At 38.2% G+C, this 121,896-nt stretch overlaps 2 protein-coding genes across 10 annotated transcripts; one reads left to right on the top strand and one right to left on the bottom strand.

Annotated features, from left to right (window-relative positions):
- The first annotated feature begins 204 nt into the window (after positions 1-204).
- XRN2 (5'-3' exoribonuclease 2) lies at positions 205-87,476 on the top strand. Of its 9 annotated transcripts, none has more exons than XM_009216637.2 (32): positions 205-924; positions 22,798-22,925; positions 23,009-23,120; positions 25,078-25,189; positions 27,333-27,391; positions 27,468-27,557; positions 28,478-28,550; positions 28,686-28,736; positions 29,199-29,356; positions 30,501-30,575; positions 30,660-30,793; positions 30,900-30,957; positions 31,041-31,148; positions 35,998-36,042; positions 37,666-37,797; positions 41,158-41,276; positions 43,449-43,584; positions 45,155-45,262; positions 45,360-45,449; positions 46,425-46,497; positions 51,425-51,508; positions 52,700-52,797; positions 53,392-53,471; positions 54,540-54,596; positions 62,296-62,364; positions 62,448-62,579; positions 65,202-65,329; positions 77,673-77,780; positions 79,670-79,733; positions 84,528-84,666; positions 85,233-85,262; positions 86,918-87,476. In XM_009216637.2, the coding sequence occupies exons 1-32, from the start codon at positions 850-852 to the stop codon at positions 86,981-86,983; spliced, it is 2,991 nt and encodes a 996-aa protein (XP_009214901.1). In that variant the 5' UTR covers positions 205-849; the 3' UTR covers positions 86,984-87,476. The 9 variants fall into 9 exon arrangements, with proteins under 9 accessions (XP_009214901.1, XP_009214903.1, XP_009214902.1 ...); XM_021921299.1 differs by lacking the exon at positions 205-924 and adding an exon at positions 945-1,540; XM_021921297.1 differs by lacking the exon at positions 205-924 and adding an exon at positions 945-1,608.
- A 6,132-nt stretch (positions 87,477-93,608) lies between these two features.
- NKX2-4 (NK2 homeobox 4) lies at positions 93,609-95,210 on the bottom strand. The gene is made up of 2 exons (XM_003905137.5): positions 94,652-95,210; positions 93,609-94,231 (listed from the first exon to the last, which is right to left on the bottom strand). Exons 1-2 carry the CDS (start codon positions 95,097-95,099, stop codon positions 93,609-93,611), a joined length of 1,071 nt encoding a protein of 356 aa, XP_003905186.1. The 5' UTR covers positions 95,100-95,210.
- Positions 95,211-121,896: the final 26,686 nt, after the last annotated feature.

The following is a 121,896-nucleotide window of genomic DNA, read 5'->3' as shown; positions in this document are numbered from 1 at the left end:
TTGGCTTTCTTTTCATTTACACGAGGGTGCTAACAGTACCCTCACAAGGCTCAAGTGATGATTACACAGGGCAATCCCTTAGTCAATGTCTTGGTACACTGTAAACGCTCAGAAAATGCTGGAAAATCACATTAGCAATTAGTTTATACCCATAATTGTAGCTAGAAGGTTGTATTGGATGCTAAACCCCGGCTAGATTCCATTCGGTAACTATTATAATTATTTATTTGCATAAATAACAAGCAAATTGTTGGTGCAAACCAGCCATTATTACTGTAAAATACTTTAAAATGCTCCTTTCGATAGTCCAGTTACGTACTGTGGCACAAAACCAGGAGAAACCAGGAAATGGAAATAACGAGTGAGTTTTGATGCTTCGATTCTACCCTAGATAGAGATGGGTGAGAATGGAGGCAAAAGAAGATATGCTCTTCCAAACAAGAGGTAACCAAACGGGCAAGGGAGACCTCCCCCCGGGCATGCAGAGCGCAGAGATTCTGCGCTCAGGGAGCCGGAGGGCTTGGGGCTGAGAGACCCCGGCGGAGCCCCCGCGACTCAGACGCGCTCGGCTTCGCGCTCCGTGGCTGGGACCACCGAGGGCGAGCTGCAGCCTTCGCTACCCAGTCCGCCGCCGGACCCGGCTTCCGACAAGCAGCCCGGCCAGGCCCTTTTCCGCCGCTCCGTCACCCAGCCGAGCCTCCTTCCCAGTTTCCCCGGCGGCGGCGCCGTGACGCCACTTCCGGTCTCGGGACGCACGTGGGAGGAAGTGCTGGTGCCCTCAGCCGCCGCTCCCGTCTCTTTGGTTACGCTCGTCAGCCGGGCAGCCGCCGCCTCCAGCCGTGTGCAGCTATGGGAGTCCCGGCGTTCTTCCGCTGGCTCAGCCGCAAGTACCCGTCCATCATAGTCAACTGCGTGGAAGAGAAGGTGAGGAGGCTCCAGGCGCCCGCCACACTCGAGCCGGGGGTCCTGGCACGTCTAGGCCGCGGCCCTCGGGCTCCGCCGCCTGCCCCCGGGGAGCCTTGCCGGAGCTCGCGCCCTGCTGCCAGCCTCGCGAGCAGTCGCAGCCCCACACGCGGTGGGACGCGAGCTGTGGGATTCAGGACCCCGGGGGCTAGGGATTCGGGACCCTCGGCTGGGCAAGGGCCTATCTGGTAATGAACTCGGAGGGCCGCTCCTCCCCTACCCGCTTTTTCCCGGCACCGGAAGGCCCCGCCCACTGCTTTGTTTCCTCTCGAGACCGCGCATTTTGGGTCTCGGAAGAGGTTCAGAGGCTGTTGAGCAATGCATGCCAGGTCGGCTGAGCTAGCGGGTTACGGATGCACGGATTCGGAGGCCTGCTTTTTGACAACCTTTTAAAGGAATCCCTGGCGGCGAGCTTTTCGTTGTTTATCAGTCGTGCCTGAAAGGTTTTCTCCTAGTGTTCAGGACCATTTGTTGTTCTGGTTAGATTGGGCGCTGAAAGCAGTATGTCAGGTCCAGGACGAACGCTATAGAATTCTGAGAAGTTACTCTTCTCTGTGTGCCCCGACTACTGGACAGGGTGGGTGCTTGTTGAAAATTTCAAGATTGCTGGATATACTCGAGCAGTACAATTTTTATTGTTAATATGTAAGTAGATTTTTGGCCATTATTGAGTTTTGTTTTTATTGTTTTCATCATTCCGTGCGAGTTCGATTTTGTACACTTAATTAGAATTTCTGGATTGGAAATGTTCGGAGGCACATCATTCGTACCTCACTCCTTGGTTTTTGAAGGCAGTGCTTGCCTGTCAGTGTGAACTTATTTCTGCTTTTTTTTTTTTTTTTTTAAACTTTCTTGGCTTCTATCCAAGGAGGAACCAAAAGCCTTGTTTTAGTGACATTCCCACTATTTCTTGTTTTTTTTTTTTTTCAAAAAGCAACTGCTAAATTGAATGCTTGCTTCCTTTGTAAAATTTTAATCGAACTTTATTGAACTTTTACGTGGGTTAAACAAAAAGCAACAGTTCTTGCTCTACCCCTTCTCATCCCATTTCTCCACTTTTAACTGTTTTGGTTCTGTCTCTAAGTATACTTATACTTTATCGCTTTTAGATCTGTTGAATTCTAGCTGGATAGGAGAGGATTTAGTCACTTATTCAGCCTCCCTCTATACTCTTAATGGAGTAAATCACTATATATATTTCATTGGTAAGCTTTATAACTAAGTAATTTGCCTTTTTCATTCCATCACCTGTGTAAAGTATCCCTTGACTTAATGCTTTCTAAGGTCGATCTTAGCTTTTCTTCCCTTTCACCTCAAGTTTGTCAGCTGTACTTTGCGTTGTGAGCATCCAAAATTAAATGATCAGGGCTTTGACTATACAGATTTAAAAAGCTGAAAAATCAAATCGGATAGTTGAGTGTTGACACTGTGTGGATTCAGGTTATGTACTGCGATTTTGTTTTTTGTGCTGCTTTTGTCTTTTTCCCTGGAGGTGCCTTTTTTTTTCCACTTTACATCTTTCTGCACCCAAACTCTATTTTACCAGGTAGTCTATCAAGAGTCTTTCTTCTTGAAGAGTCCTCCTTGGGGTCTTCTTTATTTTTGTTGCTGTCATACCTGGCTATTCTGTAGGCTTGCTGGAAAGCTGCATCTGGGATTTTATTATTATTATTGCTGTCATATCTTTCTTCAGTGGGAGGTACTGTTTTCTGGATCAGCATCTTTCTTCATTTGTTTTAGAAACGGAGTCTTCTTCTGTCTCTTAGGCTGGAGTACAGTGGCGTGATAGTGGCTCACTGCAACCTCCGGCCTCCTGGGTTCAAGCCATTCTCATGCCTCAGCCTCCGGAGCAGCTAGGACTACAGGTGTGCACCACCACGCCCAGCTAATTTTTTTTTTTTTTTTTTTTAGTAGAGACAGGGTTTTGCCATGTTGGTCATGCTGGTCTCAAACTCCTGACCTCAGGTGATCCGCCTGCCTCAGCCTCCCACAGTGCTGAGATTACAGGCATGAGCCAACACACCTGGCTTTTTTTTTTTTTTTTTTTTTTTGTATTTTTAGTAGAGACGGGGTTTGCCATGTTGGCTATGCTGTTCTCTGTCATGACGTCACATGATCCGCCTGCCTGGGCCCCCCTTGTGCTGGGATTACAGGCGTGAGCTATGGCACCTGGCCCGTCCTTCTTCCTTTAAATCTTTTCTTAGTTTTTATTCTTAATTCTTAAGAAATGCTGTGTGGGATGTGAGATTTCCGAGTCATTGTAGGCCCCAAAATAGCTCCATTCTACCCTTATACACGTGAGTGCTCATTAGCTAGGCATGGATTTCAAGGGGTTTTTTTGTTTTTTTTTTTTTCTTTGAGACAGCGTCTAGCTCTGTCACCCAGGCTGGAGTGCAGTGGTGTGATCTTGGCTCACTGCAACCTCCACCTCCCGGGTTCAAGCCGTTCTCCTGCCTCAGCCTCCCAAGTAGCTGGGACTACAGGTGCGCCACAATGCCTAGCTAATTTTTGTATTTTTAGTAGAGACGGGGTTTCACCATGTTGGGCAGGCTGATCTTGAACTCCTGACCTCAGGTGATCCACCAGCCTCTGCCTCCCAAAGTGCTGGGATTACAGGCATGAGCCATCACACCTGGCCAGGAATTCGAGTTTTAGTATTAGGTTCCCTGAAAACTTTGAAAGAAATTGTTCTTTTGTACTCTCTCATCTAGTGGTGTTGATGACAAGTTCGGTGTTAATGTGATATATTTATTTAACCAGCAGTTATATAGCATTTACCATTGTCTTAAGAACTTTATTAACTTGTTTGATCCTTACAACCACATGACTCCTACTGTTGAAATTATTTTTATTACGTACAAATAATAGAAGCATGATATTTAGAGACAACCAATATTGTTATTATGTTATGGTGGCTCACACCTGTAATCCCAGCACTTTGGGAGGCTGAGGTGGGTGACCATCCTGGCTAACATGGTGAAACCCGTCTCTACTAAAAATACAAAAATTAGCTGCGTGTGGTGGCGTGCCAGTAGTCCCAGCTACTTGGGAGGCTGAGGTAGGAGAATCCCTTGAACCCGGGAGGCGGAGGTTGCAGTGAGCTGAGATCGGGCCACTGCACTCCAGCCTGGTGATATAGCGAAATTCCGTCTCAGAAAAATAATGATTATTTTTGTTTATTATTATTACAGATGAGAAAATGGAAACACAGCAGGGTAGAGTATCATAGATACCAAGGTCCCTCAGCTGATAAATGTCAGAGCTAGTGTGGAAACCAGAAGGACTTCATTTCTGTGCTCGTATGCTTTCATTCTTTTGTGATCAGTTTTCCTTTCTAGATTTTAAAAAGATCTTTTTCTTGATAGTATAAACTTTCATTATTAGGTACCTAGGTATAGATGTTATTTTAAATTCAGATTCATTTTGATCAGTACGTGGCTCACTCTTTGAGTTTGGAGTCTTATGTTCTTCAAACAGCATTTTAGGGAATGCTGTTTGATGATTTCTTGACGTTTTTCTCTTCCCTTTCCAGACTCGGGATACTGGTTCTCCTAGACTCATGTATTCTTATTTTTATTTTCTCTCTCATTCTCTGGCTTTCCTTGAAACCTCCGCCAGCCTTTGGCCTTTTTGCAGCTTTGTTGAGGTATACTTGACATAGAATCAACTGCAGGTAATTAAAGTGTACAATTTTTTTTTTTTTTAAACTTTCTTTAAAGGTGAGGTCTTGCTCTGTCACCAGGCTGGAATGTAGTGTGCAATCACGGCTCACTGCAGCCTCAAACTCCTGGGCTTAAAGTGTATAATTTAATACAGTGCATACATCTGTGAAACCAGCACAACCAAGACAGTGAACGTGACCTCCAAAACATTCCTTCTGCCCTTTTGTAGTTCCTTTCTACCATCCCTCCCTGCCACCTGTCTTGTCAACCACTGACTGATTTGCTTTCTGACCCTATTGATAAGTTTTCATTTTCTATAATTTTTTATAAATGAGATTATATAGTATATACTCATTTTTTGCCTCAGTTACTTTCATTCATCTTATTTATTTTGAAATTCATCCATTATTGTATGTGTAAGTAGTTTCTTTTTTTTTTTTTTTTTCCCTTGTTTTTTGAGACGGAGTCTTGCTCTGTTGTCCAGGCTGGACTGCAGTGGTGCAATCTGGGCTCACTGCAACCTCTGCCTTCCGGGTTCAAGCAATTCTCCTGCCTCAGCCTTCCGAGCATCTGGGATTACAGGCGCATGCCACCACACCTGGCTAATTTTTGTATTTTTAGTTGGGACGGAGTTTCACCATGTTGGCCAGGCTGGTCTTGAACTCCTAACCTCAAGTGGTCTGCCTGCCTCATCTTTTAATTTTTGGATAGTATTCTGTGTGTAGATACACCACATTTTATTTATTTATTCAGATGATTGATGAACATTGGGATTGTTTCCAGTTTTTGGCTTTCAGAAAAAGAAACCTATGAACATCTGTGTACAAGTCTTTGTAGGGACATACACTTTCATTTATTTGGGGGAAAAAAGATTAGGAGTGAAATGGTTGGATTGTATAGTAGGTGTGTGGTTACTTAAATAGAAAAACCTGCCAGACTTTTTGTTTTTCATACTGGTCGTGCCATTTTACGTTGGCAGCAGCAGCATATCAGGGTTCCAGTTGCTCAACTTCCTAACCAACACTTGATATGGTTAGCCCTTTTAGTTTTAGGTATTCCAGTGCACTGTTACCTTATTGTGGTTTTAAGTTGCATTTCCTTCAGATGCTTGTTTGCTTTCTGTATATTATCACGGGCGAGGTGAGGCATCTGTTTAGATCTTTTGCCCATTTTTACCTTCGGTTGTCTTACTTAAATGTAGAGTTTGTTACATATTCTAGATGGAAATCTTTAGTTTGATATATCTTTTGCAAATGTTTTCTTTTAATCTGTGGCTTGTCTTTTTACTTCTTAACAATGTCTTGGGAGCAAACATTTAAAAATTATAGTGAAGTCTGATTAATTTTTTCCCTTTATATTTCTGCTTTTTGTATTTAAGAAATCCTTTGTCAAAGCCAAAGTCTCTTGTGTTTTCTTAGAGAAGTTTTATAGTTTTAGTTCATTCTGTGGTTTCCATTTTTTGGTCTAATTATGTGGTGAATTATCGGTCTTTAAATCCTAAAGCCACCTTGCATTCCTTGGATTAAACCCCACTTGATCATGTTGTATTATTTTTATATACTGTTGAAATCAGTTTGCTAAAGTTGTCTTGAGAATTTTTATGTCTCTGTTCACAAAAGATATTTGTAGCACTCTTAATGTCTAGTTTAGATGTCAGAATAATGTTGACCTCAAATTGAGTTCCTTCAGTTTTTTGGAAGAGTTTGTATAGAGTTAGTGTTGTTTCTTCCTAAAATATTTGATAGAATTTACCAGTGAAGCCATCTGGACGTGGAGTTTTGTGGGAAGGCTTTAAGCTGCAAATTAAGTTTCTTTAGTAGATCTAGACCTATTGAGGTTACCTATTTATTTATTTTTGGATGAGCTTTTTTAGTTTATATCTTTCACAGGTTTTGCCCATTTCATCTAAGTCAAGCTTGTCCAACCTGTGGCCTGCGAGCTGCATGTGGCCCAGGATGCTTTGAATCCTGCACAGCACAAATTCGTAAACTTTCCTAAAACATCATGAGATTTATGCACAGACTTTTTCTTTTTTTTCAGCTCATCAGTTATCGTCAGTATTAGCGGCCCAAGACAGTTCTTCTTCCAAAGTGGCCCAGGGAAGCCAAAAGATTGGACACCCCTGATCTAAGTAGTTGAATTGGCTGACATAAAGTTGTTCATAGTATTTTCTTACTATCCTTTTTTTGGTTAAAAATGTTTTCACTCCTTCTGTTTTTACTTCTCTTTTGTTTTTTCTTCCTATTAACTTATTATTATCCTTTTAATATTGTTAGAATCTGTAGTGATGTTCTCTCTCTCATTCCTGATACTTGTAATTCTGCTTTCTTTGTTTTGCCCCATTATCAGTCTGGCTATACTGTTCTCAGATAACTAGCTTTTGGTTTCATTGTTTTTCTTTATCTTTTTCTGTTTTCTATTTCTTTGATTCTGCTCTTATATTTATTTCCTTGGTATGCTTACTTTGGGTTTAACTTGTTTTTTCTCCTCCTTGTTTATTAAGGTAGAAGCTGAGGTCATTGTTTTGAGACATTTCTTCTTTGATACAGATCTTTCTTTTTTTTTTTTGAGACGGAGTCTCGCTCTGTCGCCCAGGCTGGAGTGCAGTGGCCGGATCTCAGCTCACTGCAAGCTCTGCCTCCCGGGTTTACGCCATTCTCCTGCCTCAGCCTCCCGAGTAGCTGGGACTACAGGCGCCCGCCACCTCGCCCGGCTAGTTTTTTGTATTTTTTAGTAGAGACGGGGTTTCACCTCGTTAGCCAGGATGGTCTCGATCTCCTGACCTCGTGATCCGCCCGTCTCGGCCTCCCAAAGTGCTGGGATTACAGGCTTGAGCCACCGTGCCCGGCCTTGATACAGATCTTGAGTGCCATAAGTTGCCTTCTAGATATTGTTTAAACAGTGTGCCACAAATATTGACATGTTGTATTTTCATTTTCATCCACTTAGAAATATAGTCTAGAACTCCCTTTGGCCCATTGGTTATTTAAGAGTGTTACTTAATTTTCACACACGGGAGATTTTCCAGGTATTTTTTCCTGTTAGTGATTTTTAATTTAATTCACTTATCAGAGATCATACTTAATTTGAGTTCTGTTAAAGTTTATCAGACTGGTTCAGAATATGGTCTCTATGAATGGTTTATGTGCATTTGAAAAGGATACATTTTTTGCTGCTGTGAAATTTTGACTATAACCTTTGGATTTTCCTGTTTCTCCTTTCAGTTCTGTTGGTTTTTGCTCCGTGTATTTTGAAGCTCTTTTATTAGGTACATAAATGCTTAACATTGTTCTAGTTTTTTGATGAATAATATGCTTATCATGAAATGACCTTCACTATTTTTGGTTAATATTTGCTCAGAAATCTATTTTATTCGTCATTGATACAGCCAGTTATTCTGATTAGTGTTAGCATGGTGTATTTTTTTCTATCCTTTTATTTTAGTCTGTTTGCATCTTTATGTTTATAGTGGACATTTTTGTAGGTAACATAACAGTTGGGTCTGGCTTTTTAACACAGTTTGAGAATCTCTGCCCCCTCTTTTTATTGGGGTAAAACATACATAACATAAAATTACCTTTTTGACTGTTTTTAAGTGTACAATTCAATGGAACCAAGTATGTTCACGTTGTTGTGCAACTGTCACCAATGTCTATTTCCAGAACAATTTTATCATCCCAAACAGAAACTCTACCCGTTAAACAGTGACTCCTTGTCCCCCTCCCCACTTTCTGTCTTTATAAATTTGCCTATTCTAGCTACCTTATGTAAATGAAATCATAATATTTTACCTTTTGTGTCTGGCTTATATCTCTTAGCATAGTGTTTTCAAGGTTTGTCCATGTTGTTGCATGTCTCAGAATTTTATTCCTTTTTAAAGCTGAATGATACTCCCATTGTATGTGGGAGTATATGGGAGTATATGTCACACTCTGGACACTTTTGACTGGTTCTACCTTTAGGCTATTATGAATAACACTGCTGTGCACATTGGTGTACAAGTATCTTTTTTAGTCCCTGCTTTCAATTCTTTTGAGTGTGTACCTATGAGTGGAATCATTGGATCATGTAATTCTGTGTTTAGCATTTTGAGGAACCACCAAATTGTTTTTCTAGTCTGCTTTGTAATTGGGCCATTTAGAACATTTATATTTAAAATGATTATTGATGGCCAGGCACGTTGGCTCACGCCTGCAATCCCAGCACTTTGAGAAGCCGAGGAAGATGGATCATTTGAGGCTAGGAGTTTGAGAGCAGCCTGGACAACATAGTGAAACCCTGTCTCTAAAAACGTGACAAAAAAAAAATTAGCCGAACGTAATGGTACGACACCTGTAAACCCAGCTACTCAGGAGGCCGAGGCACAAGAATCACTTGAACCCGGGAGACTGAGGTTGTAGTGAGCTGAGATCATGCCACTGTACTCCAGCCTGGGCGACAGAGCGAGACTCCGCCTCCTGGGTTCACACCATTCTCCTGGGACTACAGGTGCCCGCCACCACACCCAGCTAATTTTTTGTTTTTTTTTTTTAATTTTTTTTTAGGTAGAGACGGGGTTTCACCACGTTAGCCAGGATAGTCTCGATCTCCTGACTTCCTGGGATTACAGGTGTGAGCCACTGCGCCCGACCTTAGGTTGTGTTTTTATGATTTCATTTTATTCTCTTTGCTCACTTACTAAGTACTCTTTACTGATTCAATCATCAGCTTCTTCACTTCATGTACTTTAACTGCTTGGCTCATACAGTCTTCCATTTATCAGCTTTCTGACCATCGGAAAATGACTTAAATTCCTAAACTCTGGAGAGCTGGAGCTTCTTGTTAAAACTAAACCCCAAGATAAATTTTTTCTTTTTTTTGAAGATGGAGTCTTGCTCTGTCGCCCAGGCTGGAGTGCAGTGGGGCGATCTCTGCTCACTGCAACCTCCACCTCCTGGGTTCAAGCTATTCTCCTTCCTCAGCCTCCCAAGTAGCTGGGACTACCAATGTGCGCCATGACGCCTGGCTAATTTTTGTGTTTTTAGTAGAGGTTTCACCACGTTGGCTAAGCTGATCTTGAACTCCTGACCTCAGGCGATCTGCCTGCCTCAGCCCCCCAAAGTGCTGGGATTACAGGCATGAGCCACCATGCCTGGGCCCTAGATAAATCAAATAACACAGTTTAATTGAGCAGTGAACAGTTTGCCAATTGAGTGGCCCTCAGAACCAGAAGAGGTTTGGGGAGCTCTCGAAAACGGAAGTGAGATATAGAAACAGTTTGATCTTTGGCTTATTTGAATATGGCCAGGTAAGTTGGCAACCTGTGATTGACTGAAGCCCAACTGCTGTGATTGGCCGAGACTCTGCTTTCTGTTACAAAAGCGTGCTCCTAAGTTAGGCTTTTCCTTAATGGACTTTGTATAAGTAATATTGCAGTTCTTCAAGTGAAGAATCAGGAAGGAGCCATTCTCAGGCCAAATTTGGTGTAAGTTATCACACTACGCTACACTGCTGCTCCCTACAGTTTTCCCCTCTGGTGATCTCTGTGCAAGGGCTGAAACCAGTAGGCTGTGTGTCCTCATTTGTTATCAGCTGGGAATGTGTGTGTTGGGTGACTCAATTTTTCACTGCCCTGTGCATGTCACATGACACTGTGCATGTCCACAAATGACTGCGAAAGTACCATGATTATTAATTTTGGGGTTAAAAATAAATTTCAGTGAGTAGACATATTTGCAAATACAGGATTCATGAATAGTGAAAGTTGGCTATGTGTGTATCACAGAGGGTGGTTGTGTGGATTAGATGTATTAATACCAGTTATACATTCCTAGTACAGAAGCATTTGCTAAATGGCAACTATTTGGGAAATCTGATTTTAGAATTTTATTTGGTGAATTAATTTTTAGTACTTTATGTGTCCAAGTAAAGGCAGAGATGTCTTTGAGTCTAACTCTTGGTGATGCTGCGTTGTAGTGTACAGTGTGGTCTTACTGTTTTCATGTAATGAAATCCAGGTTTCCTCCACTGCCTCTTTTCTCTCTTCCATTTCATTGAGTACTACTTTTGTGATAGGCTGATATCACTCTGAGGGAAGGGAGAAAAATAATAAGGCGGACATTTATCCTAATCCTACATTCTATTTTCTCCAATATGATTATTTTTTTGGAGCTGGTTACCACATTCTTTAAACAGCTTTGTTGAGATATGATTTGTATACAATAAAATTCACCCATTTAAAGTGTACAGCTCAATGATTTTTAATATTTTCACAAATGTGTGCATCCATCGCCACAGTCAATTTTAGAACATTTTAATCACCTTGAAAAGAAACTTGTACTCTTTAGCTATTGTCCCTCTATCTGCTGTCACCTCTTCTCCCAACCTTAAGCAACCACTAATCTACTTTATGTCTGTATAGATTTTTCCTAGTCCGGACTTTCACGTGAGAGGAATCTATAGAATATGGTCATTTCTGGCTGGCTTCTTTCACTTAACATTACGTTTTCAAAGTTCACCCGTGTTGTAGCACGTTTCAGTACTTTATTATTTGCTTATGGCCAAATACTGTGCCATTGTATGGATATACCACATTTTGTTCATCCATTTATCTGTTGATAAACATTTGAACAGTTTCTATCTTTTGGCTATTATGAATAATGCTGTTTTAAATATTCATGTTACGTTTCTATGTGGATATGTTTTCATTTTTCTTGGGTGTATACCTAGGGGTAGAGTTGCAGGATTACATGGTTTAATCATTTGAAGAACTGCCAGCCACTTTCCCAGGTTCTCGCTCTGTTGCCCAGGCTGGAGTACAATGGCATGATCATAGCTCTCTGCAGCCTTGAACTCCTGGGCTCAAGCGATTCTCCTGCCTCAGTCTCCCAAATATCTTGGACTAGAGGCATGTGTCACTATGCTTGGCTAACTTTTTTTTTTAAAGAGATGGAATTTCCCTGTGTTGACTGGTCTTGAACTCCTAGCCTCAAGTGATTGCACTATTTTATATTCCCACCAGTAATGTATGAGGGTTCCAGTTTTTCCACATTTTTGATGTGAAGCATGTTTACTGTGTGCTGCTTACCAACTTGTCTGAGTCTGATGAGATAAGGACATCCATGTACAGTGTTACATGAAGAGGGTTTATTATTTACAAATAGACAGTAAAGGACAACAGAAGCCTAGGATTCATTCTGAATGGGTCCCCCATGGCTCAGGAAATGTGCCCAGGGCAGATAGAGTCTTGACTGCAGGGGCCACACTTGCATGGTGGCAGAGGAACCCCGAAAGGCAGCCCACTCTGGGTTATACACCTCAGGGTTCATGTGACACACTGAGCTAATGCTTTGAAAAACGTCCTGCTTCCAGGGGTGAAAGGTACAGAGCCCACCTTGTCCCAGGCAGTGGTGCCATCACTTAAGATGTTACATTCCTGGGAGGGACAGGAGCAAGGCTGGACATTTTTAGGCAGTTCTTCCCTATTTCAGGATATTGCATTCCCATCACATTCTACAGTCACTTTTGAGAACTATGAGCAAGAAAAGGAACTGAGTTGGTCCAAGGCCAGCCAAAGAACCATCCCACACTTGCCAACACTTGTTACCTGACTTGGCTTTAGCCGTTCTAGTGGGTGTGTGACGTGGTATTTCCTGTGGTTTTGATTTGCATCTTCCTGATGACTAGTGGTGTTGAGCATCTTTTCATGTGCTTACTGGCCATCTGTGTATCTTTTGGAGAAATGTCTATTTAGGTTCTTTGTCTCCTCTTCCCCCTTTTTCTTTGGGACAGGGTCTCACTCTTGTTACCCAGGCTGGAGGATAGTGGCACAATCTCAGCTCACTGCAACCTCCATCTCCTAGGGTCAAGTTCATCCTCCCACCTCAGCCTCCTGAGTAGCTGGGACTACAGACAGGCACTACCATACCCGACTAACTTTTTGTATTTTGGGTTGAGACAGAGTTTTGCCACATTGCCCAGGCTGGTCTCGAACTCCTGAGCTCAGATGATCCACCTGCGTCAGCCTCCCAAAGTGTTGGGATTACAGGCGTGAGCCACCATACCTGGCCTCTTTGCCCTTTTAAAATTGGGTTGGCCTGTTATTGAATTGTAAGAGTTTTAAAGAATATATTCCGAATATAAGCCCCTTATGAGAGAAATGATTTGCAAATATTTTCCCACATTCTGTGGATTGTCTGTCCACTTTGTTGATGGTGTCCTTTGAAGAATAAAAGTTTAAAATTTTGTCCGGGCGTGGTGACTCAGGCTTGTAATCCCAGCACTTTGGGAGGCTGAGGCGGGCCGATCACTTGAGGACAGGAGTTTGAGACCAGCCTGGCCAACATGGTGAAACCGCGTCTCTACTGAAAATACAGAAAATTAGCCGGGCGTGGTGGCGGGTGCCCATAATTCCAGTTACTCGGGAGGCTGAGGCAGGAGGATGGCTTGAACCCAGGAGGCAGAGGTTGCAGTGAGCCAAGATCGCGCCATTGCACTCCAACCTGGGCAACAAGAGTACAACTCAGTCTCAAAAAACAAAAAAAAGTTTAAAATTTTGATGATGAAGTGCAGTTCATCTGCTTTTTTCTTTTTATTGTTTGTGCTTTTGGTGGCATATCTAAGAATTCCACTGCCAAATTCAAGGTCACAAAGATTTACACCTGTTTTTTGGAAGAGTTTTATAGTTTTAGCTCTTAAATGTAGGTTCATGATCCATTTTGAGTTGTTTGAGTTCAGTTGAGTTAAGGTGTGAAGTAATAGTCCAGCTTCACTTTCTTGCATTGGCTCTCCAGTTGTCCTATGCCATTTGTTGAAGACTGTTCTTTTCTCTGTTAAATGATCTTGACACCATGTAAAAATCAGCTAATAATAGCTATGTGCATTTATTTCTGGACTCAATTCCATTCCGTTGATCTAAATGTTTATCCTTGTCCCAGGACCACACTGTCTTGATTACTGTTGCTTTGTAGTAAGCTTTGAAATCAGGAAATAGAGTATGATTCCTACTTTATTCTTTTCCAGGATTATTTTGGCTATTATGGCTGCCTTGCAATTTTATATGAAATTTTATAAGCAGCTTGTCAGGTTCTGCAAATAAATCAGCTGGGATTCTGGTATAGATCACATTGAATTTGTCAATCAGTTTGAGGAGTATTGTCATCTTAATGTTGAGTCTTCTGTTCTATAAATATGGGATGTTTTCTATTTATTTAGAACTATTTTGATTTCTGTCAACAATGTTTTGTAGTTTTCAAAATATAAATTTTGCATTTCTTTGTTAGATTTAGCCCTAGTTTTTTGATACTATTGTGAGAATGTTTTAATTTTATTTTTGGAATACTCATTGCAGGTGTATAGAATTGTAATTTATTTTTATATATTGATTTTGTATCCTATAACCTTGCTGAAGTCATATATCCTAATAATTTTCTAGTAGATTCCTTAGGATTTTCTATATAGAAAATCATGTCATGTGCAAATACAGTTTAATTTCTTTTTTTCTAATACCAATATGTTTTCTTTTTCCTGCCTAATTGCCCTGGCTGGAACCTCCAGAATAGAAGTGGCAAGAGCAGGCATCTTTGTCTTGTTCCTGATTTTAGAGGGAAAGCATTTAGGCTTTGACCGCCAAGTGTGATGTTAACTGTTGGATTTTTTGTTTTGTTTTGCAGGTGCCCTTTATGTTGAGAATTTCCATTCTATTTCTAGTTGAGTATTTTTTTAATCATGAAAGTGTTAGATTTTTCTAATGCTTTTTCTGTATAAAGATGATCATGTGGTTTTGCTTTGCAATCTGTTCATATGATGTGTTTCATTGATTGGTTTTTGGATGTTCAACCAACTTTGCATTTCTAGGATAAATCCTACTTGGTCGTGGTGTATAATAGTTTAATATATTGCTGACTTCTGTTTGCTAGTCCAGTCGTCTTGCAGTATCTGTGAGGGATTGGTTCCAGGACCTCCTGTGGATGCCAAAATCAATAGAGGCTCAAATTTCTGATATATAATGGTTTAGTATTTGCATATAATCTATGCACATCTTCTCGTATATTCTAAATAATCCCTAGGTTACTTAAATAGCTGGTACAATGTAAATGCTGTAGTTGTTACACTGTATCGTTTAGGGAATAATGACAAGAAAAGGTCTGCACATGTTTAGTACCAACACAACTGTCCATTTTTTTTCCTGAATATTTTCTATCCGTGATTGGCCTATTCCACAGAGTAGAATCAACAGATGTGGAGGGCTGACTGTATTCTGTTGAGGATTTTTGCATCCATGCTCGTAAGAGACGCTGGTCTGCAGTTTTTTCTTTTATGTTTTTGTGTGGTCTTGGTATTGGTCATATTGGCCCAATAAAATGTATTCAGAATTGTTGGGAAGAATTCATGAAGAATTTGTACTAATTCTTCTTTTGAATGTCTGATGTAATTCAGCCGTGAAGCCATTTAGGCTTGGACTTTTCTTTGTGAATAATTTGTGGATTACTGATTTAATCTCTTTAACTTGTTACGGGTTTATTCGGATTATCTCTTTCTTGAATCATTTTTGGTAGTTTGTGTCTTTCTAGTAATTTGTCCATTTCATCTAAGTTATCTAATTTGCTGGTGTATGACTATTTATAGTGTTTCTTTATCATCCTTTTTTTGTTTTTATAAGGTTAACTGTAATGTCTGCTCTCATCTCTGATTCTAGTAATTTGAATCTTCCTTCCTTTTCCCTTAATCAAACTAGCAGAAGGTTTGTCATTTTTGGTTGATCTTTTTAAAAAACTAGCTTTGTTGGTTTCGCTTTTTCTCTGTTTTTAAATTTTCTTTTCATTAATTTCTGCTCTAATCTTTTATTCTTTCTGCTTGCTTTAGGTTTAGTTTACTCTCTTTTGGTATCTTAGGTGGAAAGTTAGGTAATTGATTTGAGATTTTTTTTTAATTAACTTTTTCAGAGCCAAATACTTCTGAAGAGATATTTCTTAATCTAAGCATTTACAACTATAAATTTCCATCTGAACACTGCTTTATATGTATTCCGTAACATTTTGTATATTGTGTCTTCATTTGTATTGATCCCAAAGTATTTTCTGATTTCCTGTTTGATTTCTTCCTAGACCCCTTGGTTATTTGACAGTGTTGTTTAATTTCCACATATTTGTGAATTTGCTAATTTTTTTTCTCTTAGTGATTTCTAATTTCATTGTGGTCAGAGGATATACTTTGTATTATTTCTATGCTTTTAATTTTTTCGAGAGCATATTTCATGTACACCTGAGAATGTATATTCTGTTGTTAGGTGTAATGTGCTATAAACATCTGTTAGGTCTCTGTTGATAGTGTTGTTAAAGTTATCTGTTTTTATGTTGATCTTCTGTTTTGTTCTATTATTGAAAGTGGAGTATTGAAGTCTCCAGCTATCATTGTTGAATTGCCATATGTTTTGTTTTGTATGTTTTGGTGCTGTTATTAGGTGCACCTGTATTTTTAATTGTTACATCTTTTTCTTGATGGATTTACTTTTTATCATTATAAAATGACCTTCTACCTCCAGTAACATTTTTTTATTTGTTTTAGTCTATTTTATCCGATATCAGTATAGCCACTCCAGTTTTCTTGTAGTTGCTGTCTGCATGATTATCTTTTCTCATCCATTTACTTTTACTCTTTTGGGTGTTTGAATCTCAAGTATATGTCCTGTATATAACACATAGTTGGATCATGTTTTAAAATCCGCTTTGACAAGCTACCTTTTCGTTGGATTATTTGATCCATTCACATTTTAATGTAATTATTGATAGAGCTACGTTTTACTTTTTGTTTTTTGTATGTCTCATGTCATTTTTCTCTCTTTCTCCTTCGTGCTTTCTTTTGTAATGAGAGGCTATTTTCTAATATAGCATTCTAATTTTTTTCTTTTCTTATTCAGCAGCCAGTTACTAGAAGGATTCTAATTTCATTAGTAATTTTTTTCCACTATATATATTTTTCAAAGTCATTGTTCTAGAGATTACCCTGTGTATCTTATCAGAATCAGATTCAGATTTATACTAGCTTAATTTCAGTAATATATGCTAAAATTTATTGAACTTTACTGCTATATAGTTCAATTCCCATCCCCCGTTTGTATATTATTGTTATATATATTACATATATTGACATAACCCAACAATACTTTTTTTTAAGTGTTACTTTACCATCTGCAGCCATTTCCTTAGCCCACTGCAACTTTGTTTCCATCCACCCCTTTTGTGCTATTAGGGCAAATATGTTACACGTATATTACATTATACCTTATAAGCTCAACATTATACTATATAATATTTACACATTTGCTTTTTAATTCAGTTAATAAAGGAGGGGAAAATATACTTGCGCTTATTGTTTGCATGGACTTGCATTACCATCTGGAGTCACTTGCCTTAGTAACTTTAGTAAACTTTTTGTAACTTTGTAGCTGGAATAACTTGGTTTAGTAGTGTTTGAAAGTGTGGTCTGTTAGCAACAATTCGGTCAGCTTTTTTATTCATCTGAGTCTTCGTGTCACCCCAGTTTTGAACCATAGCTTTCCTGGACTGAGAATTCTTGGTTGACAGGGTTCTTTTGTTGTTGTTTGTTTGTTTCCACTTCTTCACCCACTACCTATTGGCCTTCTTTGTTTGTTTGTTTGTTTATTTATTTATTTTGAGATGGAGTCTCACTCTGTCACCCAGACTGGAATGCAGTGGCACGATCTTGGCTCACTGCAGCCTTCATCTCCTGGGTTCAAGTGATTCTCCTGCCTCAGCCTCCCTAGTAGCTGGGGCTACAGGCATGCACCACCACACTCGGCTAATTTTTTATATTTTTAGTAGAGATGGGGTTTCACCATGTTGGCCAGGCTGAACTCGAACTCTTAAATTGTAGATCTTTCCAGGGATTAGTTTCTGAGATCAGTGTTTGGTATTTGTGCCAAACCCAGGAGGGCTCCTCCCAGCCATCTTAATGCCTAGTTTTCTTCTGCAAACTAGCTTGTAGTCCAGGCCTGTATCTTCATTAGATCCATTAGTCTCCTCTCAATTGCTTTTCATCATAACTTGCACTGTTTTGGTTTGTTTGTTTGTATTTGAGACAGGATCTCACTCTGTTGCCCAGCCTGGAGTGCAGTGGTGTGATCTTGGCCCACTGCATCTTCGACTTCCTGGGCTCAGGTGATTCTCCCACCTCAGCCTCCTGAGTAGCTGGGATTACAGGTGTGCCACCACACCTGGCTAATTTTTTGTAGAGATGAGGTTTCACCATATTGCCTAGGCTGGTCTCAAACTCCTGGGCTCAAGTGCTCTGTCTTGGTTTCCCGAAGTGCTCCGATTATAGTTGTGAGCAACTGTGCCTGGCTTTGTGTGTGTGTGTGTAGGGTCTCACTTTGTCACCTAGGCTATGGTTCTGTAGTGGCACAATCACCTCACTGTATCTGCCAACTCCTGGGCTCATGCAGCCCTCTGCCTTAATCTCCTGGTTAGCTGGGACTACAGGTACATGCCACTGCCCCTGCCTGATTCTTGGTGGGGCTCTGGGAGTCTCTGTGTTCCACAGGCTGGCCTTAAACTCCTGGTTGCAAGTGATTCCCCCACTTCAGCCTCCCAAAATGCTGATGACCGACCTGAGCCACTCGGCCTCACTCTACTTTCACTGTTTTTGAGAACAGCTGTTTTTTTGGGTTTTTTTTTCAAACTTTACTGTGCACTTTTGCAAATGAATTTCGTTCTAAAATTTTTACAGGTTTTCTTGAGTTGCTTGCTGTTTGCCCTCAGGATCATTTCCAAAGGCTTTGAATATTTTTGTTTTAAAAGTAATATTTACCAGTTTCACTGGGGAGCAGGTCATTGAAGCTCTTCATACTGTCATGTTGGAATAAAATCTTCTGATAAGACTTTATGTAGGGAATGATGATCAATGTCACACACCTTGCCTATTTTGTATCCTGTGTAGTACTTAATATAGACCTCGGCCCACATCACTTTGAATCTAGTGAAATTACAATTAATTAGTCTAACATACTGGTTAAGGTACCATCTCTTAGTCATGGTTTTAAATCCTAGTTCCTGAACCTGGCAGTAGTGTGACTTTGGAAAAGCCACTTAACCTCTCTAAGCATTTGTGTTCTTAATTGGAAGTGGAATACTCCAGACCTCACAAGGTTGTTGTGAGTATAGAATGGAATAATCCATGAGTAAAAGCCCTTGTAACAGTGCTTATCACATGTTAAGTGCTCCATAAATGCTAGTAGTAATTATTAGTCCTCATTCACTAATATCATATAAAAATGAAGATCTAACACACGTACAACTTGAAAAAATACTAATCACGCACAAGTGTCAAAATGTCTTATTATAGGTTGAATTTTTAAGCCAAAATACTGTAATTTAAACTTTTCATTAGCTCTTTGGCCATTTCTCTCTAAAATATCACCCATGTTTTGAATTTCTTTTCATAGTTCAAGCTTCTTTAAGGGAAACCTAAAACTGAGTTGTATGGTTTGGCATGTGACTTCCCTCAGTGGGATACTCCTATGGCCCTGGAATCTCAGACATGATTCGTGGTTTTTCTAATGTTGCTTTTTAAATCCTTTGTAGGTTTAAACAAAAATAATGCATCTACTGAGCTATTGGTGGTGGTTTATCTTCATAAGGTTGACTGGGACTGTAGGTTGGCATGAAATTCATTTTAGGACTTCAAAACCTGTGTAATGTATTTTATACAAACATCATTATTTGTATATTTACTTCTTTAAATACCTTCTTTATCTTGACTTCTTGGCATTTTCATGCACAATAGAATGCTATCCCAACTGCCTATTTGGAATAAATATATTCCCTGCTTTATTATCTATGAAGTCATGAAGGAGCAGACTTCCTACTAGGCAGAGCTATCTTGACTGCCAGCCTTCTGGTATGGGTGCTCTCTGTTCCTTCCTGGGAATTGCTGCTCAGCCAGGGCACTGCACTGCCTTTCTAACCTAAGCCTTCATGTTCTCTGGGAGCTCCTTTCTCAAGTTGCCTGGCTCACATGGGACCTGGGTGGGTGAAGGGAGAGGAGAGGGCAGGAGTTGACCCACCTGGCTGTTCCTGTGACTGGCGCTGATGACTCATCCAGAAGCTGTTCCTTGAGTCTCCTCTCTGGGCCTGGAGCCCTCTTGTGTTAGCCCACCTTTGGCAGCATATCTCTTCTCACATATTGGAGGTACTGTGCTCCATCTTCAGTTAGGGCTATTGGTTCCCCATATTTTAGGTATCCCTCATCATTTCTCAGCCACAGAAATTCTGGTTTTCTGCCGTAGTTATACAGTAGATTTGTTTGTTTGGTCTTTCATGTGTTCTCGGGGTAGAAAGGGAAGACTGCAGTGTGTGCTCAGTCTGTCATCTGGGGAATCCAAAAAAATAATTAAAAGTCATTACTTGAAATACATTGGTTTTAGGGTTCCGAGTGGCTCTCCTTTTAGCTGCCCTTTGATTAAGGATCTCTCTTTAACTGAACAGGAAATGTGTTGGTATAGCATTGGACAAGGTTCTTGAGGAGTCAGTTCTTTGTTGAGCATCAAAGTCTTCTCTTGATGAAAGGAATTCTAAAGTTACATAGTAAATGTGTTGGACATATCTACAGTACTCTTGAGGGGAAAACATATTCAGTTTTCTTATTGGGAATACTCAGAGCTCTTTTCTCAAAATTAGGACCCACCTACTGCATACTTTATTTTTTTCCTAGGTAGTAGAAGTAGAAATTCTCATGTAGCTCCACTCCATATGAAGAGCTGTGCCTTTTCTTGTGCTAGGCACTAGGGCAGGGATTAGCCAGCTAGTGACATCCTGTTTTTGTGAGTCAGGTTTTATTGGAATACAGCCATGCCCGTTCATGTTGTGGTGTTTATGGCTGCTTTCACTCTTCAAAGGCAGATATTCGTTGTTGCAGTTGAGATCGTATGGCCAGCAGGTCTGAAATATTTACCGACTGCTCTCTTGGGGGACACAAAGAATGAGTTTTGATTTTCCTGAGTGTGGTGGGCCCTTGGACAGGATGAAGGTAGATGTGGACTTTGCAGTATAGAGGATAGAGAGCCTCTTGCCATCATAGAGTTTGTTTTAATTTTGGGCTCATCAAATTATCTTTTTCTACAGACTCCACCCCCGCCCCAAAAATTGACCTGCTTTTTTCTTTACCACTTATTCCACTCACTGTTCCTGATCAAGCCTTTTTTTCTTGATTCACAGCATGTGTGTACAGAAGATTGTCTAATGGCTTCTTCTCTGTTCTGCCTTAAATCCCTTTTGTTACTCTTTCCCTTCAGTTCTAAATGCAACTTGAAGCCCAGTTCCATTCCTGTGATGCCTTCTCAGAGATAGTCAATATCCTGAAGTTGGTGTTTATCATTCCTTTGCTTTTCAACATGCTTTTATTGCATATGTATTCGTCCCTGAGCAATATTGAATGCTGTTTTAATTCATAACTTTCTGTAAATGGTATACTGTATATGTTCTTTCTTTTTTTTTTTTTTTTTGGTCTTGGCAGTATATTTGTGACCATCTAGCTCTAGCTTTTCCAATCTCACTTGCATCTCACAGGTATATGGATGTTATATGAGTGGTGTGATCATAGCTCACGGCAGCCTTGAGCTCCTGGCCTCAAGCAGTCCTCCCACCTCAGCCTCCGAAGTAGCTGAGACAACAGGCACATACCACCATACCTGATTTTAAATTTCTATTTCTTTTTCTAACAGCTTTATTGAAATATAATTTGTATATCATGAAATTGACCTGCTGAAAGTATATGATTTAGTGGTTTTTAGTATATTTACAGAGCTGTGCAGTTATCACTATTATCTGATTTTAGAGGGTCTTCATTCTCAAAAGTAGTTATCAGTTGCTACCCATCTCCCTCCCCTGTCTCCACCCTCACATGAAGCAACCATTAATCTACTTTTTATATTTGCAAACATGTCTGTTTTAGACTTTTCATATAAATGGGATTGTATAGTACTTGGTACTTTATGACTGGCTTCTTTCATTTAACATAATGTTTTTGAGCTTCATCCATGATGTAGTATATACATGATGGGCTTTTAAATTGCTTATAGTTTTTGCTGTTACAAGTGATGCTTTATATGTGTTTGAGGAACTGTTATTTTAAGTGACTTTTATTGTTAATAGTAAAAATGAGATCTCATAGTCTTAATCTTTCGCTGAGGCTCTGGGAGAGAAAAACAAAGGTAATAACATTTACAAAAACATAATTGAGTATCTCTGGCAGTGAGTAAGCCCTTGCCTTTCGAAGAACTCTGTAGCTGGGGTAGATTGACTAATTGTAAAACAGTGCAAGTGCCACAAGTGAATAAGCAAAATTATGAGGAAATGCAGATGGAACAATTAATTTCTTGGGAGATACGTACAAGATGTTATAAAGTAAGTGACATTTGATTTGAGTCTAGACCCTGGAAATTAGTAATATTTCAGAAAGTGGGTGTTGGCAAGGGAGGAAGAAGGCATTCTGAAAGAAGCATCATGTGACCATATTGAGAGATTAAAAGGCATTTTCTAGGAACTTACAAGAGAGTGAGTGGGCCTCAACAACAGTATGGCAGGATAGGAGACTAGGAAGGGTCCAGGCTCATTGGTAAATGCCTGCTGTGAGAATCATTAGAAAAACTAGGTAAGATTAAGACATACACTTTTATGTTTTAGAAAGAGAACTAACTCTGACAATGAGTGAGCTGGAGACCAGAGAGTCTAGAGGTTGGGCAGACTAGATGAAGGTTGTGCTCTTTTAGGTTAGAGATGGTAACTTCTTGTTGTTCATGGTGGTGGGAATGAAAGGAGATGAAGTAGGTAAGCATTTTTTACGTTACTTTGACAGGACTTACTGATGTGAGTGGTGAGGGAAATGAATTTTAAGATGACTCCCATGATCTCTTACTTGAACAACCTAAATGATTTGGGAATTTTCTATACATCTCCTACATTGTCAAAAATAACTGTGTTAGAAGCCATCCACTTCCTACAGATAAAATACCTGCTTCAGTTTGCTTTAAGGAATAAAATAACTTCTTATAATTTAAAGGTTACTTGAAGTGTTTTATTTCCAGTTCAGAAATGAAGCACAAGTTCATACTGAGCCTAGGATCTGTCGTTTTTAGACTTGAACAATCAAACTACTATTAATTATCACTTCCTCATAGCCAAAAGAATGCAATGGTGTAAAGATTCCAGTTGATGCCAGTAAACCTAATCCAAATGATGTGGAGTTTGATAATCTGTATTTGGATATGAATGGAATCATCCATCCCTGTACTCATCCTGAAGACAAGTACGTAACCCGTTTTTGTCACTGATATAGCAAATCACAGAGGAAACACTATATTATATTACATTGTTTGGTTGTCATTATAGACCAGCACCAAAAAATGAAGATGAAATGATGGTTGCAATTTTTGAGTACATTGACAGACTTTTCAGTATTGTAAGACCAAGACGACTTCTCTACATGGCAATAGATGGAGTGGTAAGTGCTAAAATAATTAACTTAGAAGCCTCCATTTTGGTTTTTGCTGTGTTACCAGTGTCTAGAATGAAAGTCAGCTAAATAATGAAAAATGTTGACAGTGATGAACTTGAGAAAGAAAGCCTCATCCTTCAGTCATTCGTTCAGATTTTTTTTGTGTGTGTTTTGTGCTTATTTTGTGCTCAGTACTGTGAAATACTGGGGATGTTGGTGACTGCCCTTGCTTTTGAACTTTTGGCTTACCGTCAAAGGGAAGGAGGCATAGATAAATGAGTGAGCTTAGTTATTTATAGCCATTATAAGCACAATACATGCAGGGTGTTGAGGGAAGAGGAAGTCAGTGCTGCTAAGAAAGTTAGGATATAGAGAAGAGGTGACTTTTGTTCCATTTCTTTAACAATGAAGAATAATTGGGAGATTGGTGGGTAATGGTGGGAGATGGATGGGACAGGATTTGGGGAGGGAGGACCTTCCAGATTTCTCAAATGTGGCAGGTAAACACAGTTTCCATGCCTTTGACCACACTGACATGTTTTGGCAACTACCGGTGGTTTGAATTGAGACGCGAAGTATAGCAAAAGCTTGAGAAAGCCTTACCATCTGGAGTTTGGATTGTATCCTCTAGGCAATGAGTAGTCATGAAAATGATTTGAGAGGAGTAAGTTACTGACCTATGATAATAATACCAAGTAGCTCATTTTATAAATGACCAGCAAACTGTATCGGGGTGTAAGGTAAGATATAACTCTAAATTTATTTAGCTATGTGCAAGTAGATTCTTTCTTTTAATTTTAGTGCATCCTAGCGGCTAATGGAATGATTTTGGAAATCCAGAGAACTTTGAATCCAAGAAGATTAACTTTTCTGTGAGATTCGTCTTACTCAGTGAAAAATCTTAGCTACCTGATAACTTGCTAAGTTGCAGTTAGAATTGAGTAAAGAGCAAAAAGAAAAGGAATATGTCTTGTTTAGAGCACATTTCAGTTTATATTCAGCTAATTTTTTTTGAATAAATCTTTAGCTTTACTCCAGTGTGTTCTTTCTGCTGCATCAAGTATAAAGTATGTACACGTTTGTATGCATATGTGTGTGTACATGTTTATACACACTTTTTTTGTTAATATATAAATGTAGATAAAGAACTTTGTACTTGAGAGGGCTACATTAGATGGTCTTGTTCTACAGAAAAGGAAATTGTTTAAAGAGAATAATAAATAACTTATATTTAGATGTAAACAGGATGTTTCACAGTTTCTTCCCACCCCAGAACTCAGTTCAGTAACCTCCAAAATCTTACAATCTGGTTCACTTTATTTGGGCTTTTCCAGTGAAACTGCATTTGGTTAGAGTGATTTAAAAGTACTTTTGGTTAAAACATTATTTCTTTTCTGACTGCTATACTGTATTGAAAAGACAGACTAATAATTATAAACCTTATTGTGGGAACTAGAAGTGCACCGAGATTCTGCAGATAAAGAAATAGTTTTCTGTTGCTTTTTTATGAGACATTGTGAATCCCATCTGGAGACCATTCTTCCTTTTAGGTGTGGACATAGAGAAGGTCTTCCTGATCTTAGTTCAGTAGTAACTACTCATCAAATGCTGGCTGGGTCTTTTGAGTAAAGTGAGCTTTCTTTCTTGGGTGTCTTGAATCAAGCACCCTAACTGAGGGGAACTGGTGTTAGACTGGGAGGACTTGCAGTATAAGTGCTCTGGCTTCATAGGATGTTTGTCCATTTGACATGGCACTCATTCACCTGATTGAGCTCAGCTTTTAGGTTCTTGGTCCAAATTTAAGTTCTCAGGATCTGGTATCTGCCATGAAAGGATTATTCGACACACTACTTACCTTTCTTCCATTTTAGTATACTACTTTTAAAAGAACACCTGATTCAAAATAATGTACAGATTTATTTGTGAATATTTTGATTAGTATTATGGAATATGAAATTTTCAGGCACCACGTGCCAAAATGAACCAGCAGCGTTCAAGGAGGTTCAGAGCATCAAAAGAAGGAATGGAAGCAGCAGTCGAGAAGCAGCGAGTCAGGGAAGAAATATTGGCAAAAGGTAAAGAATATGTATCTTGAAGTTGGATTTTTTATAAGATGTATGCAGAATGAGGGGATGGTGGCAACTTTTTCTTACAAATAGGCAAGCTTTTAATTTAATAAGGATCCCAGAATATCCAGTGTTCACTGTTGAGGAAAAGTAGTTCATGAAATCCTACCAATAGGCTTAATAGGCTTGTTTATTTTCAAACTCTCCTGTAAAAGGGAGCCTTGGGAATAGGGAATTCTGGTGGAGAGTGCAGATTGTCAACCCCTCTCAGGGCCAGTGCAACTCTTTAACAAGCTTTTATGTCTCTGTAAAATATAAATACAGTAAGTACTTTTTACTACTTTTCTCTGTGGCAGCTGTCAGAAAGCTATAGTTCTGTAAACATTTTCTTCAAATCAGCTTTGGTTTGCTTGCTTTTTGAAACTCAAGTCTATCTGAGGAAGCCAGAGGTGATTCGATCCACATTTACAGGTTGTTGCCAAGTCATTTGCATACTTTCAATATAAGTTGATGGAGCAGGCACAGCACTTATGGTTCCTTCAAGTTTGGAGGGGTGGGGTGGGATGTCTTCATTTTTGCAGTTCCCCAAAGCCTTAAAATTCCTGGTGGTGGTTGGGCGCGGTGGCTCACGCCTGTAATCCCAGCACTTTGGGAGACCAAGGCGGGTGGATCACAAGGTCAGGAGATCGAGACCATCCTGGCTAACATGGTGAAACCCTGTCTCTACTAAAAAAAGCACAAAAAATTAGCCGAGCATGGTGGCACATGCCTGTAGTCCCAGCTACTTGGGAGGCTGAGGCAGAAGAATTGCTTGAACCCAGGAGGCAGAGGTTGCAGTGAGCCGAGATCGCGCCACTGCACTCCAGCCTGGGTGACAGAACGAGACCCCATCTCAAAAAAAAAAAAAAAAAAAAAAAAATTCCTGGTGGCTACATGGGTAGGAACTGACTAAGCCTCAGAGAAAAGGAGGATCAAGGAGTGTTGATGCCAGTTGGGACGGTTCTCTCCTACCATACCTGTGTGTGAGGTAGGGTATGGTTGTAGCAGAGTAGTTTGTTTGGTGTTCTGCTACTTACAGGGTTATAATAGAACAGAAAAGCCACAATGTCTTGGCTCCAGATAATTGCGCTCTACAGTTGAAAAAGGATGCCATAGTATAGTCATCTCAGGCCTCTAATTACAATACATTTTATATTACTTTAATTTTGCTGGAAGTGTAGAAGTATATAGTTCCTTTAGCTGCAACTTGTAATTAAGACTCTAAAACCAGTTTGTATTTATAACAGTGTTTCTGATTTTAAGAATGTCTTTTTTTTGAAGATGTGATGAAATATATTTGTTTCTTGAGAAGCAGCTAATAGTGATATAGAGGAAAAAATTGGATTTTTATATTCCTCTGTCTGATAATTGTATTTCTTATCCTGTAAAGCTGTGATGAACTCGGCCTTTAAAATTTCATTTCTCTTAGGCACCTTTGTTTTAGGAACTGTTAACAAAAATATGGCCCCTACCTGGTGTATGTGTGTGTGTGTGTGTGTGTGTGTATAGTCTCTTGCAGAGTGAATAACTTCATAATTTTTATGTAACAGTATAATATATTTTGTGTACCATATATTGTTTTACATTCTTGTTAAAACATAATTTAAAAGGCTGAGCATGATGGCCCACCCCTGTAATCCCGGCATTTTGGGAGGCCGAGGAGGGCAGATGACTGGAGGTCAGGAGTTCGAGACCAGCTTGGCCAACACAATGAAAGCCCGTCTCTACTAAAAATACAAAAATTAGCCAGGCGTGGTGGCAGGTGCCTGTAATCCCAGCTTCTCAGGAGGCTGAGACAGGAGAATAGCTTGAACCCTGGAAGGCGGAGGTTGCAGTGAGCCGAGATAGCACCACTGCACTCCAGCCTGGGTAACAGAACGATACTCTGTCTCAAAAAAAAAAAATAATAATAGTAATAATAATAATAATGATAATAATTTAAATTTGAGAGATGGAATCTTATTTTCTTCCCAGTGAGGGAACATTGTTCCTCGGATGACAAGACTTCACTTCCTTTTGTATTTGAACTTTTTGTTTTTGTTGTTCTGGCTTAATATTGAGTAATGTATCTCACTTTTTATGGGGAGAACAAAATGTTGCCTCTTTTCTCTAGGTGGCTTTCTTCCTCCAGAAGAAATAAAAGAAAGATTCGACAGCAACTGTATTACACCAGTAAGTAGTCTCATACTTTTTTAGCTATTGCTAACTCTTAAATGATAGGTTAATTTGTTTCTTTCTATCGTTTTAGGGAACTGAATTTATGGACAATCTTGCTAAATGCCTTCGCTATTACATAGCTGATCGTTTAAATAATGACCCTGGGTGGAAAAATTTGACAGTAAGTTTCACATTTTGATACTTCAGAAAGATTAAGGGCGATCATTCAAGGCTGTACTTTGATATGACTGACATTATTTATCCTTCTGCCCTGCCCCATAAAATGCTAGTTGACTGTCAGAGGAAAGAAAAGCTTCCAGGGTTATTGGAGATGGGGTATCCTTACATGGTTAGGTTTTAGATAGCTGAATTTTCTCTTAAAGCCAATTTTGTCGTCTTGCCATCACTATGAAGCCATAAAATGGGATTCATGATTTAAAAAAATATATATAGGAAAGTAATTTTTAAATGGAAATTTCCATTATTACATATCAAAATATAGCAAGATTAGTAAGTTGTGGGGCTGCCTTAAATGGCTATGTTCCCAAATATTTAAAAAATATTTAAATGAACTTGTTTGTAATTTTAGGTTCATAAGCTGGCTTCCCTAATAATGAGAAATGGTAAATTATATTTAATAGATATTTGTTATTGATTATTTTTGGGGCATATATGGTCCAGTACTATATCCTTGCATGGCAGTGAAAATAGGAACTTGTGAATGATCAGTTTTTCTGATGGCTAGGTCTGACCCAGACATTTCATTCCTTTCCATTCCATGTAGTAAGTTAATCAGTGAAATAGTTTTGGTGTCACACACACACACACACACACACCCCCACTTTACTCAGAAAATTTTCAGCGAAGTAGTTTTGGCGTTACACACACACACACACACACACTCTCACACACACACACACCTTCAGAAAATTTTCAATGAAGTAGTTTTGGTGTTTCATACACACCCCCACCTGCCCACCCACCTTATTCAGAAAATTTTCCTGTAATACTTTTCTCAGTTTTTCTTGAGACATGTAATTCATTTGATATTTGTGCCTATAGAAAATTGGGGATAAGCTGAAAGTGTTAATTTTTTTATAGGTTATTTTATCTGATGCTAGTGCTCCTGGTGAAGGAGAACATAAAATCATGGATTACATTAGAAGGCAAAGAGGTAAAGCTTACTTAACCAGTATTTGATTGTATGTTCTATTTTTAAAAAGCCATTGAATAGAAAATATTTGGTATGAAGTAATATTCTTGTGGAATATAATATATTAATATAAATATTTGTTTCTCTCTTGTTTAGCCCAGCCTAACCATGACCCAAATACTCATCATTGTTTATGTGGAGCAGATGGTAGGTTTCTTCTTTGGGATTTGCTTCTCTTGTATTAAACCATAGCAAGTCTATGGGTTGGTGTGCAGTAATGGATTATTCATGGTTACCTGGAAGTTCCCAAAATGCCTTGGTTATTTTATGTTCGACAAGGAACTAGTATTGAGTTGCTGTTTAATCTGTGATCAATGATCTTTAATTTCTTTTCTTTTTTACGTTTTTCAACCTTTTAACTCCCCGTACCTTTAAAATGGAAAATTTCCCAAGTGTTTAATCCTTAGTGGCAGTCTATGTTGTAGGTCCACATATCTGGAGGACTTCCTGTTAACTGGGAACTGCCAGGAAGTGTCAGGCTTTGGGGCTTTGCTGCTCATTTGGGTGCTCATTTGGGCTTTTCTTTGTGTTGGCATCTCATAGTAGTTTATGGTAAGAATCCTCTCAGAATACTCACTGTTCAGTGTTTTTCTCATTGTCGATTGATAGCTGATCTCATTATGCTTGGCCTTGCCACACATGAACCCAACTTTACCATTATTAGAGAAGAATTCAAACCAAACAAGCCCAAACCATGTGGTCTTTGTAATCAGTTTGGACATGAGGTCAAAGATTGTGAAGGTTTGCCAAGAGAAAAGAAGGGAAAGGTAAGAACTTTGAGATGGTAGTTGCCTCATTAAAAAAAAAAAATCTATTGTGGTAAAATGTACATGACATAAAATATTTCAACCGTTTTAAAATATACAGTTAAATAGCATTAAATATTTGAGTTACCTTGTTTTTAAAATGAAGAGAAGATTGTGGTTGATTAGTTTTTTATGTGCTTGTTCTTTTACCCTTCACAGAGATGTATCTTTTTTCTTTTCTATTTTTTCCTTTTGAGAGGGAGTCTCGATAGAGATGTATCTTTTAAAGTACTTTAACATAAACCTGCATTCAAAAACTTGCACACACTCATCCTTTCTACTTAGCACTTTTTCTGACATCACCTATATCTACATGAGGCTTAGTTCTCATAGATAATAATGCCCATAGCTTGTAATTTATTTGTGGAAGTTATTTGTTTGAAATACTCTTAAAAGGAACTACAACTTCTTGAGACTTTTAAGTTACTCCCACTTTTTATGTATTTTAGGTTCACTTGGTTATGTCCAGTCCCCTTTAAAGGGGCTTGTGTTTCAATAATATGGTGCCTCTTGAGTCATATACTTTATGGGGGGGAAAAGACGATGGTGCCTCTTTCAAAGACATCGTTAAGTAAAAAAAGAGATAAATGTAATATAGTGTATTATTTCAGATATGTAATGCAATAAAGACAGTATACCTGTGTCTGTGTACATATTTCAGATACGTAATACAATAAAGACAGTATAGATGTTATCTATGCACATCTGTTCACAAGGAAGGGGTAATGGTTGGTTGGGTATAGGTCATCAGTTGGCAAACTTCAGTCCTCCAGGTTTGGCCTGTGAGTTATGTTTTTTACATTTTTAAAGTCTTGTTAAAAACAAAATAAAACATGACTATTCAACAGAGATCATATATGTCTCCCAATAGCCAAAATAATTTACTGTCTGGCCTTTTGCAAAAAATGTTTGCTGACCCCTGGTCTAGATGTGGTTGATTTTTTGGGTAATTTTTATTTTAAAATGGATTGGTGAGCTTTTAAAAATTTAATACTTGTGATATTAAAATGGATCTTGTGTTAGAAAAAGCCTTAAAATTTGCCTGGTTGGAAAAAATTACTGGACATAGAGTAGACTTGTTTCATCTTCATTCCTGTTCTTGCAGCATGATGAACTTGCCGATAGTCTTCCTTGTGCAGAAGGAGAGTTTATCTTCCTTCGGCTTAATGTTCTTCGTGAGGTATGTAGCAATAATCATTGAAATCAGCACTCAAAGCAGGGTGCCTTTGATAGCTGTAATGGCAGCATTCCTTTTTGGTTGCAGTATTTGGAAAGAGAACTCACCATGGCCAGCCTACCATTCACATTTGATGTTGAGAGGAGCATTGATGACTGGGTTTTCATGTGCTTCTTTGTGGGAAATGACTTCCTCCCTCATTTGCCATCGTTAGAGATTAGGTATGTGCATTTGTGTAGCTTTTCAAACTACTGTTTTAGGCTTCTTGACTTTACTGTGCCTAAAGCATAATGGTCCTAATGTATAATGTTTGTCTCTTGCTGACAGGGAAAATGCAATTGACCGTTTGGTTAACATATACAAAAATGTGGTACACAAAACTGGGGTAAGTTCATTCTTGAATGATTTCAAAACAGAAGTATATGCTTTTAAAAGAAGATCATTTTACATATATTTTATCACTTACAGGGTTACCTTACAGAAAGTGGTTATGTCAATCTGCAAAGAGTACAGATGATCATGTTAGCAGTTGGTGAAGTTGAGGATAGCATTTTTAAAAAGAGAAAGGATGATGAGGTAAAGTGTTTCTATTGCAGTAGCTAAAATTGCTCCTGTCTCTAATAGGCTATGATGATCTTGTGATTACTTTTAATCTCTTTGAGTGTGTTTTTATATCATTATGGTGTGTCAAGACTAATGTAATCATCAGTGGTCAGTGCTTTGATTATTTTATAAAGGTTGTGCTGCTTCCTCTGTGAAACTGTGTATTGTACTCTGTTTGAGTTGCATTGTAATGTTTTTTTCTGTCTTCATAATCTGAATATAAATCCAAACACATTTCTAATCAATAGGATTTGAAATGCCGGTACTAAGGCGGGAAGACTACTGGGATCGAACTAGTGACTGTCATGTTTTGAAGGCAGGAAGACAGGTCAAGAAGAATTGATAGTGTAGGGAGTGTGGGTTGGATTATATCAGCCAGGGCAGAGGATTGGGAGAATGTAGGATCTGTGGAGAGCTGCATCTCTTAAGTAAGAAATTGAAACACAAGAAGGAAATAAAATAAAAAAGCATTTGAAAATTGATTGCTTATTATGGATGAGTGCTTACATGAAAAGTCCAGGTTCTGGCTTGAGCAGTTAGGAGTTTGCTGGTGCCATTTACTAAGATAGCAAGCACTAGGGGTGGAATGGGTTGGGGTGGGAACAAAGTAGAAATTGAGTTTCATTTTGGAGATGTTTAATGTGAGGGGCTATAGGACACCTGAGAGGAGAAAAGTCCATTAAGCAGTTGTTAGATGTGTGTAAAGCTCAGGGCAGAAGTCTTTTGAAAAGAGATTTGAGAACCATTAACTAATGGAAGGTACTTGAAACTATGAGTGTGACCCTGGGAGCTTGTGTGGAGTAAAAGTACCCTTAACAGAAGTCTAGGGAACCATGGACATTTAAGGAGAAAGAGGAGCCAGTTCTAGAGAGTTAGAAGGAAATTCCTGAAGAGATGAGAAGTCATGCTCAAGGGGTCACAGTGAGATGGACAGGCACTTCGTCTGTGGACAGGGTTTGGGAGCCCCTGGTGAGCTGATGGGATTGGAGGGGCAGCAACCTGGAGGCAAAGTGGTTGGAGGGTGATTGCAGGCTGTAGCCAGGGAGACCAGCAGGGGTCAAAATAAGCAGATAATAGCTTCTTAGAAACAGTAAGGAAATCCTTTCAGAAACTGGTTTTATAAAAGTCACATGGCTATTTTAAGCAGATAACAACATATATTACTGCTACATTGCTTCACGATCTCCCAACACATTAAAATGTGTCATTGAATCTTATTTTCTGTTTTCATCAACTTTGTATACTGTAGCTAGTGATCTCTTATTTTTAAACTTTGGGCATCATTTTATGTAACATAGTGAGTTGACTGTAAGCATTCTTTCCAAAAGCCTTCAGTACTTGGTAATGTTTTTATGTGATGTCAAGAGTTTTTTTGCATATAGAATTCAAATTACAGAACTAGCTTTGTCGGGATGATCAGATGACAACTGGAACAGACATTTTTAACTACTTTTTCAACAATTACAGTGGCATCCCTTGATCTGCTGCTACATACTTTGTACCACTTGGTTTAAAAACCTCAAGTTACATTAGCCTTCTACTTTCTCGTTAGCAGACTCTGCACTGTAAGTTAGCATTAGAGGAGGAAGTATGGGATTTGGTAGATACCACAGTGTTACAGATTTAATTAATACTATTTTTCAGCTGACCTGGCAGGAGAGGGCATTTTAAAGCTTTGGATCTTTGTTGGTGTCCCTGAAGTCATGAAATATCCTTCAGCATGATTGGACACCAGGGGAAACCCTCAGAAATGCAATAGGAAAGTTTCCGGGTGTATCTGTTTTTCCGGGAAGTGTGTCCCTGGCATTTGACAGATTTCCAAAGGCGTTCATAGCACAAAAAAGGGAGAGATCCATGAGGTCCACGCAGGTGGTCTTCTGTTTGTGTGTGACTACCACCCTTAGAGATAGGCATTTAACAGACCAGCAGAACAAATGGTAGAAAAGGAATAAATTAATATTAGTTATTGGCTAAGCATGGTGGCTCATGCCTCTAATCCTAGCACTTTTGGAGGCCGAGGAGGGCAGATCACCTGGAGTTAGGTGTTTGAGACCAGCCCGGCCAACTTGGTGAAACCCCATCTCTATTAAAAATACAAAAATTTAAAATGGGCGTGGTGGTAGGCGCCTGTAATCCCAGCTGCTTGGGAGGCTGAGGCAGGAGAATTGCTTGAACCCAGGAGATGGAGGCTGCAGTGAGCCGGGATCATGCCACTGCACTCCAGCCAGGGCGACAGAGCGATACTTTTGTCTCCAAAGGAAAAAAAATTGCTTATTAAAGTTGAGAATTTAGGCAAGAAATGTGTTGCTTTTTATTTTATGAGCTTTGATGTTTGCCTTGTATCTTGGAAATGTTGTTCATTTATTAAGCAAATACTTAAGTATTTACCATGTGCCAGACAGTGTTCTGAGTGCTAGTGATACAGCAAAAAACAAAAGAGCAGACAGAAATCCCTGCCCTCATGGAGTTTACATTCTCTTGGGTGAGCTGGAAGATAAACACAGTAACTAAGTAAACCTCATTAAGTGTTAGAGGATAAGTGCCACAAAGAAAACTAAAGCAGGTGAGGAAGCATCTGGGAAGGGAGAGGTTGGGCATTACAGTTCTAGAAAAGGTGACGAGAGAAGGCCTCACTGACAGCTGACCTTGATTAAAGATGTAAAGGATGTGAGGGAGCACACCGTGCAGATGTTTGCAGGAAGCACTTTACAGACAGAGGGAATCACCAGTGCCAAGGCCCTGGGGCGGGAGCATACTCAGGATTTCACAGAACACCAAGCAGCCACTGTGGAAGGAGCAGAGGAGGCAAAGGAAGAGCAGTAGGAGATGAAGTCAGAAAGGAGATGGAGGGCCCAGTCTGGTAGGACTCAACAGGTCATCATAGGACTTTCAACTTCATTTTGCATCAGTGTAAGGTTTTGAGTAGAAAAGTGACAAGATTTGACACATACTATAAAAGGATCACTCTAGCTGCCATGTTGGAAGTACTGTGTGGAGGGAAAGGTCAAAGCAGTGAGCCCAGCCCAGTGAGGAGCCTTTTTTACAGTAATCTAAGGGAGCCTGGATGGTAGCAGTGGAGATGATCAGAGGCAGTTGGATTCTGAACATATTTTGAAGGTAGAACCAGTGGGATTGGCAAATGCATTCAATATCGAGTGTAAGAGAAGGAAAGGTGACAAAAGACTGAAAGATGTTTTGAGCAACCCTCATGGAAGGACTGGGGGAGGTGCAAAGGTGGGGTGGGGATTCTGTTTCAGACATGTGAAGTTTGAGATAGCCAAATGGAGATGCTAAGTATGGAGAGGCCCTGGTTGGGGAGCCATCAGCATGTAGATGGTGTTTAAAGTCATGAGACCAGGTGATGACTCCCATGGGAGGAGAGAAGTGGAGAAGTCCAAGTACTTGGCCCAGGGGAGCACCAACATTAACCCATTTGTGCCCAGTGTTACATTATTGGAATGATAAGCCTGTGGGAGTTATTTATATCCTACTGCTCAAGGTCATCCCCAAGGTCTGATTTTTCACACAAAAAACTTGCAGCCTCCGGCATAAATGGGTTAAGAGGTTGGGGAGTTGAGGAGGTAGGACATAGCAAGAGGGAAGGAGATCAGGTGAGTGTAGCTTCCTGGAAGCCAAGTGAAGACTGTGATCCAAGGAGGAAAGAATCCTGGTCAGATAAGGACTGAAGTTTGACTAATGGATTTCATAGTCTGCAGGTCATTGGTGACCTGCACAAGAGAAGTTTCATTGAAGATGGGACAGAAGCTTGATTAAATAAATCAGTGGTTTCTACATCAGAGGAGGTTTTAGGGTAGTTGATCTCCTGGGCTCCACTTCAGAGCAGGAGACTTAAGTATCCAGCATTCAGCTTTTTGCCTGGCAGAAAGCACCAATTTCCAATTTCCTTAAGGCCTTATATTGCAGTTGGTAGGACTGACTTGGAAGTGTACCTACTAGGATGACCGTCAGTATAGGATCCACTGACCCCTGTTTTAGGCTACAACAGCAGCTGTGGCCACCCTAGGTGTCATTTCAGTTCCTTGATACTCAGGGAAACTTGGGCATGGGCATGGGAGACCCACGAATGACCCAGGTTTAGTAGGGAACAAGATGAACACAAAATTCTGTCCAGTTGAAACCATGGCTGCAATTTGGAATTGAGTGGGGGGAAAGAATCAACGTGGGCTGGACCCTTGCCTGTGAATTAAATTGGCCCAGAGTAGTAAGCTGTGCATACATCTGAATTTCCTTCCTTTTTTTCATTGGATTGATGGAATCTGGCCGGGGTGGGGGATAATGTTTGCATAGAGTCCCACTTCTCTCTTTTCTCTATTGTGCCGTGCATGCTACAGAGTAAGAGCCCTTTTTGGGTAACAGAGTCTAATTAAATTGTCTTGCTGATTTTTAAAAAAATGGATACCTTAGTTATTAACTACATTCAACTAAACCTTAAGAATTGTTGAGGTTTTTTTTTTTTTTTTTTTTAAACTTACTTGTGTCTTCTCCATATTGACAGCCTGTTTGCTCCAGGATAAAACCAAGGATCTTTGTAATGGCTTTGCATTTTCCTGAAATGATTCAAAAGCTTTCTGAACAGAATTACTAAGAACAATTAAATTGTATCTAAATTCAGTCTTCTGTTGTTAAGTTCTGATAAGCAGCGTTTTGAACATATAGTCTTGTTGCCTGGTTTAGTCATGTACCTAAATTTCTGGTGTCGTCCTTTAAAACTTAAGTTGTCTCCCATATCATTCCTGGTAATGCTTAACTCTGACATTTTTGTGTAATTATTTGACAGAATATGTGGATTTTATACTTTTAGGACAGTTTTAGAAGACGACAGAAAGAAAAAAGAAAGAGAATGAAGGTGAGTTTTAATTGATTTCATGAGATTGGCAATAGCGTAATTTTACAATTTGAGAAAGATGTTCATTACAGTAGCTTTATTCCTTGTCGAGTAGAACTTGGTCAGGGACATAAGTGTCCACCCAATTGCCTTTTTACCTGTAGAAAGAACACTGGTGTCGATTTTAAAGAAGGTCCTCTAGGCTCTGGTGTCTGAAGGGATATACTTGGGAGGTGAGAGGTGGGTGGCACTTAGCTATTTGAATGGTTTAGAGCAATCAAGTATTGTTTTTTAAGTAAAAATGGTCAATCTTTTGTATCCCCTTGAAAGTTACTATACTCTTGTTTCTACATCTTTGTCAGATTAATCTTTCTAGAACATAACACTCTAAACTTGTTTCTGTGCTCTAAACGCACCACTGACTCCTTAATCCCCTCAGAATCCAATTCTGTCTTAGTTTGGTGTTCAGAGCACACTGTCATCTTGTTGAATTCCAGCTGTCCAGCATATCCCCTGTTGTCTTCTAAATACACCATGTCCCTGCTAAGAGTGTTGTGTTCATTTGTGACATCTGAATGAATTTCTGACTTTGCAGCTCACTGACATGCTACCTTTTCTACAAGGCCTCCCTTCTTGGTTATGCTCATAGTACAGATTGAGCAATCCTTTCTTTTAACTCTGGTGCTTCCTACCTCTGATACATGTTTTCTTACCTAATTGCATAATGCTTTATAGACATTTAACTTCTTTAGTTCTTGTTTTCTTATCTTCCCTACTAGATTTTCAAGCTTGTGGAGTTTAGGGACTGACTTTTACTACGTTTTGTTAGAATTAAGCAATTTCAGGAAACAAGAAGGGAGAAAAGTAGAATTATTTATTGTTGCAGTGGGTTCAAAATCATTTAGATTGGGAGGGGTATGTTTGGTTTCTACTTATATATTATTATTTTAGTCAATATCTTTTATCAGTCAGCCAAGATTATCACCTATGTTAGCTGTAATTATATCTAATTAATTGTAAATAAAGAGTTAAATTCTAGCAAGGTGAAGGGTAAATGAAAGTTGTATTTCCACAAAAATTAGCTGGGTGTGGTGATGTGCACCTGTAATCCCAGCTACTCAAGAGGCTGAGGTGAGAGGATCGCTTGAATTTGGGAGGCAGAGGTTACAGTGAGCTGAGATCGCATCACTGCACTCCTGGCTGCGCAACAGAGTGAGACTCCGCCTCAAAAATAAATAAATTAATTTAAAAAGTTGTATTTCCTAAGTATAACTCAAACTCAACTTTTTTTTAACCTAAATTATATTGTTTTTATTTGCCCGAAATTGTGTCTTGAATGTTTTCTGTAATTGTAAAAAGCAGTGGATTAGCATAATGAGACTTGAAAGATTTTCTCTATATTTCAGGACAATGTGTTATATGTACTCTAGGGCAGAGTTATTAAGTATTATACACTATTGTTTGGAAGGTATGAGTTAACATCAAATCAAAGTGTAGACGACGTTGTAATATTAATGAAGATCATTTGGTCTTTTAGTGGGTTTTGTAAAGTGCTTACAGTTTGGACTTTATTCCATTGCCGCCTTTGTGTCACCTGTGTTGTGATTTAATTTTAATTTCTACATTAATTTCCATTTATGTTAGAGAGATCAACCAGCTTTCACTCCTAGTGGAATATTAACTCCTCATGCCTTGGGTTCAAGAAATTCACCAGGTTCTCAAGTAGCCAGTAATCCGAGACAAGCAGCCTATGAAATGAGGATGCAGAATAACTCTGTAAGTGGCTTACTTTTATGTGGTATTTAAGAGTGGTGAATATCACATACCTCTTGCAGGGGGATGTGTGTGTGAAATTTATCACAGCCTGGAGTTTTTTTTATAATTTTTCTTAATTGCTTTGCCTTGAGATATTTTTAGTTCTGTTAAGTCCATCTTTATCAATATGAAAATATCCAAATCATGTGAAAGAAAAGCATGTAGGATTGGTGATAACATGCGAATATAAAGAGATAGCTAATTCCAGTTTGGGTGACAGAGTGAGACCCTGTCTCAAAAATATGCCAAGTGGCTGCAGTGTTTTTGTAATGCAGATGAACCACACACTACTTCCCCCTTCTCCAAAGAATAGGGTGGTGAATGGTGCTAGAAGCTTGTCAAGGGACATCCATATGTCTCAAAGCTGGGGCAAGAGGAGGAGGATGGGTTTTATTCCCTTACTTCCCCTTTCCTTCAGTGGGCAGTTGTGAGCATTTTGCAAAATAGTATTCCTTAGGTATAAACTCTGGCTCTCCAATTCAGCATGAAATAGATGTGAATAAATATCTTAAGGTAGCCCTTACTATTCAAACTCTGGTTGCTCCCTGTTTGTGAACTCAGCAACTGCATGCATTTATTTGCCTTGTATTCTTCCATATTTGAACTTGGTAATCCAAACTCCAGAAGCAGATCAACCTATCCTGCAAGGCTGTACTTTGTCCACCGCCTTCCTACTGTAGTGGAAATAAACCATGAGCTCTCAGAATACCCAGTGGGACAGCAGCAGGGCTGAGGGAACAGACCCTGATCTAACAGTAGAGGAAGGAACATACACTTTTGCTATGATATATCCAAGGAAATTGAATAAGCTTGGATATTTAATTTTTGTTATTCTGTTAGTTATCCTATTGATGCTCATATGGAACGGAAATAGCTGATGCCCATCATTCAAGATTTTGGTGACTACCATACCTGCAGAGCAGAACTGAGAGTGACTGGTGTTGTCATATGCCCTGTTGGTGGTAGAGTACTTTTTTTTTTTTGATCTTGGGAGGCAGGCAGGTTTAAAATTTGCTAGCTGTGGTTGCTTCAAGAAGGATTCCAGTGTTATCTTCAGGCTCGGTAGGATTACGCTGCAGGACCAGACTGTAGATCGATAACATCTGCCGCAGGAGTAGTAATGGGGAGATTGGTGATGAGGTTGCTTCTTTGATTCTGTCTTAATTAACTCCCCTTGCCACAATTATTTCTATATAGAGGAGGTATGGAATTCGAATCTTTGCAGAGTGGGATTTTCACCTAGCCACAATTATTTCTATATAGAGGAGGTATAGAATTCGAATCTTCATAGAGTGAGATTTTCACCTAGAATGTTCTAAATTTAAGGAAATTTTGAAGCCAAATTACCAGTTTATTTAAAGGGAGCCATTTAAGTTACAGATTTCTGTTGTTTTATTTTTCTGAGCTGTTGGGTTGTAGTCTCTAGTACTTGTCTACTGATGATTAACATTCTTAGTGTTTTATTAAATAGCTTCCATTTCCTTGTATATGTGGTTTTATATTTAGCATTCTTCAGTGTGGTTTCATTATATCTAATTTGATTAAAAAACAGCTTAAGAAATTTGAATTTATATGAATCTGGTTATGTTGAGAAAGGAATATTTTTGTTGGTAGAGGCAGAGCAGTGGAGATTTAGCATTAAATGGTGAACAGCATTTTTTTCTAGAAAGTATATTAGTATTTTTGTTTTCTAAAGATAGAGTTTATATTTTGTTAGTCAATAATTAATTTTGTTAAAGTTTGCTTTTTACACAACTTCTCTGTAGACAATTAATGGGAATGTCGCTCTCATAATTTAATCGAAATGGATTAGTGTAGTGTTGAAAAAACAATAGTGATTACTTACTGAATGGTTAACCACCATGTACCAGGTAGGCAGCGTGGCAGTTATCTTTCACATGTATTGATGCGTTTAATCCTTGCAATAACTTGTAAGGAAACAGAACATTATCATCCCCATTTTAAGATGAGGCTCATAGAGGTTAAGTAATAAATTGTTCAAGGCCACACAGCCAGTAAAGGTTGAATTTGGTATTTCAGACTCAGATCTGTATAACTAAAATATAGTAATACCTGCCTTGTTTTCCAAGTACAACAGTGCCTTCCTGTATTTATTTTTATTGGGTTTTTTTTTGACAGTATCGTCTGTACCTTTTCATTAATAACATTGACATACGTTTTTAAAAGAGAAGCGCTCTAAGTTCTGTGTGAAATATGATTTCGTATTTTTTTTAACTTTTCTTGACCCGTGGTATGAACTGTGTTTATGCTGTGGATACTGTAATTGTTATATCATTTAAATGGCCTTCTGTGCTCTCAGTTTAAAAAAAATTCAATTTACTTGAAATAGCTAATACACTGTGAGTAACAGAAGAAAAATTTGACTGTGGAAATGTTTCTGCCCCTTATGTTTTTGGTGATGTGGTCCTTTAGCCTGAGTAACTAAAGTTGCAGAAGATTTTCTTTTAATTTTTTAGGTTAAATATTAAAATATGTTAGGGTTATATTAAAATATGTTACTTAAAATTAAACTATTATGTTAATTGAGTTAGGTACAATGGGAAGATAATACTGAATTTAAAGTGACAGCTAAGTCTGAAATACTAATAAAATCTGCATTTTTCTAAGATGACTAATAGATTTTTATTTATAGATTGACTTTTAAAACAGAACATATAAAGTAATTTAAGTTTTCTAACATAATCTCATTAAATTTGCTTTTCAGAGTGGTTGTACTAGGTTGAAGACTTAATTAAACATTTAATTGCATTCTCACCAGCATTAGCTATTTTATATATTATTACATCTATTATTATATATATGCTATATATGTAATACATTTTATATATAACATAGAACTATACATATATATAAAATATATGTATGTTTTTTCCCCTCATAGCTTTGCCATTTGGTAGGTGGCAAATGATTGTGAATTCCTAACAGGAATTGTTAGAATTGATTGTCACAAATGAACTTGAACCACCAAGGGAAAATAAAATTCAAGTACTATAATTTTTAAAAATCTATAAAATTAAAACTTTTTTTTTGCTTCAGAAACATTTTTTTTTTTTTTTTTGTCCTAATAGTGTTAATTCTTTTCAGTTTAAGCATGGGAAGTTTGGGTATTACATTACTTCTTTTGAGGGGAAGTGAAATGGAGCAAGATCAGTCTCTGTACCTTCTAAATATGTTTACCATCTCTACGTAGTAGCTTTAAAAATGTTACTTGAAACATGGTAAGTAGTGATGGTTGGATGTACCTTCTTATGTAAAATGAATAACGAAATCCTTCCTCTGTAATGTCATCATTGTCTGCAGAGTCCTTCAATATCTCCTAATACGAGTTTCACATCTGATGGCTCCCCGTCTCCAATAGGAGGAATTAAGCGAAAAGCAGAAGACAGTGACAGTGAACCTGAGCCAGAGGATAACGTCAGGTGAAGCCATTTTTTGGTAGCACTTTGATAGGAAATTGCTGAAATAGATGCAGTCTAATTAATGCTATTTAGCTTAGAGCAGCAGTGCCTTCAGATGCTTGCCTGTGATCTTTTTATCCATCAGTAATTAATGTGGAGGGTTAGAATAGTCAGTAAATTCCAGCGAGATGTGTAAGCTATAGCTGTTAAACCTAAGTGTCTAGATTAGTATGCGTGCAGGCTTTCGTCCTCCAATCCACTGTTTCCTCTGAGACCAGGCACAAGATCGGCTAGACATGAGGTGTTTAGCTCTGACTATGTGATCTGAATGTTGCTGTTTGGAGACTGATTAAATTTTCAAGCTGCTTAACCTAGAAAGTTCAGTTATACTTAGACACTTAATATAGTTTGCCTTAATCTTCTCAATTGAAAGAGTTCTTCCTCAAAATGAAATATGCAGAAATCATTCTGTTAAGAGATCAATATGTATGTTTTTTAAAAACCACAAACTTGCATATGCACAATTATATTTCATGAGAGGAGTTTCCCTTTAACTGTATACTTCAAATTTAAAATAGGAAGCTGATTCTTTAATTCATCCTGAAGTTTGAGATCATTATATAATAAGATTAACAACCTCTCATGTAATTAAATCCAGATTTGAACCGTGGGCTCCAAGTGCAAAAGGCCAACAATCTCAATAATTGTAGCTCATTAAGAATTTAGGAAAACAATCTATTTCAAAGGTAAACAAGACGGTAGTCACCTACAGCTCATGCTGCTTTTGCAGGACATGGAAAGTGTGTGATTTGTGTTTATGATTAGAAACTTTGCAAGGGTCATGTGTGGTTCTGCATTTTTCTAACATCCTTTGATTTCAGATCCATGTCTACTTGTGACTGAACATTTACTTACTCTGTATATCTTTAGTTTCTATCCTCTACTTTCTGTACTTTGGATTTTCCTCTTACAGCATGTCTTTGATTTTGTTTACTATGTAGCCATCATGATCAATACTAGTTTAATAGGTAACTTGATTTGTTTAGTATTTTATTGTTTAATCCTAGAGGATAATTAAGGGTGGAAATGCCTCTACCAAGAAATGCTTGGGGCTTTTAGCTTTTTTTCATTAATATTTTCTGTAAAATAGTGATAATCCACCTTATGGATAGGGGATATTTCTAATTGTTATTCTATGAATCTTTTGTGTTGTGGGAGGGGTAGATTAAAACTGATATGGTATATTCTGAAACATGACTGCAATTAATATGTGAAATCTGGCACGTGGAAAAGAGGCCTAAATGGAGAATCATCTTGATGTTCTTGATCTGTTCTGATGTTTTTAAAAGTGTTCTTTGGCTTCTTCATGTTCCTTAAATGTTAAATCTTAGAGAATAAGAAATGGATTCTTAAAAAAAAATAATACATTGGGTGAAAATGTGGTTGGTCACATTGTATTTTCAGTGATGAATGATAATTTAGTGGATTCATTGACCTGCTTCTAGATTTTACCATAACATACATGTTTGTGTGTGTATATGTATACATAGATATATAGAGATATAGAATGTGTATGTCTCTCTATATATATCTCTATCTCCTTTCCTTAAGCCATCAACAGCTCTTAGCTGAAAGAGGGATAAGGCCCAAGCAAGGATAGAGAGAGTAGGTATACACATAATTTCTGCCTAATGTCTAGATTATTCTTTTATAAATTTATTTTTTACATTTAAAAAAGTTACCTGTGTGAGTCTTAAGTAATTTAGTTGACTTTCTTTGTATGGTTTAAATATATTTTAACAAACTAAGGAACTTGAACTATATAAAATATCTTCAATATTTGAAGCTTAAAATGTAGCTTTAGAATTGTAAAAAGAAACATGTAAAGTAGTAGTAAAATTTGAGCAAACATGTGTTGTATATCTTTTTCAATAACATTTTTAAAATGTGGTTTTATAATGCTCTTACCAGAATCAGTGACTGGGGTGTGTTTAACTGTCTTTAAGTTGATAATAAATCCTATGAAATTAGACTTTTTAGAAATAATTAAATGAATCTGTGTTAGCATGACTGTTTAACTCTTTCACATTTCCCCTGGATATTAAATATAAATTGATTTGGGGTATAAGTTGGTAGACAGCCTGTTACTGAAGGTGTGTTAATTCAGCATACATGAGCTGTGCCTGGTTTTAGGTTATGGGAAGCTGGCTGGAAGCAGAGGTACTACAAGAACAAATTTGATGTGGATGCAGCTGATGAGAAATTCCGTCGGAAAGTTGTGCAGTCGTACGTTGAAGGACTTTGCTGGGTTCTTAGATATTATTACCAGGTACAAAAATAATATTTTCCTCTGACTTTGTAGTTAATCATTTAAGAAAAATAGTAATTTCTTTCTTTTTTTTTTTTGAGACGGAGTCTTGCTCTGTCGCCCAGGCTGGAGTGCAATGGCACAATCTCGGCTCAGTGCAACCTCCGCCTCCTGGGTTCAAGCGATTCTCCTGCCTCAGCCTCATGAGTAGCTGGGATTACAGAGTGCACCACCACGCCCGGCTAATTTTTGTGTATGTAGTAGAGATGGGGTTTCACTATGTTGGTCAGGCTGGTCTCAAACTCCTGACCTCGTGATCCGCCTGCCTCGGCCTTCTAAAGTACTGGGGTTACAGGCATGAGCCACTGCGCCCAGCCAGGTAATTTCTGTACTAATAGTATTATTGAGCTGGATCCTGAAAACAAACCCAGGCTCATTTTTTAAAGCTCCCTATTCAGAAGTCCATAATTGTAAATATTTATTTGTGAAGACTTGGAAGCTTCTTAGGTATTAATATAGAACCAAAGCTAATTTTTGTTAAAAGTATTTTCAGCATCAAGAATGTGATTGACTGCACTTTGTCTTTAAGATGATGAAAGGTTAGTGCTTTTAAAATTGGAGTACAAAAATAGCTGAGTAATGAATTGACAGTCACTAAATGACTGAACAGAGGACAAAGCCTGGAAAATACCAGTAAGAATTCTAAAGGAATTTGAATGCTATCCTTTTCATAATATAGTGATGATACATGAAGCACATTCTAATTGGAATAACCTGTATCCTACCTTTTGATAATTGGTGAGAGATTAGGTAGACATATTGAGGATTGTAACACTGATAGTTAATATCTGGTTTCGTGCTTAGAGAGCAAACCAAGTTAAATTTGGTGTGACCTGGGAATAGATGAAGTTTGTTGACAAGTAGACAGTAACGCAGTGCACTGAATATTGACTATTAAGTACTCTGTTTGCATGTTTTACTCCTACTGTCAAGATTTAAATTCACTAGACACTGTCAAAACACATGTTAGATATCTTTCCTATGAGTATAACTTGCTTTTGTTTTCTTGTTGGTGTGTTTACTCACATGTTTTTATAGTCAAAAGAAACTTGTCAGGTGGAAATATAATGGTGAATTTTAAAATGAAACTCATGGCTGTTTTACTCTAAACCGCTGTTCCAATAATGTCTCCTACCACCTTACATGCTCAGTAAATGTCAGCTGTGATTGCTTTTGGTTTTACTTGATGATGACAGCTCTAGAGATGGAAAGAAATGTCACCAAATGTATTTTAAGGATAGAAATTTTCACCAAATTGTGTTTGTGAATATGAAGTTTGGCAGGAACTACTGATTTTTCAAAGATGGTTTGTAATATTTTTAAAGTCAAAGAGCCATTGATATGAATTAGAAACTTCAAACTTAAACAATTTTTAGGAGTCATGGAAAAGATCGGTATTTGGAATATATACCAAAAGTCATATGTTTTATGAATAGAGTATTATAGGTTAACAGTCTAATTTTTGTTTTTTTAATTGTGTTCATCATTAACGTAGGCTTTTGATTTTGTTGTTACTTTTTAATGATTCTAGGGCTGTGCTTCCTGGAAGTGGTATTATCCATTTCATTATGCACCATTTGCTTCAGACTTTGAAGGCATTGCAGACATGCCATCTGATTTTGAGAAGGGTACAAAACCGGTAAGCTTAATTACTTAAAAGTCATGAAATTTATAAAATTTTGGATTAGGTAATAATCTTGGGTCTTTTAACTTTTTTTTTTTTTTTTTTTTTGCAGTTTAAACCACTGGAACAACTTATGGGAGTTTTTCCAGCTGCAAGTGGTAATTTTCTACCTCCATCATGGCGGAAGCTCATGAGTGATCCTGTGAGTCTCAGTGTTTTGAATGTGTGGGTGACAGGATTTTTGTCATACATTTTATTACTATTAGTTACAATTGCTTTTGCAGCTGAAAGTTAAACAGTGAAGTACAGAAAGAAAGTATGTTTTTTACTCCAAACACACATATATTTCCTGCTTTCTTTGGCCCTACACAGTAGATTGGTTTGTTTTGGGGAGAAATTTTTTGTTTGTTTGTTTTGTTTTGTTTTGTTTTTCCAGATGGAGTCTTGCTCTGTCACCCAGGCTGGAGTGCAGTGGCACTAGCTTGGTTCACTGCAAGCTCTGCCTCCCGGATTCACACCATTTTCCTGCTCAGCCTCCTGAGTAGCTGGGACTACAGGCGCCTGCCGCCACGTCTGACTAATTTTTTGTATTTTTAGTAGAGGTGGGATTTCACTGTGTTAGCCAGGATGGTCTTGATCTCCTGACTTCTTGATCTGCCCACGTTGGCCTCCCAAAGTCCTGGAATTACAGGCATGAGCCACTGCGCCTGGCTGGGAAGAAATTTTTATAACAGTCATTTTGTTCTCTAGCTACCTGTAAGTCTTTAATTTTATTTGTTCCAGCCATATATGGTAGCCACCAGAGATGAGGAGACTGCCTTACCCAAAATCACCTGTGCACTTGTTTTGTATGCTAGCTAGAAAGAGTGAGACCCAGCCAGAAAGTAGGAAGTGTTAGAGTACGTAAACCCTTTACTTTCTGCCTGCCTGAGGCCCATAGTTGTCAATTCTAAAATTCTTCTACAATAATGCTTTTTCTTTTCATCTTTTAAAATAACATTGTTCATTTTGTTTTACTATACTTGGGATTAATGACCTAATATCTCAACATTTTTTTAAAAGGAATGTACTTTATTTTCTCATCAGACCTTATAACTTGAACGAAAGTCATATCAAATTCTTTATAACAGAGATGTGTGACTTCTGTTTTGATTCTTTACTTTTCTCCCTGATACAGGATTCTAGTATAATTGACTTCTATCCTGAAGATTTTGCTATTGATTTGAATGGGAAGAAATATGCATGGCAAGGTAAAATTTAGATGTTCTTTTCTGGTAAAACTATGAGCAAACATAATTTTTGAAATGAAAGAATTCTGTAAAAGATAAATATTTTAGCCTGGGCAACGTGGTGAAATCTCATCTCTACAAAAAATACAAAAATTAGCCTGGCGTGGTGGCTTGCACCTGTAGTCCCATCTACTTGGGAGGCTGAGGTGGGAGGATTGCTTGAGTCTGGGAGGTTTGGGTTACAGGGAGCCATGATTGCGCCACCGCATTCCAGCCTGGGGGACAGAGTGAGGCCCTGTCTCATAAATAAATACTCTAAAAGGTAAATATTTTCAGAATTATATGTGAAATGTTGATATTTCTCCATCCAACTTGGGATTAGCAATGATTAATAGTAAATTTAATTATAACATTCTTAGAAGCAGTAAATTGGGTTGAAATAGGTTGATAATTACATCTTTTATTTCCTTTGTGATTAATTAATGGGGCTTGTTACATTCAGTGGTCAGTAGCTCATTAACACCTTTTGAGGTTGCTGAGAAATACAGAAACACAGGAGTGTCCATGTGGAGATTTACGTATACTCCATGGAAACTTTTGAAAAATATGCCAGAAACTTTTATTTAGTTTAAATACTTGATGTTGATCATTACTTTTCCTGCTACTTTTTCATTCCATTAACAGATTTTGTAGGAATGGCTATATAAAATTAATACTAACTTTAAGGTGCTGTTTACCACTCAACCAATATGTGATGATGATTGAATGTAAAATACAATAAAGAAATATCTCTTACACTGTAAACCAGCTATTGTTTCACACTAAAGCCATCCTGCAGCAAATTATTTAACCCTTTCTTCCACCAAACATTTTCCTAGGGTAATAAACACATTTGGTAAAATCATATTTTCGTTTTTTTCTTATTGTTCCCTGTGGTTGGAATGGCCAATGAAATGGCTTACAGAGAGTCTTGAGACAAAGGGGAGTAAATAATATAATTTACAAATTGAAAAATCATGAGGCTTTGGAGTTGGCTTGATTTATGTAGTAGCGGAAGTATCATATCACTTCAGTGGAATGATCATGGAAATGCACCCATTGGGGTTATATAAGTGTTGTGTGCTTCATGATCATGTATTATTCCATGTTAAATGGATTGGAGATTCGGGTTTTTCAAGATGCTTTGTGGAGGATGTCTTGATTAAAACAGAGAGAGAAGATGCATAGGACAGTGAGAGATGTAAAAGTAAATTAATTAAGAAGGAAATATATGTTTGTGTTTGTTAAATAAATAAATTATTAAATCATTGGGTTTATTAAGTAGATAAGTATATAAACATGCAGGTGACTTGTCAACTCTGTCATTGTGGTATGTATTATTTCTTTCACTGATGGGATATTTTCAATATAACTTAACTCTAGGGGAAAAGTGAGATAATGTACAAGAGTTTAGATTTCTTCACATCCTCTCCAACATTTGTTATTTTGTTTTCATTAGTAATAACCATGCTAATGGGTGTGAATGGTATTTCACTGTGGTGACGATATGCATTCCCTAATGATGAGTGATACTGAACATCATTTCGTTTGCTTTTTGGCCATTTCTAAATCTTTGGAGAAATGTCTTTTCAAGTCCTTTGCCCAATTTTGAGTTGGGATTGATTTTGTTTTTTGCATTATAGAAGTTTTTTTTATATATTCTAGACATTAATCTTTTATTGAATATATGATTTGCATAAATTTTCTCTCATTCTGTGGATTATCTTTTCACCATGTGATGATGTCCTCTGATGCACACAAGTTTTAAATTTTGATGAAATCAAATTTATCTTTTTTGTTGCTTCTTGTGCTTTTGGTGTCATATCCAAGAAATCTTTACCAAATCCGACATCATGGATCTTTCTTCCTATGTTTACTTCTAAAAGTTATACAGTTTTAGCTCTTACATTTAAGTCTGTGATCCATTTTGAGTTAATTTTTGTATATGGTGTAAGGTAATGGTCCAGCTTCATTCTTTTGCGTGTGCATATCCAGTTTTCCTGGCACCACTTGTTGAAAAGACCATTCTTTCCCCCATTGAATAAGTTGGCACTCTTGTTGAAAATCAATTGACCATATATGTAAAGGTTTGTTTCTGGGCTTTCTGTTCTAGTCCATTGAGCTATGTATTCTTATGCCAATGCTATACTGTTATAATTACTGTAGCTTCGTAGTGAGTTTTGAAGTCAGCAATTGTGTTTTCCAACTTTATTCTTATTCAAGGTCCCTTGAGATTTCACATGAATTTTAGGATGGGTTTAAATTTTGACCTCAGATATTTTTGTATTTTATACAATGTTTTATATAAATATTTTTACTTAGCTCAGTAGCGAGAACACACTTTTCTTGAGGTAAAATTTAGTACTGTTGGGAAATATAGTTTCTTCCTCATACATGTTTTTAAAACTTACTTAGTGAAAGTAATGATAATACTTAAACTCTTACCTGGATGAATACATCTTAATAGAAGATAAAATATATCTGGATACTTCAACATTTTTAAACTTGTGCTTATCAACATTTTATGTAATTTTTTTTTTAAAGACAGACTCTCACTCTGTCACCCATACTGGAGTGCAGTGACGTGATCTTGGTTCACTGTAACTTCTGTCTCGCAGGTCCAAGCAATTCTCCTGCCTCAGCCTCCTGAGGGGCTGGGATTACAGGTGTGTGCCATCACACCCGGCTAATTTTTTTGTATTTTTTGTAGAGGTGGGGTTTTGCCATGCTGACCAGGCTGATCCTGAACTCCTGACCTCAGGGGATCCACCCGCCCCGGCCTCCCAAAGTGTTGGGATTATAGGTGTGAGCCACCGCACCGGGCCCAACATACGTTATTTAAAGGCAATATCATTTTGGTCCATTTGCCTAGTACTATGTAGATATATAGCATAGTAGTTTTGATTGCTGTATATTTTATAGATGAATAGAAAATTTAAGTAATTCCATCAAGTCACATAGTGGCAGAGTTAAGACCTGAACTCAGAAAGTCTGATACTGAGCTCATGTTCAAAGTGACTGTGTAATACCTAAGTTATTACCACTACTTGGGCTCCCTCTGGGTATTGAAAGAATTCAGTGAGATAATGCATATAACATAAGAAGTGTTCAGAAAACAGTAGCTGCTCTTCTCATGCTTACTATCAGCTCACTCTAGCTCTGTCATATCTGGATGTAAGGCATTCCTTTCTATGCTGGCCAGTAGGGCTAATTTATTGCTTAGTAACTTTCTTGCTGTTGAGTAACACTTCACATTGTTAACTGATTGGATTTAGCTTCTGGAATTGATACTGTAGAAAAGTCTTATTGTATATATAATATATATATAAAAATATGTAGCATGGTTTTATATATATATATAAGTACTGGGTAGGACACACATATATATATATATCTTAAATGTAGTGGGTAGAAAACAAGCTACATGATGCTGTAGTTTCCCCTTGATATATTTCTCTTAAGTGTATGACTAAATAATATTTTAGCAATTTCCTAGGTTTTCTTCATGTGTTTACCAGTAATTGAAATAACTTGACTCACATGTTAGATATTAAGATCCTTGAAATCACTCTTTTAAGCCATTCAAAATTCATACTAGAACTTAGTTTCTTTTTAACTTAAAAAAAAAAAATCAGGTGCAGTGGCTCACGCCTGTAATCTCAGGACTTTGGGAGGCCAAGTTGGAAGGATTGCTTGAAACGAGGAATTTGACACCAGCCTGGGTAACACAAGGAGACCTCATCTCTACAAAAATTTTAAAAATTAGCTGGGTGTGGTGGTGGCATGTGCCTGTAGTCCCAGCTACTCAGGAGGCTGAAGTGGGAGGATTGCTTGAGGCTGTGAGTCTGAGACTGAGGCTGCGAGTTTGAGACTGCAATGAGAAATGATCATGCCACTGCACTCTAGCCTGGGTGACCTTATCTTAAAAATTAAAAAAATATATCTTACTAGGTAGTAAAATTGAACATGTTTCCTAACTTTGAAAATGCAGTAGCTAAATAATTAAGACTTGGAAACCTTTTCATTTCTCATAATTTTAAAGGGAATAGTCACAAATAACAGTGGTTTTGAGTAGCAGTAGTTTCAGAATTATTTAACACTATTTAGCATTTGTCTTTGCTATGTATCTTAAAATTTTTATTTAGCCAAAATACTACCTATACTGTGTATAGCAGAAAATATATATGCTTCAATAACTTTGTATATTTTTCTTACAGCATTGTATTAGTGATGTGCTTCTTCAAAAATTATGCATCTGGGTCCAAATAAGTGCCCTTAATTTCAGCATACTCCAGAGGGTCATTTTAAGCCCCAAATGAATAGCCTCTGTTCTATCCCCTGTCCCCAAGTTATTTAAGCAAGTCTTTAAAAATTTTTTGTATATAATTAGTAGGCTTTAAAATGTAAAAAGAATACTATGGAATTTTAGAGCAGGAGGAGATCCTTGAATTCTGGTTGAACAGAATTGAGTATTTTGGTTGAAATGCTCTCATTTTACAAAAGATGAAACCAAGTACTAGAAAGATGAAAGGACATGCTTAAGCCCTAGGGAGACTAACTGGCTTGCTTGGGGGCATCTTAGTAACTAAAGTGAGAACATATACTGGTATCCAGGTAGCCATTTGTTCATTTATTTAAAATACTTATCACCATGGAGTTAAGATTCAGAAAACATGATTTTCCATATAAGCCATTAAAGAATAGAAAATATGTAGAATTTTTTCTTCTGCCACTACATGGAAAATATTAGCATCTGAGTTTTGGCTTAATGAGACAATAAGAGTTCAGTTCCAAAATGTTTTTGTATCAGCAAGGAAACTCTACTAGAAAGGTTGATTTCGACCAATGATAAATTGGAATTTGGGTGATCCTGGTAGCAGGGGTGGTTCATTTGCACTTGTTTTCCCAGGTGTTGCTCTCTTGCCATTCGTGGATGAGCGAAGGCTACGAGCTGCCCTAGAAGAGGTATACCCAGACCTCACTCCAGAAGAGAGTAAGAATTATACGTCTTAGTTAACATTGATCTGTGTAATATACACTTTATATTTCTGTATAAAATGAGACCTTCCTTCCCCCATTTGTCAAATTTCCCATAAAGGGGGGCATAAATCATTGATTTTATTTTCTTATTACAGACGTTGACTTTACTTCTTAATTCATTATCTGTAAGTTGAGTAGTAGTTAAATAAAATGTTTTAACTTACAAGTATTTGTTAAATTTTTAAAAAAGCAATACTTCAACAATATCCTTTGACATTTTGATTCTTATATGATATGCACGCACGAAAGTATCTTTTGCCTGTTGGGAAGATATTATTCATTTTCTCCATCTGCCTTCTCCCCTACTCCTCCTTCCCCCCCAATAATAACTACTTTGTTTCAAAGGTTAGGGTGAAACAAAAGCATATGCTCTTAGAGTGCTAACTTGAAATATGACATAAAAGGAGGTATTTTGTAATTAATACTGACAATAAAAAGTATTCATATTCAGAAATTGCAAAGCTGGGCTCTATTGAAAAATTTAATACCATTATAATAAGCCTCTAGAAACAATTTCTATATCAAAAAGATTGTCTTTTAGAACGATCTTTTCATCAGATGACACTGTCTGTGTTTCCCCAGGGAATGATTATGTATTATACTAAGAAATTGAGTTTATTATAAATAAGAAAACATTGTCCTTTATCTTGCAGTATGTTTATATATATTTCAGTGGGTTTTTTTTTTAATGATCTTTTTGAAACTTTTTTGTTAAAATATTTTTTTTTCCCATAGAGGTACATCACACATTTAGATTATCACTATAATTAAAAAATTTGTTTTTAATTGATACATAATAGTTACATATTTTTGGGGTCCATGTGGTATTTTGATACCTATATACAATATGTGCTGATCAAAATAGGGTAATTGGGATATCCATAATCTCACATTTATCTTTTCTTTGTGTTGGGAACATTATAGTTTTTTTCTTCTATTTTGAAATATGTAATAAATTACTAACTTCCTCACAGTACTATCAAATACTAGAACTTACTCTTGTCTAACTTACCACGTTAAAATTATTTTTCATAAATTTTATAATTAAATTCTTAACATTTAGGTGCTTTCCCTTGTTTTATGCTCATAAAAATTGGTCTTGCAGTTTTTTATGTGTAGGTCTTATTCTTTTCTTTCCCCCTAGCCAGAAGAAACAGCCTTGGAGGTGATGTCTTATTTGTGGGGAAACATCACCCACTCCATGACTTCATTTTAGAGCTGTACCAGACAGGTTCCACAGAGGTATGTTACGCAATTTGGTTAATTAGAAATGCACTTTTTAAAATTGTGGTAAAATATGCATAACATAAAATTTACCATTGTAACCATTTTTAAGTGGTTATAATTCTGTGGCGTTAAGTATATTTACAGTGTTGTATAACCATCAACACTTTTTCAGAACTTTTTCATCTTCCCAAATATAATTTCTGTACCTTTTAAATAATATTAAATAATATCTCCTCATTCTGCCCTTCTCATTCTCTAGTAACTTCTACTTTCTATCTCTGTGAATTTGATAGCTGTGTTCTCGATACTTCATATAAGTGAAATGATACAGTATTTTGTATTGGCTTTGTGTCTGGCTTATTTCAGTTAGCATAATGTTTTCAAGGTTCATTGATATTGTAGCATGTATCAGAATTTCATACCTTTTTATGGCTGAATAATACTCTATTTGTATGCGTACTTGTTAATCCACTTAATCTATTGGTAAATACTGGGTTTGTTTCTGCCTTTCGGCTCTTATGAATGATGCTGCTATGAACACTCAAGAATCTGCTTGAGTCCCAGTTTTCCATTCTTTGCATATGAGATCAGGAATGCATTTTTCCACAGCCAGTGGATGTACCCCCTGAACTATGTCATGGGATTCAAGGAAAGTTTTCTTTGGATGAAGAAGCCATTCTTCCAGATCAGTAAGTTTCATTTTGTATATAATTGAGGTGACTGGAAGGAAGTTTAGTTAGGATTTTTTTCCTTGTTGTCTAAATGTTTATTTTCTAATAATAGTGAGAAAATTGTGTTTAAAATAAGACAAAACCTCGCTGACTGAAAAAGGCTTGGGTCCAAAGCCCAGCTCTTTATAGGAGCTGTGTCACCTTGTGCAGGGAGATCTGGGAGTCCCTTGCAGGATATCCCGAAGGTCAAAGCTCTTTTCATAATGATACTAAGATGTTATGGTGTTACTTGCTTTTCTTATACTTTCTCTCTTGAGTGCACAGTGGAGTTTTTCAGAGGCCTCTCAAGAGATAGAAGCAGAGGAAAGTAGCTATTAAACAGATACTAACCAGATACTAATAAGATTTTTGAAAGTGTACGTACAACAATGACATTGTTTTGCTTTGTAAAAAATAGCTTTTCGTAAGAATGTTATTTATGTTAACATGTAGGGTTATCTTTAATTATTTTAAAATTTCATAGTCATAATTTTTAATGGGTAAATGTTCATAAATATAACCACTATAAATAAAAGCCCTTTGAGATTTAAGAAGGTAAAAGGGTTCTGAGACCAGAGTTTGTGAACCACGTCTCAAGGGTACATTTCCAGGAATGGAATTGCTGGCCATAGAGTATGTGTATCTTCATTTTTTTTCTAGATAATATTTCTAGATGGTTTTTCAAAGTGGTTACACTGTGTTGTAATCCCAGTGGCAGTTTGTGAGAGATCTTGTTTCTCTACATTTTGACAAACCCTTGTCACAACTTTAATTTCTGTCAGTCTGGTGGATGCTTATTGACATCTTGTGGTTTATAGTTGCAGTTCTCTGAGTGTTAATGAGATTGAATGCCTTATGTTAATAGTTAGCCATTTCATTTATGTGGTACTTACTGTTTTTTTAAAGATATAAATGGTTTTATTGTTTGTGTTAGTGCATTCTAATGATTTATCTTTTCTGAAGACTAACAAACGTAGCAACATCTTATTTCCACTTACCTAAAAGGTTAGTTTACAGATAGATGTTTCTTCTCTTGTTTCCTTCTAGAATAGTATGTTCTCCTGTTCCTATGTTAAGGGATCTGACACAGAACACTGTAGTCAGGTAAGTTTTCCAAAATTCATGGCATTCACTGAGAACACAGCTCTGAACTTGCAAATCCATTTTAAAAGACCTCTGATTCACAAGGAAATGGCAGCTGTTAATCCACCAGTGCTTTGAGATTGGAGAGTCCCTGTGTTGCAGACCTTAGAGCAGAGCCTCTTGACTCTAAATTATGTATATTGTTAAGGTTACTGATTTAACATGCTTGCTTATCTGTTTTCTGGTTTCCCATGACAACGTGTAATTCTTCCTGGATTAGGCAAGTGGGAGGTAAAGAGTAGGAGTATCTAGCAGTTTGTTATATAGGAACAAACAGAACTCTACACCCTAGAGGTTCACACAGCTTCCCTGCATTACAACAGACTATTTTACTTATGTTTATAATCATGGCCCTGCAGAGTTTGAAAACAGAAATATTCTGTAGTATATTTTAGTTAAGATGACATAGAACAGAATATATTTGTGAAAATTTTTATTAGCAATTATAAACTTAAAGGGCTAATTTCTTCTCTCTGGAAAACTAATTTATATCTCAGTTCTTTGGTGCTGACAGCATATTCTATTGAGTAAAAATAATATAAAATGTAATATGACCGTTTGGACTAAAATACAACAAATTGACTACTCTTTTGTATTATATAATGACAAATTTTGATGGCAGAATTTAGTTGTCATTTTCACCAATCTTTAGGTAAGACTAAAGCAAACACATCTCAGGTATTCAAGAATTTGATAAAAGCCTGCTAATCCTGAATCCTCCTTTTCCATCCATTTTTGTTTCTCTCTCCCTCAGGAAATATTTTACATTTTTTTTTTAGATTTGCCTTTGTGAAGTATAAACATGTTTATTTCCTATCTTTAATGGATTCAGGTAGTAAATGATTGCCATTCTGGAAAGGCTTTTATTTAAAGAAAACTATTGTGAATTCGGAAAATCTTTCTGGATGAGTTGCTTACGTTTATCTTTACGTATAAGTTTTTGTTTATCTTTACACCTAATTTGTCCTGGCTCTTTGTCTTTGTGCTCTTTTGTTAAGGGTGGGGTACAGAATTGAAAGCCACGCTCCTAAACCCATCACAAACAATCTGGCTCTGACAAATTCATTGTGAACACTGTATTAACCCTTGGGGTCTCTGGCTTGCATTAAAGCATTGGCGCTTCAGGCCAATTAATTCCACGGTTCTCTCTTTGGATTGTCACATGTGTGCTTGTGCTTCTCAATTTTTCTGCATATATTCAAGGGCCTTCCTGCCTAACCCTCTAGAAATAGTTAATTTTACTTAACTTTCTAATTAGGATAGAGAGGCTTGCCTAGAGGAGAGTTACAGAATTAATGGACACATTTTGGAATTTTTGCTTGGATGATGATGATGTTGGTTGGTTGTTTCTGAGCCTAAAGGGGCCTTTGGTATTTAGTATACACTGTGTTCACAATATTATTAAATTTATAAAACAGGCCAGGCACGGTGGCTCACGCCTGTAATCCCAGCACTTTGGGAGGCCAGAATGGGTGGATCATCTGAGATCAGGAGTTCAAGACTAGTCTGGCCAACATGGTGAAACCCTATCTCTACTAAAACTACAAAAAATTAGCCGGGCATGGTGGTGGTACACACCTGTAGTCCCAGCTACTCGGGAGGCTGAGGTGAGAGAATTGCTTGAACCTGGGAGGCCAAGGCCTCTGTGAGCCAAGATCATGCCACTTGGGCAACAGAGCAAGACTCCATCTCAAAAAAAAAAAAAATGTATAAAACAAATCCCAGATCTAAATGCATATTCAGGTGTATGTTGAAAATAACTTTATAATAAAATCAATTAAATTAGGTTAATTTGCTGAAGATTTGTGGGGATTTGTGGGAGACTGAAGTTAGCTTCCTTTAAGTAAAAGTAATTTTCAGTGCTTTCTTTGAAGGGTGGCAACATTAGGCTGAGATCCAGTTTTTACAGCAGATTTTTGCGTGTTTGTTTTAGGGCTCATTGTAGATTCCAGTGTTAAATTTGCCTTATAACTTTAACTTACAATTTTCAGATTTAAAAAATCTCAAAATATACTCACCAGTCATTTGCCGGTTATTTTTCTTTTGACTCCTGGCATTTTTTCCTCTTCCTTATTTAAATACATCTAGTATCCCATTTGATATTTGAGAAATCGTTTCCTCAAGTTGAGTTTAGGTAAGTTCTTCCCATTGTATTCATTCTTATCTGTAGTGCTCAGAAAGTATGTTATACAGGCTGTTGAAGTCCCTTAAATTCATAGACAGACTTTTAGAGAATATGGTCAACTCTAACCTAGGAGATCATATTTTTTTTTCACATTTCTAATTCCATAAATTACTCAACATATTAGCTTCTGCATGTGACTTTAAAATCATAGAAGAGTTTTCCTCCCAATCTGAAGGGTAAGTGCATATGTGTGCTTTTACTTTTTCAAGGCCTGACGTAGCTTGGCAGGGCCCTGGCTCTGTGCCTGAACCCCCAGGTCCTCAGGATGCTTCCTTCCTGCCCAGGCTGATCCCTTCAGTACCCTTTGACCTCTGCCCCTCTCTCCTGTTGTTTGAAGTGCTCTTCCTTTCTTTTTTCCACCTGCCCCATAGCCTGCTGTTTATTGCTTTTCTTTTCTTCTAAAGCGTAATTTATACAGTTTTTATGTATGTTGTTTCCAGCAGTAGTGTCATTAGGTTTTTTTTCCTCATAGCACCCAGCAGCATAGTTCTAAACTCATATTTAAAAAGCTCAGTTGTTCATAAAAAAGCTTAGTTGTTCATAATGTTGCAACCAGTGTTTTCCAAAGTCTTTGAAGAGCCTAAACTTTTTTCTTCAGAGGAGTGTTTCTCAGACTTTTTGTATTCATTTTTGGATGAATCAGACAAGGTATAGAATGTTTTATCTCTTCAAGGAGATTTTTTGTTTTAATGTGGATGTGTATGAAGATGGATTTTTTAAGTAACTATTTCTGCAGCATTTGCAAGGCTTGTGCTTGGCAAGCAGGTAACTCGAAATCCAAAGCCTGCCTGAAGGAAGTGGAATACATGTAGTCAGCAGTGGATTTGATGGTGGAAAACAGTTGAGAAAGTTTCACTTTCACTGCCTGCAGTACTTTATAGGACGCTGAATTGATTAACCTCTTCTGATAGAATGTCACAATTCTATAAACTCTTTAAGTGTTTTAAAATGTCAAGTATATGAATAATGAAATTTCCCTGCAAGAACAGTTTGCCTTTGTATGCCAATTTAGCATTAATTATGGAATATATCAGGGAAAGGTTGTGTAAAAATGAAACTTAATATTTGGAGTTTTCTGCTTTCTTTGTGAAGTGTGCTAACACTCTCTAACAGTAATACTTAAAATAGCATTTCTAAGGATAATTCTTAAAGCGAATCAGAAAAAGGCGTTCTATATTCCATTCCTTTTCTGCTGAGACTTTGCTACAATATTTTCTTAACAGCAGTGCTGAAAGTGCTACTTGTGATATAAACAAAAGCACTGTTCAGTTTTCTTATTTTCAACCATGCTTAGGTTTTAAATTTTTATTTACTTTTTCCTTGGTGTGTTTATGAAGACAATCAAGCGATTAAAATAGGTTACCTGTCAAGGAAAGGATCTGTTATGCTCCTTGGGGGAAAGCTGGTCTGGTACATAAAAGCTTGATGCGTCAACAGTGTTTCACCTGCATTTGGAAAAAGTGGATGAAAATACTATTGTTTAAAAATACTTCAGTTTACAGAATTAGATGAAGTAATACAAATCTAAACACAAGTCTCTTACCTCAGCTGGGCAGACTGTTGAGTCTATAGGCTGTGTTAACTCGTTCCCTTCCTCTGCTTTTCAGAGCTTGTGTGAGGGTGCTTCTCTCTTTACCTCAGTGTTACTTACTACTTCCCTAGATAAGCTCTCCACAAGTAAACGCTTTTGCGTCTGATGATGGAATTTAAATGACATAGACATGAAAAAAATAAAAGACCTTCAAAAGTTTGGATCCATATAAAAAATTACCTTTTGAGTCTTTGCCTAATGGGTTCCTGCTTAGTCTATGTGTTTGACTTTTAGGAAGTTTGTTTGAGTCTGAGTCATGGCTGTTATCATATTGGAAAAATACATTTCTAAAAACATAATAGATCTTAGCATACATTTTTGGGAACAAATTAAAATACTAAAAATTGTTCAACCCTTGGAAGCTTAATCCATTTTAGGAGAGAGTGTGTCTTCAAATTGTTCTCAGAGATCCAAGGAAAAATGATATTAATACTTTGTTGTCATTAGTGTCCTTGTCTTTGAATGGAAACTTCCAAACATTTTTAGATACTCCTTTTCTATCTCGTAATGGTTTGTATTAAGTGTGTAGATCTTTTTGTTGAGTGTGGTTCTGAGGCGAAGTAGGGATGATCTTGGAGACTGTCCTATTGACTTGGAAAGTTTCTCCCTTTCAGAGCAGGAGCATGAATAATGGAATTTTAAAAACAATTTTGTTAAGGAACAATTGGGAAATAGATGGATTTGTTTTCTCAAACTTTAGTTTCAGCTATCTTATTAAATCTTTTGTTATAACCATTCTCCTGCAGAAGTGGTTATCTCTGTGACCCTGGGATTTTCCTTTCTCCCTGGGAGCTTACTACCTTGGCTCTTTCCTTCATTTTCTTAGTTTCAGGTCTTTCTGTGCATGACTTGGAGATCTTCATCTGAGCTCCATCTCCATTCTAGTTCCAGCCTTACCACTTTATTTACTTTCCCAACATTCCCATCCCAGATGTGTGTCGAAGACTGTTGCTTAGGCTCTGTCGGTGACCTCTTTGTGGGTGTCCCTCTGCTCTCGCACACTGCTGCTGGGTTGTTCTTTCTGAAATGATCTTTGATGACTTTTACGTCCTTATTGACTACTTGCAAAGGCATCACATTATACTCACACAAACCCTCCATAACCATAACCTGCTTCAGTTACCTTTCTTCCTGCCCCACTTCTGCCCAAATGCATTTTTACTCTAATCTAGCCCTTCTCAACTGGAGTTCCATGGGAGAATTCTGCCTTGAGATCTTAAAGCATCTGTTGTACGTGTCAGATTGTAGGTAGCAGTTTGTGTCCTGTATCTCTAGAATGATACTAGCTATGTTTTTTCCTTGGGAGAATTGAGAATGTACTCACTCATCATTTTTTGTAGGGCTTAATTCCCTCCCACGTCCCCATTGAGAAGGGCTGCTCCAGTAAAACTGTACTGTTCCTTGGTCCTGGGACCCCTTTCCATATCTTTGTTCCATTTGTTTCCCTTGCCACCCTGTAACCAATCCTGTCTCATCTTAAACCGCAGCCTCTTGGATGATGTTTTCCTTGGTCCTCGGGTGAAATAATTCCCATCCTTCCCCTTCCCTCCCCCCAGTACACACATACCTTTAGCCTACGCTGACAAAGATGTTTGTATGGAAGGTGTATAGACACACATGCTTTGACTCAGCATCTTTTCTGTGCCTGTTGTTGCATTTTTCTACTTTCTTCCTTATTTCTCTTATTAGAAGGGGAGGCAGGCCTGATGCCTGGCGGTGTGCATAACCCCCCTCCCACCATGAACCATGCATGCAATAGATATTCTAACAGTTTGGCAAACTGCTAAAAAAAGCCCTGCTGAAACACAGATACCTGCTTCAAAACACTATTTGCAAGTCTTGCTTTGTTACTTGACTTTTTATCTGCAAAGCCCTAACGAGCCCAAATACTTAAGTACCATTTTCTGTCATCCTCTTAATTTATTGCTGTCTGTCCTACCTTGCCCTGCCCCATGCCATCTTGCCAGTAGAAAAAAATCTGAGCTAAAGACAGTTGCCAGTGAAGAGTGAGTTTTAAGAAGAACCAGTTGAGTAATAAGTATTGTTCAGCTGTTTTTGAGCTCATGGTACATTTATTGTAAGTGAATCCATTTTTGTGTACTTAAATTTAAAACGAAAATTTCTGTAAAGCGGGTGGACTCTAGTTAAAGCGGCAGTATTCAAAAAGAAAATAGCTAACTAAAAATGTCAACCAGGTTAATAAAACTCTTCTTAAAAACCTTTTTAACTGACTGTAAGTGTAAGTGTAATCATTGGAGGAATTTTGAAAAATAAAAAAAGGAAACAAGTTACTAACTTACAGAGAAAAATCACTGATAATCGATTGATGAATATGTCTAGTCTGTTGTATATATGTTTCCCATGTCATTAAGGTCATTAAGTATTCTGTTACTAAATTTTTGGGGTTTTTTTGTTTTTGTTTTTGAGACGGAGTCTCCTTCTGTCGCCCAGGCTGGAGTGCAGTGGCACGGTCTTGACTCACGGCAGCCTCCACCTCCCGGGTTCACACCATTCACCTGCCTCAGCCTCCTGAGTAGCTGGGACTACAGGTGCCCGCCACCACACCTGGCCAACTTTTTGTATTTTTAGTAGAGACGGGGTTTCACCGTGTTAGCCAGGATAGTCTCGATCTCCTGACCTTGTGAGCCACCGCGCCTGGCCTTCTGTTATTAAATTTTTAAAAATGTTATCTGAGTTCTTCCTAAAAAGGAAGAACTCCAGTGTTTTAACCAGTCCGCTATTATTCATACACTTGGGTTTTACAGTCTTTGAAACATTGTGAATAATAGTGTTATAAGCATCCTTAAGTATAAATCTGGTGTATAACCAGAGTCCTGGAAGAAGCATTGCTGTGTCAGAAGACAGACTTAGGTACTTACCAACCTTTGGGATAGGTACACACACACATACCGCTACCACCGCCATCACCACCAGAAAAGAAGTTCAGCCCAGCTTATACTCAAAGCCTGAGTGTATATCTTTTAAAAATTGGCATATTGGCCGGGCACGGTGGCTCATGTCTGTAATCCCATTGCTTTGGGAAGCTGAGGTGGGTGGGTCTTATGAGTCCAGGAGTTCAAGACCAGCCTGGGCAATGTGGGGAAACCCTGTCTCTACAAAAATTTTAAAAATTAGCCGGGCGTGGTGTTGCATACATATAGTCTCACCAGTGATGGAGACTGAGGTGAGAGGATCTCTGAGCCTGGGACGTTGAGACTGCAGTGAGCTGTGAGTTGCCACTGCACTCCAGCCTAGGCAACAGAGTGAGACCTGTCTCAAAAAAAAAAAAAAAAAGCATATTTGTGTAGTTGTCAAATGGTGAAAATTATTAAAATCACACATTAGGAGAGAAGGATACGAGGGTCCAACTGTGAAGTTCAATTTTTTTTTTTTTGTAATTCCCCCCCACACCCCATAGATTTCTTAGCAATTTGTGTGCATTTTTTGATTTTGCAAATATTTCTATTGGTATATCAATTATTAAAATAGGGGCTAATCTGCCTCAAGATGCTTAGGGGTTTTTGCCATGGACTGAACAAAATTAAAGGTTATTTTATTTTTATTTTTTGTTGTTATAAACCTCTTCGACCTGTCTACAATATCATATTGAAATTTGAGTTGGGGCAATGTCTGTTATTTCTCTGTCATCACCAATAGTTAGCTAGAGCATGACTTTTCCCACAGAGAAAAAGTTACATGAAGGTTATATGTACCAGGAATTAGAGACAGTTTGGTGAGGAAGATATTTAGCCATTTGGCAAACCCATTTATTAACTAAAATAATTTTTGGAGAGGACTTAAACATGAAAAATACCTCAGTCTACATGATAATTAAGACAGGCTAATACAATCAGATCATTGAATTGTTTCTTGTTCTTTTCCAGTATTAATTTTAAAGACCCACAGTTTGCTGAAGATTACATTTTTAAAGCTGTAATGCTTCCAGGAGCAAGGTAACAACAGTAAATTACCTAGGTTTATTTTGTACAAATGGTTTTCATCCCTGTTACTAAGGGTTGTCTTTTTAAATGGTCAGAAAACCAGCAGCAGTACTGAAACCTAGTGACTGGGAAAAATCCAGCAATGGACGGCAGTGGAAGCCTCAGCTTGGCTTTAACCGTGACCGGAGGCCTGTGCACCTGGATCAGGCAGCCTTCAGGACTTTGGGGTGAGTTGTCAGTTTCTAGCCCTTGTGTATTTTGCTTTTTCTGAATCATCTCTCAAGACAAGTCAGTATTTATGCCATAATTTTTTTTTTTTTAAACTCTATGAAAATACGGGGTTTGGGCCAGGTGCGGTGGCTCACTCCTGTAATCCCAGCACTTTGGGGGGCCGAGGCAGGCAGATCATGAGGTCAGGAGATCGAGACCGTCCTGGCTAATATGGTGAAACCCCATCTCTACTAAACAAAATACAAAAAATTAGCCGGGCGTGGTGGCGGGCACCAGTAGTCCCAGCTACTTGGGAGGCTGAGGCAAGGGAATGACGTGAACCCAGGAGGTGGAGCCTGCAGTGAGCCGAGATCACGCCACTGCACTCCAGCCTGGGCGACAGAGCAAGACTCCGTCTCAACAAAAAAAGAAAAAAAAGAAATACTCAGTTTGTTTCACACTTACATTTTTGTCTCACCACCACGGCTGACCACCACTACTACTATGTCCTCTCATAACATTGCTTACATACTTAAAACCAAGCAAAGAGTGGAGCTCCATCTTTAAAACCTAAACAGGCATTTTGGACAACACATTATTGTACGCCACAAATATCTAACAGACCATAAAATACAACTGTTTTGTAGATATTTTAATAACTTTGATGCTGCTCTGCTTTTCTTCATTTTTAAAAATTCACTTCTCCATTTATGTATTGCTGTATGTATTGCATGAGAATTCTATTGCTTTCTCTAAGATGTTTTACTATTTTTCTGACTGTTACTTCAAGGGAATAAAATCTCCTCTTTACCCGCAAGAAAGTTTTAGCTGAATTAATTAATGTATGATGGAGACTCTTTTTCAAGTATTGACCAATACATTGGTATGGAAGCCTCCAGTCTCTTAAATTTTTGTTTGCCCAGTGCTTGAACAGTGGTATCTCATAGTTGCTTGAATTGGCATTTCCCTGCCTACTGAAATTATCTTTTAATATGTTTATTAGTCATTTGTATTTCCTCTTCTATGAATTTTTGATTTTTATCCTTTGCCCTTATTAGTTACTGAATTGTCTTTTTCCTAGCTGTAGAGATACTATAGAGAGAGGGGACTTGTAAACAATAGCAGGTAAAGCTGGTATAGAAAGAGCAACAGGCTTGCCATAATATTAATGAGTTAGGATTCATGCACTACTAATGATAACTTATAAATAGATATTTCCAATTAGTGGGGAAAACTTAAGATTCAGAAAATTGTTTAGGCAGAAGGTCACCATCAGCATGTAATTTATACAACAAATATTAAGAGGGATAGTGTGGCAGAGTGATTAAGAGCATGGGCTTTAGATCTTAAATGTCTGGATTCAGATACCTTTTTTTTTAAACCACTTAATATATTTGTGAACTTTACTGAACTACTCTATGCCTCCATTTCTTTATGCCTGAAGTGGAGACAGTAATTATACCTACATATTCTTAAAATTATGAAGTTGTAAGAATTAAGTGAGCCCAATGTCTGTCACGCGCTTAGGGTAGTTCCTAAACACTATGTAAATGTTAGCTGTTATTGTCATTGTTTTGGAAAGTCTTCATTCTTAGTAGCAGTAAAAGAAATGCAGATTTGAAATAGTCCTAAGATAACTTTTTTGCATTATTTCAGCTATTTTGGAAAGCAACATAGTATTTCCTCTAAATAGAGCAGTGAGTTCAGAAGATACTCTTAACCTTTGGTCCAAATTCCTACCTCTTGGATTTGTAAGGAGGAAGTAATTTTAGATGAGCATAATTATATGCCCAAATATTTCTATTGTATTGTAATCTATACTACTAGTACAAAATGAGAGAAATGGTTTAGTAAAGTGTAAGACATCAACATAGTAAAGTATTCTATAGGTTTATGTGTTAGAATTACAAAGATGGGCCGGGCGCGGTGGCTCATGCCTATAATCCCAGCACTTTGGGAGGCCAAGGCGGTCGGATCACAAGGTCAGGAGATCAAGACCATCCTGGCAAACACGGTGAAACCCCGTCTCTACTAAAAAAAGCACACAAAAAAAAATTAGCCGGGCATAGTGGCAGGCGCCTATAGTCCCAGCTTCTCAGGAGGCTGAGGCAGGAGAACAGTGTGAACCCGGGAGGCGGCGGAGCTTGCAGTGAGTGGAGATCGTGCCACTGCACTCCAGCCTGGGCGACAGAGCGAGACTCCGTCTCAAAAAAAAAAAAAAAAAAAGAATTACAAAGATGAAGAAAAGACATAGGCAAGTATTTGATATAGTAAATTAAAAATAGCAAGATGTAGAGTAGTCATGTATACAGTGATAGCAAGAACATGGATCCTTAAGGATGAAACTGAAACATAATGCAAAAAAAGAAAAACATTCAAATTTTTTTTGTGTGATGTAAGTTGTAAATATTTAAGTGGTTATCAATTAAGAGTCTTGGTGTGGCAGATGAACATTTCCTCTCACTATTACCATTATGTAGTTTTGAGCTTTAATTATAAACCACCTTTTTGTTTGTATTATCTTGATCAGATCTGTTAGTGAAGACATGGCTGTGAGCATTTGTTTTATTTGTGTCAGCTGTGTTATGATGGGTATATCACTATATAATTTTTTTTTCTTGTGTTGGGTCCTTTTATAGCCATGTTATGCCAAGAGGCTCAGGAACTGGCATTTACAGCAATGCTGCACCACCACCTGCAACTTACCAGGGAAACTTATACAGGCCGCTTTTGAGAGGACAAGCCCAGATTCCAAAACTTATGTCAAGTAAGCTTTTACAAATCGGTTATTTTACATTATGAATTAAATATCACAGCAAAGGTTGGTTTCTAATCTTTGTTGCTGAAAAAGATTTGTTGTATCAGTGCAGACAGTGAACTTTAAAAACATGTCAGTTAGAAGAGTTGTAAGAGAATACCTTATGTAAAATCTTTCATATATTTTTTATCTTTATTTTTGTGGGTACATTGTAGCTGTATATATTTATAGGATATATGAGATATTTTGACACAGGCATACAATGAGTAATAATCACGTCAGGGTAGATGGGGTATCCATCACCTCTAGCATTTATCCTTTGTGTTAGAAACAGTCCAATTATACTCTTAGTTATTTTGAAATGTACAATTATTGACTATAGTCATCCTGCTATGCTATCAAATACTAGATCTTATTCATTATTTCTAACTATTTTTTGATAGCCATTAACCATCCTCCCTTCCCTAACCCTTCCCCTACTGCCCTTCCCAGCCTCTGGTAACCATCCTTCTACTCTCTGTCTCTGTGAGTTCAATTGTTTTAATTTGTAGCCCCCACAAATAGTGGGAACATGCAAAGTTTGTCTTTCTGTGCCTGGCTTGTTTCACTTAACATAACGACCTCCATTTCCATCCACGTTGTTACAGGTGACAGGATCTCATTCTTTTTTGTGGCTGAACAGTACTCCATTGTGTATATGTGCCACATTTTCTTTATCCAGTCATCTGTTGATGCACACTTAGGTTGCTTCCAAATCTTGGCTACTGTGAATAGTGCTGCAGTAAATGTGGGAGTGCAGATGTCTCCTTGATGTACTGATTTCCCTTTTTTGGGGTGTATACCTAGCGTTAGGGATTGCTGGATCATATGGTAGCTCTATACTAATTTACATTCCCACCAGTGGTCTACGAGGGTTCCCTTTTCTCCACATCCTTACTGGCATTTGTTATTGCCTGTCTTTTGGATAAAAGCCATTTTAACTGGGGCAAGATGATACCTCATTGTAATTTTGATTTTCATTTCTCTGGTGATAATGATGTTGAGCAACTTTTTATGTACCTGTTTGCCATTTGTATGTCTTCTTTTGTGAAATGTCTGTTCAGATCTTTTGCCCACTTTAAAATTAGGTTACGTTTTTTTCCTATAGAGTTGTTTGAACTCCTTACATATTCTGGTTATTAAACTCTTGTCAAATGGATAGTTTGCAGATATTTTCTCCCATTCCATGGGTTGTCTCTTCACTTTGCTGATTGTTTCCTTTGCTGTGCAGAAGCTTTTTAACTTGATGTGATCACATTGGTTCATTTTTGCTTTGGTTGCCTGTGCTTGTGGGGTATTGCTCAAGAAATGTTTGCCCAAACCAATATCCTAGAGATTTTCCCCAAAGTTTCGTTGTAGTAGTTTCATAGATTTTAGTCTTTAAACTATTTTTATTTGATTTTTGTGTATGATGAGAGATAAAGTTATAGTTTTATTCTTCTGCATATGGATATCCAGTTTTCCCAGCACCATTTATTGAAGAGACTGTCGTTTCCTCAGTGTATGTGCTTGGTTCCTTTGTCGAAAATGCGTTCACTGTAGATGTATGGATTTATTTCTGGGTTCTCTGTTGTGTTCCATTGGTGTGGGTTATCTGTTTTTATGCCAGTACCATACTGTTGTGGTTACTATTGCTCTATAGTATAATTTGAAGTCAGGTAATGTGATTATTCCAGCTTTTTTCTTTTTGCTCATGATAACTGATTATTCTTGGTCTGTTTTTCATCTTGACTATATATAGTTAAATGAATAAGATAATTTGGATTTCTTCCTTAATCTTCACTTACAAATCTGTTTCTCAGTTAATAGGCAAAAAAAGTATGTGGAAATGATTGCAATTTATTTCATTAATACAAGTATAATTAAATCAGATGTGATAGATATGGATTGTCATCACTTAGTTGCCTGAAAGACAAAGGTGTCCCTTTCTTGATTCAAATTGTATCTCAGTATTACCTACAGTATAGCCAGGCACTGCTTTAGGTGGACTATACCTTTAACCCCATAGTTCTGGAAGACCTTAGTCTTTCCTTAACCCCTCATAATCTGTTCTGTGCACAGGTCAGAAATGTTGACCACAAAAATAATTAACATGGCATTTGGATTGCAGTGGGAAAGGGAAAAGATAGTTGAATGTTAGATTTCGTAGATTTTATATTAATTTTAAATTGTATCCCCATTTAATGTTATTTTTGAGCTCCATTGTCATGCCCATTTATCAAAGAAGTATAAGTCATGTGCCAGTGTCTCAAAACAAATGTCTTCATGAAGGCTTTGTTTCTCCATTCCTGGTTGTCTGGTTGCTACAAGGGCAGCATAGGGGAGAAGAAACAGTGTGGCAGGATGCTCAAGTTTGTTAAATCTGAGTGTCATATCATTAAAACATTTTTTTCTGATTGTTTGAAATATTTCATAAAAATTTGATTTCCAAAACACAGAGTGATACTTTGTTATAGACACCCCTCAGAGCTGTTTTTAAACCGAAGCTGTACTTATTAAAGAATGTGCCAGGTTAAAAATGGATAATTGATGGGAAATATTTGTACTATGCACCTAGCACTGTTGTAATGCCAGTTAATTTACACACCAGAAGTCCAGATTTTCTGGATATAGTACCCAAGAAGAAATTGGTTCTATAGGTCTTACTCTTTCAGGGCCCTCTGTTTTTAGTGTATTCACTCTCTATCTCTGTCCCTCTCTCTGGCCGTATAGCTTTGCTATATGGCTTAATGACACTGAGTGGAGCTTTGTGAGACTCAATCATGAAAACTATGGACTTCTATTCAGTGAAGCACAGAAGGGATACAGAGGTACAGAGTCAGTGGTCCTGTGGGAATCTGCTTGGTGCAGTGGTTAACAGCTGCTTCCCATAAGATTTAGCAAATAACATTTCTAGGTATTTCCATATATTCAGTATCAAGTCATACCATGTACAACAGGAGAGTCTAATCATTTTAAATGAACTATCTTTGCCGTAAGATTTTACCAATAAATGGTGAAAGCATATCCAACGTATTTTTAAAGCCAGCTGTTATTGACACATTCCTATCCATTTCTTTTTTCTTGTTAACTCTTTACCATTTACATGGATACCATGGCCTTCTGCTTCTAGCAGAAGGATCCTGTTCCAATAATAGGGAAAGAAAGAAGCCAGGTTCTTTTATTTATTAGCTTTACACCAAAGGAGAGAATTTCATGCCCTTAGGGGCCTACAGTTCTATAGTTCTTGGTCTGCCTTCTTTGGAAACAGACAACTCTTGTTTGCATCTGTGCATTTTATTTCAAATAGTGGAGTCCCCTCTCTACTTTTATTAATATTACTTTGGTTAAGTAACTCCTTATTTGCCATTGTTGTGGCTGTTACTAGATTTAATGTGTACTTACAAAGTACAAAATACTTACAAACAGACTTTAATTAGAATCTATTCCAGTTAGAATATCTTTATTTCAGTTATATCATGAAAAAATTGGGCAATATGTTTTGTAAAGTAGGGATTGATTTAGAGCAAGAAACAAGTACCCTCTGCCTGGTGACTTGTAAACATTGACTCAACTGAGGATTAGTGCTGGGACTCTAATGACATTTAACATCTTTTCAAAGGGCGTAGGAATGGGAGGAGTGAAAAAGTTTATGGACAAAAAATTGGCAATCATGTGGTATTTAAATTGAGCCCAAAAGTGGGAAATTTGGGCTACTCTAGGCTGAGAGAAAACAATGAGCTTTGAAGTACATGGCAAGTAGTTGGGTGGTATTAAGCATAGCATAACTGATACAAAATTAGACTGGGAGCATACTTGGAACAGATTACGAGGGGAAGAAAACTAATTTAAAAAACTTTTAAAATGCATTTTTAACTACAGTACATGTTAATTGAATAAAATGTGGCATGTAGCAATAAAACATAGAAAACATCAGTAATTCCATAGTCCTGAAATAAGCAGTGTTTCTTTTTATTATTTCATGTGTCCAAGTTTTGAAAATTAGATTATTGTATATGTATTTTTACATATACTTTTTTATTGAAATGTAACATATATAAAGTGCCAAATTGAACTGTACAGTTTAGTTTTTATGAAATGGATATATTCATGTATCCACCATTCAGATTCAGTGGAAACGCATCAGTCCTCAGAAGCCCCCCATTGTGTCCTTTCCTGGCACTACTCCCATTAAAGGGAACCGCTATCCTGACTGCAGTTATCATAGTATCATACATTACCTTTTTGTTTTTTTAACTTTACCTAATAGTTTAAAAAGCTACTACATGACTACCCTTTTAAAAGCTTGCCTTTTTTTCAATCTTTGTCTCTGAGATTTATATTGCTTGTAGCAGTAGTTCATCCATTTTCTTTTTCTTTTTTCTTTTTTTTTTTTGTCTCCCTGAAATGGAGTCTTGCTCTGTCGCCCAAGCTGGAGTGCAGTGGCGCGATCTTGGCTCACTACAGCCTCCACCTTCTAGGTTCAAGCAATTCTGCCTCAGCCTCCCGAGTAGCTGGGGTTACAGGCTTATGCCACCACACCCGGCTAAGTTTTGTATTTTTAGTAGAGATGGGGTTTCATCGCGTTGGCCAAGCTGGTCTCCAACTCCTGACCTCGTGATCCGCACGCCTTGTCCTCACAAAGTGTTGAGATTACAGGCATGAGCCACCGTGCCCAGCAGTTCATCCATTTTCGTTGCTTATAGTGTTGAATCATAGGACTATATCACCATATATTTACCTATCCAGTAGGAATAACGTTTGGGTTGGTTTCTGGTTTAAGGTTGCTGGATTGGACTGCTGTGAAACCTGTGCGTCCTTCGATGCACACATGTAAACACTCATGATAGGTAATGTACTCCATAGGAGTGGAATTGCAAGATTGTAGGATTGTGTGTATGTTCAGCTTTAGTGAATGAAAGTGTCAGGCACATTTCCCAAATGACATTCAGTTTGTATGAATTTACACTCCTTCAGCAGTGGAGGAGAGTTCTGGTTGCTTCATATTGTTGCCAACCCTTGATGTTATCAGTCTTTGCACTTTTAGCCATTTGACTAAGCAGGGAGTGGGTATCTCACCGAACTTTTAGTTAGCATCTTCCTGGTGACTAATTAGAGCAGTTTAAAAAATGTTTATTAACCATTTGGATATTTTTGTTTGTGTGATGTTCAAGGTTTGTGTGGTTTACATTGGGTTGTCTATCTTTTTGTTTTGTAGACGTTCTTATATTCTGGTTATGAGAGTAGTTTTATATTGGAAATATCTTTTTCCACTTGACAATTTGCCTTTTCGCTTTTTTATTGGTGTCATATGATGAATAGAGGTTTATGCCAGCATTTAGGGAATGTGGGTGAAGGGGATGTGGGAATTCTTTATACTCATCTTGTAACTTTTAAGTCTGAAATCATCACAGTAAAAAATTCAGAAAAAAAAGGACAAAAAGAATCAATACTATATAATTGATGTGTTTTGATGTTTTAAGTAACAGTATCTTAAATATCATTTTGTAATTGCTTGTTTGTATATAAAGTTGATTTTTTCAACTTCATTGAAAATTTGTTTTCAGTATTTGTTTCTGACACCTTTACTAGATTCATTTCTTCTAATAGTTTGTATGTTCTTTTGAATTTTTTTGTGTACACAATTACGTCATCTCCAAGTAGTGACCATTTTATTTATTTATTTTCTAATCTTAATGCCTTTTTTGTTTTTGTTTTGCTTTATTGCACGAGCTAGGACCTCTCATAATTAATAGAAGTGATGATGGTAGATATGCTCATTTCATTCCCAATCAGTTTTAAGGGGGAAACTTTTACTATTTCATCATTAAATATGTTTGCGGCAGTTTTTTTCTTTGTAGATAACCTTTATCAGATTGAGGAAGTTCTTCTATTCTTTGTTTCTAGTGGGTATTGAATTTTATCAGATGCTTTTTTTTTTTCTCTAAAACCTGGGGTTTGGTTTGTTGTTGTTTCTTTGTTGTGTTAATATGGTAAATTACACTGATTGATTTTCAAATGGTAAACCAACATGGCATTTCTGGAGTAAACCTAATTTCTGGAATATATATCATCATTTTTTATATGTCACTACATTCTGTATGTCACTGTATGGTGGGATTTTTAAAATCTATGTATTATGAGAGAGATTAGTTTTATTACTTTCCCTTTTTTGGATGTTCTGGGGTAGAGTTTTTTTGGCATTATAAAACAAGTTAGAAAATATTTTCTACATTTTTGTTCTCTGGGTTATCGTAAGAATGTTGTCATTTCTTAATTTTTAGAAGAATTCAGTGGTCAAGCCAGTTGGGCTTAGAGATTCCTTTATGAAAAAGTTTTCAATTATAGATTTTTTAGTACTGGCTTTTCAGATTTTTCAGTAATTCTTATGTTGGTTTTGGTAAGTTTTTTGTTGTTGTTGTTGGGAGTGTGCCCATTCTAAAATTTCAAATTTATTGCCAGAAATTGTTCGTAAGATTTTGAAATATATTTTTATAGCAGCATGATTTATAATCCTTTGGGTATATACCCAGTAATAAGATGGCTGGGTCAAATGGTGTTTCTAGTTCTAGATCCTTGAGGAATCGCCACACTGTTTTCCACAATGGTTGAACTAGTTTACAGTCCCACCAACAGTGTAAAAAGTGTTCCTATTTCTCCACATCCTCTCCAGCACCTGTTGTTTCCTGATTTTTTAATGATTGCCATTCTAACTGGTATGAGATGGTATCTCATTGTGGTTTTGATTTGCATTTCTCTAATGCCAAGTGATGATGGGCATTTTTTCATGTGTCTGTTGGCTATATGAATGTCTTCTTTTGAGAAGTGTCTGTTCATATCCTTTGCCCACTTTTTGATGGGGTTGTTTGTTTTTTTCTTGTAAATTTGTTTGAGTTCTTTGTAGATTCTGGATATTAGCCCTTTGTCAGATGAGTAGATTGCAAAAATTTTCTCCCATTCTGTAGGTTGCCTGTTCACTGATGGTAGTTTCTTTTGCTGTGCAGAAGCTCTTTAGTTTAATTAGATCCCATTTGTTAGTTTTGGCTTTTGTTGCCGTTGCTTTTGGTGTGTTTATTGCAGCACTATTTGCAATAACAAAGACTTGGAATCAACCCAGATGTCCATCAATGACAGACTGGATTAAGAAAATGTAGGGACATGGATGCAGCTGGAAACCATCATTCTCAGCCAACTATTGCAAGACCAGAAAACCAAACACCGCATGTTCTCACTCATAGGTGGGAATTGAACAATGAGATCACTTGGACACAGGAAGGGGAACATCACACACTGGGGCCTATTGTGGGGAGGGGGGAAAGGGGAGGGATAGCATTAGGAGATATACCTAATGTAAATGACGAGTTAATGGGTGCAACAAACCAACATGGCACATGTATACATATGTAACAAACCTGCACGTTGTGCACATGTACCCTAGAACTTAAAGTATAATAAAAAATAAAATAAAGTATATATTTAATGACTGTAAGACTCCAAAATTAAGTGCTGATACTGATAATATACAGTCACTCTTCATGATTAGCGTTGCTAGAAACTTTTTTTTTTTGAGAACCTATTTAATTTTACTGTTTTTTTTCCCCCCACTGAACTAACCTTTGACTTTCTTGATATATATATATATATATATATATATTTTTTTTTTTTTTTCCTTTTGCCTCCTCCATGTGCATTTGTTTTCTATTGATTTTACTTTTGTCTTCATCATTCTCTTCTACTTTTGGGGGGGATTAAATTGGTATTCTTTTCCAAGTTTTTGAGATGGAGAATTAGGTAATTTGTTTTTGGTCTTTTCCAATATATGTACTTCAGTGTTACAGATTTCTCTCTAATCACTTTAGACTTACCCCACAAAGTTTTGTCTCACATATTTATTATCATTTAGTTCATGGTATTTTCCGATTTTTATTTTTCATCATGTACCCATGGATTATTTAGAAGTATATTGCTTAATTTTTTTTAGTATCTAGGGCTTTTCTAATAATCTTTTAAAAATATATTTATTTCTTAACTGCAGGCTAAATTTCTAGAAATGGTATTGCTGGGTCAGAAGGTATGGTGAATTTCTAGACTTTTGGTCAATATCACCACATTAACCTCTAAATGAGAGTATACCAATTTATACTTCCTACAATAGCATATGAGAATGTCTAATATCCCACTCCCACCAATACCAGGTGTTATTTTTTAAAAGTTCTTGGGCGGGTGCAGTGGCTCACACCTGTAATCCAAGCACAAATTTAACCAGGCGTGGTGGTATGTGCCTCTAGTCTCAGCTACTCAGGAGGCTGTGGTGGGAGGATTGGTTGAGTCGGGGAGTTTGAGGCTGCAGTGAGCTATGATAGCGCCAGCCTGGGTAACAGCAAGACCCTGTGTCTTTAACATAAAATAAAGTTCTTGCTAATTTGATAAGAAATAATGTGTCTTTGTTTTAAGATAAGATTTTTCAATTGCTACTTTGGTCATATTTTTACTGACCAGTTTTTCTTTCGTAAGTTGGCTGTTCTTGTCCCTTGCTGATTTAATTTGGGCACTAGTCTGTTTGTTTATAAGGTTTTAAAAACTTTAGCAGAAGAATGAACCAGATAACATTTCCATTCTAGAACCACAACTCTGTGGGTTAAGGAGAGATGATGAGGGTCTGAACTACACTGTGGCAGAGTGGATCCAAAGTCCGGAAGGTGGGAGGAAGGGAAGGCTGAAAGTCTGGATAATTGAATATGAAGAGTGAGGAGGAGAGGGATAAGGGAATGAAGAGTCCTGTGTGTCCACTGTGGATGCCTGGGTGCTTCCTGAGGCCTTTCACAGACTTTGGAAACCCAAGATGGTGAAGGAATATGAAATAATGTGATGAGTGATTTGTGAGGGTCGGCGTGCCTGAAAGACATTAGAGGCATCTGTGCTAGGTGGTCATAGGAGTCAGGTTCTTGCTCAAGAGAGAGAGGACGTAGTTGGAGAGAAATTTGGGGATTGTCTGCATATAAACTAGAAATGTAAAAGCTCAAAAAAGATTTGAATAGATTAATAGATTTTGATTGCTCTTGGTTATAAGAAAACCTTGGAAAGCTTGGGTTAAGAGTTTGGACTTCCTAGAAGGCAACCATGTCATTTCACAAATCATTCCCTGATACTTTTGTAAGAAATGTATTGGATAAATAATTAGCTTGATCTAGAATGGTCATTAAAGTATGATAAGCTCAGGCAAATGCTGCAGACAACGAAAAAAGGAAATCTGATGTTTTCCTAATATTCTTTACACATAGTCCAACATATGATTTGTTGGTTTTTTTTTTTTTAGTCAGAGTCTTGCTCTGCCACCCAGGCTGGAGTGCAGTGGCACAATCTCAGCTCGCTGCACCTTTGCCTTCCAGGTTCAAGCAATTCTCCTGCCTTAGCCTCCCAAGTAGCTGGGATTACAAGTATGTACCACCATGCCCAGCTAATTTTTGTATTTTTAGTAGAGTCAGCGTTTTGCCATGTTGTGCAGGCTGGTCTCAAACTCCTGGCCTCAAGTGATCCACCCGCCTCAGCCTCCCAAAGTGTTGGGATTACAGGCGTGAGCCACCACGTCTGGCCTGTGGTTATTTTCTTTTAGTTTACTGTCATTAAGACTTCTGACATATTTGTTTTGTGATCTCGTTACTTCTAGATTCAATATTTATATAGAACCAGTCCTCACCTGTGTATCAATCCTTCATCCATTCTTCCATATGTAGCTATAAGAGGAAGAAAAACACAAAAGGGAGGAGATAGAGGGCAAGGAAAAGCATCTTTAAGATGATTCGGACTTGGATGGACGGGATTGTAAAGTGAATCTAAGCGCCATATCTCTCCATTTCTTCCTCTGGCTATGAGGGCAGAGAGGTACCTTTTTGTCCCTAGGGAGGTAGGCTTGACCAGGAAGGGGACCTGATTCATTTCGCCCAGGCTGTCACAGCTTCGAGAGCGCCTCTCCGCTCTTTCTGTCCCTCGACAGACCAGCTGAGCTCTTTGGAGTGATGTTGGGTTTTGGTTTGCGCTTCAGGAACCTCTGATACTGATTTTTACCTGATCCCTTCTCTTTATATTTTAAGTGCCAGATTTTGAGGGGCAGTATTATCCTTTTAAAAAGAGCAGAGATTCCAGTGTTTTAGCCAAGATGTTTTCTTATTTTCTCCCTATAAATCCTGTATTTGCCTAAATGTTTACAACTAAAATGTGTGTTATTTTTCTTTCCTATCCTAATTGGCTATGAGTAGTAATGTCAGTTGTAAACGTTTAAGATGTTGAGAGTAGTTGTTAAACCCCCATCCAACCTTGTTGAAACCCTAAGTTTCGGAGCCTCCTGATTAAGCAGCACAAAATCATGGGTGATTCTCCTCTGCTTCTTCTGAAATAAATTAATATGAAGTGCCATCTCAACCGACAGCATAAATGCATGTGAAACTTTGAGATTGCACAGTGTAGTAGAGAGTGGTTACGAAAACATAGCCCCTGGCCTCACTCTGACCCTTAATAGTTGTGTGACCTCTGACAGGTTTGGTCATTGCCCCAGTTTCCTCATTTCAAAACTAGTACAGAGGATAAGAATATTTATCTGACAAAATAACCAGACTAAATGAATTTAAGAAGCTAAGCACTTAAAATAGTACCTTGTATGTAGTAAGTACTGTGAAAGTATTAAGTGATAAAAGATCATCTTTTATAGAATTTTGAACTTTAAAATTTAGTCAAATAGCTTGTTTTAGTAAGATTGAGTTCTAAGGCATTTATTCAGTCTAAAGTATTTTTAGTGTAATCATTTTCGTGTAGTATGAAATTGCACTCAAGAAGGGCCATTTGGTCAAACTGACAACTCTCTGACAAACGTCTGCTGTAGGTGTTTCTTATTGTTGGTGTTTGATTTGTCTTTGATGTGTCAGTTTTGACTGATGAGTAATTGTCAGAGTACTGATAACTTGTTGGAGTCGAGTGTAGCCCTGAGTACTCAGTCTGAATAAAGCATTTGGTTTTTGTAGCCCAGAGAACCTTAAATGTGACTTCTCTTCATTTTAGTCTGTAAACTTGTCAGTTAGCCACATTGAAAAGTGATTTTTGCCTAGTGCAATCAGTAAACATGGAATCTTTTCTGTGATTGCCACGCTGATTAGGTAAATTGTCACTTGAGAAGCTATTGGCGAAGCTTGGTTTACATGGCCTTAGAGCTCTAGAAAAGGGATAAGTTGGCCGGGCGCGGTGGCTCAAGCCTGTAATCCCAGCACTTTGGGAGGCCGAGATGGGCGGATCACGAGGTCAGGAGATCGAGACCATCCTGGCTAACACGGTGAAACCCCGTCTCTACTAAGAAATACAAAAAATAGCCGGGCGAGGTGGCAGCACCTGTAGTCCCAGCTACTCGGGAGGCTGAGGCCGGAGAATGGCGTGAACCCGGGAGGCAGAGCTTGCAGTGAGCTGAGATCCAGCCACTGCACTCCAGCCTGGGCGACAGCGCGAGACTCCGTCTCAAAGAAAAGGGATAAGTTTTTAAAGACCAAAGGAAAAAATTAACTGTCATTTTTCTACTCTCGCCTGTACCTTCTGAAGTGCAATTCACTATCTCAGAATTTTTTTTCTTCCTCTCAAATGGATCTTCTGTTAGAGCCATACAAATGAATGATAATAAGTTTGTTTTACCATCTACTTCATTACAGATCAGCCAGGAAATATTTCTACTTTATGAATACTTCCAGGTTATATATGTTACTAAGAGCCATATAAAGAAATTTGGTTAAAAATAACCTTGAAATTTTTCTTTGAGCCTTTTTATTTTTCTTTTTGGATTGAAAACAAGGAGTGTTTTAATAATTGCATCAGAGTTTATTGAAAGTTTTGGAAAATTTGCTTAGGTTTTAACAAAAAACTTAATATTCGTATGTGCTGAATTTATATGGAAAAAAAAATTGTCCTGGCGGTGAGAGATAGAAAATGGAAAATAGAGAGGCAACTGGCACACTAGAAGTGATATATTAGGAACATTTGCTGTTTTTTAAGACATTTCTAGATGTATAGGTTAGACAATTATTTCCTCCTCCAAAAAAAGCATTTATACTTAGTAAACTTTACATTCCAGTTCTACTTAGAAATACTGCTGTGCTTAATCTAAGAATAGCATGTTTGAGTCTAATGAATATATATTACGGGTGTTGATGGCTTCATCTGCATTAGCACAGTTTCTAGGAGAAAATATACAAGTTTTTTTCCCGTCTTTGTTTTTCTTAAAACATTAGATTGTTTCTGAAGGTTTCTTTTAATGTAGCTGTATCTTTGTATTGTCTTCATTTGATTTTAACGTTATTAGGGAGCCACCGTGGAAGCTTTCATAAGTACCATGGAGAATGTGTATCCTGCGATTATACCATATATAAAGAGACACCAGGCAACCGCAATATGGAATTAAGTCCTAATGGTAAAAAAGGGTGTGTTTCCAGGGTAACCACAGTGATTCCAGGGGATGTGAAGTATAGAGGTAGACAGGGGTCCAGATGAATATTTGCTGTACTGCTTTTGACTTCTGTTTTTTACATTTGTAAATTTTGTATATATAAGGGCACTAAAATGAAATTCTTCTGGGAACATTTTAACTGATTCTCACTAAACTAATTTTGTACATGAGCTGAAAAAGTGGCTCAAACATTGATTTTACTTTCAGTAGATTACTTTCTCACAAATGGTAACTCATTGAAAGTCATATGTAAATGTATCTTAAATTTTTGCATAGAAATAAACCATACAAATGATTGCCATTATTGTAAGAATTTTTTACTTTTACAAAACTCTTCAGAAAATTGATTTTTTGATAGTGTATAGTCTGTAGTAATGACTCAGAACTTACTCTGGGCCTAGGGTGGGGAACTGTCTTCCTCTGTTTTCTGTGGAGTGTGTGGTAATCAGCATCCTCCACATTGTTACTCAGTTTGACTGCTAGTAGTTTGGTTTTTAAGAGATGAAAAAGGAACTTAATTCCAATTGACTAAAGATACTACCTTTTAATTCACAATGGGAATCTGCCTGGAAGTGACAGCTGGTGAAGGGCTTCCTGCACCTTTCTGAGAGGTATGTTTGGCACCCATGGGTATGGCTGCAGAAACTTTTCCAGCTGACCATGGACTGAGGTGGGAGTGGCTGTGGCAGCTGCAGATTGCCCACCTTCAGGTAGTTTGTCCACATAAAGAAAACTTTCTTCAGTATGGCCTTCTCAGGATGTCAAGATGTGAAGGAAGCCCAGGGCTGAGGCCACCAGTTGTGAGCTAGAATCATTGTGAGCAGCTAGATATTTTATTGATTCCATGTTCTTTGGTATGGGGCTTTTAAAGCGTGATTCTACTTTTTTCTTTCTCTCTCTCTCTCTTAAGTAAAAAACCATATATATTTTTGGTTTCTAACCAGAGATAAGCTATCAACTCTTCTATTCTTTAAGCAAGTAATTTTGAAAAGCATTTTTTAGTTTGTGTTTCTATTAAAATGTGAGCCTGAATACATTATGGTAAGCCTTGTTGTCCTTGGTCTCGGGAGTCTAGAGGAGGTTACTGTCCTCGCACGGTGATCTCATTAGACAACTTCTGGAACCAGCAGTTTTAATTAGGTCACAGCAGACCCCGCTGAAGGTGAAGTGACTGCAAGCTGTGGTTCGTTGATATAGACAGGCCCAGATGTTTCTTTCATCCCATATCCGTCAGTTTACATAGAAGAGCTGGAGCCATTTAATTGTTTCTTCTGGTTAGATGATGTTGCTAGTTCAGCTTTGTGTTACAAGAAAACTATCAGAAAAGATGGAGAAATGGGTGGTCCCTTCCTTAACCTGTTTTCTTGGTTTGTGTTGGAGAGATTGTGTGTGCTTTGTTTAATGTTAATGATAGCAATTTATGCCTTCAGAAGGAAAATTTCAGGATTTCTGTTGTAGATACTATTCATTCAGTTTGTATTAATTCTATTTATGGAAAAGAACTAAACCTTTCCTTTTGCACAGCATTTAAAATATAAATGTAAAAACTGTGCAAAATATATATATCTTTACTTACACACACACACACACACACACACACGATTATGTGAGTTTAGTGGCCAGGGATTACTAAACCTATTTTGTTATCAAAGGAAAAATAATAAAACAAAATTTTGCTGACCCTGTTAGTTACCTATCTTTATACGTTTGTGGCGTGTGTTATTATGATACTAGTTTATTTAGTTTACAGTCTTTCGCAGATTCTTTTCAAGAACTTTTAATTATAAAATATTGGGTAATTGAATATTGGTTACTTTAAAAAATCTTCTTAATCCTTTCTGTTTCTTTTTCAGATATGAGACCCCAGGATTCCTGGCGAGGTCCTCCTCCCCTTTTCCAGCAGCAAAGGTTTGACAGGTAATATTAAAGTAGACATGACTTTTAAGTACTTTCTGACACCAACATTTGGGGCTTACGGGTTTTATGGAAGCTAAAACCTCCGTGGTTTGAAATGTACTTTTTCCCACCAAAAACAGTTTCCCTTGTGCCTATCCTTTAAAAAGGAAGTATATAGCTAATACTTTGAATTAAAAGACTCATGTTTAATATACTTTCTTACTTTTCTTGGTTCTTTGCCTTTATTTTATTGATGCTTTTGAGATGCCCTGAAAAATGCAACACAGCTTAAAACGGTATTAGGTTTTGGTCAGGCTAAACAAATTTCTTTTTAGAAGGGTTGTGCAGCTTAATGAGGCATAACTAATGGTGTTCCACTTTTATCATTTCTGTGCGGGCAATGCAGCGTTAGTACAGACCAACCATTGATTCTTGCTGCAAACCTCTTGAAGTCCTAATCAGCTTCTTTGGTACAACTTTTTCAGGGCTGACAAGCCTATTGTAGGGCAGTGTCACTGTAGGTCAGTAGTTATTAGTTGCCACTGAAAACAGTTTCTTTAACTACTTAAGACTGAACTGAATTAAACGCAGAAGGGACTCAGAAGAGGATTATGGGATCTGCAGTCTAATAAGTACCATGGACTAGGAAGAATGTGACATGGTTTAATAACAAGGGATGTTTAACATGTATTCCTTCATTGATAAGTTGTATGCTCCTAAGTCAGATGGACTCTGTACGACAAGACAACTAGGCACGTTATGAATAATTAACTTCTGTAGAATAATTTTTAAAGGCCAGCTTTAAAATGCATCATTTCACGATGGTTTTGCCAACATCAGTAAATGCAAAAACAAATTAAGCCACATCATAATAAGGCTTTCTTTTTTGCCTTCCCAGTTTTAATCTGTTCTATTATCTTCTCCTCTGCCATGTTAACAATCTCTAATCTGTTCACATCTGAAATGAATAAAGTGTTTTTATAAATGGGGTTCTAAATGCAGCTCCCCTTTTAAGAAAACTTTATAACTCTTTAGAGACTCCAAAACTTCATTTCACTGTTATCTTCAAGAGGATAAAAGGAATCATGTTTTTCGATGTTTACTGATAGTATCAACTTAGTGCAAGTCTCATTAAATGTAGTACGACTAGCAATGTGTGTATTAATGTTTTGATTTTAGTATATTTTCTGAAAGCACACAGTATGTGCTGTTTCATTTTCCTCGGTACCACCAATTTTAAGCAGAAATTAAATGAGTAAGGGGTAAATTTTTCCTAAATTATATACTTGGTTTCCCTATCTTATTGCTCACTTTCCATACTGATGATAATGGCAAATGTTTGTCTGCTTACGAAATGTTAACACTGTTCACATCCTTTAATAAGAATGATTTCATTTATTCCTCCCAGCAATGCATTGAAATAGATGCTATTATTTTTACATTTTTGCAAATGAAGAAAGTGAGGCACAGAGAAGTTCAGCAGCTTACCTAAGGTCACTCTTTTGTGCCATTCTTTACCAAGAAACTTTTCACTGGAACAAAACTTACCAGAATATTTACTCTGAGCATAATATAAAGACGTAGGGACTTCAAAGGAAGTAAAGGATCTGTTTCCACTTCTAAGGCCCCAACAGCTTTCCTCCCCTCTGTTCACATTAAAAGTTTTCCTAAGATCGTCATCATTGTCCCTTCCCTTGCCCTGCTGTCCATCAGGTTTTGTTCTTATTCTACCCTAGCCAAGTACTAGTATTATTCTGACTTTGTGAACCCAGCAGGTTAGTGACAAGTTTTGTGGGGATGTTTTTTGGTTTAGTTTTAGTCAAATACTTAAAATTATACCTGAAAGCAAAAGGTAAATGTGAGCATAATAGAGTTCTATCATAAAAGTCCTACAGACATTTAAGAAATACACCATTTTGTCCAGAGCCAGGTTTTTACCAGTCCTTAGTTCAGTATGTTTCCATGGCACTATTCTGAGTGTTCGTTGAGAATCCTATTAAGAGACTTTTGAGTGTCTCTTTTTTTTTTAATTACATTGCATTTCTTGAATATTTTCTACTTCAAGATGGTATGTATAATCCATATTCCAGTAGATTTAAAAATACAACAGGAACATCCTCCCAACACAGACACAGCCTAGAGTTAATAGATACCCAGCGTTATCTTTGTCACTTGAGTTCTGCCACATTGTTTGGATTCTTCTTGTCGATGGAGGCCTCTTTTTTAGTCATTTGCAAGGCAGCCATTTAATTTTTTTCCTATGGGTGTTAAGCTCAATCATGAAATATCTTTTAAAACTCCGGTTTTACCATATGTATACATTTAAAATATCCAAATTCATAGTAGTTCACATTGCCAGTAACTTTCCAAAACAATCTGGAAACTTAAGAATATTGTTGTCATTTACGATGCCAAATGGCTCAAATAAGTTGCCTTATTTATTAACTTTATTTATTTATTTATTTATTTACTGAGACAAGGTCTCACTCCATCACCTAGGCTAGAGTGTAATGTCATGATCTTGGCTCACTGCAGCTTCTGCCATCCAGATTCAAGTGATTCTTATGCCTCAGCCTCCCAAGTAGCTGGGACTGCAGGCCCTTACACTACCATGCCTGGCTGATTTTTGTATTTTTATTAGAGACGGGGTTTTGCCATGTTGCCCATGCTGGTCTCAAACTCCTGCTGAAGTGATCTGCCTGCCTCGGCCTCTTGGAGTGCTGGATGACAGGCTGAGCTACTGTGCCTGGCCTCATTGCTAATTTTTAGAAGTTAGGATATGTCAGTCTCTGTGCTTCCATCCCAGATTTTAAAACATAATTTCCTAGGCAAATTTTTAGTTTTGTAAGTATTTGCAAATTATATAATTAGTCTAGACATATAGATAAACTTGTTGAAAATAAAGGCCTTTCTGTCATAAAAGTCAGAAGAGGGTAGTACATGACATCCTTGCTTTTTTCTTCTGTTTAATTTTAATTATTGATGATTTTTTCCATAAAAATTATCTTTGTCAAAAAACATAAGTAATCAAACAAAAAGAACTTGCGTTTTTAAACTGTGGCTTTGTTCTTAATCTGTTTTTGGAACATAAAATAGTTTTGAATTGCATTTATAATGTATATTATTTATGCCAGCAGATCTTCCTAAAACTCAGTTGAATTTTATTATTGTAAGACTCAAAAGAAAAACTGATCATAGTTAAGATATGAATTGTATTTTTAGCCTATAGGTTTTGCATTAATTGGCCCAGTTTTGAGGAGACTTTGGTTACAGCACAAACCTTAGTTTAGCTCTTCACTCCTGCAGAGACTGGAAGAGACCATTCCTATCTCTGCACATGGAGCTGTTTTTGCTAAAATAAATGGAGGCATTCTTGCTAAAATATATTTGTGCTAGTAATTATCCTGAAAAATAATTAAAAGCCCTAGCCATATGCATTTTCTTTCTGAGATAAAAACTTATTTTTAATTGTATTCTAAATTACTTATAACATATTGTTATTAGAGCTCTGGTTTCAGCTACCAACTGTAAAGAAAAGCTTTAGTCTTTCTAGAGTTCTTTAAAGAGCAGTTCATCTCTTCGAGCCATCACACAAAAATAATTATCTCTGGTGTTGTTTTAATAAAAAGAAGGCAAGCTCCAAGTGAAGGGAGGAGAGTGGGGGTAGAGAGGATGGATTCAGGCTTGAATAGATGTGAGAAGAATGCTTTACCCAGTGAGCCCAGCACCGGGCTTTTTTCCCCTAAGACCTCGGAATTGAAATTCTTATGCTGCTATGGTTATAACTGATTACCAGCTAGTCAGCACTTCAGTGAATTTAAAGTTTTATTGAATTCCTCCTAACATGGTCAGTGGCCCCAAAGCTTTTAATGTTCAAATATACTGGCGCATTTGACTCTGTTTATTCTTTATAGTGCCTTCCATAAAATGGAAGTTATGGAAAGTGCCTTAAGGGGAAAGTCTTAAATGCTGATTGCCTTTAGAAGGTATATATCCTTGCTACATTGTTTATGTGACAGTTTTTAATTAAGTTATGATTTAGTACATTATACCTTTTGCTTTGCATCTGCAAAGTTAAAATAGGCACTTGAAGACAATTAAAACATTTCTTTCGACTAGTAATCTGGGACAGCAAACTGGGTTATAATAGCCGTTGAATCTGTGTTCCCATGTAAACTGTACACCAAATGCCAGTCAGCCCATGCCAATTAGTGCTCATGTTGCTAGGTCACCGTGGTCAATTGAAAGCTGCATCAATAGAACTTGAAAAGGTTTCCTCCCAATCAGACCTTCTGACATATTGAACACAATAATGGATGGGAAAAAACAGCCAAGTCTCCTACCCTGGATTCAAAATACTCAGCAGTAAGAATTCATTTGCAACCTGCAATTAAGTAGAAAGAATGGATCCAAGAACGAGTCTGGACATTTTTGAAAATAAAGCCTCATTCTCCTGTCGTGTACATGTTTACTATTTGGATAGCATCTTAAATGTAGCCAACTTGGTGATCTTGGGTCTACATCTTTAAGTGACTAAAAAGGAAATTTCCCAATTGAAAATGAACAAAATAATTTTTAAAAGTCAGAACTTCTCAGTTGAGTTTAAACATCCATTGTAATAAATGCTCATGCTTCATGAAACATGTTAGATTATACTGGATATAAGGGACACAAAGGCCATTCTGATACTCTGTATCCCATATGATAAATCCAAGTAAATTGGATTGTACTAAAATTTGGAGATACCTGCCACTTTTAGGCTTTGTGCTGTATAGTAGGCGTGGCTTCTGATGTAAACCTGGTACTTTTCTACAGAGGCGTTGGGGCTGAACCTCTGCTCCCATGGAACCGGATGCTGCAAACCCAGAATGCAGCCTTCCAGCCAAACCAGTACCAGATGCTAGCTGGGCCTGGTGGGTATCCACCCAGACGAGATGATCGTGGAGGGAGACAGGTAAATGGGTTGTGGGATGAAAAGCATACTGCTCACTTTATATTTCAACAAGCCTCACAGGACTCCATATTTTCTTACCAACATTTCTGGAGAAGACACTGATAGAGTATCTTGGCTGAACTTTGGTCTGTCATTAAAAATGTATATGGGTTGAGTACCTGCCTCACTAAATAGGTTATATACCTTGAAGATGCCAAAGAATTTCTAACCCAAAAGCCCTTTAAATCATAGCAGTCAGTGATAATTAGTCCAAATATAGTCAGTCACCAAAACATTGTTTTTTCTTTAAGGATATTGTTCTTTAGTAGAACCTAGATCCCTCATAATGGGTGATTTTCTGGAAGCTGGAAAGTAAGTCTACTTTTTCAGCTGTTGTCTTTTAGAAGTCATTTTAAAATGTCATTTTAGAAGTCTCCTGTCTTGATTCATCTGATATCCCTCCTCATAAATCTCTGCTTGATAATCTTCCACATATTTTTCTTGTCAATGTAAGCAGCTGTATCACTGAATGTCATAATTCCTAGACAAATTTAGTATATGTAAGCTTCATTTCTTTCTCTTCACAGCATCCAGTTTTAGCAGCATTTAAGACTGAGGTCTGTTTGACATAATTTCCTCCAGCAATTTGACAGCCTGGCCAGTATTTACATGCTCTTAATGGAATCCTTACTAGAGAACAAGATTGGAATGCTATGATTCAGAGTGTAGTGTTTATGGCGTTTGGCACCTGCAGTGACGTGAAGTGGTTTTTAAATTGCTTACCTGGTGTTGCCTCCAGGCCTTCTGCAGTGCTTCACATATTAATTAGTAAGACCTCTCTTCTCACAGCTAAGGAACATATTTTGTATACTTTTTTGTTGTATTCTTACAAGTATCTCCACCTTACAAGAAGATAATCACCTTAACTGCAAATAGTTAATGTCTTCTGAGAGGATTTTTTTACAGTTTATTTAAATCAGTTTATAGAATTTTGCTTTGAATTATTTCAAACCAGGACCCCTCAAAATCACATCAGTGAATTAAGGCTCTTTATGTTACTGTGGTTAGATGGCACTAGGCAGTTTCAGTGATGAGCATTTTTGAAGTGAGGACATATTTGTAACTGAAAGAAACTTGGAGAATGTATAGTCTAGTCACCTCATTTTCCAAGTCAGGAATTGAAACCCTAAAAACCCCACACAGTTGGGCGGGAGAGCTGGGGGCTGGCTGCCTAGACTGCTGACCCCAGTTCATCCATTTTCCTCCCTCCTTTGGAGATCTTCCTTTTAAAGGAACTCTCTGCTATTGTAGGAGGTAAAATTCTTATTTACTTAAAAGATATAAACTAATTGGTAAATTTATTATTCTTTTAGGACTTTTTGAAAATAACATTTCTTCTTTCTCAGTCTCTTTTCCACGGAGATACTTTTTATTAAACCACAATGTTTGAAGCACTATTAAATTGCAGAAGTCTGTTGTTAAAAACATAAAATCATTACTTCATTGTATGTTTAGTAAAGTTTTATATGACCAAACAAGGCCTTAGCCTACATTCTGGCCTTGAGTCTGCACATGTTCATATTTAAAGTACTGAAGTGCTCTCTGGGTGGCAAAATGAGGTGGGAGGGGGTTCCATTTCAAAACCCTAGAGGCCTAGAAAAGGACTTACAGTGAAGAGGTGTCAGGTTTATCTTTTGTTATACAGAAATGTTATTTGCAAGCATTCTAGGATATGTTTGTTATAAAGGTCATTGCTAATGGATTGTGTAATAACCTTAATATATCATTTAATGTCCTACTTTTTGTTGCTAAATAAAAAAATCCCTAAAATCAATTTGGCCTTAACTGACTTAGCAAGCTCTTGCCTTGGTTAAAGCAAAGTTACTTTCCTTGTGTAATAAGTCTAAATTGATGTGGGTATCTTACAACAAAGTGACTTGAATTACTACTGCTAGGACGGTGGGAAAATTGAGAACCACTGTCTGTACATGTTGTTTACACAAAACACTTAACTCTAGTGCATTTGTGTGCATTTGTGATTAAGGTTTTTTTTTTATTTTTCAGTAATAGCATTTGTGCTAGCCTCCAACTTTGCAACAAGTTTGTGTTAAAGCTCTGGATCAAAGCACCTGTTTATGGGACCTTTCCATGTGCTGTACCTTTAACACATACTCAGTTTCTTTATGATGTATTTTTCCATAGAAGTGTAAAATTAACTGACTTGCAGGAGTATCAGTCCAGAAAATAAACTCTTTTCTTTGTTTATTTTCAGGGATATCCCAGAGAAGGAAGGAAATACCCTTTGCCACCACCCTCAGGAAGATACAATTGGAATTAAGCTTTTGTAAAGCTTTCCCAAATCCTTTCATCATTCTACAGTTTTATGCTATTTGTGGAAAGATTTCTTTCTCAAGTAGTAGTTTTTAATAAAACTACAGTACTTTGTGTATTTCTTTTAACTGTGTATATTTCTACTGATCTGATCTCACTGTTTATGTTGCTTTCCAAAGATGTATGTTGCATAATACAGTGGATCTGAATTTATTATTGCTTATAAAACACAATTTGATGGAATAGGAGTACTGGTTTTTCATTATGGTTAAAAATGAAACCAGCTGTGGATTTCAAAACACAGTGTATTCTAGATCATCTAAGATCCATGCTGATTTTTATTGCACAAGAATTAGGTTTGAACTCTTGAGCTGGAACCCTCAGCAAACTAGAGTATATATTGTTCAGTATTTCTTTGGAAACATTTCATTAATGTACTTGTCTTACAGAAATTTCTGGACTTTAGTAAAAAAAAATAAAGTTAAACTTTTGAAACTCTGTTTTGTGTTCTTGTTATTTTGCAGTATTTCTACTTTGAAAATCTTGACCAAGCATGGTTTTTTAAAACTAACTTTTGCAGAAAACTATTTGTTTCTATAATCAGATGTCAAACCAAAGGACAAAGAAGTCAATTTGAAGAAGTAGATTTTAAAAGATAGGGTCAGCAAGACATAACAAAAGCTTTAACTTTGTTGTATTAGTATGTCAGTGACTGATCTGGCTAACTCAAAAATCTTTGTGAGATAAATAACATTTTTACAAATTTAATGTAGACTTGTGCTCCAGTTTTAAGGACTTGTTTTAAATCTTCAAGTTGACAATTAATGGCCAAATAGTCTATGCTCCTTAGCATATTTTTTTGTATTTCATTAGATTGCAATTTGTACTCATGTTTTTCCTTGCTACACTAAGCACACTATAAATTGCTTAAATATGTGTTTGGAGTTCACATACGGCACTTACGTATGCATTTTCATTTGATTACCAAAACATATTTAGACATACATACAAAGACTATTGCTTTGTTTCAGTTTTTCCCTCCTAGCCCAAGATTGTGAGGTAAAGTTTCTCTTTGACCTCCTGACTGAGGGCATTTTTGCTTTAATATTCAACTGAAGCGTACTTGCTAAACTTAGTCTGGGGGAGTGAAAAAAAATCTCACCTCAACCTTGAATAGGAAGGTATTTTGTAGCTATTGAGTTCATTGCTAATGATGGGTGACCAGAGCAGGATCCTTTATTGTTGAGACAAAGAGTCTCTCCATCAGGAATTACCAGTCCAACCCTTACATAATTGCCTTCGCTCAACATTCAAGTGATAATGTCTTCTATTAAATTTCTCTATAAGTTTATCTCCCAAGTATTAAAAATATAGATAGCCATCTCAGTAAAGCATTGCATTTTCCAAAGGAGTAAATGTTTTACTGTTCATAGTTCACAGTCAAAACCCACAATTCCACTCTTTATATTCTCATACCTTTAGTTTTGACTTAGTTTTATTTTAAGCTGTCTTGAGAATTCAGTTTTTGACTGAATGTTTAAAGCACTGTTTGGAAGACATCTGAGCAAAAGGCCTGATGGAGAAACTGATGACAGCAGATTTCCTCTGCAGAATTGGCAGGTGTTCCCTCCCTGAGCCAGCTTCAGGCCCTGCTCCTGACCTCACCCCTGCTGCTGCCTCTCCATCCTTAGTCTTCATCTCTTTCCAACTTGCCTCCGCGTTTGAATCTTCCAGGAAAACGCCCTGCCCATTTCAATAAGCACAATGCTTTTTAGAGCTTTAATGTTTAAAGCTGTAAATATCTCCTCCAAATTCTGATGTAAAAATAAATTCGTTGGGCCAATTTTAAGTAGTTACTTGTACGCAATTATATTCTCTTTAAACGGCACATTTTTTCAGGGTCTTCTATTAAAGTTAAACAAAAAAAAAAATCTTAGAACCTGGAAACAGCTTGACTACTCTGGGGCTAAGGGCCCGTAATGAGCAGTTGTCTTCCCTTTAAAGATCAAATGGGGTAATGTATGTTAATGTACAAAGCCGTCTACAAACTGGTATTAGATTGCCATTTAGCGTTACAAAGGCAAATTGGGTGTAATGAGCGATAGGTTAATTTTCGTACGATGACGTGGGATGCCAGGAACAGGCCGGGTGAGGCCGGGGTCCCAGCACTTCCTTGCTGGGCGCGCCTGGACCGAAATGAAGGGCCCGGGCGCGGCGACCTCGCAGCCGGGGGCGGGATGGTGGCGGCTCCCGGGACCCGCGGGCTACTCAGGGCTCAGGTCCTAGGTGCTTAGCTCAACTTTCTCCCAGCGGGGTTGGGAAGTGCCGGCCCTCGATGCACGTGGGGCACGCGCCCGGCGCCTGGGTCTCCCCAGCGGCTCATTAGCCGCCCGGCCCAGCCCGCAGACGCCGCGACTGGCCCTCCCGGGAGCCCCGCGAGCCGGCCGCACGCACAGGATGGGCGCGGAAAGCTCCTTCCTCCACCCTCGGGCGCACCCTCCTTCCTCTTCCGCGTCCCCTCACGCGGCGCCGCAGCTTCTCAACCTGCCGCTGAATCCCAACTCCCTGTACAGATGCAAGCAGCAGAGCTGTAGAATACCAGAAACGGTCTTCCTTCCGAGGCTGCTGTTTTAAGTTCCAAGTGTGAAAGTAACCGAATTTAGCTATGCTTTGAAATCTAAAATCCGGACATTCCCTGAAGAGTCAAGTTAGAGCTCCCAATTCCTCGATCTGGCTCCGTCCCACTGACTGACGCCTCCTGCCCAACCCGAAAGGGTCCTGGAGCTGCGATCTCGCCAGACTCTATTCCTGGTGATCCACTGCTCTGCTATTTCCCATCAGGAATGAACGAATGAACTAGCAAACGGCCCATTCTCGATGGATTTCTCCTCCACCCAGTAAAGCAGAATCCTCCTGTGGCTTGTTTCTCCATGCCTTATTTATGGAATGAGGGCCAAAAGAGAACAGGCTTTAATTGATGTGTATGAAATAGGAATACAGCTGTTCACTACTGCAAAACAGTTTGCACAACTTAAATTTAGGCAATGTTCCTAGTGAAACTTTTTTTTTAGAAGTCACCTAAAACAATTACTGAAGGTTACATGGAATTTCAAAAAACGAAAGGCATTTCATTCAATTGCAGGTAAACATTCTAAAGCAAAAACAAAACCAAATCCACCTCTCCCAGAAACTTCCATTACCTCTAAAGTTAAAAATAATAAAAACAAAAGTGATATTGAAATCACAAAGTTATCTCAATACTTACTGGAGAGCGCAAATTCCTGATGGGATGCGAATGCAGTTCCCCAGTCTAGGTATCTTCTTTGAAACTTCCCCAGATGTTCACCAAATCTCACTAGTAGTGAAAGGGTATTTATATGTTTAAAAATGTATCATTTTTCTCTCACTGGGTTGCAGGATAACAAGTAATAGTGTTTCAAAAAACTGTACTCAAATAATTAACATACAGGGTTTCATCCACACATTAGGGTTATGGTAAGCAGTGAGGGAGTATTATCCATGCTTTGAACTCTGTCTGAAATTTGTGTTGCCACCACATAATGCATTATGTTCTCTTCGGCACAAATTCACATCTAAAAATCCAATTGATAGGTCTTTATATAATTATGGCTCACAAATTTATTCTAAAAAGTCTTTTAAAATAATCAGTATTCAATGCAGTTAACAAAGCAAGTCTATGGAAGATGCTTGCATTTAGTGAACAGGACTGAGTCTCTGATTTGCTTTAAATTGAAAGTAAACAGTCGCTAGCCGAATGGAGTTTGAACACAACATCTGTGTTGATAGAAGTCTGACTGACTACTTGTTCTGACCATTAAGTTTTAGCTCTAGGCAAAGACTTAAATAGAAGACAACTGGGTTACACCCCCATCCTTCCATATACAAAACACCCTTCTTGTGTCCTTCTAAACTGCACACACTCTCGCACGCACAGCACTTCAATATACATCCCAACACATATTACAGAAAAGTACCTGCAATCCCTATGTTCCTGTCTGCAACTTTGATTCTGGCTTTTGGTTTCCATGCCTCAATTGGAAAAGGTAAGTCAGATTCTTGTAAAACCCAAAAACATTTAGGAAAAGGTCACATCTGCTGAGTAAGCATTTTTGAAACAGGTTTGCTGTGGCCTCTGCCAAACTTTGAGGGGCCTTTGTTTCACTCAGACCCTGCGCCAGTCCTCCCTCTTAGTTGTGGAGACACTTATCCTCCTCTTCAGTTAATGAGTTTCACCTAGTCCGGCCGTTTGTATTTTTATAAAAGATCTGCAAAGCACTAATTGCAGAAAGAAGAAAACAGCTCTTGTTTTGCATTAATCAGAAAGTGGGATTCTATGGTAAAAACATTTCTATTTTAAGCTGCAAGAATCAAACCTTTCCCTAATTTCAGGATATGCACACATACACTCAGTAAGTCTCTGGGTATAGAATGTTAAGCCCTTTGCAGCAATTATTTCTGGCTTGGGGTTTTTTACTGCTTAAAGGAATGCTGAAAGGAAAAAGATACGCCCACACAAAATACACTTTCAGAAAATACTGTATATAAAAGTTGTTTCTTCTTAATGTGACATATTTTTAAAAGAAAGTGCATGCCTTCAGTCTAAAGGATTTTTTTGTTCCAGAAATAAACTGTCCATGAAGACTTATTTTCTTTAAATATGTTACCCGGAGCCCTTGGACTATAAGCTATTACTGTTTTTGTAGGTATTGGACTGTAACAAAAAACACTGCCAACCATGTGGACTTTTAGAACGTTTTCTACGAGTAAAATTTCAGAATTATGGTACTATTGTGAGGAAATCAAACTAATATAAACAAACATTCTGAAATTTGGCACATCAATAATAGTCTTGCTAGCTTAGTTAACATTTCTAAAGTCATTTCCATTAATATGCCAAAAAACCCCTAAGTTGAGAGAATTTTCTGTGGGTGTATTGTAACATTTTCATACAAATCTGTCTGCTCAAATTATTTGTTCTTACATAAAATGTCTCAAAAATTAGATCTCATTTTCTAAAAATTCTTTTACAACCCCTTGATAAAGGGTGATTTCCTTGCTTCTTTAGTGGTTTTCTCCCTCTGTGAAAGAAACTAGAGTTTTAAAAAATTACTATGCAAAAGAGTCTAGAAAAAGTGCAAGTTTAACTTCTAAAACACCTTCTTATGAATTCATGTTGCACATTCAGAAAAACGTTCTAACAATGAAGTGAAACACAATGTTTCAGCCCCAAGCTGTAATTCTAAAATCTCAAATGTAGAAGAGGTTTGGGGTCTCCGGTAACTATTTGTTTTGATCATTTGCAAATCATGCTTTATCCACGTTATTTCTTTAATTTTCATTAATTTTATAAACACATATTCTTCAGCTTTTAGTATTTTTACTCCAATACCAGTCATTTATGAGTTAACTGAGCTGTGTTGTCACATCATGACAACTAGTATTTTAAAAACGCATCAAGTCCCGTATAAACTTAATGAAAAAGAAATGACCACTTGACTTTTAGAAAAAAGAACTTAAGTTTCTTTTAAGTTATATTTAAATATCCATTTGAAACATAGGAAATATAAATCGACATATTAAAGAGTAAATACATTATTTGTACAATAAAACACCAACAAAACCAGTGCAACTCCTAAGTTCTAAATATGGTGGGAAAATTATAAATATTTTAGTTACTCATTCCTTATATCTTGATTACAATTCAATACATCACCTTTCTTCTTCTTGTCATGCTTTGAATATAGATTAATTGATGTAAATTCTAGAAATTTTAATTGTTTGTTCTAGTACTTTATCAAGGTATTCAAATTCAGACAAGAAAATACCTCAAAAAGAGTAAATACCATGTTTACAGAAGGATAGGGTTATTTATTTTCTCAGTTGATTTTGGGAGACCAGATTGCATATACAAATAGTATACAACCTTCCTTTCTTATGGTGAGCTGCATCTTCGGGGGGAAAATCCTCTTTTAGGGTAACATACAAACACTCATTTGCCAAATAACCATCAAAACATTTTGAAATCAGCATTAAATTTAAAAAGCTCCATCAATCCATATAATCAGTATTCTATTTTGATTCCATTGCTCTATTACCTAAATGGCAATAATTCCTCTGCAATAATGTTGCTATGTGTATGATCCACCTTGAGCTACAATTCAATTTACTTTCAATCAAACATTAATGAAATTGCACTTATGGGGCCCTTCGAAAATTAATCTCCCAAGATAAATTCCACTTCAGAAAGGACTCATTGTTAAAGCTGGGTTGATTTTTAGAGTAACAAACGCCAACAAAGTTTCCAACTTTGAGAGCTGTGGTTAAGAACGCCGTGTGAACTTCTCTATCTTTTCGCGTCATTTAAGAACTTCTAGGACGAGAAAATCACCTCAAAGCCTCGTGGCATAATGTTACACTACTCGGTTTCCGGGCTGTCGCTGTCCCCCGCCCCCAGCAAAGAGGTTCACAGCCTGCCCCTCTCTGAGATCGGTTCGTTTTGAATCGCCGTTCACACGCGCGAGTCAGTTTTCGCATGCCTCCCCCATCCGTTCTAGCAGTTTCTTGCAGACCCTTCGGCTGCACCAGGTCCTAGCCCCGGGGCGCCCTCGCTGTCACCACGTCCTGCCATAGAGCAGGTTGGCGCCCAGGACACCACCGCCGTACTCCCCGGCGGCCGGGTCCAGGGCCGCCAGGCCGCCCCCCGGGCCGTGTAGCGCGGGTGGGCTGGGCGACAGCTCCTCCAGCTCAGGCGCGGGCGTCGGGGCCGGCGGCTGCGGACCGGCCTGGCCAGGGGTGGGCGTGCTGGCACCGTTCTGGCACGGCTTGCCGTCCTTGACCAGCACGGGCACAGCCACGCGGCGCGGGGACGGCGGCGGAGGCGGCGGCGGGCCCAAGCCACCCTCCTGCTGCAGCTGCTGCGCCGCCTTGTCCTTGGCCTGCCGTTTCATTTTGTAGCGGTGGTTCTGGAACCAGATCTTGACCTGCGTGGGCGTCAGGTGGATCATGCTGGCCAGGTGCTCGCGCTCGGGCGCCGACAGGTACTTCTGCTGCTTGAAGCGCCGCTCCAGCTCGTAGACCTGCGCCTGCGAGAAGAGCACGCGGCGCTTCCTTCGCGGAGCGGCAGCCGCCGCCGCCGCGTGCAGCGGGGCCAGCGACTTGGCGGCGTCCGCGATGCCCGTCAGCGACCCCATGCCGGCCACATTCACGCCCGCCGACGGCCCCATGAACCTGGAGACTGGGGAAGAGGCCCAAGGGGGAAGGCGGGTGAGCTCCAGGCCCGCCGGGAGCCGCTCCAGCCGCCGCTCTCTTCACGCCGCGGCGGCCGCGACGCTGCCTGGCCCTCGCTGAATCCCAGGACCCCCTGAGCGCCGCGGCCCCGGGCCCCAGCACGCCCCGCGCTCCCTCGGCCGGTCCCAGGGCACCGCGCGCCTCAACAGGTCCCAGGACCCCGCGCGCGTAACCAGTCGGGTCCCAGGACCCCCCGCGCGCCCAGAGTCCGCGGAAACCCCCCGCGTCCCGGGCCGCGTCCCAGAACGCCCAGCGCGCCCGCTAGGTCCCAGGACCGCCTAAGCCGCGCGCACCCCGTCCCGCGCCCCCCGGCTGTGGCGGGAAACGCCTGAGCCGCCCGCAGTCCCGCGCTCCTGGCCCCTCTCACTTGACGAGTAGCGTGGGTCCGGGTTGGCGCCGTACCAGCCGGTGGCCGCGCCGCCCCGCATGCCGTCCGTGTAGGCGGGCAGCTCGCCCATGTTGCCCAGGCCGCCGTTGCAGTAGCCGCCCATGGCGCCGTGCGGGAACTGCGAGACGCCAGGCGGCATGTGGTAGGTGGCGGCCGCCGCCGCCGCCGCTGCTGCCGCCGCCGCCGCGGCCGCCGCGTTGTGACCCGCCATGGCGTGAGGGGGCTGCATGCCTGCCACGGTTGCCGCCTGCGAGGAGGGCCCGGGTGGCGGCGCGCGGTAGGCGGCGGCGGCCGCGGCCCCCAGGGGCGCCCCCAGGCCGGGTGGCGCGCCGTCCATGGCGCCGCCGAACTTCTTGTAGGTCTCCTCTATGGGGCTCAGGATGTCGGACACGGAGAAGGGCGTCGTGTGCTTTGGGCTCAACGACATGGCTCGGCGGGCGACCAGGTAGGGGGCCCGGGGCGCGCGCCGGCAGGACGCGGCGGCCGCTCGTCGCCGCCACCTCGGCTGCGGCAGCTGAGCCTGTGACGAGGAGTCGGCGGCTCGGCGAGCCCCCCGGGCTGCGGGATCTGGGGTTTATTTTAGTCCGGCGCCAGGTTTACGACAGACTCGGGGGGCGGAGCAACATCCCAAACGAGCAAACAATGGTCATTGACATCTTTTTCTCTCGCTCCCCCCAGCCCCCGCCCCATAATGGAGGCAAAAAAGGTAAAAGCGGCAGTTGGGTGTTTCTTGGAAAGATCACCCCCCGTTGCTTTTCCCATCCTTCGCCTCTCCATCTGCGGCCGTTACCCCAGCCCTCGAGCTCCAGAAATAGAAACTCGGAGGTTGGCGTCGAGGCTAGACAGGAAGGACTCCTCGCCTGGTCCCGTCCAGACCCCAGTTTTCTAAAGCGACTTCGATGCAAAGTCTGGTATAATTGCGGAGTGGGGAACATGCTGCTAAGTTTGGGGGGAGGGTGTTGCGGGAGCTCGCTTCGTCCTCTCCAGTTACCAGTCCCTCATTCGCTCCATCACCTAAAGTGTTAAAAAAAAAAAAAAAAAAAAAAAAAAAAGACTCTTGGGTCCCACCGTAAGAGCGCATAAAGAGAGGAGGTACAATGACCGTCCTTTGCCATTGTAGGGCTCCCTAATTTATGCGTCTTTAGACCCTTAAGCATCATTTTGTGGGCAACCAAACGGGCACTTCCAAATTAGCTCAAAGTGTCCAAGCCCAAAGAAGAGAGAAAACACACATACACTGATAAATACGCAGATACTAACTTGTAAGTATTCTGTTTTTCCTCTGTGGGGATGGAGATTGAACAAGGGAAAGGGGGGGAACATTTTTATTTCCTAAAATATTTCATACTGAGTTTACACTTGAAAAGTTGTTTTTACTGCTTTCTTTCCCTTTGTGTGTGTTCTTTCTCTCTTTCTCTCAATAAATATCTCTGACTTAAGTTTATTCTCCCATCACTATCATGATCAAAAAGAAAAGACAAAACATCAAAACTTCCAAATATTTCTAGTTGTTCGCAATGGGCCTTTTTGTTGTTGTTGGAAAAATATAACCTGTTCAAGCGGTATGAAAATGGATGCAGAAATCAGGTGAAAATTGTAGTTTCTTTGGAAAAATACAAAACCATAGATAAACAGATTTTTAAAACTTTGTCATCCTTTGACTTGCAGTTTTATCTGAATACTTAGACATTACGAACTCTCTGCTAAATACTGAACAAGACAAAGCATAAGACAAAAGAAGTGCAAAGCATATTGATTAAATTTTGAAAACAATCTTGCAGCAATAATAATGATAACGGGGAAATGAAGATAAAATTTGTAAGTTTTCCTGGAAACTGGAGCAGGAGAAAGAAAAACACGGAGAGTACTTTCCTAAGCAATATTTTACGCGGTTTTTTTTGTTTTTTTTTTTTGTTTTTTTTTTTTCCAGAAAAGGGTGTGTGGAAACGATTTAAGTTTAACCTGACAGTACATGTTTTGAAGGCAAGAACAGTATTACATATTCCTTTTTCTGTTTGGTTTTAGCCCTTTGGTGGCAATGTGTTCCATGGTTTTGTTCTTATGATTTAAATTATTGTTTTGTTAATCTCAGTATAGTTTTGCAAAGAATCTGCCCTTTCTAGGGGGGAAAAAGTCATAGGTCACCTATGGGAACGAAGTGACAGACGAATGTTAAGAGTAATGTTTTAATATACTGTAAAAATAAAATACAAGGTTACAAGAATTGTTTACAGACATCAATATTGACTTAGCAAGATTCATATTGCTACAGTTTTAACATGATGCTACTTTTACAGGCCTTTTATGAACTTGAAACACTTGGGCTATGTCTTCATCCTCACCTGCACTGGAATTACCTACTTAAAAAAACAAACAAACTAATGATACACAAAGAAGCATTTATGTATGTATTTAAACACTTGCTGGCATCCTTCTGAAAACTACAGTTTGGATTTTACGTTTCCAGTTTAGTTTAAATTGTATTGTTTACTTTTATGTATTAGCTTAAATAAAATAGTCATTTCAAACGTTTCTCAGAGACAACAGGGTAAGTAAAAAATAAATGTGTTATGACATCTGTGAATATAAAAGTTATTTGTAGACCATTATATTTTATTTTTCAAGTTCAAATGTATTTCAAAAATAAAATTCATTGTCATAATCTCCATATTGATTAGTTGTCCAAATTGAAAGGTGTTTACAATTCTAATTTTTTCCAGATGATTGTTAGTTACTCTGTTTTCAGGCTATACATTTCATCTCATGTAATTTTCTTTGTAGAACTTTGACATCGCAGTTAACATTAAGTGGTTGTATTACAATTTTTGCTTACTTTGTTTTTCAACTGCATTGGGTCCTGTTATGAGTGCATATACATCTGGAATGCTTCCATCTTTAAATTAAAAGCACTTTATCACATCTGAAGGTTCTCTGCAGTAAGTCACTTTCTGACTGCTTAGGAATTTGATAAGCCAAATAGTATTCCATCACTATAGGTAAACAGTTCTGGGGAAGAAAAATCTACAATTTTTGACATTTCTCCCTGTCAATTGTTTGTATCTCATTCTAGAAATCACGTATCTTCATGCCGGAAACACTATTTGGATGTGTGTGGATGATTCTGAAAATTGATATAGTCTGAAGGATGTGTATGTACATTTATATATAGATACAATATAACCCAATTGATATTCCATTGAAGCTTTGTATTCATTTCATCAGATTATCGTGTACCTAAATTACGTGTGGAAATTTATACTTAGTATATTCTCAAATATTATTGACTAAACTGCATTTCACAGGAAATTTATTTCTCAGGAGTGTTTTCTCATTGTTTTCCTTAAAAAGCAATGCTGGCACCCAGCAAAATAATACAATTAAAAAATAAAATAAAATGCAAATGCTACCTAAGGGAATACAGTGAAAAGAAATGGTTCTCACTCTCCTATCCTTCAAGCCTCCCAGTTCTTCCCCTCAGAGTATTTGGTGTTACCTGTTTCTTTTGGAATAGCCTGTCCATCTAGAAGCATACTACCATTTTACACACAAAGGATAGCATGCTCTATGTGATTTGGTACCTGCCTTTTTCATAGATTAGGTTTTCATAGTTTCACACATTACAACATTGAAAGCAGACTAAGATAGGCTGTGGCAGATACAGAAATTTTTTCTAGACAAAAAGACAAGATTTTTCTAGATAAAACACTCCCCTGGCTTTCTAGCAAAAAATGTGGAATTTATTGAAAATCTCTGATGTGTTGGATAGCCTTAGTGCCAAAAATATTTAGCAAAAAAATTCTGAAGAAAGAGTCTTCTGCGGTTTGGATTTGCTGTTGGCAGACAGAAGCTCAGCAAAAGGGACTTGGGAGGAGTTGAGAAACTTCTGACATACCCACTTTGAAGTGGGGGTCCAGCCAGTACTTAGAGGGAAATACTGTTTTTCTAGGTGGTGAATAGGTTTCCAGTGGGTCTTGTATTTCCTCATCAAGACTAACTGAAAATATAACTTTCTGCTTGATACCCAAAAACGTAAGTGCCTTTTAGAACTGAGACACTTGCTACATTTGCAGTTAAACTAGTTGTGAAATAATTTGATTAATAAAAGTTTTATGTTGTAGAAGTAGCCTTAAAATACTGTCTTTGCAGTTGGGAAGGTAATAAAGAAATATCTTAAGGAAACTAGTATTTTGCAGCAAAATTTGAGGTTATAAAGAGGAAAATAAAACTACCGTAGAGATGAAGCACAAAGTTTATTTGAATTATTTTACATTTTTTTTTGCTAAATTCATCAGTTTCTGAGATCTGGTTCTCATTTCTTTTTAGTCCCTCTATAAGCCTTTTTCCAATAGTGTTCATTTCAATTATTTTAAATGTCTTATGGTAATTTTACACTTGTGTTTATAAAGCTTTGTTATTTCTATGTAACAGTAATCCTTTCATATTTTCTTCACAAAATAGAAACTCCTGGAAGTTTACTCAAAAAAATCTTGTGATCCTTTTCCTGAGATTCAGATATTTTAGACTGAAAATTGTTTTCTGACCAATGATAATTGGTACCAATGAACATATTTTAAGCTAACACAATCATTAGTACAGTGTGAGAATGAATAGTAGGTGATGAAGACATTTTGTTGTCAAAATTATTGTAATATGGTCCAATGAAATAATTCCTCCTCCCATCCCCCTAACGAAAAAAACAAAACAAAACAAGAAACCTCCCCTTCTAGGGTCAAGTTGTAACACCAGTTTTTACAGTCAAGACTTAGGAGCTTGAGCCACAAATTCAAATTTTTCTATGTTAAAAATTATTTTTTAGAGTAATAATACATGTATGGGAAAAACAATGGCAATATTGAGATACAATTTTTTATTTCTGAATTACAAGTTTATTGTGTATTTTGTGCATATAGAAAGTTTAAAATATTTTAGAACATAGTGGTATTTCCATTGAACAACATTTTTTTAGATGTTTTAGAATGTCATTAAATGACTCTTTTATAGGAAAAAAGAGTCCTTTGAATTTTAAGCAAAATTACATTTCTGTTGGTTATTTCGTGTGAGGGGTTAGTTTTTCTAAGTGTTCTACCATGTTTCCAACACAACCTAATTAGAGTAAATACACAAAGCTTTTAAAAATACTTTATTTTATAACTTCTCACATACTGTCACATTTTTCAAATCTGAGATTTAGTGACTAATGTAAACTCTTTTTCTCCTACAAGTCTCATTAAAGGTGTGTCATCTTACATTTACAAATTACTTTGTAATTATCAAGGAAGGTGTCAGTTTTTAACATCTGGGCTAAGTAATTGGGTTATTTGTTGCCCCCATCAGTTACTTGAAGGAGAACTCCAATATTTGATGTTTTGGTAAATTGATTATTAGGTTGTTGGATTTGTTAATAAAAAGTTTTCCTGTGTACATTTTAGAAGGAACAGCTATGACAATATAGTAATTAGAGAATAATTTTGCCTAATTTTGTCCCCTTTTGTTCTTCTGTGTACTATTAATGTTGAGGGAATAGTTGACAGATACTTGTATTTATGTGTATCTGTCTGAATTGTAGGTTGAGAATTGTTCTTAAAAGGAAGCAATAGGCAAATGTTTACCTCATAAATCAATGCAAATTTTGGTAGATTTTAAGCAATTTAATTATTGCTTAATAATTTGCATTAAAAAGCTTAATGTGAAACAATTCATTAAGCTACTTTATTCAGACAGTGAGTGCCACAAGGAAAACCTGACTTTTAATAAAGTTGCCTTATAAGATTTTCTCAAGAAAACCAAAACCCAAAAAAAACTAATAAAATGAGAGTCTTAAACCACAAGAGATGTGTCAGATGGACTTGAAAATTACTGATTATTGCCCCAGAATATCCAGTTTGTGAAATAAATTGTGGGATCTGACTCTAGTAAATCTAGGGTTTATTATAAAGTTTTTAAAAGTGAAGTACTAAATGTAAAAGGCAATTTGATCTTGTCACTGTATAGGGAATTATGTAGGGGTAATACTGAAAAGGTGATTCAAAATGGTGTTTTTACTTTTAGAAATCATGGAAATTACACAAAAATGTCACAAACCACAGTCATTGGAATTTGGCCCAAAATACCAAGCCAGAGAAATAAGAATTGCTTGAGAAAATTGGAACCAGCTTAAATGAAACCAGCTTATCATTGGCATGTAGTATGTCTTTAAAAATGTATAATTATCTAACAGAAGGAAAATAGAACATTTGGAGTAGGTTACGTCTTCAAAAACAAAAAGCATATGCTATGTATCCAATATAAATTTTTAAAAAAACTAACTCAACCATAAAAAATGGCAAACTTCAATGAGTGAAAGTTTTTTTAATAACATTCAAAAATTTGTAAATCAAATTTATATATGTTAAAGTTCACTTTTTAATGAAGAACTAAATCTTGAACTGTAAAGGGTATATTAAGGTTAAATGTTTTGCATAAGTTATTGTTCTAGGATTTGGATAATAGAATAATTTACAAGGCCATTGTTTCAATACATTCTTTATATGTTCACCATTACAAACATATAAACAAAATACTCTGAAAGATCTGAATGGAAAGTTATATGAAATTTTATTTTTCTATAAATATTGAGGTATATATAGTTAGTTTTTATTTTTATTTCTTAGCTACACCTGCTGGAATGAGATGTATGATGATATAGAGTTGGTTCTCTTAAGTGCAGTATTTCTTTAGGATAATCAGTGATAGTACATATATGATTGAGCTACCGTTGTGAAATAATTGATGGCAGAATGCCTTGATGCAGCTCTTACCAACAATTTATGGAGATTAAAAGGGTGGTAGAACTGGTGGGTTAGAAATTGCTTTCTAAAGAACTGGAGGATCGAAGAGAAACCTGGGGTTTCCAGTGCCCTCTGAAATAATCTTTACATAAAACCCAGGTTTAGTAGGTACAATTATTGTTTAAGTGCTCTGCTCATGAAAAAAAATTTATGTGGCAGAAAGAGATTATTTGGTCATGGATATTGTATGAACGAATCAGGGCTTCTGTACCAATGTTAAAGGAAAACTGGAGGATGTTCTGTATATTTAATATGCACATGTGACTGTATTTAACTTTATAGGTAATAAATGATATAGGTAAACACACTTATGAAGATCAAACATGTTTCATGCCCAAGAAAGTCTAATCACGAATTGTCCTTATCTCCCTGTATATGGATTGTCCCATTTCCACATGTTCAAGCAAGATGTATCTCTCTCACATAGATATTTTGACTTAGAGACTCAAGAGGATATATGTACGGCAAAAAAAGAAAAACGTAAACATTTATTCTTCCTCTGCTTTGATTCATAAAAAATCTGAGGCAGTTTATAAATAAATATATTTGTGTGCTTTAAACATTTAGTAAGACTCAAGACCTCATAAATAAGGACCTTATAAAAGAGTAGGAAGTTAAGATATAAGTTGAAAAAACATCAACTAAATGGGCTATAAAGCCTACTGAATTCCTACAGTTGAGCCTCACATTTGGCTGTAAGCTTCCTCGTGGTCAGTTGAAAAAGTCAGTTATATTTTCCTTGCATTTAGGAAGAACACCCTCCCAATACACACACACATACACTCAACATTTCTCAAGGAAAGAGGCATTTCCTAACACTCAGCTCTAAAAAAAAAATTGTCATGGGGGCTTCATGGAGGGAGCACTGAATATAAACATGTTAATAGTTCTATAGCAGATGGAATTATTTTTCAATATTGACTTGTTGTAGTGGCCATTCCTAAAAAGTCTGAGACTTCAACATCAAATCATCTCAATTAAGGGCTCTAAGGTTTAGGAACAAAATAAGGTTCAGGTTTGTAGCCTTCTGATTCAGGAATGCTTCATACTTTTAAAAAATGACTTCATAGAAATGATAACATCATTTGATATCCTAGTTATTAGAAAGATCTGATACTGAGGCTAAATATGTGCCATAATTTGCAGGTAACAGTCCTAGATCAGTTCTTTGATGCCAAACTATAACTCTAGTTCCTTTCCATAAAGCGCTCTAAATATAAGAGAATATTATATTATTCTACCTACGTTTTCTCCTTTTCATACTAAAAAAATCCTCCAGAGCAAAAAGATCTAGAATGAACACATACAATTATATTAACTAAGAATTTAGTGATTATTATATGCTTAAGATTGTCTTAGTGCTTTAGAAAATTGGGGAAGTAGCCCCTCTGATATTAGAGAGAATAAACTTATTCCTGGCATTCATATCCTGACGTTGAGCAGTATTTTAAAATTATATATTGATGTAGTTTGGATGCTTGACCCCTCCAAATTTCATGTAGAAATTTGATCCCCAGTGTTGGAGGTGGGGCCTGGTGGGAGGTATATGGATTATGGGGAGGCATTGTTCGTGAAGGGTGTGGTGCCCTCCTGGTAGTGCTTCCTTTAGTTCTTGCAAGATCTGATTGTTTAAAAGAATCTGGCACCACCCTCTTCTCTCTCTTGCTTCCTCTTGCTGTAAGATGCCTGCCCTCCTTCCCCTTCTATCGTAAATTGAAGCACTCTGAAGCCCTCACCAGAAGCAGATGCTTCTTGTACAGTCTATGGAACTGTGAGCTAAATAAACCTCTTTTCTTTATAAATTACCCAGCCTCAGTTATTCCTTTATAGCAACAGACTAAGGCATTCCTATATAGCAAATGGACTAAGACGTGTATACATAATATGTATTACTTTATGTACTTTTATGTACTATTTGAAATTATATGTTTATATCCATGTGAATATATATATATGTCTAAAAGAAAATGCATTTCAAATTCTAAACAGTTGACTTACTAATGAACTTTTCAGAACACATCCCATTTGTAAGGTGGAGATAAGTCAAAAATTGTAAACATTACTAACATTTATTAATCTTTTACTAACATACTGGTTACTTTCATGAGCTTTATGTGTTTATCTCATTTAATAGGTACAATAGAAGAGAACTTAAGTGTCATCAACATTGACAGTTCAAATGTAAAAATCTTCTAAATAGGGTTGAAAAAGAAATCTTAAAGTTATTTATGGCTGCTTTCCTGCATCTCTATAAGGTTAATAGATGATGATTTATGCTATTTTTGTTTTTTAGATGGAGTCTCGCTGTGTTGTCCAGACTGGAGTGCAGTGGTGTGATCTTGGCTTACTTGCAACCCCCACCTCCTGGGTTCAAGCGATTCTCCTGCCTCAGCCTCCCAGGTAGCTGGGATTACAGGCACCACCACGTCCTGCTAATTTTTTTATGTTTAATAGAGATGGGGTTTCACCATGTTGGCCAGGCCAGTCTAAACTCCTGACCTGAAGCGATCCACCCACCTCAGCCTCCCAGAGTGCTGGGATTACAGGCATAAGCCACAGTGCCTGGCCTGATTTGTGGTATTTTTGAGTCACTGTTGTTAATGAGACTATTCTTACATTGCCAGATGATTTTGATAACTATTTTAATTGGGTGTTTGTTTTGTATACATTTTCTTTATAAGGGCAGCTGAAGGTTTGGATGTTTCAAGTAGTTAGAGTAGAGTTAATGGAGCAGTAATAGAAGATGTTTCTTTCCTCTAGGTACTACAGGAATGAAGTAATTTTCATTTTTGCTTTTTTCTTTTCTTTGAGACAGGGTCTTGCTGTGTCGTCCAGGCTGGAATACAGCGGCATGATCATGGCTTACTGAACCTGTGCCTCCCAGGCTCAAGCAGTCTTCCCACCTCAGCCTTTGAGTAGCTGGAACTACTGGCAGGCACCACCACACCCTGCTAATTTTTGTATATTTTGTAGAGACAGGGTTTTGCCATGTTGCCCAGGCTGGTCATACTCCTGAGCTCAAGCAATTCATCACCTTGGCCTCCCAAAGTGTTGGGATTATAGGCATAAGCCACCATGCCTGGCTTGAAATAATTTTCTTAGAAAGTTGAATAATATAGTTTCTCGGGTATAGTGACAAATATTTGTAGAACACTGGCATTGATTATTATTAACCTAATATTATTAAAATTATTGAGGTGATAAATAAAAGCTTGTTGTAAAACAAATCAGATAATGTGGAAATATATAGAGCAATGCAATCCAGTAGAAATACAATGTGAGCCACAAATATAGTTTAAAATTTTCTAGTAGCTGTGTTAAACATAATAAAAAGAAATAGGTGGTATTAAATAGAAATATGTTTAGGCTGGGCACAGTGGCTCATGCCTGTAAGCCCAGCTCTTTGGGAGGCTGATATGGGAGGATTGTTTGAGGCTAGCAGTTTAAGAACAGCCTGGTCAACATAGTGAGACCCCCCATCTCTACTTTAAAAATAAAAATAAAAATTTTATTTAAGCCAGTATTTCCAAAATATTATTTTCACATACTATATACTCAACATAAAATCATTAAGGAGGTTTTTTTTTTTGTACTAAGCCTTTGTGATTTTACACTTACCGCACATCTCAATTTGAGCTAGTCACAATTCAAGTGCTCAGTAGCAGTGTGCTGCTCATGGCTTCTGTATTGAGCAGCATTGTTCTAGAGTAGGGATCAGGAAAATGTGACCTGTAGGCCAAATCTGGCCCAGCACCTGTTTTTGTATGGCCCAGGAGTTAAGAGTGGTCTTTACATTTTTTAATGGTTGAAAAAAATTAGATGACTAATAATATTTCATGATGTGTGAAAATCCTATGAAATTCAAATATCAGTGTTCATAAAGTTTTATTGAACACACTTGCACTCCTTTGTCTATGACTGCTTTCTGGCTACACAGCAGCATAGTTGAGTAATTGCAAGAGACTGTATAGCCCACAAGCCTAAAATATTTAATTACTGGCCCTTTACAGAAAATGTGCGTCAACCTCTGCAAGAGTAAAAGAGAAAGTTACTTAGGTATATACCCAGTCCCACACCTGTTTCTAGAAGCAGTCACTATTAGGGTATTTTTTTGTTTTTCTAGATCTTTCTTTCTATATATGTCTGTGTATCTGTATACACATCCACATATATCCTATGGCTAGTTTTATTTATATATCTATAACATATTTACCCTTTTTAATATAATGTTATATATATATTCTGTGATTTCCTTTCTTTAACTGTATTTTGTTTCAGTTTCCACATCAGTACCTATACATATATTTGTCAGTACCAATACATGTTTTCACAGCAGTGCACATCTTCACAGTTTTTGTTTTTTTTGTGAGATAGTGTCTCTTGTTCTGTTGCCCAGGTCTACTCACTCTGAGTGCATTAGTGTGATCTCAACTCACTGCAGCCTCAACCTCCTGGGTTCAAGTGATCCTCCCACCTTAGCTTCCCAAGTAGCTGGGACTACAGGTGTGCACCACCATACCTGGCTAATACAGAAATTTTTTTTTGTTGTAGAGACAGTGTCTCCCTATGTTGCCCAGGCTAGTGTCGAACTCCTAGACTCAAGTGATCTTCCCACCTTAGCCTCCCAAAGTGCTGGGATTACAAGTGTAAGCCACTGTGCCCAGCTGATCTTCATCATTCTTTCTAATGATTATTTATATTCCATAATAGGGTTTAACAGTAAATTATTTAACCAGTTCCCCATTAAGGAGTTGAGGTTTGTTCTTTCTTTGTCTTTCTCTCTTCATTCTTTTGTTCTTTAGTTCTTTTCTTCCTTTCTATTATAAGCAGTGTTGCAGTGAACATACAGATCTTTGTGTACTGATACAGAAATGTCTGCAGGATAGATTTCTAGAACTAAAATTGGATCAGAAGATAAGTTTTTAGTTTGTGTATTTAGAGACAGGATCTTGCTCCGTTGCCCAGGCTGGAGGGCAGTGGCTCAATCATAGCTCACTGTAACCTTGAACCCTTGGGATACAGGAATCCTCCTCACTCAGCCTCCAGAGTAGCCAATACTGCAGGTGCATGCCACCATGCTCTGCTAATATTTTTAGTTTTTGTAGAGATGGGGATCTTGCTGTGTTGATCAGGCTGGTCTTGAGCTCCTGATCTCAAGCCATCCTCCCACCTCAGCTTCCCAAAGTGCTGGGATTACAGGTGTGAGCCACTTGGTTCAGCCAGTCAGAGGATAAATTTATTACACAGCAGAGGTTGCCAAAGTGCCCTCCAAAAAGACTATTAGTTTACACATTAGTTTACAAGTTAGCAGTGTTATGATTTTTCTCCCTACATCTCTTACCGATACTTGATAATAATTTAAAAGGTTTTTACCAGTCTAAATTCAGTTTTACTAAGTACTTTAATATTTCTTTAATACTCTTCTACTTAAAAAATACTATTGCTCATTTAAACAACCAAAAAGAAAATTAACCAAGAAATATATAAACTGTAAGGGGAAAGTCCCCTGAAAATAACATCCGGAAATACCACTATTATAGAAGTATTCAAGCTGAAAATTTTAGTCTACACTCTAACATATTTCTGTTTTCGACTTTGTTACTTTTCCTTGACAGGATCATGGTTTAGTAAAAAGCAATTATGCTTTAGAATTAGATGGACTTCAGGCTGGGCGTGGTGGCTCATGCTTTTGATCCCAGCACTTGGGGAGGCTGAGGTGGGCAGATCACATAAGGTCAGGAGTTCGAGACCAGCCTGGCCAACATGGTGAAACCCCATCTCCACTAAAAATACAAAAATTAGCAAGGGTGTGATGGCACTTGCCTGTAGTCCCAGCTACTCGGGAGGCTGAGGCAGGAGAATTGGTTGAATCTGGGAGATGGAGGTTGCACTCCAGCCTGGGTGACAGAGTGAGATTCTATCTCAAAAAAAAAAAAAAAGAAGTAGATGAACTTCAGTTGAATCACATTCTACCAAACTGTAAAATTTGGTGGCAGATTTTAACTCTTCTGAATCTAAGTTTTCTCATCTGTAAAAATGTGAGGTTAGATTAAATAGGTTTAAGTAATAGGTAAAATCACCTATCATAGCAATTTTAGAAAATATTTGCTTTATTATTTCTTTTATTCCTTTCTCCTTTTTTCTATGTCCCAAAAGTATATATTTTTTTCTTTTTCTTTTTAGGTAACACCTCATAATTGGACCTGTTTATGAGATAGTGATATTTCAATACATGTGCAATGATCAAATACAATGTACAATGACCAAATCAGGATAATTAACATATTTGTCACTTCAAACATTATCATTTCTTTGTGTTGAGAACATTCAAAATCTTCTAGCTTTTTGAAAATATGCTATAAATTATTGTTGATCGTATTCATCCTACATTGCTGCAGAGCACTAGGACTTATTCCTCCTATCTAGCTGTAATTTTGTATCTGTTAACCATTATCTTCCTACTCCTTCCTTTCTCAGTCTCTAATAACAACAATTCTCTCTACTTCTATGAGCAGAACTTTTTAGCTCCTATATGAGTGAGGACATGTGGTATTTACCTTTCTGTTTTTCCAACTTTTTATTTGGATTATTAGGTTTTCTGCTATTGAGTTCCTTATATATTCTGGATATTAGTCCTGTTTCATATGTATAGTTTGCAAATGTTTTCTCCCATTCTACAGATTGTCTCTTCACTTTGTTGTTTCCTTTGCTGTGCAGAAGCTTTTTAGTTTGAGGTGGTACCATTTGCCTATTTCTGTTTTTTGTTGCCTGTGCTTCCCCATAACAGCCTTACCCATAAAATCTTTGCCTAGACCAGTATCCTGAGGATTTTCCCTGTGTTTTCTTCTAGTAGTTTTATACTTTTGGGTCTTACATTTAAGTTTTTAATTCATTTTGGGTTGATTTTTGTATATGGTAAGAGATGAAAGTCCAGTTTTATTCCTCTGCATATGGATATCCAGTTTTCCCAGCACCATTTAGTGAAGAGAGTGTCCTTTCCTCAATTTATATTCTTGATGCCTTTGTTGAAAATCGGTTGGCTGTAAATATGTTTATTTATTTCTGGTTTCTCTTTTATGTCCCATTGGTCTATATGTCTGTTTTTATACCAATACCATGCTGTTTTGGTTACTACAGCTTTGTAGTATATTTTAAAGTTAGGTAGTGTAATGCCTCTAGCTTTGTACTTCTTGCTCAGAAGTGATTTGGCTACTTGTCTTTTGTGGTTTCACACATATTTTAGGATTAAAAAATTTATGTGAAGAATGTCATTGATATTTTGATAGAGATTGCATTGAATCTGTAGATTACTTGGGATAGTATGATCATTTTAACAATATTATTTTTTCCAGTCTGTGGGCATGGGAGGTCTTTCCATGTTTTGTGTCCTCTTTAAATTCTTTCATTAGTATTTTGTAGTTTTCATTGTGGAGATCTTTCACCTCCTTGATTAAATTTCTTCCCAAGTATTTTTTGGTAGCAATTGTTTTTTTTTTTTTTTCTTTTTGAGACGGAGTCTCGCTCTGTCGCCCAGGCTGGAGTGCAGTGGCCGGATCTCAGCTCACTGCAAGCTCTGCCTCCCGGGTTTATGCCATTCTCCTGCCTCAGCCTCCTGAGTAGCTGGGACTACAGGCACCTGCCACCTCGCCCAGCTAGTTTTTTGTATTTTTTAGTAGAGACAGTGTTTCACCATGTTAGCCAGGATGGTCTCGATCTCCTGACCTCATGATCCGCCTGTCTTGGCCTCCCAAAGTGCTGGGATTACAGGCTTGAGCCACCGTGCCTGGCCTTTTGGTAGCAATTGTAAATGGGATTGCTTTCTTGATTTTTTTTCCCAGATAATTCATTATTGGTGTGTAGAAACTCTACTGATTTTTATATGTTGATTTTGTATCTTGCAACTTTACTGAATTCATTTACTAGTTCTGAGAGTTTTTTGGTGGAGTCTTTAGGTTTTTCTATCTATAAGGTCATGTTCTCTGCAAAGGGCCAATTTGACTTCCTCTTTTCCAATTTGGATGCCCTTTATATCTTTCTCTTGCCTAATTGCTTTGTCTAGGACGTTCAGTACTGTGTTGAATAAGAGCGATGAAAGTGGGCATCCTTGTCTTGTTCCAGTTCTTACAGGAAGAGTTTTCAGCTTTTCCATGTTCAGTCTGATGTTAGCTGTGGGTTTGTCATATATGATTTTTATTGTGTAGCTATGTTCCTTCTATACATAATTTGTTGAGAGTTTTGTTTTATCATGAAAGAATGTTAAAATTTATCAAATATTTTTTGTGCATCTATTGATCATAAGGTTTTGTCCTCCACTCTATTGGTGACAGGTATCACATTTATTGATTTGCATATATTGAGCCATCCTTGCGTCCCTGAGATAAATCCTACTTGACTGTAGTGTATTATCTTTTTGATGTGCTTTTGGATTTGGTTTGCTAGTATTTTGTTGAGGACTTTTACATCTATGTTCATTAGGGATATTGGCCTGTAGTTTTCTTTTTTGGTTGTACCCTTGTCTCACTTTAGTATCAGGGTAATGCTGGCATTATAGAAGGAATTAGGAAGAATTCCCTGCTCTTCGTTTTTTGGAATAGTTTCAGAAGAATTGGTTTTAGTTGTTCTTTGCACATTTGGTAGAATTCAACAGTAAAGCCATCTGGCAGTGGGTTTGTCTTTGTTGGTCTGTTTAGGCTTTCTATTTCTTCTTGGTAGGTTATATGTATACATGAATTTATCTGTTTCCTCTAGGTTTTACAGTTTTGGGAGTATAGTTGCTTATTAGTAGTCTTTATTGATCTTTCTATTTCTGTGGTATCAGTTGTAATATATCTTTTTTTGTTTCTGATTTTCTTTATTTGGGTTGTGTCTCTTTTTTTCATAGTCTAGCTAATGGTTTATAGATTTTGTTTATCTTTTTGTTTCATTGATCTTTTTTGTCCTCCCTCCTTTGTTTTAGACAGGGTCTTGTTCTGTCACCTGGGCTGCAGTGCAGAGGCACAATCATGACTCATTGTAGACTTGACCTCCTAGATTCAAGTGATCCTCCCACCTTAGCCTCCTGAGTAGCTTGGGATCATTGGACCACAGATATATACCACTATGCCTGGTTAATTTATTTTTATTTTGATATTTTGTAGAGATGAATTCTCACTATGTTGCCCAGGCTGCTGCTTGATCTTTATTATGTTTTTATTTTTATTAATTTTGGCTTTGGTTTTCCCTTGCTTTTCTACTTTCTTTTTTATTTTTATTTTATTTTATATATGTTTTTTGAGACGGAGTCTCACTCTGTTGCCCAGGCTGGAGTGCAATGGTGTGATCTCTGCTCACTGCAAGCTCTGCCTCCTGGGTTCACACCATTCTCTTGCTTCAGCCTCTGGAGTAGCTGGGACTACAGGCGCCTGCCACAACGCCTGGCTAATTTTTTGTACTTTTGGTAGAGACGGAGTTTCACCATGTTGGCCAGGATGGTCTCAATCTCCTGACCTTGTGATCCGCCCACCTTGGCCTCCCAAAGTGCTGGGATTACAGGCATGAGCCACTGCACCTGGCCTGCTTTTCTGCTTTCTTAAGGTACATCATTAGGTTGTTTATTTGAAATATTTCTAATTTTTGGATGTAGATGTTTATTGCTATAAACTTTTTTCTTAGCACTGCTTTTGCTAAGGTTTTTCCATAGGTTTTGGTATGTTGTGTTTCTATTTTCATTTGTTTCAAGAAATTATTTGATTTCCTTCTTAGTTTCTTCACAGACTCATTGGTCATTCAAGAACATATTAATTTCTATGTAGTTGTAAAGTTTCTAAAGTTCTCCTTGCTATTGATTTCTTGTTTTATTCCATTGTGATCTGAGAAGATATTCGATATGATTTCAGTTTTTGAAAATTTGTTGAGACTTGTTTTTTTGTGGCCTAATATGTGGTCTATCCTGGCGAACGTTCCCTGTGCTGATAAGAAGAACGTGTATTCTGCAGCTGGCAAGATGGCCAAATAGGAAAAGCTTCAGTCTGCAGCCCCAGCAAGACCAATGCAGAAGGCAGGTGATTTCTGCATTTCCAATGGAGGTACCTGCTCATCTCATTGGGACTGGTTAAGACAGCCCCAGAGGGTGAGCAGAAGCAGGGTAGGGTGTCACCTCACCTAGGAAGCACAAGGGATCGGGGAACTCCCTCCCCTAGCCAAGGGAAGCCATGAGGGACTGTGCTGTGAGGGGCAGTGCTATCCGGCCCAGATACTACACTTTTCCCCGGTGTCGTAACAACCCGCAGACCAGGAGATTCCCTCAGGTTCCTACACCACCAGGGCCCTGGGTTTCAAGCACAAAACTGGGCACCATTTGGGCAGACACCAAGCTAGCTACAGGAGTTTCGTTTTTTTTTTTTTTTTTTTTTTTTTCATATCACAGTGGCACCTGGAATGCCAGTGAGACAGAACCGTTTACTCCCCTGGAAAAGAGGGCTGAAGCCAGGGAGCCAAGTGGTCTTGCTTAGCGGATCCCACCCACATGGAGCCCAGCAAGCTACGATCCACTGGCTTGAAATTCTTGCTGCCAGCACAGCAGTCTGAAGTTGACCTGGGACACTCAAGGTTGTTGGGGGGAAGGGTGTCTGCCACTACGGAGGCTTGAGTAGGTGGTTTTTCCCTCACAGTGTAAACAAAGCCACCAGGAAGTTTGAACTGGGTGGAATCCACCACAGCCCAGCAAAGCCACTGTAGCCAGACTGCCTCTCTAGATTCCTCCTCTCTGGGCAGGGCATCTCTGAAAGAAAGGCAGCAACCCCAGTCAGGGGCTTATAGATAAAAATCCCCATCTCCCTGGGACAGAGCACCTGCGGGAAGGGGTGGCTATGGGTGCAGCTTCAGCAGACTTAAACATCCCTGCCTGCCAGCTCTGAAGAGAGCAGCAGATCTCCCAGCACAGCACTCAAACTCTGCTAAGGGACAGACTGCCTCCTTAAGTGGGTCCCTGACCCCCATGCCTCCTGACTGGGAGACACTGCCCAGCAGGGGTTGACAGACACCTCATACAGGAGAGCTTTGACTGGCATCTGGTGGGTACCCTTCTGGGGTGAAGTTTCCAGAGGAAGGAGCTGGCAGCAATCTTTGCTGTTCTGCAGACTTTGCTGGTGATACCCAGGCAAACAGGGTCTGGAGTGGACCTCCAGCAAACTCCAGCAGACCTGCAGAAGAGGGGCCTGTTAGAAGGAAAACTAACGAACAGCTTGTGCATACTTCACGAAGTTCTCATGCTGTGTTTTTCAGCTCCATCAGGTCATTTATGTTCTTCTCTAAACTGGCTATTATACTTAGCAGTTCCTGTAACCTTTTATCAAGGTTGTTAGCTTCCTTGCATTGGGTTAGAACATGCTCCTTTAGTTCAGAGGAGTTTATTACCCATCTTCTGACACCTACTTCTGTCAATTTGTCAAACTTACTCTCTGTCCAGTTTTGTTCCCTTACTGGCAAGGAGTTGTGAACCTTTGGAGGAGAAGAGGCATTCTGGTTTTTGGAATTTTCAGCATTTTTGCACTGATTTTTCCTCATCTTCATGGATTTATCTACCTTTGATCTTTGATGTTGGTGACCTTCAGATGGGATTTTTTTCATAGTTATCCTTTTTGTTGTTGTTGATGTTACTGCTTTCTGTTTGTTAGTTTTCCTTCTAACAGTGGGAGACTTTACACCCAACTGTCCATATTAGATCAATGAGACAGAAAATTAACAAGAATATCCAGGACTCAAACTCAGCTCTGAACCAAGTGGACCTAATCAACATCTACAGAACTGTCTACTCCGAATCAACGGACTATACATTCTTCTCAGCACCACACAGCACTTATTCTGAAATTGAAGTAAAAACACTCCTCAGCATATGCAAAAGAACAGAAATAATAACAAACAGTCTCTCAGACCACACTGCGATCAAATTAGAACTCAGGATTAAGAAACTCACTCAATATCACACAGCTACATGGAAACTGAACAACCTGCTCCTGAGTAACTACTGGGTAAATGACAAAACTAAGGGAGAAATAAATAAGTTATTTGAAACCAATGAGAACAAATACACAATGTACCAGAATCTCTGGGACACAGCCAAAGGAGTGTTTAGGGGGAAATTTATAGCACTAAATGCCCACAGGAGAAAGTGGGAAAGATCTAAAATTGACACCCTAACATCACAATTAAAAGAACTAGAGAAGCAAGAGCAAACAAATTAAAAAGCTAGCAGAAGACAAGAAATAACTAAGATCAGAACAGAACTGAAGGAGATAAAGACACAAAAAACCCTTTAAAAAATCAATCTAGGAGCTGTTTTTTTGAAAAGATCCACAAAATAGACTGCTAGCCAGACTAATAAAGAAGAAAAACAGAAGAATCAAATAGATACAATAAAAAATGATAAAGGGGTATCACCACTGATCCCACAGAAATACAAGCTACCATCAGAGAATACTATAAGCATCTCTACACAAATAAATTAGAAAATCTAGAAGAAATAAGTTTCTGGATATATACACCATCCCAAGACTAAACCAGGAAAAAGTAAAATCCCTGAATAGACCAATAACAAGTTCTGAAATTGAGGCAGTAATTAATAGCCTACCAACCAAAAAAAGCCCAGGACCAGACAGATTCACAGCCGAATTCTACCAGAGGTACAAGAAGCTGGTACCATTCCTTCTGAAACTATTGCAAACAATAGGAAAAAAAGGACTCCTCCCTAACTCATTTTATGAGGCCAGCATTATCCTGATACCAAAACCTGGCAGAGACACAACAATAAAAGAAAATTTCAGGCCAATATCTTCCTGCTGAACATTGATGCAAAAATCCTCAATAAAATACTGGCAAACCAAATCCAGCATCACATCAAAAAGCTTATCCACGGCGATCAAGTCAGCTTCATCCCTGGGATGCAAGGCTGGTTCAACATATGCAAATCAATAAACATAATCCATCACATAAACAGAAGCAATGACAAAAATCACATGATGATCTCAATAGATGCAGAAAATCCCTTTGATAAAATTCAACACCGATTCCTGCTAAAAATAATAAAGTAGATATTGATGGCGTATCTCGAAATAATAAGAACTATTTATGACAAACCCACAGCCAATATTGTACTGAATGGGAAAAAACTGGATACATTCCCTTTGAAAACCCACATAAGACAAGGATGCCCTTTCTTACCACTCCTATTCAACATAGTATTGGAAGTTCCGGCCAAGGCAGTCAGGCAAGAGAAAGAAATAAAGGGTATTCAGATAGGAAAAGAGGAAGTCAAATTGTCTCTGTTTGCAGATGATATGATTGCATATTTAGAAAAACCACATCATCTCAGCCCCAAAACTCCTTAAGCTGATAAGCAACTTCAGCAAAGTCTCAGGATACAAAATCAATGTGCAAAAATCACAAGCATTCTTATACACCAGTAATAGAGAGCCAAATCATGAGTGAACTCCCATTCACAGTTGCTACAAAGAATAAAATACCTAGGAATGCAACTTACAAGGGATGTGAAGGACCTCTTCAAGGAGAACTTCAAACCACTGCTCAAGGAAATAAGAGAGGACACAAACAAATGGAAAAACATTCCATGCTCATGGATAGGAAGAATCTGTGTTGTGTAAATAACCATACTACCCAAAGTAATTTTTAGATTTAATGCTATTCCCATCAAGCTACAATTGGCTTTCTTCGCAGAATTAGAAAAAACTACTGTAAATTTCATATGGAACCAAAAAAGAATCCATATAGCCAAGACAATTCTAAGCAAAAAACAAAGCTGGAGGCATCACCCTACCTGACTCCAAACTCTACTACAAGGATACAGTAACGAAAACAGCATAGTTCTGGTTCCAAAACAGATATATAGACCAATGGAACAGAACAGAGGCCTTAGAAATAACACCAGACATCTATAACCATCTGATCTTTGACAAACCTGACAAAAACTAGCAATGGGGAAAGGATTCCCTATTTAGTAAATGGTGATGTGAAAACTGGCTAGCCATATGCAGAAAACTGAAACTGGACCCCTTCCTTACGCCTTATACAAAAATTAACTCAAGATGGAATAAAGACTTAAGACCTAAATCCATAAAAACCCTATTTAAAAAACCTAGGCAATACCATTCAGGACATAGGCATGGACAAAGACTTCATGACTAAAACACCAAAGCAGTGGCAACAAAAGCCAAAATTGACAAATGGGATCTAATTAAAGAGCTTCTGCACAGCAAAAGAGACTATCATCAGTGAACAGTCAACCTACAGAATGGGAGAAAGTTTTTTCAATCTATCCATCTGACAAAGGGCTAATATCCAGAATCTACAAAGAACTTAAACAAATTTACAAGAAAAAAACAATTCCATCAAAAAGTGGGTGAAGGATATGAACAGACACTTCTCAAAAGAAGACATTTATGCAGCCAACAAACATGAAAAATAGCTCATCATCACAGATCATTAGAGAAATGCAAATCAAAACTACAATGAGGTACCATCTCATGCTAGTTAAAATGGCGATCATTAGAAAGTCAGGAAACAACAGATACTGGAGAGGATGTGGAAAAATAGGAACGCTTTTACACTGTTGGTGGGAGTGTAAATTAGTTCAATCATTGTGGAAGATAGTGTGGCCATTCCTCAAGGACCTAGAACCAGAAATACCATTTTATCCAGCAATACCATTACAGGTTATATACCCAAAGGATTAGAAATCATTCTACTATAAAGACACATGCACATGTATGTTTATTGCAGCACTATTCATAATAGCAAAGACTTTGAACCAACCCAAATGCTCATCAGTGATAGACTGGATAAAGAAAATGTGGAACACCCAGCAATCACATTGCTGAGTATATATCCAAAGGATTATAAATCATGCTACTATAAAGACACATACACATGTATGTTTATTGCGGCAGTATTCATAATAGCAAAGACTTGGAACCAACCCAAAAGTCCATCAATGATAGACTGGATTAAGAAAATGTGGCACATATACACCATGGAATACTACGCAGCCATAAAAAAGGATGAGTTCATGTCCTTTGTAGGCACATGGATGAAGCTGGAAACCATCATTCTGAGCAAACTATCACAAGGACAGAAAACAAAACACTGCATGTTCTCACTCATAGGTGGGAATTGAACAGTGAGAACACTTTGACACAGGAAGGGGAACATCACACACTGGGGCCTGTCATGGGGTTGGGGGGTGGAGGAGGGATAGCATTAGGAGAAATACCTAATGTAAATGACGAGTTAATGGGTGCAGCAAACCAACATGGCACATGTATACATATGTAACAAACCTGCACATTGTGCACATGTACCCTAGAACTTAAAGTATAATAATAAAAAATGAAATAAAATTAAAAAATGAAAAAAAGTTCTGGAAATGGATGGTGGTGATGCTTACACAGCAATGTGAATGCAGTTAATGCCACAGAACTGTATACTTAAAATGATTGTCAATTTTATGTTATGTATATTTTACCACAATAAAAAAAATTGGATGGGAAAAAGAAAAGAAAATGTGGCACATATACACCATGGAATACTATGCAACCATAAAAAGGGACAAGTTTATGTCCTTTGCAGGGACATGAATGAAGCTGGAAACCATCATTCTCAGCAAACTAACACAGGAACAGAAAACAAAACACCAGATATTCTCATTCATAAGTGGGAGTTGAACAATGAGAACACATGGACACAGGGAGGGGAACATCACACACTGGGGCCTGTTGGGGGGTGGGGGTAAGAGAAGGGATATCATTAGGAGAAATACCTAATGTAGATGACAGGTTGATGGGTGCAGAAAACCACCATGGCACATGTATACTTATGTAACCTGCATATTCTGCACATGTATCCCAGAACTTAAAGTATAATAAAAAAATTTAAAAAAACTAATGTGTATTCTGCAGCTACTAGATGAAATTTTTGGTAAATGCCTGTTAGGTCCATTGAGTCCATAGGGTAATTTAAGTCTAGTGTTTCTTTGTTGATTTTCTGTCTAGATTATTTGTCCAGTGCTTAAAGTGGGGTGCTGAAGTCCCCTAACTTCATTGTTTTTGGGCCTCTCTCTCACTTTAACTCAATAATATTTGCTTTATATATCTGGGTGCTCTGGTATTGGGTGCATACATATTAAAATTGTTATATCCTCTTGCTGAATTGATCTCTTTATCACTATATAATTATCTTGTCTCTTTTTACGTTTGACTTAGAATCTATTTTGTCTTATATAAATAAAGCTATCCCTGCATGCTTTTGGTTTCTATTTGCATGGAATGTCTTTTTCATTTCTTTCACTTTGTCTTTTTGTGATTTTACAGGTGAAGCAAGTTACTTGTAGGCAGCATATAGTTGGGTCTTATTTTTTATTCTTTCAGTGAGTCTATATCTTTTAATTGAGGGATTTAAATGGTTGTTATTAATAGATGAGGACTTTTTCTTGTCATTTTGAATATCCTTTTTTCCTTTCTTCTTCTCTGATTACTGTTTATTATTATTACTGTTTTGGAGATAGGGCCTTGCTCTATTGCCCAGGCTGGAGTGCAGTGACACAGTCATGGCTCATTGCAGCCTCAACCTCCTGGGCTCAAGCAATCCTCCAGCCACAGCCTTCTCAGTAGCTAGGACCATAGACACATACCACCACACCCAGCTAGTGTGTGTGTGTGTGTGTGTATATGTGTGGAAATGAGGTTTCACTATGTTACCCAGGCTCATCTCCAACTCCTGGACTCAAGTGATTCTCCTGCATTGGCCTCCCAAAGTGCTAGGTTTACAGGCATGAGCCATCTTATTGTTTATCTTTGCAGTTTATCTTTGCAGTTTGGTGGCTTTCTGTAGTGATAACATTTGATTCCTTTCTCTTTCTCATTTGTGTATCTGTACTACCAGCGACTGTTATACTTTTGTGTGTTTTCATGATGGTAGATATCTTCCTTTCACTTCTAGATGTAGGACCCCCTTAATTATTTCTTGTAGGGCCAGTATAGTGATGATGAATTCCCTCAGTTTTTGCTTGTCTGGAAAATACTTTATTTTCCTTCATTTATGAAGGATATCTTTGCTGGGTGTAATATTCTTGACTAGCAGGTTTTTTTCTTTCAGCACGTTGAATAGCTTATCTCATTCTCTCCTGGCCTGTGAGGTTTCTGCTGAGAAATCTGCTCTTGGTCTGATGGAGATTCCCTTATATGTGACTTGGTGCTTTTCTCTTACTGTTTTTAGAATTTTCTTTCTTTGTCTTGACTTTTATTTTTATTTTTATTTTTTTTTTATTTATTTATTTTTTCTTTTTTTTTTTTTTTTTTTTTAAATTTATTTATTATTATTATACTGTAAGTTGTAGGGTACATGTGCATAACGTGCAGGTTTGTTACATATGTATACTTGTGCCTTGTTGGTGTGCTGCACCCATCAACTCGTCATTTACATCAGGTATAACTCCCAATGCAATCCCTCCCCCCTCCCCCCTGTCTTGACTTTTATTTTTTAGTTTTTAGGGACAGGTCTGTCTCACAGACTGGAGTGCATGGCATAATCATAGCTCACTGCAGCTTTGAACTCCTGGGCTCAAGGGACCTTCCCACCTCAGCCTCTTGAGTAGTGAGGACTATAGGCACATGCCACCACACCCTGGTTAATTTCCTTCCCTCCCTCCCTCCCTCCCTTCCCTCCTTCCTTTCTTTCCTTCCTCGACAAAATCTCTCACTCTGTTGCTCAGGCTGGAGTGCAGTGGCATAATCATAGCTCACTGCAGCTTTGAACTCCTGGGCTCAAGGGACCTTCCCACCTTAGCCTCTTGAGTAGTGAGGACTATAGGCACTTGCCACCACACCCTGGTTAATTTCCTTCCCTCCCTCCCTCCCTCCCTCCTTCCCTCCCTACCCTCCCTTCCCTCCTTCCTTTCCTTCCTTCCTCAACAAAGTCTCTCACTCTGTTGCTCAGACTGGAGTGCAGTGGCATGATGTCAGTGCACTGCAACCTCTGCCTTCTGAGTTCAAGCAATTCTTGTTCCTCAACCTCCCAAGTAGCTGGGATTACAGGCATCACCACCACTCCCAGCTACTTTTTTGTATTTTTTTAGTAGAGACAGGGTTTCACTATGTTTGGCAGGCTGGTTTCAAACCTGGCCTCAAGTAATCTGCCTGCCTTGGCCTCCCCAAGTGCTGGGATTATAGGCGTGAGCCACCACACCTGGCCTAATTTTTACTTTTATTTTTTGTAGAGACAGGATGTCACTATGTTGTCTAGGCTATCCTTGAACTCCTGGCCTCAAGTGATCCTCCTGCCTCAGTCTCCAAAAGCACTGGGATCACAGATATGAGTCACTACACCTGTACCCCAACTTAGACTTTTGACAGTTTTAATTATAATGTGCTTCAAAGAGGATTTTTGGAGGCTGACTCTTATTTGGAGATATTTTAGTTTTTTGTATCTGGATGTCTATATCACTTCTAAGATTTGGGAAGTTTTTAGGTATTATTTTATTAAATAGGTTTTCTTTACTCTTTCCTTTTCTTTCCTCCCCCTCCCCTTCCCCATTCCTTTCCCCTTCCCCCTCCCACTCTCTCCCCTCTTCATCCCTCCCCTCCCCTGCCCTTCCCATCCCTCCCCTTCCCATCTCCTCCCCTTACCCTCCTCTTTCTTTCCTTTCTCTCCCCTTCCTTACCTTCTCCTCCTCTCCCTTTCCTTTCTTTTCCCTTCCCTTTCTCTTTTCTTCTCTCTCTCACTCTCTGTTGCTGAAGTACAGTGTGTGTTTACAACTCTAAAGCCTTGAACTCCCAGGCTCAAATGATCCTCCTGCTTCAGCCTCCTGAGTAGCTGGGACTACAGATGTATGCCACCATGCCTGGCTAATTTTTAAAATATTTTTAATAGAGTAGGGGTGTATTAGTCCGTTCTCACACTGGTATAAAAACATACCTGAGACTGGATAATTTATGAAGAAAAGAGGTTTAATTGACTCACAGTTCCACAGGTTGTACAGATGGCATGGTTGAGGAGGCCTCAGGAAACTTACAATCGTGGCAGAAGGTGAAGGGGAGGCAGGCACAATCTTTACATGGTGGAGCAGGAGAGAGAGAGAGAGAGTGAAGGGGGAAGTGCTACACATTTTTAAATAAACCACATATGTGAGAACTCACTATCGTGAGAACACCAAGGGGGAAATTCATCCCCATGATCCAGTCACCTCCCACCAGGCCCCACCTCCAATGCTTGACCCCACTTCCAAAGCAATTCAACATGAGATTTGGGTAGGGACACAGAGCCAAACCCTATCATTCTGTCCCTGGCCTCTCCCAAACCTTGCATTTCCTCCTGGCTCCTCCCAAACCTCAAATGTCCTTCTGACATTTCAAAACACAATTGTGCCTTTCCAACAGTCCCCCAAAGTCTCAGCTAATTCCAGCATTAACTCAAAAGTCCAAGTCCAAAGTCTTACCTGAGACAAAGCAAGTCCCGTCTGCCTATGAGCCTATAAAATAAAAAACAAATTAGTTACTTCCAAGATACAGTGGGGGTACAGGTGTTGGGTAAATTCTTCCATTCCAAAAGGAAGAAATTGGCCAAAACAAAAGGGTTACAGGCCCCATCCAAGTCTGAAACCCAGCAGAGTAGTCATTAAATCCAGAAGGTCCAAAATAATCTCCTTTGACTCCATGTTTCACATCTAGAGCACACTGATGCAAGGGGTAGGATCCCAAGGCCTCAGGCAGCTCTCCCTATTGCTTTGCAGGGTACAGCCCCCATGGCTGCTTTCACAGGCTGGGGCTGAGTGTGTGTGGCTTCTCCATGCACATGGTGCAAGCTGTCAGTGGATCTGCCATTCTGGGCTTTGGAAGACGGTGAACCTCTTGTCACAGATCCACTAGGGAGTGTCCCAGTGGGGACTGTGTGTGGAGGCTCCAACCCCACATTTCCTCTCTGCATTGCTCTAATAGAGGTTCTCCCCTCTGCATTGCTCTAATAGAGGTCTGCAGCTGACTTCTGCCTGGACATCCAGGCATTTCCATACATCCTCTGAAATCTGGTCAGAGTCTCCCAAACCTCAACTCTTGTCTTCTGCCCAGCTGCAGGCCCAACACCACGTGGAAGCCACCAAGTCTTGGGGCATGCACGTTCTGAAGGCATGGCCTGAGCTGTATGGTGGCCCCTTTTAGCCATGACTGGAGCTAGAGTGGCTGGGACACAGAGTGCCATGTCTCAAGGCTATACAGAGAAGCAGGGCCCTGGGCTTGGCCCACAAAACTATTTTTCCCTTCTAGACCTCCAGGCCTGTGATGGGAAGGGCTGCTGTGAAGGTCTTTGAAATGCCCTGGAGGCATTTTCCCCATTGCCTTGGCTCCTCTTTATTTAGGC

This window comes from Papio anubis, chromosome 16 (genome assembly GCF_008728515.1).
Source record: "Papio anubis isolate 15944 chromosome 16, Panubis1.0, whole genome shotgun sequence".
Classification (NCBI taxonomy): Eukaryota; Metazoa; Chordata; class Mammalia; order Primates; family Cercopithecidae; genus Papio; species Papio anubis.
The sequence above is the reverse complement of the archived record's forward strand: the minus strand, read 5'-3'. Positions and strand labels throughout refer to the sequence as shown.

Excerpts from the sequence above, each read along its gene's own strand:
- XRN2 (XM_009216637.2), top strand. The coding sequence starts at position 850 with ATGGGAGTCCCGGCGTTCTTCCGCTGGCTCAGCCGCAAGTACCCGTCC. Across the intron at positions 43,585-45,154 it reads TTCTTAGATATTATTACCAG|GGCTGTGCTTCCTGGAAGTG; the intron begins GTACAAAAATAA and ends TAATGATTCTAG. Across the intron at positions 65,330-77,672 it reads GATTCCAAAACTTATGTCAA|GGAGCCACCGTGGAAGCTTT; the intron begins GTAAGCTTTTAC and ends TAACGTTATTAG.
- NKX2-4 (XM_003905137.5), bottom strand. The coding sequence starts at position 95,099 with ATGTCGTTGAGCCCAAAGCACACGACGCCCTTCTCCGTGTCCGACATC. Across the intron at positions 94,232-94,651 it reads GGACCCACGCTACTCGTCAA|TCTCCAGGTTCATGGGGCCG; the intron begins GTGAGAGGGGCC and ends CCTCTTCCCCAG.